Here is a 116,217-nt window from a genome sequence, read left to right as displayed (position 1 = left end):
TCCAGTGGCGCCGATCTATATTTCATGTTAGGAGAAAAAAATGCTGGTGTTAGACCCACCTACTAAAAAAATGTTTAGTTAGTTACGTTCGAATGGTACCTACTATATTTATTTCTAACTATATACATACATAGGTACTGCATAACAAACTATTTTTGATTATCACCCACCCACCCATAAATATTTCTGGGGAATTTTCCCCAGTTCATACCCGTGTTCGGCGCTACTGTTAGTACATATACCAAATTTGAATATTGACAAAACTGTATATTTTAACGAAAAATAACGATTATATAGGTATAATTATCTATTTTGTTTTAAGTTATTACAAAAATATTATTTAAAGACACCAATTCGTGTATTATTATTTAACACTAACAGAAAAGTATTCAAAATATTATGTAGATTAGTTTTAAGCTGTTTATGCCATAAATTTATTAACACCTGCAGTGGTCGTCAGGGGTCTTTGAGATGGCGAACTCAGCATAAAAAAAAGGTAGTAAAGCAATAAAAAAGTTTGAAGAAAATTGTAGTACCTATAATTTAATATTTTTGTCTATTTGGAAAATAATTATGATGGGTTTCGATATTAATATTGATTATTGATAATATTACAATATTTTTACATTAATAATGAGAAGACGGGTGTCATTCAATAATAATACGGGCGAAAAATATCGATAACAACAACTAATTACTAATTTATGCGATGCCAATGGCAGAAACTTTGAAAGAGTCTAGTTTCAATGTCCTGAACAACATCTATACAATCTACCCCGCCCTCCGCCTTGCGTATAAAATTTGTATAAGTACACAATTGAGTCTCTCGAACGGCAGACTCCCGAATAAATTTAAATGTCTGGCTAATAATAATATTACAACATAATAATACAGTATATAATCTATGGATATGGATCTATCATATTAATCTATCATCTATGGTAATCATCAATCTTCGCTATTCGTCGGAGACGATTGACGGTTGTAATAATTTTAACGGAGAAAAAAATTGACGTACAAATCGTTAAACCGTACTTTAATATATATAATATTTTACACGCATATGCCGTTCTGTTCAACTTATTTTTATGAAATATCTCAATATCTTCAATTCAAAACGTGGTAAAGACGGACGAGGAAAGGTGTTCCTGCGTCGGCGATGTGGTTACTGAACATGTGGACATCAAATATGACACAACTAAGTTTCACAAAAAAAATCGATGTTTACGTGAGTTTGATTTTCTATACTTTTAGAGCTTTAATTTACTTTTTTAGACATAAAATAAATACATATACTTATTGCACCGGACAATCTGCTACACGCCGGGTGACGTATACGTATGCATATTTTATTCCCGAACGCGCGATGCATAAAATACGTGAAACCAAAAATACATAATCATCATATTAGTATATTACCAGACCCATTTTATATAATAATTTATATTTATATTAATTGTATAAATAGCATTTTTCATTTTTAACTGGCCAAGTACTTGACTAATATAAGTTTTTTTATCCCTAACAAAAATAAAAAGTTTTCTGAAAAGACGCATTAATATTTTTTTATAATTGTCTGAATTTTGAATTTTTATGACATTATTAGATATTCATTTCATATTTCTGTGAAAACTATTTCTGCTCAACCTAATTTTGTTTTTTTTTGTAGTAATTTAAAAACGAATAACTGTAGTTATTTGAAAATTTCAACAAATGTTAATGTTTGCATTTCTTATACATATAATAATTTTCAAAATATTTTGACTATACACTTATAGGATAAACTAACAATAGCATAATACCATAAATAGATGCATCTATTATATATATATATATGTATTAATATCGCAAATTATCTGAACATATTAATATTAGAAACTATATAAATAGTATTCCTAAACGGGACGGTACCGAAACGGGAATGATATAGTCACATGTGTATATAACGAGTCGAATGTGAATAACTACTTGTATTTAGAAATTAATTGTATTGATTTTGTAAGTCCTTCTTTATTATACGTAGATCATAATCTATTAACTATTTAGTATGTAATATTAATTGAATGATTCAACTTTTAAATATTTTTAAAATTATTAATCATTTAGTACAGCTAACCCGTAAACTGCTGTATAGCTACTATAGTAGGTGACTACAATACTACATGTAGCCTTAAGTATGTTACTATAACGAATTTGTACAATTTGAATTCAATTTTCAATGTATAATGCATTAATACATTGTGTACAATGTAAAATTATGCTGGTCGAAGATGGTCTTATTTGTTGGTGAGAAATTTTAACAAACAACTATTGAAATAATAACATTATAATTTAAAAAAAAATTCAGGATATACAATTATTATGGTTTTACGTATGAAAGACAGCTGAAATATAAAAATGAATCCTATAATATCACAAAGAGTTCTATAAAAAAAACATATGATCTATTATATTATTATAATATTTGTCATCCATGGCAAACATCAATCGTCGTCATTTGTAGGAGACGATTAACCATTCTAATATTTTATTGAACAGTCGTCAACCAACATCCTTCAGTACATGACAAGTGCTCTCATTTTCATAAAAAATTTCAATAATTTCATTCTGAAGGGCAAAGAATACGAATGAAGAAATAAGAGCTAGCTGTTTCTTCGGTGGCTGATGTGCACGTTTGAACTTTAATATGACACAGCTTGATTTCGCCGAAAAGCGTCGAAGGATACTTACGTAGGTTAATTTTCCTATAATTTTAGGGTAGTAATAAATTTAATTTTTATACTTTAAATAAATATTTATTGACTTGTATAAGCTGCCACCCCGATTACTTATACCTATATTTTATTTCCGATAGCCGGTAACCGACGGGTTATTGTATACGACCCGTTTTAAATTCTTAAACGATAAAATCTTTTTTTTAATATTTTATTATTTTAAAGTGCTAGATAATATTTTTTTTCATAGTAAATTATTTAAGAATATAAAATTTTTATTTTTGTCTGGTCCGCAAACTGTTTTTAATTTGTGAATATGGCATGAGAGTTCTAAAAGGTTAAAGTTAAAAAATAGCCAAGAATAAAATAAATTCGTAAATTATACCTTGGATCCTGGACGTAGCACAATGAATGTATATTGATTTTAAAATTTTCTATCTGTTATGAATTCTTGTAGCAAATATGATATATTTAGTACTTTGGGTGGTTAATAGTAAAATAAAATAAAATATTTTAGATCTTGTCATAATATCGGAAAAACTGGAATCATTACGCTATATACTTGTATAATTTCGACAAAATTAATTAATTTAATAAGTTTTAATTCAAAAATTCTAATCAAAGAATGTTGAAAATTTTACCAAGTATCTACATTATGATTTCCTATACATTGTATAATTATAAAAACATATTAACAATTTTAAATTATTTATTTATTTTTTTTTTAAGCCGATATAAATTATTGATAGCAAATATGATTTAAAATTTAATACAGTGTTAATTATCAGTCACTAAATTACTGCAATAAAAAATGTATAGTCACGATATTATATTTTTATAAACGTTTAAAATCAAAGTTTTGTTTAAATCTATACAATTTTCAAATTATTTTTTCATCAGATATTTATATATATATAATATTGTCTTTTTATATACAAATTTGATATAGTAATTCTCATTAGTTCTTTTAAATATAACAAATATAAAAGGTTTATTAGAAAGTCACATTATTTTTTACGACTGAAGTTCAATATTTTATGACTTATTGAGTATTAATTTTTCATCCCCAAAAAAAACTATTTCTTGTAAAACGATTTTTATATTGTGTTAGAGACTATAATACTATACATAGTTTAAAAACAAATAATCTTATACACCGATAACTTAAAGTCTTAACTAATTTTTTATGAGAGTATTTCTTATTTATGTTATTATTTTAAAAATATTTTCAAACTATATATATATTTATAAACAATGTTCTTTATTTTTTTATTATTACAAGTTTTTAAAATTTTTTAAATGTTCAAATTATTTTTTTCATTAGTATTCATATAAATATTTTCTTTTTATATCTACTTTTTTTAAATGTTTTATAGGAATTCTCATTAGTTTTTTTAATGCAAAAACAAAAATAAAATGCTCACTGGAAACTTATATTATGACTGTTTAAAGTTCAATATTATATAATTTATAAATAAATTAATAAAATATGCGTCTACATCGATTACATCATCCGGGTAGCTGATTTTTCATAAAAATGAATATATTTTATTTTAAGTTTAAAAAGTAAATTGATTAACTAAAGCATTGACTAGTGACTAGGTACTATTTGTTACAAGAAACCACAATAAACGAAATGTATGAATTTTTTCTATTATGATAGGTGTCTTCAGACACAATATCTACAGACAGAGGTAATTGCATCTAATGTAATAGATAAGTAAGAATTAGTTAAAACACTGCGCGTGATTAGAATCAAACTAATGCAGAAATAATAACTTAGAAACATAACGATATAGATCATAATTCTTTTTTTTAAATACTTAAAAATATAATTATTTTTATTTAGTTCACTATTTTCATAGATTAAATTAAATAATTTGTTATCATCTTCATTAGAATAAAATATTAATACTTTGCAATATCTATAAAGATTTGGTCTAGTTTACATGTTTCAATTTTACGTATATCAAAGAGCTAAAATATAATAATAAATCCTATAAAATCACAAAGAGTTCTATAAAAAAAAAAAATTATAATATTTATCATCCGACATCCATGGCAAACGACAATCGTTGTCATTTGTAGAAGACGATTAACAATTCTAATAATTTTATTGAACAGTCGTCAAACCACAGCCTTCAGTACATGACAAGTGCTCTCATTTTCATAAAAAATTTCAATGATTTCATTCTGAAGCGTAAAGAAGACAAATGAAGGAATAAACTAGATATTTCTTAGGTGGCTGTGCACTTTGAACTTTAATATGACACAGCTTGATTTCGCCGAAAAGCGTCGAAGGATACTTACGTAGGTTAATTTTCCTATAATTTTAGGGTAGTAATAAATTTAATTTTTATACTTTAAATAAATATTTATTGACTTGTATAAGCTGCCACCCCGATTACTTATACCTATATTTTATTTCCGATATCCGGCAACCGGCAAGTTATTGTAACGACCCGTTTTAAATTCTTAAACGATGAAATCTTTTTTTTAATATTTTATTATTTTAAAGTTCTAGATAATATTTTTTTCATAGTAAACTATTTAAGAATATAAAATTTTTATTTTTGTCTGGTCCGCAAACTGTTTTTAATTTGTGAATATGGCATGAGAGTTCTAAAATGTTAAAGTTAAAAAATAGCCAAGAATAAAATAAATTCGTCAATTATACCTTGGAGGCTGGACGTAGCAATGAATTTATATTGATTTTAAAATTATTTGGTTTTTTTTCTATCTGTTATGATTTCTTGTAGCAAATATGATATATTTAGTACTTTGGGAGGTTAATAGTAAAATAAAATAAAAAAGTTCTGATGTTGCCATAATATTGAAAAACTGGAATTATTACACTACCTTTATACTTGTATAATTTCGACAAAATTAATTAATTTACTAAGTTTTAATTCAAAAATGCTAATCATAGAATGTTGAAAATTTTACCAACTGTCTACATTAAGATTTTCTATGCATTGTATAATTATAAAAACATTTTAACAATTTTAAATAATTAAATTTTTTTTTTTAAGCCGATAAAAATTATTTATAGCAAATATGATTTAAAATTTAATACAGTGTTCCTAAATTTTTTAAATGTTCAAATTATTTTTTTCATTAGTATTCAGATAAATATTTTCTTTTTATATCTACAATTTTAAAATGTTCCATAGGAGTTCTCATGAGTTTTTTTAATGCTAAAACAAAAATAAAATGCTCACTGGAAACTTATATTATGACTGTTTAAAGTTCATTATTATACAATTGATATATAAATTAATAAAATATGCGTCTACAGTGATTACATCATCCGAGTAGCGGATTTTTCATAAAAATGAATATATTTTATTTTAAGTTTAAAAAGTAAATTGATTCCCCAAAGCATTGACTAGTGACTAGGTACTATTTGTTACAAGAAACCACAATAAACGAAATGTATGAATTTTTTTCTATTATGATAGGTGTCTTCAGACACAATGTCTACAGACAGAGATAATTGCATCTAATGTAATAGGTATGTAAGATTAAGTTAAAACACTGCGCGCGATTAGAAGCAAAATAATGCAGAAATAATAACTTAGAAACATAACGATATTAATCATAATTCTTTTTTTTTATAATATATATATAATAATATAATTATTTTTATTTAGTTCACTATTTTCATAGATTAAATTAAATAATTTTTAATCAACTTCATTAGAATAAAATATTAATACTTTGCAATATCTATAAAGATTTGGTCTAGTTTATATGTTTCAATTTTACGTATGTCAAACAGCTAAAATAGAAAAATAGATCGTATAATATCACAAAGAGTTCTATATAAATGTATCATATTATAATATTCGTCATCCGTGGCATACGACAATCGACGACATTCGTCGGAGACGATTAACAATTCTATAATAGTCTTAATGAACAGTCGTTAAACAACAGTCTTCAGTACATGACACGTATTCTCATTTTCATTTCGCGCAGTTTATTTTCATAAAATATCTTTATACTCTCATTTAGAATCACGATGAAGATCCATATGAAGAAAATTTGCAGTTTCTTCGGCAGCGGTGCACCACTCCGTATGGACTGAAGATGACACAACTCGGTTTCCCGGGAACAGTCGATGATTACGTAAGTTTTTTTCTTATTCTTTATTAGGATTAAATTTACATTTTAAACTTAAAATAAAATATATTCATTTATATGAACAATTGGCTACCCGGACGATGTAATCGACGAAAGCACATATTTTATTCTACTATTCACGCCGGGTGACGTATATACGTATGCATATTTTATTCCCCAACGCGCAATGCATAAAATACGCGAGACCGAAAATATATAATCGTCATATTACCAGATCTATTTTATAGAATAATAATTTATATTTATATTAATTGTATAAATAGCATTTTTCATTTTTAACCGGCCGAGTACCCGACTAATATAATTTTTTTTTATCCCTAACAAAAATAAAATGTTTTCCGAAAAGACACATTAATATTTCATAATTGTCTGTATTTTGAATTTTTGATGGCATTATTAGATATTTATTTCATATTTCTGTGATAACTATTTCTGCTCGACCGATTTTGGTTTTTTTGTAGTAATTTAAAAACGAATAACTGTAGTTATTTGAACATTTTACCAGATGTTAATGTTTGCATTTCTTATACATATTATAATTTTCAAAATATTTTGACTGTATAAAATAACAATAGCATAATACCATAAATAGATGCATTTATTATGTATATATTAATATCGCAAATTATCTGAGCATATTATTTATTATTAGAAATCTTTTTTTTAATATTTTATTATTTCAAAGTTCTAGACAATATTTTTTTCTATAGTAAATAATTTAAGAATATAAACTTTTCATTTTTATCTGGTCTGCAAACTGTTTTTAATTTGTGAATATGGCCTGAGAGTTCAAAAAGGTTACCGATCATGCATTAATGATGAAATTGCCAAGAATAAAATAAAGTCGTTATAAGTACCCCTTAGAATTTAGATCCTGGATATGTAGCGAAAAATGTTTAATGATTTTACAATTATGTAGTTTATTTTCTGTCTGCCATGAATTCTTGTAGCAAATATGATCTTTTTGGTACTTTGGTTGGTAAATATTAAAATAAAATAAAAAAAATTCACCATAATATCGGAAAAACAAAAAAGCTGGAAATATTACCATATTTATATGGTTTTATTTTTTGGTGAAAAATTTTATCAAAAAGCTATTGAAATAATAAAATTATAATTAAAAAAAAAAATCAGGATATACAATTATTATGGTTTTACGTATGAAATTAATTAAATACCAAAAGTTTCATATGCAAGACAGCTGAGATATAAAAATAAATACTATAATATCACATAGAGTTTTATAAAAAAAAAAACATATGATCTATCACATTATTACAATATTTACCATCCGTGGCAATCGACAATCGTCGTCATTCGTTTAAGACTGTTAATAATTCTAATAGTTTTATTGAACAGTCTTTAAACAACAGCCTTTAGTGTATGACAAGTGCTCTCATTTTTATAGAGTATTTTAATAATTTTATTCTGAAGCGCAAAGAAGACGAATGAAGAAATAAGATCTAGCTGTTTCTTCGGCGGTGATGGTGCACGCGTAAATGTGGTACAGCTCGATTTCGCCGAACAGCGTCGAAGAATACTTACGTAAGTTTCCCATAATTATGGAATATTAAATTTATCTTTTATACTTAAAATAAATATTTATTGACGTGTACAAGCTGCTATTCTTGGATGACAAACTTATATTTTATTTCCAATCGTTCAATGCAATGGCCGGCAACCTGCAGTGAGCTATTGTCTACGGCCCGCTTTAAATTCTAAAACAACAAATTTTTTTTTCAATTTAAAGTTCTAAACAATATTTTTTTGCATAGTAAATAATTTAAGTATATTAAATTTTTATTCTTTTCTTGCCCGCAAACAGTTTTTAATTTTTGAATGTGGCCCGAGAGTCCAAAAAGGTTGACCACTGGTCCAATGTATAAGATAGCCAAGAATAAAATTAAGTCGTCAATTATACCTTGGATCCTGGACATAGCAATGAATGTATATTTATTTGACAATTGTGTAGTTTCTTTTCTATCATAAATTATTGTAGCAAATATGATCTATTTAGTACTTTGCAGGGTGGTTAATAGTAAAATAAAATAAAAAATTTCGTATCTTGTCATAATATCGAAAACACAATAAAACAAATGTATTATAACGCTATATAGGTACTTGCATAATATCGACAAAATTAATTTATTAATTTAATTTTAATTAAGAAATGCTAATTATAGAATTTTGAAAAATTTACTAATTATCTACATTATGATTTCTCTATAGGTAAATTGTATAATTTTAAAAGCATTTTCATTATTTATAACAATTCAATTTTTTTTTTTTTATTAAGCCGAAAAAAATTATAGATATGCAAATATGATTTAAAATTTAATACAGGCTTCATCATCAATCGTTCACTAATTTACTGTAATAAAAAATGTATAGTCACGGTATATTTTATAAACGTTTAAAATTAAAATTTTGATTGTATTCGGCTAAATCTATAAAATGTTAAAATTAATTTTTTCGTTAGATATTCATGTAAACATTTTCTTTTTATATCTACAATTTAAAACTATTATATTGGAATTCTCATTAGTTTTTTTTAACCTTAAACAAAAATAATATGTTTACTGGAAAGTCACATTATTTTTTATGACTATTTGAAGTTCAGTATTATACCTATAGGCTATAACTTATTAAATGTTTATTATACACCCACCCTAAAAATAAATATTTTTTCTCAAATAATTTTTATATTTTGTTATAGTTCAAAAACGAATTATCTTAGATAATTAAAACTTTAATTAAATTCTTATGAGAGTATTTCTTACAGATAGTATTTTTTCAAAATATTTTGAAATTATGTATATTTACGATATTATATATTTTGTTATTATTTAAAATATTATTTGTAGGGACATAAAAGTTTTTTGTACCTGTTATACTATACGTACACAATGACATTTTTGACATACGTAGATTAATCTTAAGATATTATTTATTCAAATTATTTTACGAAAGGGTTGTACCTATTAACTCAAAAGTATATAACAAGAATATAATACGGTATAAATTATATTTATTATTTATACAATATTATAATAATAATTATGATAAATGCAATGTTTTCGGAAAAAATGTAGCTTGTAAAACTTTACACCAAAAATAAATATTATTATAATTGGTCTAATTTGGGTAGTAAATAGTAAAATAAAACAAAAAATTTCAGATCTTGCCATAATATCGGAAAAACAAAAAAACTGAAATAATTATGCTATATCATTGTATAATGTCAACCCGGAGGACGATTGGCAGTATCATTAAGAAGCACATCTGAATAACAAAAATAAATGTCGCAAGGCTGTGTTTGTTTAATAATATAATTTTTTGAACAGTAGTACAGTATATTATGAATATTTACTTAAATTATATTTAATTTTTATGGTTTTTTTTTTCAAATAATATACTGTACTACGGTTGTAGGTGTTCTTTTTATTTTAATAATACGTTGATAAATTACCAATTTTTTCAATTTTTTTTTCTTATTACAAAGCTAGTTCGTCTTTGTGTATGTTTAAATTTATATTTTTTTATAGTTATTGTGCTGTTTAACTTTCTTATAAAAGAGAGTGAGGAATTAAAAAGGTGGCCACCGAACAGAAAGTTAAACTACAATATACTATAATCTTTTTAGTTCATGTTTACATTTTTAACTGATAAATTATGAATATAAAATTTCAAATTAATTTAAATTCGAAAATAAAAGAACACCAACATAGATTTCTTAAACATTTAAATTTTTTTATAAATTTAAATAACATTTAATCAGCACATTAGTTGAAGTTTTATAGGAACCGAACATTTGGCTGGATCATGATGGACTACCCACCGACGGAGAATTTGTCATTGAGCTGAAGGAAAATGTGTCGGCTTCGTTTCAACCCGGAGGAAGATTGGCAGCATCAATAAGAAGCTCATCTTAATGTCAACTGTCCAAAGTATTTGTTTGTATTATATTATAATTTTTAGAATCGTAGTAGGTACAGTATACTATATATAAATATATAATATTTATTAGTGAAGAAGAATTTGTCACAAAGCTGATGGAAAATGTGTCAGCACTCGGCTGTATTTCAACACGGAGGACGTCTAGCAGCAGCAAAAAGAAATTCAACTAATAATCAACTGTCCAAAGGATTTGTTCGTATTATATTATAACTTTTAGAATCGTAGTAGGTACAGTATACTATATATATAATTATATAATATTTATTAGTGAAGAAGAATTTGTCACAAAGCTGATGGGAAATGTGTCGGCACTCGGCTTCGTTTCAACCCGGAGGAAGATTGGCAGCATCAAAAAGAAGCTCATCTTAATTTAGTTGTCCCCCCTTTACGCATTAGCGCTCATCTCTCATCCACTCATCCAACACATTGACTACGCCGGCCGGCAACACACATATATTATACACATTACCCGTTTTATTTTATATAGTATTATTAATATCCACATAGTTTAAGTTATTGTATATTTTTTTTTTATTATTTGAATGCATTCATATGATCAGTGGCGTATTTAGGAATTTTATGATAAGGGCAACACATATTTTGCAGCATCTCTCCCCATTAAAAAAAAAATAAAAACTTCTACGCCGCGCAATGGTGAAACTGTTAATACCATAGAATACCATGTTATATAAATACTGTATAGTATTTTATACCTCTATGGCAATGGCACACATTTGTTGTGAAAATTATTAATTATTGACGTCACTGCGCCAGTACTCATAAAGTACGAAATTCTCCGTTCTGGACAACTGGACCCAAAACCCCTACCTAAATACGCCCCTGCATATAATTCGTTCTCGCTTACAATGTGGATTAGGCCTACTGGGGACACCACAATAAAAAAACGCGCCTCGTGTAATACCTCATAAAGTTATTAAACAATACGGACAATGTTATTGTACGTCGTTTAATAATAAAGGTGGTGTGGAAAATTACCTAACACTGTTATTTTTATCTTATAGTTACCTTGCATACATTTTTTTTTTATTAAATACCAATTAAATAATTATTTATATCAAGAAACGAGAAATATTATAAACTTATAAATAAGTCCAATATAAATTTAACATTAAAGGAATAAGTGGCCATACAATGCTTGTAAATAAGTATAGTCACCCTGTTAGGTTAATGTTTAGGTTTTAATGTACTTACCTATTATAATAAATAGGTATTTGAGCAAGTTCTTTTAAAATTTATAAATAAGTTCTACATTAACATAATCGATAATTCAAATATCGTGTATATTAGAATATAATGAAACGTTACTACTTATTTAAAACATCGAATCTAATATCATAATTAATGGAATTAGAGTTTTTACTAACGCCATGTAACTTACTTATACTTCATACTATTTCATAATATTTTTAAAATTTAAATTGTTATTTAAGTATTTTTTTTAGACAAGTTTTTTAAATTACCGCCGATGTCTGGGTACCTAAATGACGTGGGCGATTATAGTTAATATGCAATCTAAATTTTCTTTGAGGTTCTAAACGTCCAATGGGATGCAGTTGACGTACGTGGATCTACTTGTCGCGGGATCTAGGTGATACGTAACCCATATTTTATCAACTATCTGGTCCTTATCTTTTTTGAACACAACGTGCTTATCACTGGATTTTGCTTCTGAATATTTGATATTATGATTTATGAATTGTGAATTGCATTACTGTCTTGTGTCTACTAGGTATTAGCGTTTGTAGTTTGCACATTAAAATTTTACACCGGTACGAATTGAATAAACCCGAACTTCTTGATATCTTTTATTAGTTTACCTAATATTTTTTTTCAATAATAATTCAAGATATTATTTTTTTTAGTTTTGTCATAATTAATAATAATATATTTCTTTACAATTCTACTTTTAAGAGAATACATTAACCTTTTCTAGTTAATTTATTGAATTATTTTTTTATCTGCTATGGCAAGTGTATGCCGAATATTTTGTCAGAACATTAATAATGTATCATTATCAAAGATAATTACAACAAAATTACGAGTGTCTACAAAAGAATTTATTCGACTTTATAGTCATAGTGATCAACAAGACAACAAGGTTACTCTTAAACATGGTGCTTTTGCTGAGTTTTATGAAAAAACCAAAGAAAACAAACAAGTTGTTAAAGAAGATCAAGACTTTGAAGTGCTATTGAGAGATTCAAATTTTATAAATGTAAATTTCAACTTTTAATAATTTTAATTATTTCTCATGAGAATTTATTTTATAGCTTGGTGATCCTGAAGGTAAACAAGTGATCGGAACAATATTTCATATTGTTGATAATGATTTATATATTGATTTTGGATGGAAATTCCATTGTGTTTGTACAAGACCTATTAAAAATGCAGAGTAAGTATTGTTAATATTATTGAGTGTAATGATGGCATGAACATTTATTGTCATGAGAGATAATGATTAATGATTCACATTGACCACCAGTTACCACCTAAATTTTTCCAATCCCTTTGGATTCCAAAATTAATTTTGATTTTCAATACTAAAAAAACCTTTTTCTTTGGTTGTAGAATTTTAAACACTGGAATACTAAATATTTTTACACAATAATGATATATAATTATTTGCTTAAACTTATAATCAATAATAATAGAAATTTGTATTTTGTTATTAGTGTTTTATTTATATTTTATTCTTGTGTAAAATATCAATTTGAATTTATCTGCACACAACTTGTACAAAACTTCATAAAATAGTTGTGACACAATTCATGTACCCCACTTTTATCATTGGGACACAACTCATTAACTGTGATTTATTTGTAAAGCAATTGTCATATATGATCTTTGATGGTTGAATCGTTGAATGCCAAAAAGTACAACTATCTAATTAGTCTTGGGGAAAATATTTTATTACACCATCAGCCACCTTGATTTTATAACATGAATTTTAAAATTAAACATTTTGTGTTCTATGAAAAATCTAGAAAAAACTAATAATTTTAATTATTGTATGTTTAGTTCTTTTGTACGAGGATCGCAAGTAAAATTAAGAATCAAATCCTTAGAATTAGCTACCCGGTTTTTGGGTTCTGATAAAGATTTGACTCTACTTGAAGCAGATGCAGCTCTTTTAGGTCTTCACAAACCATTAAAATATTAGAAAAAACTATTCATGCTTTTATCCATTGTAAAATTTTATTAGCTTAACAAATTTATTGTATGTTTATTTTAAAACACTTGTAAATTATAAGTTTAATTTATGTAAATTAATTTTATAATTATATTATTAATTAATATTAAGGTTTGGACTTTGGAAGTTCTAGCCTTTATGAGTTAGAATTGATAAAATAATAAATATGCATACATAAAATGTTAATTTATCTTATGTAGTTATGTTATATAAAGTATTTAACAAAAAAATAAAACTAAATTGACTTAGCTAGGTTCTGCTATTTCTAAATATTTATTTTTTAATGACAATCAATTCATACAATGTAATAGCTATGTTTGAATGATGATATATGATGAAAATAGCCAAATAACTTTCTGTATTTCTAATCTTTTTCACTAATATCCAGTTTGAATCCAATTGCCTGACTATTTCATAATATTCAGATAATTTTTGAATTAATATACAAGTTTTTAGAAACCTATAATTTAAATAAAATTGACTTATAATTATATTTTCAAACCGAATTGAAAGTATGAAATGATTATATTAAAAAAAATATATTACCTTTTATTAGTATAAAATATTAGTATAATTTTTATTAGGCTCAAGTGCTTTAACACAATGGACATCTATGTTTAACACGCTTAATGTTGCAACACATGTTTATACACTAATCAATTCTATGATGCAATAAAAAACAGACAGTCATATTCTATATGTTATTAAAATAGTAAAAGAAATATTTTTTTTAACGATATAGAAATAGTGTGAAATACATAATTTTAGGAATTAGTAACAAGCTAATTTGAAATACTCATGTACGCCAAACGATAACACGATGCATGGTGATTGAAAATGCTGTCTAATGACCATAATTTGCTTTCAATACAATTTAAACCTTATTTCAAATGTATTGTTTAATGTTTTACAAAAACACAAGACGTGTTTTATATCAGTGATAGTCCTATTGTAGGTGACAAATCAATTGAATCTGATATTCTGACATCCATGATAAGAAAAATAATCTACAAATTAAGGTAGAATCACAATAATACAATTTATGAAATTTGGCGAAAACTATTGATGAATATTAAAAAATAAAATGAAAAAAATATTTTTTAAAGTTATATATATAAATGTTCTGTCGTTCTGTGTCTAAAGCACGGACTATACCTAACCGTGATTATATCTAATGTGATCTTTTTTCTATGAATGTGATATTGTGATCTAATCTATAATCAACTGCCCGAGCCCCAGAAATTATTACTCCCATTATGTTATCAATATATTTTATCAACACAAAATAATACATTCATTACATTTATTGAATATTGATAAAAAATATTAAAATATTAAATGTGAGAAATAATTTATATTAATATAAATGTTATTTATTGGATATTATACTTTGATATTTATGAAGCACTCATTATGACTGAAGCCGCTGAAGAAAATATAGTTTTAGAAGGATTCTTATGTCCTATATGCAAAGTTGACTTTGGTTTAGACCTTAAGTTATTTTTACATTTTCAAGAAGCTCATAGCGAAGACCAAGATCTAGTTAAATCTTTTAAAGGTATGATCTTTCCTAAATACAACTGTATAATAACGTGCATTTTTATTATTAGGTAATTTATTTTTTTACAGATTTATTTGGTAAAGCTAAAGAAAAGATTTTAAAGAATGACATCGGGAAAAAAGAAGAACGCCATTATGTGTGGGAACCACAAGAAATAGGTTGGTTTTATTTATTCATTATCCCATTTTTGTTATAATTATTCATACTATATTTCATAAACAGGAGAAGTCAAATCTCACATTCAGTATTTTAAACACTGTCGTAATAAGTGGGTTGAACACTTTGTAATGGAAACAAATAAAACAGTCGTACGACTTGAAAAGTTACTTTGCAATTTACCTCAAGATCCTAATAAACGAAAAAGTATATTATCCAATTGTAATTTTTAAATTCAAAATTAAATAATAAATATTATTTATCTGTTATCATTTTATAATGTAGCTCATGAACAAACTATAGTACATTGGTTAGATGGTACAGATGTAACACGATGTCCAGATTGTACTAAGTCATTTAATATTACAAGACGACAACATCATTGCAGATTATGTGGTTCTATTGTGTGTCATGAATGTAGCTGTTTTTTACCATTGTCAAAAGCATGTTGGTATTTTTTAAAAATGATTAATTAATAATAGATAACTAATGAAACAAATTTATTCAGTCCATATATCTATCAGTTTTAAAATATCTTTTGTTTTAATAGATGAAACAATAAATGAAACTGGTAAAAACCAATTTACGTCTATAACACCAAGTTTACCAAGTTTTCGTTTATGTGTTCATTGCGGACAGGTGTTGGAAAACCGTGAGCAAATCAAATACCGTGACCAAAAACCTCTCATGTGTGATTATTATGACAAAATCATAGAATGTCGTAATAAAATAGAAAATGATCTGTTAATTAAATTCCACCAAACATATAATCTATTAAAGTAAAATATTTACTATTCACTTTATATATTAAATGAAAATCATAATCTTTATTTTTGTTATTGTAACAGAGAAGGAGAATCCTCGTATTTAACAGAAGCCAACAAAATTAGAAATGATATAGTTAAACTTGTCGAGACAATAGATGCCCTAAGGTAACTTTTTAAAACGCAATTGAATTCAAAACTTATATTTAATTTTCTTAATTATCTTCATCTGAACAGTAATCGTATAATGAAACTGGAAAATTCTACAAATTCATCAAAGGTTACTACAAAAAATATTAGATTGGCTATGATACAATGTGTTCAATCAACTATACTTGCAATACCTGCTCTTCCTTCAATGAAGGAAATTGAAGAAATTGCTCGGTTAAAACGGTAAAAAATTTTTATCAATTAAAGCAAATTTATAATTCAATTATATCTATTTTTTTGTTGATGATTTACTATTACTTAATATTTTACATAACTACTATTACATGTATTAACAATAATTATGTTTAGATGAAATTTATAAATAATTAATATTAAAAATTATAATGTTTAGTGAAGCAGCAGAGGCACGTATACGTAATGGTCAAGACTTAAACACAGATAAGCCTAAAATAAGCCCATCAGTTTCTAAACGACACAATAAACAAAAAAATGTAATTTAAAAACATGGTCAAAACATTTATTTTTTTTCATGAGATTTAAATTTTTAAATTATATATATTGTATGTGTATAGGAAATTAAATTAAGACTTGAAGATGGTTGGAGTCCTGTAACAAATGCTAATATTAATTCTGACAATCCTGTAGTGGAACAGATGAACATCATAAAGAACTACATTAAGCAAGCTAAAGAGGCTTATCGATTTGATGAAGTTGCAAGTCTTGAAAGGAATTTACAAGAATTGAATGAAGAATACTTCAAAATGCAAAATAGTAGTGGAAATATGCCAGGTTATTCTACAAAAAATTAAAAATATATTCTAGTCCAATAAAAATGGCAAATTTAATAATTATCACAAAAAAATAACATTAAAAAATATGATTATCGCTATTCGACTCTTACATTATATGTCTTAATATATCACAAACAATGAATAAATATTATTTTCTCCATGTTTCTTTTACTTATTATAAAAGTATATGATAATGAGTACTATAACATATATATCCATAAATTAAATTAATTCAATTTATATTAGACAAAAATAAAATAAAAAATAAGTCACTAAGGCAATCTTATTTGTAAAATATTAAATATATATGGTTTAAAATTTATAATTTCAAGGAATGGTAAATTTCCTCTAATTAAAATCTGGAACTGGATCACGCCAATATATAAACTGATTGTAATCCAACTCTTGCATGGGTAAAACAGGGAACATTTCATCCACCATTGTACTCATATAAGTATATCTGAAAAATAAAAAATTATGTGTTATACTAAATATATCTATAAGACTACAAAGTTTAAAAATAAATTAATAATATAATTAGATCTGTTATTAATTTTGAAAACTGTGTGATTTGTTCTCTAAAAATATAACATTGTTTGACTTAAAAAAAAAATGTTAGGTATGTTGTTAACGTTTAAATTTAGCTACAATTTGAAGTTTAAAACATAATTGTTTTGTTTGTTTAACAGATACACAATCATATATTCAATAAAACCTTTTGAGAAATCTTTTAAATTTATTTTGGATTTCCAAATCTGTTTGGTTTACTTTTTAACATATGTTATCTTCTAATCAATTAACAAATAGTTAAAAAAAAATAATAATATTCACCAAATAAAGATTTTTGAAGATATTACAATTAGAAAATTAAAACAATAAAATATACTAAAACAATTTATTTCATTAATTCATTTAGTATGTTCCGTCAAGAAACCATCAACAAATATTTGATCTAGTTAACTTTAAAATAATGTATTTGTTTGTATATTTGATATTTAATTCACTATGTTTAGTTGATTTAGTTATTGTAATAAGACAACTGGACATAAAAATAATTAATATTCTCTCTATCAGTACTAATGGTGTTGATATATTAATACTTAAATAATGAGTTAATTATTATGATAATGCATTCTTAAAAGTCCCAAAATATCCTTATGATGATACAAATAGCTTTTAAAAATGACAGAACTATTTAATTAAATTGATTACTATATTGTTGGGACTATATTATTAAGACACTCATTTGGCAGTATAAATAATTTTAGTAAAATGACAACTGATAGCATAAAAGTTAGCAACTCATGCATACCCCAAATAAAATGACAGACCCTTACCAAATGTTTCACACTCAAAAGAAGTGGTACTAATGGTATCCCTACTGCTACTGATGACGTTACAATCGTCTTCAATACGTCTTGTAACGTCATCGCCGCACGCCAAAACCGGAAAAAGATCATTAACAATACAACTCTGCCCAATATAACTGAACAAGAAATGTAGACACATAAATAGAAAATAGGAAACAAGTATTTAAACTTTAAAGCTAAAAATAAAATGTAACATTGAACTTACGAAGATTGAAACGTCTGAGTTAATTCGTGTTTCAATTCTCCTCTATGATTTATAGTGAATATTCTTGATATTGGTATACCAATAGCTTGATATGACCAAACATCCTAAATACAGATGAAAATTAATATTTGTTTTTATAAAAAAAAATTAGATAAGACAAACATTTATTTTATTTCCATAACCAGCATAAAATGGTTTATTTTCAGATGGAAATAAAGCTTGAATGTCTTTGAGACAAGAGATTTTGAATTCTTCTGGTTTTTTTTCTATGACTTCACGGTGAAATGCATTTAGTAAGCTAGTTGGATTTAATAGCACAGGTCCTTCTGGTAAAGATAAATCTTCCTGTTTGATACTTTTTAAATAATCCCTAGTAACTCTGGATTGGCCAATAGCTCTGGCTGACAAATATAATAATTTATAGCCATTATCTTTTATTTTAGTAAATAATTTTGCAACACCACTTTGAGCCCAATCTTTACCAACAATTGGAAGTATATGGCCCAACACATCAGATCTATTGTAATTAAATAATTATGTTATTTCTTAATAAATTAAAAATCAAAATCCATTTACACTTACTTAGTAATGGTTCCATCAATGTCAGATATAACAATTTTATCATCATACCGCCATTTAAATAAGAAACATTTGCAATGACTAGTACCTTGATAAGCCGTTGTTACACTAAATACAATTTCATTAGAACCTTCTCTTAAATTTAATTTTGCCTGAAACATAAAAACTATTAATTAGAAAGTAATATTAGTATTTAATGTTTTTCTTTGGTTTTTAATTTGAATAATATAAGTAAATAAATTTATTTCAAAAACAAGAATAGTAATAAATATTTCTTATAGAAATCTTATCAATATCTTTATAGTAGTGGACTAGTGTAGTTAGTTGTAAGTTGCTTACAATGAAAATACTCTACTTTTAAATAATTCACGAACAGACTTCCCTCCCACCAGTGTGATTCATAAACTAAAATATCATTAAAATAGATTTCTAGTAAGCTAATTACAACTTTATTGTAATATTTGTATTCAATTGAAATAAGATGATAAAATTAAGTTTTTATAAATACTCACGATTTGTTCAGAAGTTAATCTCAAAGTTTTTCTACATATATCACTTTTATCTTTTGACTTCAATGACAGTTTAGTTGTTTCCAACTCAAGCTCAGAATCAGTTGAACTATAGCACCGTTGTCTTTGACTACATACAAACATTTATAAGAATTAAAATTAAAAACCTAATATTAAAAAATATTACTTACATATAGTTATTGTTAGATGGTACCAATTCATTGTCTATTTTTCCATCAATTTCAGTTTTTAGGCATTCATTTATATCATTACTATTGATAAGTTGCTCTGACAAATTATTGGAATCACTTTTTAAAATATTTCCCTCTGTAAAATGCGTATAATAAACTATAAATCTTTTTGAAAAGCAGAATACATAATGTTTATTTTTAAATTTTTATTCATTAAAATCAGTTTTAGATTCCAATTATCTAAATTCAGTATAACTTATTAGAACCGATATTAACTACTCATATAATGAATTTACAGTTTGGATAATGCAGTTTTTTTTTTAAATTTTAGTTACACTTTTGGTATTGTAATGAACAGGTTTTTTTTTAAAACAATTTTTATCTAAGTTTTTTGATTTTGATTCACATACATAGTGGTAGCAATACAATGTAATTCTCTTTCATTCCAGGGGTAATTTGTGTCCAGCTACATTTTAACACCACCACTGTATTGTAGGGAATTTAAGTTGCAGTTACAGTATAAAAATGTTGAAAATGAAACCAGACTGGTTATAAACCGATTTCCAAAAACCTGTTTTAAGCCCTTATAAGTATGTATATATACAACTATATATATGTATAATTATATTTTATAATGAAACGTAAAAGATATTATTAATCTGTTCAACAGATATATTCTAAATTTAATTTCATATGTTGTATAAAAATAAGAATAAGTATTTATTTACCTATTGGAGTATTGGATTTAGTATCTTTACTGGCACGACTCCAATTGAACCAAGATGTATAACCTCGATTAAGACCTTTAGTATTTTCTGCTTGCACTTTAGCTTCAGAATATTCATTCTATAAACGGTAATTTGTTATTATTATTTATAATTTACATTAAAATAATGATTGTACAATTATAAAGCTATTATTTAGGCACCTGAGGTAACAATTTTTGATATGCAGCTATTGAGATCAAATGAGGCAAAGCAGTCTGACAATTATAAAACTTTTTATTTATGCGCACCACTAAATTAGGATTCTTCACAAGATTATTGAAATCAGAAGTGAATTCTTCATAAGTAATCTGATGTTTGGAAAATTTCTCTTCAATAACATCATTACCATTCAGTGAATCTAACTCTCCACATAAAGAAACTGATACTTCACATGGTAAACTGTAAAATTATGTTCGGTTATAATACTTTCTTTTTAATATAAATAATTGACTTACTTTTGGTGGAATTTTTCATCAAAATCACTATCAATCGATTTTGGTCCTTCTCTATCCATACTTGTAGGTGAATGAGATATTGAAGCACCTCTTCCAGATTCTATATCATCATCATCTACTTCTTCACTGACTTTAACGTCTTCTTGTCTTGGTGGAGTTTGATTATATAAATACAATTCCAATACCTTAGGATCTAATTGATCTGCACACAAATCAGCTAAATATATTCCTCCATTCTCTGAAGAGTTATGACGAATATGTTTAGTTTTTTTCATAAAACCCAACATATTTGCTAACATAGACCTCTGATTAGCAGCTTCTTGTTTTTTGGAAGCTTCTTGCAAATTTAATTTTGTATCGTTAGAATCCAAACTATTGCGGCGTGCAGGTGGTGTAGGTAATTCTCCCCAACGCCAAAATTGATGATCACTTGTGCCATTATTCAAATCTGTTTTATTAATTGCAGATATACCAATAAGACTTTCAACAGCTGAATTTCTGGCTCTTTGTTGAAGTTCATATTCAGTATCTGACTGAACAGCAGCACAATTATATTTTACCTCACCACAACTAAAAATAATATTTTTATAATTAGGTGAAAATAACTTAGAATATTTCTAAAATAACATCTTACTTTGAACTTGGAGAAGCATCTGTATCACTAAAGAAATGTAAATCATTATCCAAATATAGTTCTTGGGAACGGTCTTCATTATCTATTAAATAAGTAGGAGCTGGAAGATCACAAGATCCAAATGTATTCCCAAGTTTCTTGGTTTCATCTTTAACTTTTCTTTTGATCACAGATTTTTTGCGCCGACGTTTCCGCATTTGTGGTCGAGGTGGAGAGTCTTCAATTGGTCTAAACTTTAATGATTGAAAATCTTGTGTTGCACTATCAACAGTTTCCGCACAAAATGTTTTAGGAACAACTTGTTCTAAGTTAATAGCATACTCAATAGTTTTTCGTCTGCAAAGTAAAATATATAAATTAGTGTTTTTAATATTTAAAAATATATTAATATTTTTATTTATTGATAATTCTTACTCTTCGTCATCGGGTATTGGTGAGCATGCTAAATGGGGTGGTATTGTTTCAATATCATCTTCTTCTGATATTTCTTCAACAAAAAATGCTTCACCAGATTCTCCAAGTTTCATATGAAGCTGAACAGGTTCTCCATTAATTTCAATTTCAACCTAAAAGTAGTAAAAAAATTAATATTGAAGTAAAAATTTTATTTAAAAAAAGTGAGCAGATATGCAACTACCTTATTGGTAGTGTCTAGTAAATCGTCCAATGATAAATTATTGTATATACAAAAAAATTCTGAGCAAATACAGTTTGTCAGTCTATAGTACTAAGTATATTTTATTTACTATTTAATATTTTATATATATATATTATATAGATATAGATATAAAAATATATAAATTATATTTGAAAAATGTTATTATGTAATTCAATTTTTTAGTTACAATATGAACTAATTGAGAATTATTGTATAACATTTTTAATCTGAAGTTTTAAAAATTGATTATTCTATACATTTTTAACTACTTGATTAAGTATTTGCAAATTATCGTAATTTTGACCAAATTTGAACTTCAAATGCTTATAAAAAAAAGTAGTACCTATACAACTTTAAATTTTTAAATAGTTTTAATAATAACTTAAGAAAAACCTTGTATTACATTTTTTAACTTTTTTATCCAGTAAAAAAACTTTTATAAGCATTAAAAAAAAAGAAAAATAGAAAATTTTAAGTGTCTATAAATAGCTTGAAAATTCTAAATATTTAGAAAATGATATTATGTTAAGGAAATTTTAATAAAACTTAAAGAATCTAGTTTATATGGAATCTAATACCAGAAACAACTTCTAAGGTTGAAAATAAAGTATTTGTACTACTTCAAAAGGTGATAACAGAAAAAAAAAATAATCTTTTGATAGAAAAATCATTACATTTATTGCTCCACTCAGAATCTAAAATTAATTTGCAACTCTATGAGCTCAAGAAAACAGCACATAATTAAAAATGAATATGTTTTGTTATAAGTATAATGTATTAGTCAGAATTATAAAACCAATGGTATAAACCTTTGATTTAATAACTTATAAAGAAATATAAAGAACCTGGTACCCCAAGATCACTTAATGACCTTTTCAACTCGTTAAATAACATAATATTATGTTCAAATTTCTGGCGTCATACATTTATTTATATACCTTCAAATAATAGTTTAACTATATTTTTTTATTATATAGCTATTACTATTAAGATTAAACTAGAATTGTTATTTTGTCATGAAGTGTATTGTTCTAGTACCTACTTAAAACTAGTACTTAGAAAGTAATTATCTTCAATATTATTTTAAATTAAATAGCATATATAAATATTGATTGTAAGAGGATACTTTCTTGATACTTAAAACAATATACTGCATATAAATATATAAATTATTAATAAAATTATACATTAAGTAATTTTGTGTTTTGAGTAACTTTGGCATCTAAAGTTATGCAATGCTTAAACATCAAAAAGGCTTTTTATATTTGAATATTACAATAATAATTATGAAAATAAAGCTGTGACACTTAGAGAAGATGTCCTTAACTTCAACTAAATTAAATTTTATATTTTATACATTATACTACTTTGAAGTCATATGCTGTTTTGTTTTAATGTACAGAGAATAAACTATAATTTGTAATAGATATAAAATTCTTATAGTCTATAAAGCTATATAAATAATTGAGTTATTCAATTATTGAATTTGAATATATTTTACATATTATTACATTTATCAATATTAATGTAAGTTAAAAATTTATTTTAAATTAATTATTATTTATTTTAAATTATTTAAAATCAATACAATTTTGTACCAGTTATATATTACTACACTACACATTTTTAATAACTATTGGCACCAATATTTATGATTTAATTAAAATAATTAAGAGTTGAATAAATAGATATTATTGTGGTAACAACTTGAATTACATATTAGCTACTAATATAATTGAAACTTTAGGTAACAGATAGTATAATATTATCAGTAATAAACAAAACTAATCAGAGGGTCAATGATTTTTTTAAAGGTCAGTTATTGAAAAGCTATAAATACACAAATAAATCATAATCTATCCATATAACTATTAGTTATTAGTATGGTTATTTTTTTTAAATAAAGAAAATTTATAACTAACCTTTTAATAAGGTTAAAAAACATAAAAAAAAAAATATATAAATTGTTATTGAAAAAAGCCTAACATAAGTTATAACAGAAATATTTTTGTTGAATAATTGTTAAATAGCTTGAGATAACAGAGGCAATACATGTTATACTAAACAACAGTTATCAACATGTTGGGCAGTTTATAAAACTTATTTAATATTAAAAATACAAACATCTAACATGGTAAATGCATTACTATGCTACTTATGGTACAGTTGCGTAAAGAAAACATAAAAAACATTTTTAATAAATAATAAATATTTGTAATAATTAATAAGGTACAAATGATTTATTTTTGCTTTCAGTTTATAATAGATTGCAGAACAGAGGAATTACTGATAAATTACTGTGTTACAGTTCCAAGTAATTATCAAGTTATATAATATGATTACCAGCCAATTGTTAGGCTCGGGAAATTAAAAAATTATAGAAATTAAAAAAAAAAGTATGCAATAAAATACTAAATAAATTTAAGCATGGAGTGAATCACAAGAGTGAGTCTCACAATGCTCAATACAATCATATTTAGAAAATAAGAATTAAACACGGTTAATAATGAATTACAAATAGGTAATGATTAGTGAGTAAGCGAGTAAAATAGATCATATAAATGTTTGACTTATGTAACTGTGATACTTGTTAAATTTATTTAAAATAACCTCTTTATTTCTAAAATCAATTAGTTTTGAAAATGTTACTCTCAAAAATACATAACACAAAAAATATAAACAAAAATTGTAATTGATACTCTAGGTATAAAATATAAATTAATGAGATAAAAATTAAAAACACAAAAAATAGATTCCACACCGTAACCAAACTATTTTTAAATTTTTAATATCTCGGTAACAATTTATTTTTTTTATTTCCATATTAATTTTCATTAAACATTTTTCATAGTTCTAATTTAATAATTAGACTTTAAATAAAAAAAAATAAAAAATATATAGATTAAACCAGTATCTAAGGAGTATTAAATTGAAAACTAACTTAAAATTCTAAAAACTATTCACTCAATCAATTAGTAACAATACAATGATTAAAAAACCTTTAAGAGAAAATACAAATGTAATCTGAAATTAAATTTGGTCAAGAAAAATAAGAAACATTATTTCATAAATATAATTTAATCTACACCGAAGTATATAGAAAAAATCTAATTTAATTTTTTCATAGTTAATATTTTATATTTTTATCAAATTCTATAATTTTAAACTTCATCTTTCTTTTATACTACTCCCCTATTGTTGGAAACTATTTCATTTAATATTTAAACTGATTAAAGAAGTTTTACTTACTATTTTCTCTCTGCTTCGTAGCACACCAATTTTGCCAAAGCGTACATGAAAAGGCGAACACGTAAATGTACCATCCGGCTGTTCCACAACGACAATATCAATGGCTCCAGTTAAGGTGGCCGGATTGATCTCATTATATACATGCCGAAAATTACTGATAAATTTCCCTAAATAATTCATCCTTTTTCCGAGCAAGCTATGTAAACGGCAATCACTAAATCATAACAAAAACATAAAATTATATTAAACATAGAATAATTTATCCAGAATTAAATTCATAGTTTCTATATACTGAGCACACACTTAAAAATTTATTGATCGATATTATAATCCACGTATCCGTAGGTCGCGACGAGTTTATTGGTGTATTGGTGCATAGACTATCTAGTAACTAGTACTAAATACTTAAATACTTATTAAACATTAAAAATATTCCTATATAGGCATGAGAGTTAAAAATAACAAAGCAACGATCGTCGATCGAACGATGCCTTTATTACGATTAGTGCTCACGCGTTACGCTGATTACAGTAAGTTGTTTAGTTGTTATTGTGTTATGATTTGAGGCGCTGAATGCCGATGATTTCGATTTCACCGAACAGCTGATTCTGCACTTGACGCGCATAAAGGAGGAGCGAACGCAACGCGCGTTGTGTAGTGTCAATAGTCAATACTGATTACTCATTGAACATTGTGTGTATACGAAATCAAACGTCGAACGCAACTTACAAATGTTCTATGTTGGTCATTGGGCAAGCAGAGGTAATACAGACTGCAGGCTAAGCGGTCAAAATGAGTTACGATAATATTAGTATATCAACATTTTTCAAGGACAAAATGTATTTAATATTGATTTTCTTAAATTAATATTTCAATGTCTGAATTTAAAAAACTATTGATCCGAAACATGCTAGTCCTGAGTCCACACTTACATGTTTTGTTAATATGTTTAAAAATTATCATGTTGATACCATAGATAGTTAGGTAACCTTTATATAAGACTTGTGGACTGCACAATCTATAACCTACGTTAAACATACTTATACAACTTACCTATACTGACTATACTTATTACCACGCATAATGCTCATTAGTCTATAGTTCTTAACTTACATATTATAGTAAACATTTAATATTGAAATATATAATACCGGTATGGTTGTATAGTGTATAATATACTGTATACAAAGAACTGAGTAGGCCATTAATCGAATTAAATTGTATTTACTATTTAAATGATATTGTATTCGAATAATTACCGGTTATTTTATTAGATTAAACATTTTATTATAATTTTTAACTATAAACACGTAAATATTAAAAACACTAGGTAATCAGTTTTAAATTTTAAATCACCTGATTATAAATTGTATTATATTCTGAATAAATGCAAAAATATTATAAGCAAAACGTATTATATAAAACTATAGAGGAAAATATATTATAAATTATAATATTATTATAATAATTTCATAATAGGTAATTACGACAGTCGATAATAATAATAGTAAATGTAAAATATTAAATAATAACAAAAATGAAAATAAATAATTATAACAAATATCAATATAGGTAAATATTATATACCTATTACAGAATTTTTTAATTGGATTTAAAAATAACCTTTTCTTCAGACATAACTTCTAATAAATATCTGTTAAATGTCAGTAAATAATTGGTCTCGTAGTTGCAGATTAAAAATAAATTAATAAATTACAAAGTATATGAGAATTAAATGGATTGATTACAAATCAACACAATACGCTCGATTAATTATTAAAAAAATGTATTTAATTGAATTTATAATAAATACTATTAATACTTAATAAAAAACTTGAAGACAGGATAACTGAGTTATACTAGATGAAATTATACCACTGAGAATAGTGAGAATGGACTATCTACTACAATAATAACGTATCTATTTAATATTCGGTAATCGATTAAAAACGATACGGTAATAAACGACATGGGTAAAAAACAACAAGGTGAAAAACGTTAATTTTGGTTAAAAGTTATTAAAATAATTGTCGTCATAAATAAAATTTCTTTTAAATAAATATAGAAATTCGAAAGCACGTTTATTGAAATAAGCTTTACGTTTAAATTAATTTTTGCACTTTAGATTTTGATTTAGTGATGTTAATACCAATATTAAATAGGTAATAATATGTAAGTTATATTTGTATATATAATGATACCTGTAAGCTGCTATCAGTGGCATAACCAAGGAAGTGTTTGGGTATCTGGACACCTCCTCGGATCGTAATTTTTGTCCATAGTATACTAACAAATTTGGAAATTTATTGGGGAACTACTGTACGTTACTCGCGGATACCCCCTTGAAAAAATCCTGGTTGCGCTATTGGCTATACAATAAAACAAACGATATTTTTATCATTAAAAATTTAATTGTATTTTATACCTAGGCACTTGTGAAGTTTTGATGAGCAAAGTTGCGACGATAATATAATAATAATAATAATAATAATAATAATAATAATAGAGAATATAGATCTCTCCTTTTGTACATACGTACACTATACTACTCGAGTATAGTGTATATTATAGTACAATAATATTATCAAATATATTATAATATCTACGCACTAAGAGAATCAAACAGTATGAAGTAATAACATAGTAACATATGATTATAAAATATAGTAGTCTTGAAATATAGGTAGGTATACAGCAACGGATAATAAAACAACAAAATATACAATGTATAAGTATTTGATATTATGTCTTAATATTATATAATATATAATATTATAACTTAAATTAAATATTTAAAATTTGTTTTGGAAAAATATAGATATTATATTATGCAACCAATATCCAAATCATAGCCACGTAGGTATAGGCAATCAGGAAAAAATATCATATTAAACATCTGTATAGTGTATTTAAAGTTAAAAATTGTTTTATAAAAATAAATGTTTAGATAAAAGTAAAAATCTGTTATATAAATTACAAAGCTATGAATTTAATGTTGTTGTATATTGATCAGTTTAATTTAGATATTAAATAAAAATATATTAATGAGATGTAAATCTGAATTCTGTAGTTAAAATATTATAGTCAAAAGCGGCTAGAAAACAGTCAAAATAATTCTAAATATTATTGCAGAATCTAAATGTTTACGCATATGATTTTTATTGCTTATTTTGTTTATTCATTTATTAGCATTTATTTTTTTATAAAAAATATTTATTCAATGTTTACCAAACATGAAATAATTTAAAATTTACTAGACGAGTATATAATATTAACATATAAATATAAATAATTTATCATGGCTTACGGGACGGGCTATTAGTGGTTAACCTTATACATTAATACATTTTTTAAATAATAAAATGAAAAAAATTCTAATTTGAATTAAATTATCGATACAGAATTAAATAATATAAGAAAATCCATTGATAACATTGCTCAAAAGTATTAAAAAAATATTACAAAAGCATTACAACACACTATTAAAAAAATACGGATATCACGCGCGAATCAAATAAGCATACATGCAGCATGATAGCAACATGATGGCATTTAACGAAAACGCCATATTCCTATAAATGGGATAGAAAAATAGTGAATTGTAAATGAGGTGGATATATGAACTATAATAGATGAGAACAGATTACTTAGGTCATAAGTGTTCTAACGATAGTGGTGTGAATATGGTGGTCATAGGAAAAGTTGGAGTAAAATAAAATCAGTGATCTTTGACGCAGGATAGAAAAAAGGTAAATAAGAATGGATAGACGATTAATTATTATTTATCATAAATCATAATATATAAATTATAACGAGCATCATTTGAATGAAAGCTACGTTATAAGTTACATTTATGGTTATAATGTTAATGGTTTAAACATATTTTTCTTTAGTTGTACATATTGTAGACCAAAATATAAATCTATATTTGATATGACACAGAAGTAGCAAATTATATTGGATTTTGTTTTTGTTTTTTAACAACATTCTTTTTCTATAGGTCATTTTTCTTAAATTTTATATTTCAAAGAACATTTTTCAAATTATGTTTTATTATTATTAAGTTTAATTTACGTACAAGTGCTCATTTACGCAACTGGAGCATACATGTTAAACATAAGTATGCTTATATAATTTTAAATAGACCTACACCTGTAGGCTGTACCAATAGATTATAGGTAGGTATAGGTACTATTATTGATGTCACAACACGTGAACGCACAAATATGAAACATTATTAATAATCTAATACAATTGTAAATCTGTTAATATTTTTAACTCATTTTAAAATTACATTTATGATTGTTTTGAAAGCTAAGCGCATAATCATTTTGATAATTTTTTGACCATGTTTGCATACATTTTTAAGATCTTGAAGTAATTAACATCATACATTAACTTATAACTATTTGATTAATTAATTTAAGTAATGAAAAAATCAACTGATAAATTTTCGTTGCATACAAACATACAAAAAGTATTCAATCGTGGCATCGTGCATTTTAATAATTACATTATTAAAGTGATTATGTAACAATTTATAGGTAATAATATTGTCCAAATTAAACTTCAATAATATTGTTTGGAAAAAAGTTATTGGCGAGTGCCGAGTGATGACTGATATATTGATATGTAAACATGGTGGATACTATCTGTAGAATTATGTAGACGATTTGCTGGCGAACAATTTCCTACTTTCACATCTTCCGTGAATATAATTAATATACTTGAACATGTTACCTACGCGTGTAATACTATACATATCAACATATCTAACCTAGACCTATAAAAAGTAGGTATGTTAAGTAAATTCAAAACATCGTTTCACCGTATACATAATATTTTCGACCAGAATAAAAATTGCTTAGGTACTCTTAGATTATATATAGATACATAGCAATCCAATTAAATTGTGTAGCTATGCATAATATATACAGGGCGATTATTTTATCCAACCACAATAATTATTTCAAAAACTACAAATGTTTATGACATTTTTTTTAAATAATTTCCACTCAAAATAAAAAAAAATTTCTTAAAAAGTTATATTTTTTAATATTTTTATTGTTATAATTTTAACTTCCCAACTTTTTTTTGAATGACAACATAAAAAAAATTCTATTTTAAATCAGAATATTTTTCGGAGTATTTCGATACATAAAAATCTAAATTTGGACAAGAAATTCATGAGTTATAAATATTTTAAGTTTATTTGAGCGGAATGGAGAGGTACACAAATATCCCGAAAAAACTACTTGTCCAAATTTCGATTTGTATGTATCAAAAATCAAAATAAGGTATATGTATTTTTTTTAAAAACGTCAATAGATTTTGAAATAATGAGTGTTTGTTAAAAGAATTGCTCAGTATAAATTATAAGCGTTATATCCTGTAAATTATATTACTAACAATCCATAATACGTTTTTAAATTAGTACATATTGGTATAACAGGTTTACAATTTAAGTTGTGAAAATATGTTGAATATAACTGATATTGGTAACACTTTTACAACGCCGACAGTTTGTACCTAGTACTCAAATTTAATATACAGTTTATAGGTACATTACATTTCTTCATTATAATTCACAATTTAAAAATATAGATATAATACACGAAAAATGATTGTTTTAAACTTAATTGAGCCAAAAATAGTAGATCCATAACTAAATAATATACTCAAGTTATTCAACATATATTATGACCAACATAGGTACATTCATATCTAATTTAATTTGTAAAGTAAATTATAAAAATAAAAATCTAATAAGCAGATATAAAATACACTTATATGAGTTATATGTTATAATTGAGTATAAATTATTATTTATTAGGTATTTATTAAGGTTACCACTATTTTTCTCGAATGAACTTTTTCCCGAACACCTTTTACCCAAATCGATATTAAATACGATAAATTATAATGCGTATAAAAAATATAAATTAATTAATCAAATTAATCAAATTAATAACATAATAAATGCTGTAGTGTTATCATTAAATATTTTAAAATGGATAAATTATATTTATAATGCATAATAGCTAACCACTATAGCCCCTAGTTATAACAAAATTAAAATTTTTATTTTGGGAACAATAACCGGCGGGGAAAAATTGTTTTGGATTTTCGAACAAAAACCCAATCGGGAAAAAGTTCTTTCGGAAATTTCGATTCGAGAAAAACGGCGAATACCTTTTATTAGATTTTTATTATTTATCAAGACTATAAAAAAATATAACTAAACGACTTTTCGATTTTCAATTGGTTACACATAGATAATAAATAAACAATAAACATTATTAAGTGTGTAATAAGTTATGTGTGTATTAATATTTTTTAATTATATTTATTACTCAATTTTTATTTTAAATATTCACATAAATGTAAATTAGGTAAGTATTCATCCATAGATAATATATAAACAAGATAATATGCAGGATATTGTAAGTTGTAACAATTGATAATATGACCTATTACTACTCAATGGTGGTCTGAGGTTCTTCTGGCATACGACTTTCTATATAGACAAATAATTTATTATATGTCTATGCGTTACCTTATACGTTGTAAGTATAATATATGTGTTTACCATTGAAGAAGATAAGTGAAACCAATAACTAATAAGTAATAAGATTAAAATACGATATTATAAACAAATAACAATTGTTTTTAAATTAAAATCAAAGATTTAACAAATATGAAATTTACAATATACCCTACCCTACCTTAACCTACCTATAAAAAAAAGATACAAATATATTTTACTTAATCAAATATTATAATTTTTATCAAGTATACTTACCGCTTTAATGCAGTCTCCTAGAGGACTTTAACTACAGCATTCTAAAAAATAAAATTTGAAATATTTAACACAATTTTTAATTATAAATAAATTTAATGAATATTCTTAAAATTTAAAATAAGTATCAACAGAACTCACATGGACATTTTAGCTGTGTATACAATATTACCTATAGCAACAACTATAAATAATAATAATATTCATCGCATAATATATTGAAATATATCTTTTCTTTATACTTAAGAGGATGCCAGCGTAGTATTTGTTATCTCTCTCTAACCCACGCGAAACATGGCAAATTTTATGTTCACAAAAATGACTATAACCATATTCATATCTCAAATTAGAGTGAAATGACCTATTATAGAATTTAAAGTTAAGAACATTATCTAGGGTATCTCATAAGCGTTTTATTATATTTTTATTTTAAAGCGAGTTATGAGTATTTTAAAATTGTAAATTGTTTATGGATCTTAAAAAACTCATAACTCACTATAAAATAAAAATATAATAAAACACTTATGAGAAGCCCTAGATAATGTTCTTAACTTTAAATTTTATAATAGGTCCTTTCACTCTAATTTTAAAAATTATTATGATTTTACTGATTATAGTCATTTTTATGAACATAAAATTTGCTATGTTGCGCGTGCAGGGTTAGAGAGAGATAACAAATACTAAGCTGGCATCCTCTTAAGTCTATTTATTTTATTAATTCTGTCGAGTGCTGAATAATTTTATTATTTAGTATATACTATATAAGTATACAAAATATTTAATATTTCCTATAATAGGAACTGTAATTGTTCACGCCATTAGTAGACTTTTGAAAAACAATGAAAAATTAAAATTAAACAATGCATTTCAAGCACTGTTATAGACTAGTAATAGATCATAATATAATATAGAATTGATTGAATTGATAGTTTTGAATTAGAAATCGCGTGTACACAATGTATATAAAATATAAATAGGTATTAGCCATTAGGTATACATATTAACATATAAATATTATTCAATATACATATACCTATGTAAATAGTTAGTGGTAAAAAAAATATAAATCATTGTAACACATCGTATAGATATCAAGCACATATTATTATGCATAAAGACAATAAAGTTGGGGTGTGTCCCTTGACCGATTGGAAGGTATTAAGGTATTGTCTGCACACAATGTAAACATGGAATATGCTTATTTTTGTTTATAAAAACGTTTTATTAGACCATTATAAATTTATAACAGATAGTTATACTCGTATCTACAGGGATGAGAAGAGCACCTAGAGTCTAGACCAATACAAAGTAGTAAAATAAAAAAATAACATGTATTCAATTAAAATTATGTTATAATGAGTCGTAGTGGTACCTTATATACATTATACATTGTACCTCTCGGTGTGCACAAATTCGTCTCACTCTTATTTTAAAATAAGATAACATAAATTACACCCCCAATAAAATTATTAAACATATTTATTTTTGTGGTTTTCGGTGGTTTCTAAACTGATTTAAAATATTATTACTTTTTATGAAACTATTTAGTATTAAAACATTAAGTTAACAATATTAAATTTAATATCTTATAAACAATTTATATATAATTTTTAGTGGTTATTTACCTATGTTTGATAAAAATATTTCAAACTATACTGACTTTATACTGACTTTCCTATCGATAAGTAAATTTAGTACATTAATACAGAACTACAGAGGTGAAACATTTATGAAAGATACAATTATGTTTATACTGTTTATAGTATGATTATTATATATATATATCAACGAAGATTCAATAGTTCCTCCGAGTTTATAGGCAGAAAAATGTTCAAGCTTACAAAGAACCACCAAATACCAATGCTTGCGAATCTTTTCATTCGAAATTGTACAGATTATCCCAACCCAAACATATGATACAGTGTATTTCTTTTTGAAAGTACCATGAAATATTTCAGTCCAATGACCTCAGATTGATATGAACTTTTCGGGAAGAGATAGAGAATACGTAAATACATATTTTTTGAGTGTGAATTTCAATGTGCGTATGCACTATGCACAATACAGCTTGTATTTTTTTTTTTAATAGAAACACGTGTTTTTAATACCAAATAAGAATAAATCGAATTATTTTAAGTCATTTTGATCTCTTAACTATGGTTCTAAAACCAAAATTGACTGAATGACAACAAACAAATGTTTTAATTTAAATCATTAAATTTTCGATGTTTGCCTATGATTTCACAAATTTCCGTGCGACTCCGCATAATATAAATATTATAATTAATAATTATAAAATTGTAAATTTATGTGAAATTTAAAGAAAAAACATTTTAGCAACTACCCCAATGGAAGAAATGCGTCATCTGCAGCCGTGCACGGAGAATGATGGGCTAAATTTTGAAAAAATTGTAAAACAGATATTGGTATTAATTCAATTTTTAAATAAATAATTTTTTTTTATTATCATTATTTTAGAACTTTTAGTAGCAACTATTATAGTTCAACAATTACAGATTGATACAAGATAATAATATAATATATATAGCTCAACAATAAATAAATAATAGAAATTATAAATGATGTGTCAATTTTTTTTACACTATTCACATTACATTACATAGTAAAAAAAACAAAACTTGGAGTAAATGTATAAATTAAGTCAAATAAATTCTTAAAAATAATTTATTTAATGTCTAAAAACATATTATGAGCAAAAAAAAAAAATACGAAGAATCGCACGGAAATTTATAAAATCATAGAATAATTGTCGAAAAATTCAATGTCATCATAGTTGAGACTGTTGAGAGGTCAAAATTATTTTGAAAAAATTCGGTTTATCCGTATTGGTATTGAAAACACCTGCTGTTATTTAAAAAAAATTAAAGTTGTATTGCGCAAGAGTACATTAAAGGATACAAAATTTGAAAATCATCAAAAAATGTGTATTTATAGGTATTCTCTATCTCTTCCAGAAAACTCTATATCAGTCTGAGGTCACTATAATTGAAATATGTCGTGTTACCTTTAAAAGGAAACACACTGTATACATTTTTAAGTTTTAAAAAATATGCAAACACATACTATAATATTAAAAAGTAATCTAAAAAGTCCACGCACCTAGGAAACCAATAAGAAAAAGAATATTATCTATAGAAAGTAAAATATAAGTCAATTAAAATAATTAAATACTAATGAAATAATAATTAAGGATTATGTAAATATATTAGCTAACAAATATAAATACCAAAAAAATTAAATGAAATATGATATTATATTTTACACGTATTAGATATTTTATTTACTAAGGAAAACATTTTTTTTTATAAATATTAAATTAAATATGATATGCATATGTATGTGTATAAGTGACTTATTATATGATATTATGTACCTATTATTATTATTTATTATTATACGTTTAATTTTAAAAATATGTTATATTGTAAACTATTAGTAAAATTTAAATTATTAAATTTTATTTGATATATTACTTTAGGAATCACTTAAAATTAACTGTAAGTAAAAAAAGTTTAGTTAAAAACAGAAAACAACGCATTACACTATTGATAGGCTAAGTATGATTATTTTACAATCCTAATAAAAATGCTTTAATAATAAGATAGGTTTTGATAGTTAAAATATTTTAATATTGAGAATTAGTTACCTAACCAGTAACCACCTTGTGAAGCGTACCGGAAGAACACGATAGTATATATCTATTATATCATATAATATAGTTTTTATTTTCAATTCTAGTCTCGTTCAATGTCATTTTAAAGAACAAAAAAAAACCTACAAGTACATGGTATTGCAAATTAGAATATAAGAATATAATGCATTGTGTTGATTAAAAGTTCAATCTTTAATGTTATACAAAATGTACATACCTAAGTAATAAATACTATTGAACTAGATTTACCTGGCTATATCTTTAATATATAATAGATTTTTAATACCTTCATAGTTAAAATATTCCAGAATTGTATAAATTCGTGATATCTGCGGGACCATTTACATTAGTTAGATTGAGTGATTTATTGCAGTAGGACATTTAGGTATATAATGTACCATTTACCATATTTTTAATATAACTTATAATTTTTTAAATATAATTAATAATAGGCAATGTGGATTAGAATAAGTAGAACGTAAAACTATGCGAAGTTGGATATTAAGAGAATCGAAATAATATATGACTTATAAAAAATAATATTTTCCTATACAAAGCAAATAACCTTAAACAGACATAGTAATATAGTAATATAACTAGTATAATAGTTTGTTCAATATATTGTTTAATGTTCATAGGGAAGGGGATCCATATCCCTTTAGTCTTGACCACTGTCGGTAAATCCGTTAATGACGATATTATAGTCTTATTAAATAAAATTAGTCTGTATAAAACATTAAAACACCTTTTATTTTCTATATTTATATCACAAATTATAATACTGATAACTGGCATATAGACATATAGTGGGTGCATGCTTTGATATTATAAGTATTACGCACAAATAAACTTATAAAGTTATAACCATTAGTAATTAATTTATAGGTAGTTTAAAATGCTCTATTATGTCTATTTTACTATTGTACTAAACTAGCAAGTAACGTTGATTACTCATTTATTAACAAATAATAATATTACATGTACAGAGTGATACTTCATAAAGCATAAATATAAAAATAATAATATATAATAATATATTTGTTTTTGGGCTGGATACATTTTTTCTAACCGTTACAGTTGCTATAACAACTAAACTATAGCTACAATTACAACGATTAATCGTTAATAGGTGATATTTATAACGATTTCGCGTAGCTTATTTTACGCTACAGTTGTAATGACAATTGGCAACTAAGTAAATAAATAATATTTTATAAAAACTGATATTGCAATACGTGAAAAAATCGTACCTATTTATAGACATATTAGAATATTTGTTAAGTACATTACAATTGAGACCATAAAAAACAGCAAAAACAAATACTCGGATATAGTCGTACATATATATGATTAAAATATCTAATGTTATTCGTATAGCAGATAAAATATTAACATTTTTCCCTTTAATAACGAATTTATTCCAACGCCTTATTGTACAGTGTGATATTATAATTAGGTAATATCTTAAAACCAATCAACATATTTTGGAAATGTCATTGAAAATAGTAAAATTCATGAATTCAAAATATATATTATAAACGTTAGGTTCCCAAGAATAATGTTTTAGAATTTTATTATAACAAAATAGTGGTCATTATAAATAATCATTATCGTCAGTGGCGTACGCAGAAGAAAGTTTTTTTTTTTGGGAGGGGGGGATTGTTTTAAAAATCAGTTATTGTAAAGTAGAACTTTTTTAATAAATATACAATATTTTTTATGAAAATTAGGTATATTTGCAATACTTATTTAAATACAAACATTGATATAACAAAATTAACATTAAAATTGAATAAGTAAATAACCATACAAAAACCCAAATATTTCGGGCAATGTTTGAACATTCAAAACACCCTCCTGTAGTCCTGTGTAGTGTTTACGTGCCTGATTATCATCGTTAATATACATGATTTCGTAATAACTAAAGATATCCGTAGAAAATAATTGTGTTTGAATATTTAAAAGATTTTTTAATGCTAGCAAAAAATTTTAAAACTATAAAAATTGAAGATTTTATAACTTTTTTAAGAATTTGAACTTGAATTGAATATAAAATAAAAGTGTGAAAATATATTTTTAATTTTATTAATAAATATACAACAACTTATGTGTGATCTTGTATTAATTATTCATGAATTCTGACCCACCGAATAATTTTAAGTGATTTTAAGTTACAACAAAAAACAAAAATCATTTGATGAGAATAGTTTTTTTTATATTGATGAAAATTTAATGTCGTAAAAATTGGAATTTCAAACAGTCATAAAACATTGACTTTCTAGAAGAATTTTTTCTATTTAAGTTAAATAACTTATAAAGGACTTAATATAAAATTTCCAAATCTTAAGTATAAACTAAACCTTTTTTTACCAATTTCGAACTAGAAAATAATTTGTAATTTTTGATTTTTGTAATTTCTATAAATCAATTTGTTATTAGCATTTATCAAAAAAATTTTAAAAAGTTTAAAATTAAAAATTTAGCTCAAATAATAAATAGCTCAAAAAAATATATTAAAAATTATGTCATACACATAAATGATAATAAAGTTTATATTATATAAGCACTACTACACTTTCACAATTTTACACTTGATAAAAATTTAAGATTTCTAGTTATTCGTTCTTAAAATATAACAAAATAAAGAAATCAAAGTTTAAAAACTAGTTTACCTTATAAATTTCCAATTTTCCTTAATTTTTTATTTCCTTTTCCCAATTATTTTGAAAAAAAACTGTTAATTTTTAACTTTTCTAAAGTACAAACTAGATCCATTTTTCTATTTAAAATCATCTTTTTTTAGAAATTGAAGCGTGTTTTGACTACTTTCGTAGTCACACAAAAAAGAATATACATCATTGTAAAATCAATATATTAATCACTCTGCTATAAATTACATTTATTCTTAATTTCTTAGTATTAAAAAATTATAAATATTTATAAAAATTAAAAAAAATATTGATCTTGTTTTAATATACACTTCAGTAGGTAGTTCAGAAGTACTTTAAGTGATTCTTTGACCTTTAAACACAATAACAACTGCAGTAAATAACTAAAAGGCCGTTTGTTGACTCTGACTCATCATTTAAATATGATTTAAAAAATAGACCAAATATACAATTTAATAATGTATCTAATTAATTTTTCAAGTATTAAATAAACATTTTAAATTTCGACATAAACAGAAAAACAGCTATAGTATACCTATAAATAACATTAATTTATTTTATTTTGCCTTTACGTATTTATTGATATGTGCGTAAATGACGTAGTACAGGTAAGCGAGACAACAGTTCAGTATTGACCTTGAATAGTGTCAATGTATATAATATAATATATATGTATAATAAAAGCAAAAAACAAGCTGTAGGCTTATTACTATATGATATTCGGTAAGCTGTTCATAACAATCGCATAACAAAAATATGTTTTCGCAACATCAAGGTTATTTCCAAAAACGATTTTAGTTTTAGTAAACAGATAAACAGATTATAATATATAATAGAAATATTATTATACAAAATATTTTCCAAACTAATTATTATGACGTATATTAAAAATAGAAGGGACAATGGGACAAACTACAAATTTGTTTACAAATCTGTAACATAAATATTTACCAGTTAAAATTGTTTTTGTTTATTAACTAAATAACATGTTTTTATTTTATTTTTTTATTAAATGGCAATTATTCAAAAAAATAATCATTACCCACAATGATTTTAGTTATAACTAGCAGATAAACAGATTATAAAAAAATATATGTATATTGTATAAGAGTAATATAATAAGTAAGTTAAATGAGCGAATGAGTGATAAACTAACACAGAAAGACATCGCTTCCAGATTTTTTTGCGTTCCAAGGGGGTAAATTTCAAATAATGTGCTGGTTTTCTATAAATAAAAAATATTTTAAACATTTAAGTAATTATAGAACATAAACTGGAAAATGAATATTAGAAATTGTATTTTTAAAAATTACCCATACAATATTACAATCTATGTGTATGATAATTCTTTTAACAGTGAAAAAACTCATTCTATAAAAATTAATATTTTTAAAATAATCAGGAAAAAAAAATTAAGCAAAAACAACAATTTTTACACAAAATTAGTATTAATATAAGGAATAACTTAAAAATAAATACTTAACTGATTTTTATTAGCCATTCATAGACAATGTTCAATTGTTATAGATAAGGATTAAAATTTTAATACAAGGGTTCTTATAAGTAGTTTACCAAAAATTAAAAATTAAAAATCAAAAATATATAAACAACATATTTTAAAGATATTTTAAGTTCAAATTTAGACGAAATTAGACACTTTACAAAGAATAACTATTGAAGTTGTTTTGTTATGATTTAAAAATATTATTTAAAGGTACTTGAAAATTTTAGCGTATATTATACTCAGTGGCGCCAAACACTATGTCCAAGTATTGCGACCGCAAGACATGTTTTGGGTGGATGGTGTTTCCCATAGCCCATAGGCTTATTTTTAATGTCGGACTTAAAGTTAATATCTAGTGTCCAAATAAAGTATTTGTTGAATTCAAGCTATCATAAATACATTACACTTATATAAATGGCTTAATTCTCCAAAATCTAAAGCAATATAATACAATCCAGGTCAACAATTTTAGATGGTTCTATGTCCATCTAGCTATAATTAGTAGTTATATAAAGATGTTATATAATATGGGTCTATAAAACAAATTTAGATGGTGGATGTCTAAATAAAAATGTTTAATTTCACAACATGATTTGAAATGAACTTCGGCGCCACTGATTGTATTATATTTTAAATTCAAAATTACATTTTAAAATATAATGTATTGTCATCAAAAAATAATTCAACCTACTATATTAGTATTAGTAAAATAAATTACTTTATTAGCATTTAGCAAAATAAACATATCAAAAAATATATAAGTTGACAGATCGTCTGCTCAAAATTATATATATAATGATTTATTATTGAACACAAACTTGATACATACATTACAGTGAATTACTCCTCAATGATGAGGTACACTCAAAACCTTCTATAGAATAGTTATAACTTTCCCCCTTCTTATCATTGTATGCTTTCATGAGTTTAACTTCTATAAACGACAACATACATTGTATATTAATTAAAATGTATGTCTAATTAATATACATTAATAATTTACTGGTAATTGTTATACATCAAGAAAAGTAAGAAACATAAAAAAAAAATTAAAATGTAGTAGTAATTTCAAACTATGTTTTGTATTTTTTTTTTTTTTTTAGATTAATACAGTCAATAAAATGCATAATATTATTTTCAAAATTTTGAAGAACTTTCCAAAAATTGTTTTTTGTGTTTACATTTGAAAGAATTAATTACCAGGCATAATATAATAATATGTTTTATTTAATAATCTAGACGTCTAGTAATTGTTCATTACATTTTGAGTTTTAAATAATATAAATAACTCTAAACATATAAAAATGTGCATTTATATTTATCATAAATTAATATTAGGTACCTATTTTGATGATAAAACAAATCCATACTTCTTCAAGATATTATTTTTTAAGTACCTAGGTAATCACTTTTAGTGAGCTCTAAAAACAACAAAATAAACTAATTATTGTATAATAAGTAATATATTATGTAAGACATAGCATGTAGGTATTATTTTATTAATAATATAAGCTCTATACATTTAATGTAATAAAATGGAAACAATAAAGAATAACAATCAAGTACCAATCAGACTATAAATATTATTAATTACTTATTACTTATTAGCAATAATATTTATACATATTTATTTAATAAATATCATGCTATATTGTCTCTATTATTTATAAAGTTCATTACAGTATAGTGGTTTATCAGTTATCAGTATCACTGAAGTCTGTAAGCATTTCTTTACTAAAAGGTTTAAGATAATCATGTTAACTTAAATATTTTGGTCTTCAGATGTATAGGCACACTTTCAATACAATCATACGTGGATTTTAGTATGGCTTGATAATTGACAAATTATTAATGTCAAATAAGTAATCATAAATTATAAAATAAATTATTAACATGTAGATATATAAATTATAATGTTTTTAAATAATAATAAATTAATAACTGTCCTAAACTCCAAGTATATTTTTCTATTTATAATTATTAATTATATATTATCTAGAATTATAGATTTTATTTAGTCAAAATACAATAGTATAAAAAAAAACTATAATAATATTCTGAAATGCAAAATATATATATATATATATATATATATATATATATATAAGTCAAACTATAAAATTAATAATCAAATATTTCAAATTGTCAATCATTATGAAAATATACATTTTTTTTTTATGGTAGTATAATTGTTAGCAATACTATTGCATTGCTATTAGCTACTTCTTAGCAAAATAGTAAAATAGTACCATAGATTAAATATACTACTAATATTAATATATTTACTTTATTGTCTATACTAGATAGGTATTTAAAAATAGAACAAGTAAGTGCAAGTACCTACAAATGTACTGTCTATTTATTATTAGTGTTAAATAAAATATACATAGGTAATAAAATTTACTACGTAATTTACTACTTATAATTTATAAGTTATAATTAAACATTTTAATACCTATATATTAAATATTAAATTAATATTATTTTTAAAAATGTTATAACAGTTTACTATAAATATTGGTAATTAATATATCAAATTGATAATTTAGTGTAACTAATTGATATATTAGCATAAATATTAAATACATAATACATTTTAATCTACATTATTAGTTAATAGTTAATATTTGAACTTACCTATAAAAACTTCTAACTATAATTGTTATAAATATTATATAATAATAATGATGATGATTTATGACAAACGGTGTAATGTATACCAAGCTTCTACTACATTTTATTTGTATATTTTACAAATTAATAGTACCTAAATTATACCTTTATTTTCATTTACTGTCAATGGGTAGGTACATAATAATAACGTGATAAATCAAAAAACCATTAAAAAATTATTTCTTTATAAATAATTAAAAATTATTGTAGTCTGTAGAGTTATTCAAGTGATCAAATGTTTTTAATTTAAGCTAATTAGCTATTGTATAATTATTATAAATTATGATAATTTTATTATAATTAAAACTAAATATTTCATAAAACGCATTTATATACAAGTTGTTTGTAGGTGCCTACCTGATACCTATTTAAACATTCATAAAAACGATTAAATAATGAAGACGATTTAAGTTTAACAACATATTATAATAAGCATGGCATACATCATACATGAAGTATATAATATAATGTATAAATGTACATTGTATATTGTACGTTATGTATATATTCAATGTACACTTATAATTTACAATTAATATTAAGCACACACTATATCTAGTTAAAATTAAATATTACCAACAAAATCTTACCAGTTAAATCACGGTATAAATCGCCAACATTAATAACCACTTGTCTATTACGCGAGTAAAAATACAAGAATAAAAGATGCGACATCTACCACTGCTAAAAACTGACTGAGACTGACCGACTAATATATTTATATTATATTATATTAGTCCGTTCGGTTTGGTTGCTCAGTCATGGCTAATAACAGTAATACCTATAGAGTATAGGTAGTTGTTTGTTTATCATTTACCTTCATTTTTTTTTATATACCTACTCTCGCTTAATTAATGGTGGTACCATACTACCATTACCATACACTGTATGCCATTATATCATTGGATTATAATATTACTACATGTAAATCGTTATGTATGTCATCAATTAATAAATTGTAAGAAAAAGTAGTAAACTACTTGTACTTAAAAATCTTTATCCAAAATATAATATAAATAATAATACTTCCAAAAATCGTAATAGTACCTATCGATTATTTTCCTATGGTAAAGTATATTAGGTACCTAAGCGGCATAGTAATATTTCAAATGGTTTTGTAATAATTTATTTGAGTGATAAATATACCTATTATTCAATTCGTTATTTACATATTTTTAAATTATCGACATTTAAGTTCAAAGATCATTTTTCAAAGAAATGATAAACTATACACATTCAAGTTTAAATGCGGTTGCCGGTTCTAAATAGGCACTAAAATATGCGTTATCTACAAGTTACAACAATCAAATTTATAAATAGTTATCATTTAATCTTGGTCAGGTAATTATAATTTATTATTCGGTGTAGTTTTAAAGCAATGACGACGTGACCTTTTTTTTCTATAAAGCAACTATTAAAAATAAGTATTCACTCAGGTTAGATTATTGTTATTTTACCCGTGTTAATGTTGTGGAGGCTAACTCTCCATACAACCTAAATGTATAAAGTACATAATATTACATATGTATATTATTTATAAATTATAAATGATTCTGAAATCTCTAAGATACCTACTACCACTTTTACATGAATTGGTATTTGGTCACCATAATCATGCCACATCACTAGTCACTAGCTAAAATGTACCTTATCTTAAACTTAGGGTTTAAATTAATTTTAAATTAAATCCAGCACCGACAATCCCCAATACATCCATATTCAGTAATTGGTTTTTGCAAAAAAAAAATAGACTTATTAAGTAATCAACATCAACATTTAACGTCACTAAACTTATCAATATAATATGTGTATAATTCTTAAACTAATTTTTTCATCATTCATCATTCTAGACAAAAATCAAAAGATAAAAAAATATTTTACTCGTACTTATATAACTTGATGTCTCTATAATAGGTAGGTATGTCAAAATAATTTTAATAATAGAAACTTTAATTATATTGCGGAACCTACCTACATAAAATAAAATATGTATGATTTTTAAAATAGACTAAAATGTTTTTAAACAGATATGGTGTTGGGCGATGTAGGAGCTGAAAAAATTCTTTAAGATAACTTTGGCACAAAAATGAAAACGTTGCATAGTTTTGGCAGGAACCAATGAATATATTTCTTTTTTCATAAGCAAAAACAAATACAATTTGAAACACGATTCCAACTCTGAACTCATGTCATATCTGTGTTCATAAATTCTGGTACATTTTCAATAATATATTTTTTTTTGAATTTTGATAGTTTTACTGACTATATAATTACTAATTAGTACAATTATTAATTACAATGTATTTTTTTCATTTCTAAATTTTCATTTTACCGCCTTTTATGATATGTAAAATAACGAAACTATAAAATCGAAAATTTCAAATTTTTATAAATAGCACAAAGAGAAGTAAAATATTTTAAAAAATAATATCATGTCTAAAACATGCTAAATGCTTATATAAATGTTTAATGAATAATTCAACTCTATAGTCTATACAGTTATTAATTAGGTACCTACAACGGCTACAACTGCTACAACAAATCATAAAAAGAAAACTGAATTGGTAATAATTACTTTTGACCAAAAACTTTTGAAAAAATGTCTATATCTTAATGCATATCGTACAACTCTATACTGACTACTAGTTAATTAAACCTCACACTAAAAGACAAGTTAATCCACTCCAAAACGAGGTTAAGATGTTTATGTATTAAAATTTATGAAAATATAAGCATTTATGCACTAAAAAACAACTAAATATACGTGAAAAATTTGAAAAATATGCATTAAAAAATAAAGAAATGTGGACAAAAAAAATACAATAAATACATATGTAGAGACAAATTTAATTATTAATAGAATATAAACAAATTAGGTCGGTACTATTTTTATGTGCACGTTGTATTAACTATTGTCTATGTCTATTACATTTTCGAATTTTCTTATTTACCATATAAAATTAAATTAAATATAAAATACACATATTTAAAAAAAAATTACATTGAATAATTATTGTTTGTTTAAAATGTTCCGTTGTTTCGTCTATTTGGTGCTAATACGAATATATTTAAGTAGGTACCTTATTTACTCCGTATAACAATATTAAATTAAAAATTAAATAAGTGATAATTTGAAAAATGAAAGCTATTGGACAACATAGAAAAATATACGAAAATTGCAAAATCATAAACATTCTAACCCTAGACGGCTAGACTAATCAGTAATCACTAATTGCCGCCCATGACCCGTGTCATTAGTTCTTACTCCTTCAAAGCACTGCAGTTATATAATTTGTTAATTTTTTGTCTATTGCAGATAATATCAAGTAACAAGTTTGATCAATTGATATCTTATTAGTTATTATTATTTGTATATGTTTGTCGTTTGTGATACATTTTTTATCATTTTAAATATGGTAAAGATTGTTTTATATAATTATATGTTTAAATATAATATAGGTACATACAATCTTTATGTTATGCCTTATGCAATATTTTTTTTAGAACCATATATGTTTACAAAAGATTTAATTAATATTTATTTTATAATAAAAAAAGAACACTTGTTAAAGTGAAGTAGAAGTTACATATATTTTAATAACAATACAATGGTCACTGGGTGGTGAGCCTTCACATTATATTTTTAGGCTTTTTAAAAAAAAATCACCATCATTATTTATTTTTTGTATAGGTAATCTAGAAAAAATATAATTTACATAGACCTTAGGGCCCCATACATTGACTGTGTCCGAGCCCCAAGAATCCTAGTTGCAACACTGTCTAAGCCGCATTAAAACATGTAATCATTGTAATCCAACTAATATAAACTGAATAAACATTTTCTTTATAATTATGTTTACTTTAGAATTAAGCTCGACTTTTCCAAATTATTATTTTAGATTTTGAGCGGAATGATTATACAATGATGCTTGTTTTTATCAGTCTATCATTACCTTTTGGGCGTTATAAATGTATTGATTTGGCGAATTTCAATTTTGGGAGTGGTGTCTATTAGTAAATTTTGGATCAAATTCGTACTAAGGGAGTAAGGGGATAAAAATAATAAATTCTCAGTATTTTTCAATAAGAAAAAATAAAAATTGTTGGCAATTTTTGAAATATTTTGTGTTTTTTTTTTTAGCTATTTATAGATATAAGAAAATTTTGATTTTTTTTTCTTTTCAATTATTATTGATAAAAATATATTTATAATACTTCAAAACTCATATTTTACTTAAAAATTAAAATATCGAAAAAATCCAATTCTTATGCGCAGATAATGTTTTTTACTTTGATAATTAATAAGTATAAATTCACTCTAATGTATAAAAGCTATAAGCCTATAATATAACACAACTAAACGCAAATTTACTATGTTGTAAGACGGAGACAACATATGTGAGGGTATAGTGTTCTCTTAAATTTGTATAGCTATTTAAAAATACATAGATACAATTTTTTTTATTCATATTTGTAGCTTAGAGTTTTTAGTTAGATACAATTACTTACATTCACCTATAATAATAAGTAGTTATTATTAATAACTTATACTATTTTCTATTATTTATATTAATTCTTTGATTTAGTGCAAGGGTTTATATTTAATAATTTAAGAATAGAAAATTAGAAAAACAATGTATCCATTTATAAATTGAAGATAAAAAATTATCATTTTAGTCAATTTTAGAATGAGTTTTAATGAAAAATGAAAATACCCACATAGGTATAAATAAATATATGTATAATAATGTATTTAGTACTACATAACAATATTTTGGTGAATTAAATATCGTCCAAGGTTGAACTAGCCCCGAAATATGTACCAGGAAAATCAAATTTTCCAGCTCCACTTTTTTGGACTAGCCTCATATTGGAGAAGGAAGGAAAGTACACCGCGTATATTTACGTATGCTGTGTACCTATGTCTATTAGTTTATAATTTATATGGTCAACAATTTTAATTATCCTAAACTAATGGTTAACAGTTTTGATTTTTATGTAGTTTACTGGAAGTAGCACTCCTGGCATCGTAAACGATCAAGAATAATATTGAGATATACTAATCTAATCTACATGTATTATGTATAATACCACATTTGTCATTGCATGCAAACTAAGTGATTTACCCAACACTACCCACAAATAGTTCATTCAACTGGAACAAACGCGTTTTTACCATGTTCCTCGCGAATTAAAATTATTTTTTAAAGACGTTTTTCACCGCTGATTTATTTTTGCGGAAGTCATTATTAAAGAAATGATGTAAAAAAAATTTTAAAAACTGACTTTTGAATTTTTTTTTAATAATTTATTATTATTTATTACCTACCAGCTATACACATAATTAAAAAATATTCAATACAAATAATATATAATATATATTAAGAGGGAATATATGTCATTTGGTCGCGGTAATTTAGTCGTGCGTTAATTCGTCGCGGTCTTTTGGTCGCACGTCATTTTGACGCATATTACATTTGGTCGCACACTCGGACTAAGATATATCTTAGTCCGTGCTAATGGTTAATACAATTTAACGAAGTATGATAGCATACGATCTGTACTCTTGATGAGTGTGTACTATATTATAATAATAATAGTTTTTATATTTGTTGAAGAAAAGTAACACAAAATTAATTCATTAAATGGACATTTTTTTCGTTAGAAATGTTTTCAAATGAAAATTTCATGTTTCCATAAAATATTTCGTTACCTATAATATATAGTTTATAGAAATGTGTTATCTATATAAAGGTATGACAGTATTTAAAAAATAAAGGTTACCTATTCAATTCGTATTTTAATTTTAAATAATTAGTTTTTAAAAATTAAAAATTATCGTTATCCCAGGTAAAATTCACTCCTTTATAATTTTAAGTAAAGTAATATTGATAAAAAATATTTCAAATATAAAATAGGGTACAATAGGTCTATGGAAAAGTACATTTTCCAAAAAAAAGTAAACAGTGCATTTAACGCTCGCTCGACGATGTTACTTTTGAAAATAACTTTATGCCACCAAAAAGTATGATACAGCCGATACAGGGAATTGAACCCCAAACCCTCATATTATACAAATGCACCAATAGCCAAGAGTATAAGTGGTGTAAACATGATTTCTGAAAGGGGGGGGGGATAAAAAAAGAAAGAAGCTAAATGGGAAGGGAAAATTGAAAAATCCCCTGCTCCCAAAACTTGGTAACAAAATATAGGAACAAATATAGGAATTGATTTAAAATGCTAATGCACATTAAACACAATATGGAAGATTATCCACTCCAATATTGGCAATACTCCATAAAGTCAAAAGTTCTGTGTATAAAATGCTACATCATTTTGTATAAATAAAATAATAAAATTAACAAATCAAGTTTTCTCTTTTTTTTTGCTAGTTAGTCTAAAATTCTGCTGTACCGCTTGTACCTAATTAAATATTTTTATAAGCTGGTATAAGTTTCAGGCCATTTAGCCTTTTCTGTAACAAATATATTTTCAACAATCCCGTAAGTGTCTTTTTTAGATTTCAGATAAATGAATGATAGTTACCTACGTAGGTACTATGTACTATATGTATACGCGGTGAACTAAACCCGTAGCGATAAATGATAATGATCTCACTAGTCATTTCTCATAACAACGATAATATATCTGATAACTGACTCATAGTGGAAGCATAGCCCTTTTAGTCGAGCCTACATATTATAATATATCAATTATTGTCTCTATAAATAATAAGATAAGCTATAATAAAGTATAATCATAGTCGTAAGCCAATGGGGAGGATCTGACTCCCCTTGTATACGCCACTGAAGAGTATTTCTATCATAACTTCTTTAATTATAGTTTCCTCAAAATAAAAAAATTGTTTCAGAAAAACACGTCTCTAAAAAAAATTTTTTTGAAATTTATTGGGAGGTATGGATCATGGACGATATGGTAACTGTTAATCGGAAACAAATGCAGTTAAGTTCTCACACGATTTTTTCTATTTTTTTTTCTCAAAATGTTTGTTTTAAAGCACTGAATACAAAAGTCCCATACAAAAATTCTCGCATATCATTATTTTGGAAGTTATATCTTTCTAAAGTTTATGATTTTACGCATTTACGCTGCATGCGTGAAACGTTATATAACTACTGTATAACTTACTTTGCTTTCCTACGTTTTCATATTGGATTGTCGCCTCTTGGCTCTTATTAATTATGTTATTTTATCTTGTTATAATATTCTTATCTAAACTAAGTAGTTTTGATGAAAATTTTAGATTATTATATTTAACGACTTTCAAAAGGCAATAAAACTGATAAATAATAATGTTTTATTTTAGTGAATAAATCCTTCATATATAGTTAATCATGGTATTTACTAATATTTAATCATATTATCAATTTGCGTGTTTAGAATAGGTAGATATCAAAAATTTTGGTAGATTGACTAGAACGTTTATGATTCAGTTACCAAATTTTTAGTAAATCGCTAGCTCGCCTAGCTCTCGGTACCTCGACGAGAACGCGCTTAATACTTAGTATAGTAGTTAATAACATAAAGCTTTATCATGGATAAGAAAGCAAAATAATGTTACTGAAATACTGATAAATGATAATACGGCCAATACGGCAATACGGATAAATGCCAAATAGCCAATATTCAATAAGTCTTCATAGTTTATAAGACCGTGTATACTGTGCATAATTAATAAGTAATAACCCTAGCTGTAATAAAATAAATCAAACACCTAATATTATCTTAATATTAAATTGTTTCAAATTTCGATCCTAAACCAAATTCTTGAGTCAAGACATTGAAATTACAAAAATAAAGTTAAAATTTGTTATATCTTTAGGTATATAAATGAGTAGTAATTTTATTTTTTGCAAGTGATTGTTTTCTGACCAATTGAATGACCATTTGAATTAGTTTTATAAAACTTATAAAATGAATATAGAAGAAAGACGTGAAGCGAGGCGCAAAAGAATATTAGAGAATTCAGAACATAGACTTAAAAAAATTACTTCATTAAGTTCTAATCAAAACATATTAAACGAACAATCTGAATTTATAAAAGACAAACCTGGTAATAAATAATTGTTTATTTAATATTGATATTAATTTTTATGTAATTTATAAGTAATTAGATTTTAAAAATTTTCTTTCTATAATTTTTACTTTAGGATTTTATTAATGTTTTGAAATTTCTAGTTTTTTGAAATACCTATCTTTTACTTATATTATATTATAATATAAGTATATTAGTATTTTTTTTAATATTAAGAATATTATACATAACAAGGTATCTGTATTTTTTTATTTTTTAACTAGAAGGATACATCATATGTTGAAAAACCAAAAGTTACTATTGTCCTCTCTATAATTTATATACTTTAATCAATTCTAAAAATATTATAAATGTTGTTTTTGCTTTCAGAAAATTGTTCACAGAATTCTGATTTGCCTGATTTTTCTGTTCAGAAATGTTTTAAAGAAAATGTGATACCAACAGTTATTGAAAACCAACAAGTGTTTAACTATGAACCAGATCATTTCAATCCAAAATTACATTCCAAAAATATTAAATATGAAATTAAATTTTCATTTATTACAATCTTACACATTATATTATCTCAAATTGTTTTAGTATTATTCTACTATGACTTAGGATTTTTATTTGGCAATGTAAGTAATGCATAATTGAATATTTAAATAGATTTTCTTATTTTATTGTAAAAATTAGTATTAGAATTTAATATTTGAATCTAGGTAATCTAGCTAATAACCAATTTTAAATTAGCTCCTTTGATAATGGATCTTTTGAGTAAATATTATGATAGCTTTTAAATTATAGTAATAGTTTAAACTATTAGATAGATATATTAATATGATTACGGCTAGACTCAGGCTCTGTTTACATATTTAATTCAATTTATAAACCCGAATCTGTATATTTCTATTATATTATTAATACTTTTGCATTTGATTTTTTCTAGTCAATAGTAGTGCCATTTTTGCTTAGTTCAATACCTGAATTATATTCATCAGAAGAACAACATGATAGTATACACATGATTGTGTTGTCAATGATGGGGTTTTCTCATAATTTGGCAAGAAATATATCTAGATTTTTCAAATTGGCAAGCACAACAGGGAAAAGATTTTGTATATATATGTTTTGTTTTATATGTTCATATGCAATACTCACTTATCTATATTTTGATGTTAAACTTAATAATTCTATACGATAACAAATTTATTTATTTGTGAAATGTATGATTTTAATTTTTTTTTTACTATGGTATTAATAAATTTAATGTACCACATTATGTTGAATTTAATATTTTAGGCCATTAGAATATGTTTTGGGAGTTTTTAATTTAAATATTTATTGTAAAAAATGCTCACTAATTGTAATATATTGGTATATTTATATTTTTTCAATATAAATATTGTTATTTAAATTAATAAATAAAATAAATTCCATGTATAAAATTTATCTTAAGTTAGGTCATTTATATATAATATATATATATACTCACAAATATGAATATGCATAGTTCTATTCTGCATTATCAAACTGTAATTTCAATGATTAAATTATAATATCTCAATAAATTTTATTAATTTTAAGACATTTCCAAATAGTGAAAATGTGGTTTTTATGAATCTAAATTATATTTATATTTTTCAATATAACTATAATATTTCTCATTTTTTTTTCTCTGGTCAGTTTGGTGGTGAGGTGTAGATGAACTAGTGGCAAGTATATTGAACAGGCACCTAAACAACTTATATTTAATTTTAAAAATATTGATAGCCATAATATTAAAAAACTGTCCATTAACAATAATATTCATACTACTCAAGAGATTTGAATGTAACATTTTTATTCAACTATTTTGACCAGTGCACATACCAAGTCACCAAGTAATTAATTTTTCTTAAATGTTAAGTATTTTTAGAATGACAATCAACTCACAGATTCTATAATAGAAAGATCAAAAATAATATGACCAAGGTTAAATGAACAAGCAATAATAATACATGAAAACAAGGTGCTGGTTTGTTATAGCCCCGCCACTTAGGTTTTTTATCTCCCTGCCATCCATAATAATTAGGGCAGAGGACTTGTAGCTCTAAAAAAACACTAAATATGTAAGCACTTATGCGCTTAAAAACCCTATAATATGCACTTAAAATATGCACTAAAATTATTTTTTTACAGTTTAATTTAAAAATATTAATAAAATAAATAGGCTTTAAGATAAGTCAAAACAATTTTAATACACTTTATTTCAATTACAATATACTATTGTCAAATTTTAATTAAACTGTAACTTTTATTCTTATTGCTTTACTTTTTTAAATTTTATATATCTTCTTCTGACACTAAAAAAAAAAAAATTAATTTTCATATTTTAGTAAAAACCATTTTAGCCAATAAATATTTAATTAATACTAATACTACTTTTACCTTGAAAATTACATTAAGTTACAATTAAGTTAAATATGTCTCAAAAAGTATAAAATAGCGTATAAAAGTATAAAATATACCCTAAAAATTAAAAAATATCAAAATATGCATTTATATGCAAAATTAAATTTCAAAAGTAGCTCTATGGAAGCATGAAACGTATTTATTTCGTACTCTGCTATTTTTGCGACTGTGCAAAACAAATATGCAAATGCTACAAGTCCTCTGCCCTAATAATAATAATAAACACATCGTATAAATACAAAATAATAAGTTATTTATTGATATTTATGAATCTAATAATTTTCTAATAATCTAATAATAAATTAGAAAATTTATAAAAATGTTGATGTTTTCTGTGGTTCCCAAAATTCTGCTATATTTTTTAAAATCATTTCAAAAGGGTCATTATTATTTAGTTATGATCACCACATAAATTTTGCCATGAATGAGTCTAAAAAATTCTACGATGAACAAATATTTACTTTGATGTACTATGTGGTATATTGGTTTGAATGTTTGATCATATTTTGTGATACACACCTATGACAGTTTTTTTCTTCAAATTATTAGATTAATAATAAAAATAGTAGGTACATTTTTTCCGTAAAGTTATAATAACAATATAACGTTGAATTATTGGATGTGTTTAATATTATTATGGATAGTGGGGAGATAACAAACCTGAGTGGCGGGGCTATAACAAACCAGTACTGAAAACAAATAGTGATTATGAATAAAAATAGTAAAAAAACATGTGCAAGAGTTCAAGTAGGTTAATTTAATTAATTTGTATTTTTTCAAAAAAAAGAAAAAAGAATACCCTTCATATAATATTATACTATTTCAATATAGTAAGCATAATTTAATTTTATAATCAATGTGTTTTTAGAAAAATATTCTATTTTAACATAACAAATTTGTTTATGAAATTATAATTAATGTAAATAATATAATGTACAAATACTGTAACTTAAAAGTATAATAATGATTTATTAATTTATATCTTTGTCTGATTACACTATTTTAATTTTTTTAAATTTTCCATTGAAATAACCTTATTAACTTTTAAAAATAATTAAAAATACATTTATAAAATATCTTAGAATTAAAGTACAACTTTAGTAATAAATAATATTCAAACATAAATTAGTTAAATTATTGATTACTTAAATGATGGCGGATTTCTAGGTTCAATGCTTTCTTTTTCTTTATCTTTTAATTCAAAAAGTTTATGTATACCTTTTCGTAAAATCACAAAATTATAATCTATAATTCCTAGAAAATAAAATGAAATTTAAAAATAAACAAATTTTTTTTATATTTAATAGGAAAAAATGTTTGACGTTTTGTAACTCACTTTGTTTTTCAAAATTATCTTCTCTTAGTATGCAAACAAGTGCCAAAAAACTGCATACCTCTCTTAAATATAAAATGGTACCATTATTTAATTTAATTAGACTTGAACTTTGATCATCGAAAGCTGGATCATTCATCAATCCTGGGTTTTCGCCCAAACTATAAATATTCTTAACATAAACAAAACACCTTTTTGTAATAACTAATAATCCTTAAACAATTTACCCATAAATATTTGATAAGTCTATGACAACATCAATCATGTCACAGCAGAGTTCATAACTTTGAATATCAACTGGTGATGAATCAGTTGCAACATATATTTTAGTTTTTACATCATATAAAAAGGCTTTTTCAATTCCGGATGTCTGAATAATGATGTTCAGAAAATTTTCAAGAGTTGCATAATGTGGAATCATCTTTTGCACAACTCTACTAAATGCTTCAAATATGCTATGATCATATATTGATGTCAAATGGAAACTAATATATATTTTTTGTTCATCTCCTAAACAAAATATACCAGTGTTTGGTATGAATTTATAAAACATTACATTAAAATTAGAATGTTTTAAAAAATATTGCTGTTAATTTTTACAATAAAATTATGGTTAATATTTTAAAATCTACCAGAATCTACAAGGTCATCATTAGCTCTTTGGTGAATTTCTCGTTGAGTTTCCATTTTAGTATCTTCTGTAAGTCCATCCACTTTATGAATAAAAACTTCAAACTTTATATTCTTATTTATTTTGTAGGCTTTTGTTACAACTGAATGTAAACGATTAAGTGCACTTGCTATAGCATCCTTAAAAAGAATAAATATATAAAAAGATAGTGATTTGCGTTAATTAATTTTATAAAATATACATAATTATATATTTACTTGAGCATCAATCACAAATACAAGTGATTGGCATCCTTGAAGTATAGATTGTACATCATATTCAGAATCAGTAAAGTCAAAGTGACCAGGAAAGTCACAAATTTGGAAATTCACAAATGCTGAATTATTAACAACATCTTTTAGCATTGAATTATTACTTCCAATAAATAAAGTCTCATTAGGTGACATTTTTTGAAATACTACTTTTTGTATAGAAGTTTTTCCACTCCTTTAAAGTTAGATAAATATTAATCAAAGAATTTACAACAAAATATACAATAATTTACCCTCTTAAGCCCATAAGTACAAGTCGTGGTAAATCATCTCTATCTGATTCTACATCTTCATCTGATATAAATTCATTAAATTCATAATGTTTAGGTAATGAGCCAATATCAAAAGTAGTGCTAAATGATTCTTCCTCAACTCTATTAAATGACTAAGTAAAAAATTTGATTAGGAAACAGAATTAATTAATTATAATGTAATATAAAAATGTAATTTATTTTATTTTATAAAAATGTGCTATATTTAGAATAATGTTGCACTAGCTATAGATTAATTTACTATTCCTATAGTTATGAAACAAACAACAGTATTTAATGTATTTTAATAATACTAATATTAACTACACATAGTGGATACCATTGATCTATAAGTATAAAAATGTACAGCCTCTTAAGTATTCATTTGTTAATTATAAAATATAACTAAAGCTATTTTTATTTATAGGATGCAATGATACCACTGAATCTGTATATACATATTGTAAATTTTATTAATTTATATATTAAATATGAGGTTAATAAGTTTATGAATTTTATCAATGTAGATTTTGGAAGTGCAATTTCATACTTGAAAAATCAAAAAGTAATTATTTGAGTAGTTTTTTAGTTATTTTAGAGTACCAATTAAATATATTTAAGCTACCTGCTGATTTAAAAAAAAATATCTAATACTACCAAATATTTAAAAAAAATTATTTATATACATACCATAATAAATTAATAGAAATTTTTAAAATATAATACTGAATGATAAATAATAACTTAGAAATACTATAAAGTAATAAAATATTAAAAATATTTCATATCATTGAACTTTTGTTTTTAATTTTTGATGATTAAAATTATAAAGGTTGAAAAAATGTAAGTGTTATTTTTCTGAAACAAGATTTTAAAGTCAAAAGTTACACTTGCACATTACAATTTACAATAATTATTATTTGATTTATTGATTAGGATTTGACATACGATATTATCAATAATCAGGTTCATTGTCCATTTGTCCAGATAAATATGAAATGGGTATGTTCGAAACTTGTGTTATCACAAAATTGTTGATTACTATAATTCATCAACATAGTATGAGAATTTTAATACAGACGAGTACTTTAGGCTTTAGCCCTAGAATAATATTTAGATTTGATGGAATACTAATATTGAATAAATGAAATAATTTAATTTAAATAAAATAAAATAATATAAGAATATAAGAATAATGATAATATTATCATACATAAAAAACACAAGATGAAAAATTTGTCTCAATCATAGATAATAAACTAGTTTATCTATTTTTTATTTATACTATTATACTTTAAAAACGTATATTACATGATATAATAAACTTTATTTATTATATCAAGGTACCTATATTATTAATCTTAGTCTATATTGTCGTGGTCATATTATTTACAAATTTAATACATTTTAAAAAGATTGAGATTAAGTTCTGGATAAGATTAAAGACATCTTTATATATAGTTCTTAACATGTTTAAGGTGTGAAATCAAGATTCACCAAACAACAACTGCTGTTGTATAGTATTTAACTTAAATAATTTATTGTTTTTGTTAATGTTTTAATACGATAACAATATTAGAAAATGCAATGAGTAAAGAAAAGTTTTCAGGTATGATTTACCTTAATTAAAATATCATAAGTAATACTATTATTAATATGGCATGCTTATTACAGGTTCTTTTATTGATTAAAAAATTTCATAGCTTATGCTTTCATTTATATATATATATATTGAATTACAAGTATTAAATTTAAAAATATCTTTTGTATTGTAGATAGTGTATCTGTACTTTTAGAACTTCTAGAAGTATCAATTCATTGTATACTATATGCAAGAAAAATATATCCTGAAGGTATTTTTGAACTAAAGAAGAAATACAGTGTGCCTGTGCATGTAAGATATTTAATTTAATTTATTTATACTATTTAAATTTTTTTTTCATAATATGATTTAATATTTTGAAATAAAAATTATTACCTATTTAATTAAATTAAAAATCAAAGATTACATTTTCTAGGTTTCTATTTATCCTGAGTTAAATTCCTATATAAATAGTACACTCAATGCTGTAAAAAGTCTATTGAAATTAAAAAAATTGTGCAAATTGGATGTATGTTTTTATAACAAGGTTGGAGTTATAGTTGAACGATTTGTATTTAACATTCGTAATGTTGAACTTGAATTGGATTTATCAGATTTTTCGTAAGTATTTATTATTATGTTATATTAATTATAATTATGTTAAATTTATGTATTTATTTTTATTTTTTTTGAAAATAAGGAATATAAGAGATCCATATTTAGTAAAGTTAGAACAAATGTTGAGAGCTTTCTGTTTAAAATTAACAGTTTGTGATTCTCTCTTGAAACCTTTACCTACAAGTTGTACATTTCAGATTCACATTCATACAACTGAAACAAACTCTATTGAAATTCAAAAGGATACAGAAGTATGTACATATTAATTGAATTGGTTTTTAATGTTTGTACATTACATAAAAGAAATAGATAAAAGTTTTTTTAAGAATTTTTTGAATAAAAAGTGATTGTACTTACTGCTTCTTAAATTAAATAAAATCTTTTTATTAATGTAAAAACTAAAAATGATGATATGTAGAGATTATACAGATCAAATCTTAGAAATCAAGATATATTTATAAGATACTGCTACTTGCTTGAAACTTATATAAATAAATTTAAGTTCTTGTTTAAAAAAAAAATATCATATTTTCATAAGAAAACTTTAGTTAGTTGTGGTCCAATGAACATACTATGGCTTTAGTTGTTGGTGCAATATTTAAAAATAAATAATTTTACTCAACAAAAAACTTTTGATAATTGAAATACTTATCAGTTGTATTAATTTTAATAAAGTTTTCATTAGCTAGCAGTGGATAGAGCAGTCACCAACTACACATTTGTTTGGCCACAACTCTAGTATTGTACCATTAGTAAATTAGATTTATATATAACAGCAAATCACTATATTAATAATAACGATTTCTATCAATGTCAATATATATATATGGGTTCCAGATCGGCAACACTATTAATACAACATAAAATAAATTAATATTACAGTTTTGGATGATTTTTTTTTTTGAAAATTGTATTAAGATTATAAAATAAAAATATCATATTTTTAAACAATGTGAGCTTAATCCCTAAGTTCACCAACATATGATGGAAAACTTTTTTGAAATTTCACTTTTTAATCAATGAAAAATACCTTTAAATCAATTGACTTAATAAATAAAATTTTAATTTTAATTTTTAGGAATTTCCATTAATACCTAGTGAAAATAAGGATACAATTATAACATCACCTGCAATAGTACCATTGCGTAGTATTGACTGTGAACATTTAAATTTAGAAATCTATGCTGAAGAAGGAAATAAAGATGAAGACCCAGATTTATTTACACCAAGTCCGTTAATTTAAATTCGCTCAATATCAATGTTGAATTTGATATTAACAATATGTTGTTCTTATATCAACCTTCACTGACAAACATTATTATAATTATAAGGTTATTATAGAGACCATACGGGTCTAACTATATTAAATTTCACAATTTATTTAGTAATATATTTTATGTATTATATGTATATTGGTTAATTGTTAACAAATGAAGATCCTGATCTCTCCCCTCTCCACAACTTGGTCAATCAAGATATTTGTTGGCACATTGGAGACAAACATAAAGTAACTTGTAATTAAAGGTATAAATTAAAGTACATAATATTATTATTATTTAATAAAATATAATAGAAACAACATCTGAAATGCACCCATACAGATAGGAAAACATGATATCCTCTTAAAACAACAATCAATTTTACAATGATTTAATTTAAACCTTTAATGTCTGGCCACCCCTTCCTTTAAATATGTTTAGGAACACCCCTGGCGATAAATGAAAAAAAAACTCAGTAGATATACTATATAAAAGGTATTTGGAACAACTTTGCTTAAAAAATAATCAAAAACTTTAATAGCTGTTAGCAATGTGAGATATAGAAAGATCTGTTCTATTATATAGCTACACAAGAAAAAGGATAAAGATTTTATTTTTGTTAATTTAATCAGTTGCCATAATATTATATTGAAGTCAAATGATAATGATAACACAGGGGTAAAAAAACTAAGCAAATAGCTAAATTTACACTCGATGTAACCAAACCATAATTTTATATTGTAAAATGTATAAAAATATGAAGAATCACAACAATTTTTTCCTTTTTATGTCAACCACATATTTTTATTTTCTGGGTATTTAAAATATAAATTAATATTAAAAAAAATGATATATATCCATTTCACCCCTCTATTAAGTTGGGCATTGGTATATTTGAAAATGACTTAAAATAAATATAAATTTACAACAATATTTATATTTAATTACAATATTATTTCTTTGATAATGATTTATTCAAATTTTGATTATTGTAATTTTGAAATGTACTTAAGAACTTTATTACCAATATCGATCAGCTTAATAATGTATAGTAAAAAAATTTGGTTCACATTAAAAAAATAATAAGTTTTAATTGCCACAAGACATTCTTTAAACGGTATGACAAATTAAGTATTTACAAAACCTGAAAAGTCTCATAGTACACCTACTCAATCTTATCTTATCCAATTTTATGCATCATTGAAGAAAATATTTGTTGTGATTAATTTAATATACATTGTGTGTCATATCTCTGACAACAATTTTACATTCAAATTACATTTGAATGTGTCAGATCACTCAGATCATTGTGATACACTCTGTATATATGAAGGGCTAAACCCTCACCATAGCTTCATCTATATATTATGTATATGACCAGTAATGACCTAAAACCTAAACATTTGGATTCAAGACATGTGTAGTATACATTAAATAATAAATATATAATTGATATAAATATCAGTAAAAATGAAGTGATGGTCAGTGTGACAGTGTTATACACATACCTAATATTATATATAGTATATTTCATGAACCATCATCACAAGTAAATATTATTAATTTGTGAAGTAATTATTGACTGAGAAGAAAATATACAGTACATTTGTATAACTTACATTATTGATTGACATATACCAGTTTCAACTATTAAAAATAAGTAAGTTAACAACCTTTTAGTGGGTTTTTGAAAAATGGTTGGAATTTTGATAACAGAAAAACTCTTCACAGTAGATTTAAATGTTTTAAGAATCCTTGTTACAAATTCAAGCCTGGGCAAGTTAGTATTTTTTTTTAACTAATTAAAATTAAATTACATTTAATACAAAAAATAAATTAGAATACAAGTTAATTCCTGAAATTCCCCAAATGAATAACTTAGTTAATAGATAGTTGGTGAAAATTATAAATTTAAAAATCTATTTGTTCAAATGAAAAGTATTACATAAAATGTATAATCAGGTATTAACTATATTTATATATTATTATATAATTTATACACATGGTTTAAACAATGGTTTTCCCCCTAAAGAAACGTGAATATTTTAAAAAAAAGCTACAAAACATGAAAATGTTATTTTTGATAATATATATTTGATCTGGCTTCATTAAGTAGTTATGTTATATTTAATAATTCAGAAAATGCTATTGGGTTATAAACATTGATATAAATTTTATACTAATATACTATATAGTATATACTCGTACAATGTACATTAGTTTTATTTCTAGAATGCTAGATAATAATAATTTAAAATATATTTCTCCTACAAATTAATTCATTAAATAACCAACATAAGTATAGGTTATATGTATAAGTATGTAATCTATATTAATCATACTTCAATTTTGTAGTAGTGAGAGGCCATGATTGCATGAACATCAAAAGGTTGAGAAACTATGGTTTAACATTTAAACTGTGCATTACAAAAAATGTAAAGGATTGATTGGAAGTAATATTATAAGAAATATACAAATCTATTATTGAAAAACACTTAATACTAATTATTAGTTTTTATCCAATCAACAGTCGACAATTCTTTCTTATATAATAAATAAAATACTTATCTGCGTTAGTATTTGGGTATTATAAAAATGATCCAGCTTATATTTGTCAAAAATTAATTAATAGTTAGTAAAATAGTAACTAACAAACACTTTTTATTCAAATTTCAAGTTTACTTCTTTGATAATCATAATAGTCTGTTGATTGAATATAATATAAAAACTAACACCTCAGAATGTACTATACTAGAATAAATAATATTGAATAGTAATTATATTACTATTGTACTATCTATTTAAATGAAGATTAATACAATTATTCACCTTAAATTAGAATATTTTTCTTCTGTTCTTATATTTATTTCATTTTAGTTTAACAACTAATGAATATATATTGATTAAACCAAGGAATATATACATGTATATTAAGGTTATAAAAATAAATAACTGACAAAATATTTTATTAATTATAATTTATAATTATATTATATCCAAATAACAATTTTTTTCAAATAGAGAGCGACTTTTTTTCACAAAATCAATTTCATAATAATTCTAACATAGCAGAAAAATTATTATGATGCTAATTTATTTATTTATACATAAAGAAAAACATAATAATTTTTATAAGCCAAATCAAAATGGTTGGATTTTTAAAATATAACAACATAAAAATCCTAATGATATATTCAACCTAACAATAAATAATACAATACATGGGTTTAGAAAATCTATACAACATAATGGTTTTCACTTATATCTAACAAAGACACCAATTCAATCTATTGCCCAGTGTATTAATTTAAATTATAGTATCAATTTGTAGTTATTTTAACAATTAGATCAAAGACATTTAATGTATTTAAAAATTGTATATGTAAATGTAATTCATAGAAAATTATTAATAACATCCAGTGCAATATAAATTGGTGTATAATATTTCATCAATTAAAGTTAAGTTTATGATGAAATATTATTTAACTATAAGCTTTCAAGTGAGTATTTTATTATATTTATTAATTTTTATTAAAATAATTACTGCAACCAATAAAAAGTTTTAAAACACCGCTGTACATTATATCTACAGTTAAAAATCAAATAATGTAGGCAAGAAATTGGAATTTTGTAGATAATGTGTGTAAAACCACCACAATTAATGATTTTAAAAATCCAAGTATTTGTGTATATTTTAAATTTTTATTCATATGTATAAACAATACATTTACATACGTCTTTACAGTCTCAACAATATATATTTTACATTTTTATGGACAAAATATAATAATCTATATTAGAACATTCTTTGTTATGTACAGCAATAATAAGATATATGTATATATTTATATTATAAAAAAATTAAATTAAAAATAATAATAATAATAATAAAAAACAACATAATTCAACTATCTTAACAAACAAATAAAACATTATAATTTACACAAATTTTGTGGCATTATAGATAGAAATGAAATAATTAAGAATTGCTTTTTATTTACCAGATAATAGTTTAGAGTAGAAGACGTGAAAATGATTTGGCCCCAGACGTAAATGTAGTTACAGTTATGTTTTAAATAAAGAAAAAATAATACTCAAAATCTCAAATAATCCTTTTAATAACATTCAATTAGATGCTAATTTTAATTTTTAATTTTTTACGAAAGACAGAATTTTGAAGAATAATAATTACACAAGATTTCCATTCATACTGAGAGTTTTTAGCTAAAGAATAACAATAATGACTATAATAAGTTTGATACTTATTTAAAATTTTAAAGAAAATATCGGGAATTGGTAGCAATAACACAATAATTTGTAATCATTAATGAATTCTATTTAGAGTTAATGTTTTTTGTGGAATAATAAAAAAAAACACTGTTTATCCGTACATATATATAGTCCATTTAATCGAATGAAATATAAAATAATTAGACATGTATAAATTTATGATTGCAATACTGGGAAATTAATTTTTACATTGAATATAAAAAATTTTTAAATCTTAATTGTATAAAAAAAATAAATTTAAAACTTTCATAGCTAATAATTTTAATTTATCAAAATTAATATTTTGTTTTTAAATGGAATTTACTAAATTTTTAACATTATGTTTATTATGTTAAATAATATTTAATATTAAATTGTAAGTGTAATTGTGTAATCATAAGATATTTGTAAATTAAAATGTGCACCTATGGCTAAACAATATATAAATGTTAAAATATTAGTTGAGGTTAGTAAGCATAAACTATATACTTATATTGGAGAGGAAGGTTTAAATGTTTTAAATTATATAACTGCAAAATGTATGAAATCTGTTTATTTATGGTATTTACATTGTTACGAATTAACGATAATATATTTTTTATTTATTTGCCACTATTTGATAAAAAATAATAACAGAGATGAATAAATGTGAGAAATTACTCTACAAAAACATTAATTCCCAAATAGAATATATTATATGTTTATGCTATATAATTACAAATTATATAACCTAATAATTTAAATCTTTTAAATGTGCTTTAGGGAGCAATTTAGAAACAATAATTTCTTTTAAAAACATAAATACTAAAATTGAAGGTTAAGGTAACTAATCAGTTATAACAAAAATTAGAAAATATTTACAAAAAGAATTAGATTAACTAGAACTTATTCAACTTAGAAAATAATGTATAGTTATGGTTTCTGGGTTTGTGTGCACATTTAAAAGTACTTGTGATTACTTAAAAAAGCTTTTGCTTATAAAAACACATTTTTGTTTAGTTACAAAAATATAGAATTAATAAGAAAAAATAAAAATTATATTTTAGAAGATTTATTATTAATTATACTCAACTTTCTTTAAATAATAATAGTAAAAGAAAAAAATGTCTTAAAAAGTGTAGGAATGGTAATGCCGTCTTAAACCTTAAATATATCATACATTGATATCACTGATAAAAAAAACTAACAAGCATGTAGGCCACACACAAGTCAACTTGATACATGCTTTCTAGTTAATTTGTTTAGTTTTAAATTATTGGTTATTTCCAAGTATATATTCAACAAAATTAATAATTTAATTTTTATAAAATGTTGGAATATATTTCTTATTTACTAAAATTATTTATTTATTTAATTTTAATTTTATTAAAAAAACTGTTTTTACAATCAGTGGATCATCTCTGTAAATTTGTCAAAATAAAAATAAAATAGGTAGTATCTAAAAATATAAGAAAAGCTTTTAATTTAAATAAGTTTAAAAGAATTATGTATGTATAACATTTTTTTTAAGAAATATCTATTCAGTTAATTTTATGTTTAAAAACAGTTTATCTTCACAATAGAAATCAAATTGATGAAATCATTATTAAAAGGTCAATATTTGAATGGCACATAATGTGTAATATATTTATGTGAACGACCCCAATTATTATATTTATGGTAAACCCAAATATAAATAAGTATTAGCTATTGATTTAACAATGAAGAAATAATACTGTTTGTATATGGTTGAGATAACTCACATAATCACTTAAAAGGGCTTGATTTCTAAAACCAGACAAAGTACAAATCTACAAACAAATATATTTTTTCTTTGACAAAATAGGTTAGATAGCATCCAAAAGCCATACATTGTAATTGACTTATTTTTTTAGAAATATATATAAAAACATGTAATCAACTTTATAATTATAATACATCTAATGGTTTTGAAATAAAATCTATAACATTAAATAAAATTACAGTGGACAAATCAACAAAAAAGGATATCAATATACGATAATATTACGTTTTGTTTAAATTTCTTCTTAGAGAAAAATAATATGAAAAATGTTATCTTTTTAATTTGTACTATTACTTAATATATCGGGCAGAATAATTAATAATAATATAAAAAATAATAATAATAATAATAATAATATTAAAGTAAATTTATAACTATCACATTGAACAACAATCTTTCAATTGTTTAAACATAACATGTAAAAAAGTAATAAAAAAAAATAATAAATAAATAAAAACAGTAAAAAAAGAAATGGAAGGTACCTTAATTTTAAATCTAGCCGCCTCCATCTTCAGATTCTTGAGATGAATCAGGTTTATTAAGCTGTGCTCGTAATTCAGTCAATGAGTGACCTTTGTATAGCCGTTTGATACCTCTAGGTAAGCCTCGGCAGGATGCTAAGTTCAAGGCGCTAAGACGGTGACAGTTATTTAATATAGCTTTTACTGGATCAAGACTAACAGAAGAACCAGTAAGATCCATTTTTCTAGAAATAAATAAATGTCCATGTATAAATTTATATTTTACAATCCAAAAACAAGTGGTAATAGGTACCTAAGCATAGATTTTTCTCCTTGTTCTGAAATTGCAAAAACAGCTGCGTCCAGAATTAAAGTGTTGATTGACCAAGAGAGATCAATTTCTACAAGACTATGACTCCACTTTTTACATATCAGATCAAGACCAGAATCCGATACTCGAGTAACATAAGATCCTAAGTATAAACAAATAAAAATTTACATAATAGAAAGAACCACAGCTAAATAATCAAATGAATAAAAATCTACCTGATAAATATAGATGAGTCAAATCCCATGCAGGTATCCTTACTAGACTTGAATCTGTTACTTTAGAACATCCTCTAACATCAAGCACATACAATTTATGTGATGTTTTTAATATCCTCTCAAGAGCTTGATCATCAATAAATGGTTGTCCAGAGACATTTAGATCATTAGAAATTGTGGCAACACTTAATTCTTCCAGAAGTGGAAAACCCGGAGATAAGGCTTGTTCATTTAATGGAACATTACTTAGACATAGTTGGCTAGTGGACATTCGTAATACACGCAATTTAGGACATCCTTCTTGTAAACGTTCAATATGAAGATGTCCTGTATTACCAACCATCCGGACTTTAGTCAAATCCAACGATTGAAGATTTGGGCAGTGGGTCTAAAATAAGAAACCACGTATTAGATGTATGAACTTTCAATATTAATATGACTGCACTAGATAAAAGAAAATTCAATAAAAGTTGGTAAACAAAAAATTTTATTAGTGAGTTTAATTGTTTATAATTTTAGAGGGCTTTGTACTTTTGAATTAGAACCATAGCTATTCAAAACAAATTAATTAATTTTATTGTAAAAAGCAATGATTTTCAAACTATGAAGTCGCCTTGGGAGATGCAAGCACTTAATAGGGAAGGTGCGAGATAAATATTGATATTGTATAACTATACACTAATAAAAAAATGTTTCATTTATTCAAAGGAAGCAAGATTAATTTTTTTATTTTTGGGGATGCATGAATCAAAAAAATTTGGGAATCAATGATATTACAAATTCAAAACGATAATGACTATGAGAATTGCATAGAATAATATTCAAATAACATAATTTATTAGTCTTTGACAAGATCTTAAATACTACTATATTATTAATTTCTAATAATTTTTCAAACCTAATCTTTAAGACCAATAAACCGGTAAGTTTAAATAAATAAATAACTGTGAAAAGCTATAAATTAAATACATTTAAAATACTTACAGCTAAAGAATTGACTAATTGAGTAATCCCTGAAAGACGATTATCGGCCAAATTTAAGTGTGTCAATCTTTGGCCCATATGTTTTGTCAGGAACATCAGTGAGTTTAAACAAACTCCACTTTTACCACTGCTATGTTGAGCCTAAATAAATGCATTAAAAAAGATTCAAAAATATATTAAACTGATGTCTAACAACACTACTTAGAACATTAAAAATAAAACAATTAATAGTTTGTATTAATTCAAATCATAGTTTAATTAATCTATGGTTCCCAATGTAATTATAGAAACATTAACTATAACTAAAAATTAATTATATTTTACACATACACACAAATACAGGGTTCATGAATGGACCTCCCACATTTCAACAGTGAATTTAAAAACAATAATATAATATGGAAAAAAATGTTGATAAAAAAAGGTTTTTAAAAAATGCCTCAACAAAACTATATTGCTCACTGGACCACCGCATGGTAATGACTAAACACCTTATTAATTTTCTAATCTAACAAGATAAACTACTCTAAATTAATTGATATGTTTACATATTAATAATTGTTTGAAATGTGGAAGTTCATTACGCCGCCCCTGTATTACAGTTAGGTATGTAATTTAATCTTTTGATCATAAAAAGTATCTGTATAACGTAGTTATATATATATATAAATCTTTAAAAATAATATATAAAATGGATAATTTTTTTTATTGAGGCAGATAAGGTAATTTAAACATGAAAACTTAATTTAGTATACTCTTACTGTATTTGCAATGAGTGAAATATTAAACTGATACACATGCATATTTTTAATTTAGATTTAATTATACATGTTCTGTTATAAATTGTATATATTATATATATTGTAATATCAATGATAATGAATAATTATAACAAAAAAAAAACACATCATCATTATTATTATTTTTTTTTAATTAAACACACACTCACTATAAAACTAACAAGTTTATGTATAAAACCTGTAGGTATCTTCCTAAAATTTTCAATTTTAAAGAAAAAAATGTTTGCTTTAAATAATATATTATTTGCCTTTTATTACAAATAAAAAAATTAATTAATAATAATATTATAAAATATTTAAAAACCATTAATTATATTCTTAATACTATACTCTGTCGCAAAAGAGAATAATCATTTTTTGAGCATACTGACTGGCCGTTCCCGTCAATAGCGAAGCCAAATTTCCTTCCCCCCCACCTTTCTAGACAATGTTTTTTCAAAGACAACATACAAACGTTTACGACTAACGTAAAACACAATGTACACACATACAGTTACAGCATATTGCGACCATAATGTTAGATGAGGAACAACAAACTTCCCAACAGTAGGGGTTGTTAGTGGAAAATGCACGGAAATGGACATACATCGGTTGACCGATTGATTATTCTATTTTGAGACAGAGTATATGTATTGTATTATAATTAATATGATATATGAAGGTAAGATTATTATTCAAGTTATTTCATTATATTTTAATTAAGAAGCATAATATGAGTATTGTAAGACCATAATTTGTTTGTAAATTTTAAAATTCTTTTGCATCAAAATTAAAACATCAATAAAATCATTTGAGATGACCTAACAATAATCTCTAAAAAACCTTTAAATTTTTAATAGGCCACTTCACTCATAATTTTAAAATAAACGTAGAAAAATGGATTAATGTAAAAGTAATATTTGTAATAATATGCATTTGTAAGACAGAAACAATACATGCAAGACGCAAGTGTATCTTCTAAAAAGAAAAATTATAAATTTCATTATTATTTTTAAAGATTCATTAAGTAGAAAATATTTATATATTCATTTAAAATAATTTTTATAAATAAATATCAAATATAATTATTGGATAAAACACATACATTTATATATGTATACATGTATACATATTTTTTAATTAAATATGATTAAATTTCTTACATTTATTCCTGATAAATCTATTCGTTCCAGTTTGTGACAATTGGTGATGATAAACCGAACATTATCCAAACTAAGACCTTCCCAACCTGTTAAACTCAATCCTCGTAGATCTAAGCAAGAGGTGCTAATTTTATCTAGTATAACAGGAATGCCAGTAAATTGCCAACCACCTAAAACATTTTCAAATATATGTTATAACTGATCAGAAAATTAATTAAATTTAATGTATTTACCTAAATTGAGTTCCTGTACTCTGGCAAGTCTGTTTTCACAGAGCCATCTAAAGTTGATATCATTTCTTATAGGATTTTTTGAAACCCATCGCCCTGCTAGATCAATATTAGTCCAAAGTAGTGGATCAGACGCAACTATACGCCAAAACCTACAAACCTGAGACACTCTGAAAAATATAAATTTATTGTAAGTTTAGATTAATTTGGCTAAAGTTTTAATAAATTATTTTTTTTTTACCTGACAAGAAACGGAATGCATCCTTCATCTTTAGTTGCTAAACGAAAAATTTCAAATAGTATAGGTTCAGGTAATTGATAACCCCATACACTTTGTTCAGCTGGTTCATCACATTGCATTGTTTTACTTTCATCTACTTTCTTCCTACTTTTTCGTTTCTTTTTTTGAGGCATAGCAGTTAATGATATTTTTAATTTAATACCACCATTTTCAGCAATTTCACTATGATACATTGAGCCTGCAGGTGGTTTTTTGGGCTTAACTGGTTTGTCTTTGGGAGCTGAACGTCGTTTGCGAGGTTTCCCAGATTTAGTTAATGTAACACCTTTGATAGTTGTAGATTTCGGTACAAGTGTTGGTGGAATAATTAAAGTCTTAGGAACCTCTCCATTAGTAATAATTGGAGTAGGTTGAGGTTGTATGATTAAAGATTCTAAATCAACTCTAGGTGAACATAAATCACTTGATACACTTTCAATTGATCGTGGATTTGTTTCTACAGATCGCTCACTACCAGTTCTTTGTGTGGTAGCAGGACTAATAACACTGTCACTTAAACTAGAATTTTCTCCATTGCACATAGGTGATGCACTAAGAGCTCCAGCACCTGGACTGTCAGACACACTAACAGGTGTAGGAAAACTAGCAATAGTTGGAGATATACCAGGAGAATACTGATCAGTTCTAATTTGTCTATTATTAAAATCAGGCAAAGTTGGTGGTCCTGTATTAACTGAAGGTATAAAAGTATCCACGTGATTTGACATTGTGTTAGGATCAAAGCCAGGAAGTGGTAAGACCGAAGAACTTGTGTCCATTGAATTAAAGTTTGAACTTAATGGTTGAGGGTTGTAATTAAAAGCCATAGGTGAAGGATTTGGTGTTAGTACAGTATAACCACCATAAGAATCATTCATAAAATTTGAGTTATCCTTGTTAAAACCCTGACTCAGTAACTGATTTGAATCTAATCGGTTCCGATAAACATCTTGAATCATGTTATTATTAGGATGCAACATGTTATTGTATGGTAGTGGATCAAAATTTTGAACATGTAGTGGTGGATGATGAGTTGTTTTATCTTGATCCAATAAAAATTGTTTAAGACATTCATGATCTTGGTCTATTTCCAAATGGGAAAATAGAGATGGATCGCTGATAAAACAATTATTACTATTATCCATTTCACTTGCCTTCAGCAATGGTATGTTAAAATTATCCATTTACATATAAAACTATGGGAAATAAATCCACAAAACCTCGTTGATCCATTAAGCAAAGAATCATTCAGGAAAATGATGTAATAGGCCTGCTATATTTGAGGCTAAATTCCTGAAAAATAAAATATAATAAGCATATTAATATCAAAACCCTAAAAATAAATAATCAATATATGAATTAATATTATACAAAACTAATAAAATGTTAGGTACACTTAAGAATTTGGTATTAGTTTAAATCGAGGTTTAAGTATATTAAAAATAAGTTAAATAACATAATGAAAATATCCTTATAGCAGACACCTTAGAAACTTTAAAAATCGCCTGCTAATAAGAAATATTAACTTTTTTAATAACAGGTACCAACAATTTGACAAAATATTTTAATATATACATTTATTATCTACTATATAATATTTATTTAAAAGTAATTCTAAACCCCAGAATCTACTTCAAATAAAATCATTTGTATAATTGTCCAAACCTAATATAGGTAAATAGAGAGTTAATGCACCTATATCCATAATGGAAACTGACTTAAATAGTACACAGTGATATTAAACATAATTGTCAAAATCAATATGATGATCTAAATGTTTAAGGTCTGCACATATCACTGTTAGCAGTAAAATGAAGCCGAACACAATTTACTATTACAATGACAGAGTGCAGATCTTTGGGTATTTCTATTTGTGTCCATAAAAAGAAACAATAAACAGTAATAAAATACATCTTTTTAGTACAGCTGCCAGTCTTTTACTAATATGATAAGAAAATCTTACAGAATGTGAAAACTGAAGAAAAACATTAGGAGAGGTGTATCTTAAAGAAGTTTAATTTAAAACATGTAGGTGAAAAAATAAACTTAGTAGTAACGGCAAGCACACAAAATGATAAATGCAGTTAAAAAGCAAGTTATTATAATAATATTATAAATATGTAGCATAACTTGATGTTCTCAGTTAAATTTAAATGCCCCCCCCCCATACACACACACATTTTTGACAATACTTTTATGTTATTTATACTAATATTATATTAAATATTGATTGCGGAGGGGATGCATGGGAAAGGAGAGGGAAGAAACCCAATTCCTTAGAGATATCATCAATCGCGCGATTATATCGATGAGACGGCGGTGCGAGTAGACAGGATATCCGAAGAAAATACGGTTCGGAAGACGGAAATAGATGTGAGAATAGAAACATAAACCTCAGTAGTCATGAATCAACGGATACCCTAGCCAAGGGGTCGTTAACTCGTAATAATACGCCGTAAGTATACGACTACGACGGTCGACGGCAACCGTGGCGGGCCACCTATACCACGTTATCACTCACTTTCCTGTCCGTGGCTGTTATCACGGGCCAGTAATACAGTATAACAATTATATACACTCACACACACACACAAACACACACACACACAAATACGCATACAGCGTATTTAGGACATGATAATATCTCACGACTGAACTATAATATTGGATTTCCCGACGGCTCGCGCAACGGGCCTAACTATGACATAAACTGGGTCATCGAATTAACGTCTGAGCTCGGTTCGTTATGACTTGTAGCCCGTTGACGTTGACGACGTACGCGACGATAGCTGGCGCCCTGTCGTCATACGTGTGCCCCTTTTAAAGTATCTGGAAAAAGAACACCAACGGCACCTCAAAAAACATCGTTGTACTACTCACCGATAATCGGCACACGCAGTGTGCGCTCCTTGTCACAAGTTTTTGGTACGATCATGTACAGGTGAAGGAGGTGGCGGCGACTGCGACGGCCGTGTACTGCGGCGGCGGTCGCTCTCGTAACGCCGTATATCGATCTAACGTGACGCGTTAACGACGGTCCTGTTTAGGCGCGTGTGAAACGCAAATGGTCGAAGACCGGCTGCAATGGACGTCATCGGCAGAACGGGGGATACACGGTAACGACGGACACCACGGGAGCAACAATTATCGCGAAACGCGTACCAGAACACAGATCTATACTGCTACGGTGTGCGGACGAACATCCACTGACCTTCGGTCGACGGCAGTAAGAAACAAACTAATGGGCTATTGTCAAAACGAAACGCTCATATGATTGGCTTAAAAATAAACTTTCCATTGCAGTGTCGCCAACACGTTTTCCGGCTGCTGGCCACACCGTCAAACGAACCACCGCCGTAGACGCTTTTTAACTCTTCAATCCTCAGACATCATTTTATTATTCAACATTCAGCATTTGTTAGTCAGTATTCAGTAATCATCACCACTCACCATTCACTACTAACAGCTCCAACACTAACAAGACTAACCAGTAACCACTATAAAAAACCGTGACACTCGTCGACCATGTCAATATATCAAAATATATAGCCATTTTCACACACATTGATGTTTTCAAAATTCTAAAAAAAATTATTATTCTAATTTCGCGTATCCACGAAAGATCTCGTTATTAATATTGTTCATTAATTCATTATCATTTATCAACAATATATTAAAGTACCTATGCCTAACTAATTAAAATAGCTCGCAGTTAAAATGTTTACAATGTTGTACATATTATACTCCTCTGAATAGACAAATTATTATTATTAATATATACAAAGATATTGAACTTTAATTCTTACAATAAAACCTTAGAGATTATAAATCACGGTTTAATATTTTGAATAAATAATTGATCACAGTGGGTACGACGGAGCCTATGTCTTAGAGGGGCTACCCGAATTACATGATGTGTAATATTTTATTAAAACATTCATAAGATTTTTTTCTACGAATATATATAGTATAGATAAATAGATTTCGTTTTGAAACCTTAAATCATTGATTATGAATATTCAATTCAATTTTTCAAACTGAATAGAATGTTTTACTATTTAAGTCCTAATATATATGACATATGTATATGTAAAAATGCGTAGTTTAAATTCAAATTATAGACGTAGGAAAATATTAAACAAAGAAGAATTTATAAGTACAGCAATGACGCAATTTCAAAAATAAAAAATTTAGTAAAATAATATTTATAAAAAGTTAGTTACATGGTATTGCTGATAATAAAATAAATAATTATATAATCAAATAGTAAATATAATATTATAAATTAAAATGCCATAACGTAGAGGTAGACGATATTATAACTCTATGTATTATTATATTATACTAAGTATAATGTATATAATTTTACTAAAATAATGAACTATAATAAAATTGTTTAATACCTAATTTTAAAATGAAAACATTTATAATTTTAATATGAAATTAAAATATATAATATTTTTAACCATATCAGCATATCAGTAAACAATTAAATTTCTACTGTCAGCCCTAACTCCTAAGTCTGCAAAAGTGGGAAAGAAAAAATAAAATGTAAATAATTAGAATTACACAATGATGTTTAAATACAATTTTATACAATACTTGTATAAATAATATGATAAGTAAAATTATACAGTGCATTTATGTACATGGGAAATGGTATGCAATTCAGATGCAGCTTTATTTTACTGGATCCAGGGTCTTTATTACTTTATTTTATGTAAGCACGTAGCTATAATTCTATAGATAACTGATAAGTTAGTACCTAGGTACCTACGAGGTACCAGTAAAATAATTAATAAATTATAAATACTTACTAATAAATAATATATTTTTTTAGTAATTACGTGGGTATTAATGTTATAAACTTAAGTCATACCTAACTCATAAATTAAAGTTAACAATATTTTTTAGCATATAATATGATTTTCTAGTTTCTACGACATAGATCATAGACCAATCAATCTTAATATCATCATTTTTAATAATATTTAATACTCGTTTATGTTAATAATATCAGTAGGTAATCAATCACAAATCATAATTCACAATCCTTATAGCATAATAATATACCTATTTATATTAAGGATTATTTATATCATTTATTGGTTATGAGTTAAAACATTTAACCATTTTAAGTATGCATATTTCTTAGTGATTGTGATAATGTGATGATGCCAACAATTAACTAGGTATGTAGGTACCTATATTTATTTATTAGGGTATGTTGTTTTTTTACTTTTTTACATCATAGTATATTCATACCAATCATACCATAATAATTATTACGCGATCTTCAATTCTTGTCAATTGCCAATGGCCAATGTTATACACGAACAAAAGCTGCCGGGCTAATAAGCCACATCTATAAATGCACGTTAATTATTTTTTGATCGGATTTTAATTGAACACAAATATTTTATATTAATGATTTGGACATGTATATATATATAGCCATATAGGCGCTGAACGTTTGGGCACATTAACCCAAAAGCCAACACGTTTGGGCACATAGAATAGGTGTTTTATAATTTTTTTGGGTACACATAATAAACGCATGATCTACAATATTCATTTATAACTCGATAGTTTATCTCCAAATCAATTAATATCAATTATATTATTTTGATTATTATATGGTTATTATCGTAGCATACGCGACTATACGAATATATACGTAATGGTAATACGTACACGTACTGTTATCGACTATTATCTTTATTACACCTGCATCAATATATATATATAAATATACATCTGTATAAATTTCTTTATTCACCTAGTGTGACAGTGTAACTTTGATTCGTTTTTCTGAACAGTACGAGTACTAGACTAGTACTACTAATGAGTACCTACTACGAATCATCAATCATGAATCATATTAAAAGACAAAAGTTTTTGTAACTCGTCGTGGTAAAAAGTTCGTTATTATCGACAGTTTTAAATTAAGTGTATTTAGAATGAATAAAAACAGCAACATTTTTTCTTGTACTAAACATAACTATAAAGAACACATAGCAAAAATATCTCATAATTTAAAATTCGCAATTTCGACCACAATCATGATGCTACTTAAAAAGAAACCAGCAGCGCCTGATTGGCAAGACATCGGCTTACCTAGTTTTACAATTTCTAACGTTTGATTACAGCTACTGCAGCCACTGTACAGTTTAAATAATTCAAATAAATTAATAAATTTTCTACCAATTTTTGTACTTTTGTAGTAATTTATCACAAAAATAAAAATAAAAATACAACCCAAACACTCAAAACCGGCCCATATTTTGAGCGGCCTACTGAGTGTTACTCGGTCGGTAGCTCGCCAGACTAATTCGGTCCTGGCAACCATCATTACAAATTTACAAATTTATAAAACAAAACATAATGTCAGTATTAAAAAAGAAAGCAACTGCAGATTTAAATACGAAACCAAATAAACTTAAAAGACAAATACTCCATAATAAAACAATTATGTTTTCATTTCCATGAAAAACCTTTACACACATTTAAGTACTAAAGATCTATTCAGACTTTAGGAAACCGGCTCATTTGATTAGAAGTTTCTGAAAACTGTTTTATATTAGGTTGTCGTTTTTAATAAATCTTGGTTTTGTAGATTAAAAAGTGACAAAGAATTATACGCAGTACATAGAAAAATCGATGTATACAAATGGCTTCAAAGTTTTTTTGATTATAGTTGTTTATCGCCTAATGAGGTAAGCGATGGTTTTGTAATTCTAAATGCTTTAATGACAAATGCGCTTCACGCAGTTGTAACATTTAGGGATTATATTTTAGAGACTTTCTTCGATGAAAATAGTTTTTTTCCGCCGTATTTGGGGGCAGAAAGTTAGTCATCTGATCTTTGGACTACAAATGGGCCTGAAGTATTTCATCGATACTTTAATAATCCGTTTTATACAATCCATACAAATTGTTTTATTATAATCAGGGCTCAGGACTTATAGCACTTAAAGTCTTTAAAATAAGCGCTTAAAAAAGGACTTAAAAACATCATTATAAGCACTCAAATAAACATTTAAAAAACTTAAATTTGAACAAAAATATTTAATATAAAAAAAAAACTTTCTTTTTACATGATAAAGTAGGTACTAGACATAATTTGTAACTATGCTAAAAATAATATAATTAAAGGCTACAAAAAATATTGAAACAACATGATTAGGAAACTTTTCTAAGTAAAAAATCAAAAAAAAAAATCTTTATAAATCAAACTTCACTTTTGAAACATTTTGCATTATTCTTTATAGATTTTCCGAAAAACCATAAAAAGTAAAAAAACAAAAATAATCAGAAAAACTGGAAATAAGCGTATTTTTAAATAATCGTTGAAAAAAGCACTTCACATTTCATAATTGAACGTGTTTTAACATGACATACTCTTCCATAGCACTCTGCTACATTTTAAGCTAATCCATAAAAACAAGCAAATGCTTATAGTCCTGAGCACTGATTATAATCAATAATATCTTGATGAAAATTCAAGAAGAAACTGTTTTAAAGACATTTGTAATATTCTTATCTTGTAGTAGAAAAGAAGATTCAGATATAAATAGAAAAAAAATACAATTTAATAATAAATAAAATAAGATTTTAATAGATTTAGATTTTTTTAACCAAATGATATAATACAATATTTAATGATAAAAAATCTCTGTATTGCTTCGTTAATATGTCTCCTGGGTAACACCATTGATTATAAATAGTCTATTTATAATCAATGGTAACACTAATATCAGCTCTAAGAGGTAAAATAGCAAAAAATGTGTAGCTAAACGTTAGTGGATCGGTACCATAACCGGGCCAAACATGGTATAGTAAACCAAATGAGACCAAGGGAGTGGAGTAGAGGATAATTGAATTATATGTATAAAAGAAACAATTCATTTTTATATTCATAATTATTATAACTATAACAATTTTAATATTGTACGTATTAGTATATATGATGATCAATTAAAATAATTTGAAAAAATTTGTTACCCTCCTACTTTAATTCGTTTTTATGAATGCCGATCTTTTATCATAGATAAGTTTCTTATTTTTCTACAAGTATATTATGTATAAGTATACCCATATTACGTGCAATATTCTATTAATAATTTACGATATTATTAAGATAGTGGGTGGAGTTTAATAGAAGTTGACGGATAATCAGGGTTTCGTGGTATTATTTAAAAAAATAAGATGTACGATGTACCCAAACGTATTCACTTTTGGTATCTCGAAAAATGTATCTATAAACGTGTTCCCAATCGTTCTCCCAAATCCTAGGTAAAAATATCGTTTTGTGCCACAACGTGTAACGGACATAGATGCTTTTAAATTAAAAAGTATATATTAAAAATACAACAGCCGAGTCTAAATAATTCAAATCTTATAAGAGGGTTAAAAATAATTTCTTACAGTAGTCAGTGTTTAAGAGACAAGAAAAATATTGCATTAATCGTAAATCAACTATATAATCTATAATTCTATAAAAATGAATTAAATTTTATACTTTCTTATTTTCTTAATGATAGTTAATAATTTTAATTTTTAGTAATAAAATAAAATACATAGTTATAATGGTACAAAAAAATAAATTATTATACATAAGAATTAGTAGTGTTTTTCCTAAGTAGCTAGGTACTTTATTAAAATATACACAATTTTAAATAATAAACACCTCTGATTTTTATACAATTGTAATTTATTGCAATAAAGGTATCACATAGCGATTAGTAACATATTTATAATGTATTAATAAAATCTAAAACCTTCAAGCAAATATGCATTATTTAATACAGCTATTAAATTAAAATTGCCTGAATTTTCATCTTATAATAAATAACTCTATAAAACTTCAATTAAAATTGGGTGATATTATAATTCGATTAATCCGACTTTGATAGATGTAAAGTAGATAAAAATGTTTTCAGTTTATACTTTATATTACATAATATTATTATTATTTTCAGGGATGGATTCAGGGGGGGGGGATTAGGCGACAAGCTCACCTACATACATATTATTTTTCCAATTTTTTTTTATAATTCTTCAGATCCTGATATTACTATATTGTCTATAATTAATATATTATTAACATAAGGAAGTTGAAATAAATATTGACCTAATAATTTACGTTTTGTAAAAAACGACAATGTAAAAAGACGTTTAGACTTTGTTATTCAATATATAAATATTATATATTATTAAATAACAAATAAAAAAAATCTAATTTCACATTGTCGCTTTTTATATTAAAAAAAAATAATCAATAATTTATTTATTACATTGCAGCAAGGCATATTTTAAGAATTTTTTACTAGGTGGCACTATCACTATAAGCCATAAGGGAATAATTATAATAATTTTATGCCCCGGAAACTTGGGGCATGGGATACAAAGCACATTCATTAAACACAAGGTGGCACTCATGCCACCTACTATATATATTATAAAAACATGCTTTGTTACATTGATTACCTATACTATTATGGCATGTTTAAATTAAGAATAAAGTATATTATTTTGTAATTGTATTTGTGTTGTAAAAAAATTGTTGCCCCCCTCCACAGATCTTTGCTTTGGATCCGTACCTGATTATTTTAAAAACATCAATAAGTCAATATTGAGATTCAATCGCCTTTTCTTGCTTACTATTCTTTGTCAACGTCGATACACCATGCAGCCGATACAATCGACCTGCAATTCATCTGTTATAGGTACTGTTTTACGACATCCGAATAACGTTCAGGTATGTTATTAATATTATTTTAAGAATTTACATGTGAATATGGCTTTTGACGTAAATTATATTATTATTAGAGGTTACATAGAGGTGTAAGTTATAGTAGTTACTGAAAAATATATAAAATCTAATAAACACAAATCTGCCGATTACGCTACTTGTACTAGTAGTAGTAGGTTAATAAACAATAATTACATCTTTAAAAAATACAACCTTTCATCAAAAGGTTTAAAAGTACCTGAAGTTAAAGATATAATATGAGCTTTTCATACTATCGATAAGAATCATAATTTTTGTACTATGGATAGAAAATCAACACTAAATAAAATAATTTTTTGAACAGTTTCAACTAAAATTTCACTGTGGTGTGAAAACCAAAAGTTTAGCTATTATAAGAATTTAACAAATGTTTGCTTTTTTTCTATTTTTATTATGATTAAAATTTTATATAATTATACATATATTGAATAATTGTTTTTTGATAATAAGCGGATAGACAATAATTTGTGTTTTTTAAATTCTGAGTAGAGTGATGAATGTATTGATTTTATAAAAGTTGTCAATAAAAGCTATGATTTTCAAAAATGGGGGTGATTTTGGATACCAAATTGGATCTAGTTTGTACATTTGAGAGGTCAAGCTTAAAAATTCCTAGCACTTATTTATATAATCGATAAAAACAAACAAATTATCAAGGAAACCGTTCATTTTTACGCAAAACCAATTTTCGACAAAATTAATTTTGTTTTTTGATTTAACTCGAAAAGGAATAACCGTACATAGGTACTTGAAACTTTTACCAAATATTAATCGTTTTTTATTTACGATAAAATTATCAAAATATTTTACTATTTTTGAGCTATACATAGACTTAAGAAGTTGTTTTAATATAAATGTTTATTAAGAGAAATAGATAAAGTAGAAATGCTTGAAAATTTAATACAAACCTATATAGGTATAGGTATAGTAGCTATAAGTTGTTAATTTGTTAATTAAAAAATATCAAAGTTCTATAGTCATAATATTTTTTTTATAATTGTTTAAATTTGGAAATTTTGTAAGACTCGTAAAAATTAGTAAATTATTTTATAGTTAGAAATTCATAAAAAATATTATTTTTATACTTAAGATTTTAAATTTTAGTACAAGGTTTTTATTAGTCTTCAACTTATAAATGAAAAAAAAAACTTCTAACGAAAAGCCAAATCAATTTTTTATTAGTATTTAAAGTTAAAAAGTTTACGACATTCGATATTCACCCATTACATAATTATTTTTACCCCACTATTTTTTGATATACTATTTTTGTCAAAATTTTTTTTGAAAATTTCACCAATGTATACATTAAAATATAATCATTTTCATTATACGATCACATTTTCAATATTTTTAAACTCTTTTTGAGTTATTTATAGGCATGAATTTTTTTTATTTTTTTTTTCAATAAAAAATTATTAATTGATGGGTTAAAATTCTTGAACATTTAATGCAAGATCCCACAAAATGTATTCTTATATGTATATTAAAAATACATAGGAACAATTTTATTTATGCATTTAAAGTTAGAATTTTGTTAAAATCTCAAAAACAGCAAACTATTTTGTAATTATAAATGCATTAAAACTTTTCTTTTTGTACTAAGTTTTGAAAATTGTATACCAAATTCTTCATAAGTAATTCATACTTAACGTGACCATACGTTCCGCTTTCGATTTTTCAGCTTTTATGTGCCCCTGTTCCCAAAGAACTCAAAAATGTCCCGCTTAGAAAAAAGTCACAACTGAAAACATTATGTAGGTAGGTAAACCGTAAGTCCGGACCTAATGGACCTATGTTTATACTGTATACTGATATAGATATACATTTTATACTGTAAACAGTTAACAGAGTAAACAATGTAAACCCTCATAGGCAATAGTGTATAGTTAAGAGATAAAAATGATACGAAAATAAATACCTAATTGAAGTCATTATTTCGGATTTATGGATCAAAAATATAAAAAAAACTAGCTAAATAATTTAATCATTTATAATATTTGTTTGTGTTTTTGTTTTATCATTTTTATATAGAAAATTAATGTTTTTTTTCTAATAAAAATGTACTATATTTTATTATATTTCTAGTGGTCATTTTACTCAAAAAATATTTTAGTTTTCCTATTAAAATTTAAGTGTTCCGCTTTGAGTAAAAAAAATAATGATCACATTTAAAACATCACACTGAAACAGTGAAACTATAATATCAAAAAATGTATAAAGACAATTATTTTTTGTACATATTTTGTTTCAATTTGAAAGAAATTACTTATTTAAACGATAAATATGTTAATTATTTTGTAATAATTTAAAAGCATTATTCATGAGAATTTAAACTTTTATGTATTTTATATTACTATTAATTTTACTATATGCAATGACTTTTTTGATTTATTTTAAAATATTTATTTATAGGTACTATAAAATCTATTTTTACTTTATTATTGTATTTATAGAAAGATGTTTTTAAAAGTTAATATAAAATGTTTAATTATATATTAATAAAATAATTAAATACTAATATTACAATAAATGCAATAGTTTCGGAAAAAATTAAATCAATCTACTAAAGTCTAAATGTAATATAAATGATTTTAATAGCTATATCACCTATATCAAAAGAAATAAAATAGGCTGACACTCTGATCGTCTTCACTCAAAATTGATTTTTGTATGAAGATATATCATTGAATTCAAAAAATCAAATTCAATTTAAATTAAACATATCCATAACAGTACCCCACACAACATCTATTGCAAAGCAGAGCTGTAATCATTTACCTATCTTTTTTTTAGATTACATTTTATTTTTAGAATTTTGTTGTTAACCATATAACTATGTATTTGTTGTTTACTTTACATATTGTAATGGATTAATTTTTTTTTTTTTTTTATCCTATTTTGATTATGATTTTTTTTTTTTATCAATAATTTAAATTTGAAAACTTGTCCGACTACTACAACCATTACATAATTTTGAGCTGGTCACTTTCAGAATAAAATATTTTTAAATTATTACAGGTTTAAAAATGTTTTGTTAATATTTTTACACAGTTATGCTTTAAGCTAAACAACTATTTGTTTAATTTTTATACTGGGGATTTTTTTTCTAGTTAAAGAATTTTTTTAATGGAATTGTTTTTCTAACAACCATAAAATTTGCACGGTTTTATTCAACATAATTTTCTTTATCATTTGGTATCATTGGTTTTTAAATATCTCCTAGTAGATCGCGTTTAATTTAATTTACAAAATTATAAAATGCAAGTTATTACTCTGGGTTCCCGGGTTTTTATAAGAATACCCAATTTGGCATACGGTCATGATTGGTTAAGTATAATGAATACAAATATAATTTTATTTAACCATAATAAGATTATTATCAACTGCTTAAGGCATATTATATTACATGCTCCAACTTTACACATTATAATTATTATAGATAAAGATGAAAACAAAAGTTAATTCTTTATTATTATTTTTTTTTTAGTGTAATTTATTTAAACAATATTGTACGAGGGCCCCTTAAACATTTCAATGAGAAAATATTAGCTCTTTCAAAGTAATTAATATGCATACGAAAAGTAATCATAATCATAATCACTAGGACTCGGATTTATATGTATTTATGAAACCAAAATATTATGTTAGCAAAATATGTACATAAATATGTGCTAAAAAACTCAAAATATGTATTTTTCTAATATGATTTATTTATTAATATTTAATTATATAATATATCCATATGAGTTTCTAATGAAATAAATTATATTTTAAATAGTAAAATTATTAAAATAAAGGTGTTACAAATTATAAAATATAAATAAAAAAAGGTAAAAAAAAATAAAAATTTTAATTATCTTGATTACAATTTATGATAACAGCCATTTTGAAATTTTGAAATTCAAAAGATCTTCGATTTGGTCGTCAAATTATCTTATACCGACTAAATGATCTTTCGGCTTCCACTGATGTTAATATGTTATTGGACAGTATTGCATTTTGACTATGTCTGAAGGAGTAAGTTATATCTACCGTAGATTAAGTTCAATAATTGGTATTATTTTGTTATACTATTTTGTACTTTTGGAAACATGGGAAATTGTCTGTATTGAAAAATACAGTCGCATATAATTAATAATTATTAAAAAATCGTAAATGAACAAATTATCGAAATATGTAGGAAAAAATGAAATTATTGAGAAATATGTAAAAATATGTAAAATAAAATATAGTTAATTTCATTGGAAATCCATTGAAACGAATTTATCACTCACCTAAATTAATTTATCAAGTCACAGTGAAAATATTTATATACATATAAATCTGAGTCCTAATAATCACTATGGCTTAATTAAATGAAATTATATAATTTAAATTTACATTTGCTTAAATAAGGAAAAATTATATATTTTTTAAAAATAATTTATTAAACAAAATAAATTAATGATACAGATTACATTTTTTCTTAATATTACTGTGGATTTTTGATAGTTTTCTATTTACTAATTAGATATAAATAACAAAAAAATCAATATTCATAATATTTAACAGTTTAAAGTAAAAATATATCAATAATATAACTAAGATTTAATAATATTAAATTGTGGATTTTATAATATTAATATTATACAGATTATGAATGACAAAATAATATTATTTGTAAATATTTAATTTTTAAATATAAAAAATGTTTATATAATAATTTTTATTTTATATATATTAATTATAATTTGTTAGATTAATGTAAATATTACATCCTCACTTGAAATTTTCCAGCTTTTGTAATATATTTTACACCTTTAAATGGTTTATATTTTTCACCATACATATCGAGACGGTTAACCTTTAGTCCAGATAATGCTAATTGATTGATAGTAAATTTCACCTATGAGTTTAACATTTGTAAATTAAAATAGATTATAATAAATGAAGTATAATTTATACATACATTAATAACAGGGTTTGAATCTGTAACAACTGTGCTTACAGGCAGACTAATCTAAAATTAAAATTAAAATTAATATAATATTCAATAATTTTAGTAACAATCCTTACAGTTCCTTTTATATTTGGAAGTTTAGCAGTTTCTATTCGCCCAACCTCCCAAGTCAAAACTTTAGAAACAGGATCAAATGAATGTTTACCCTGGTTAGGAATAAGTGTACAGTTTAACACACTTTTAGGCAGAGGTACCTCTATGATAACATTTTCGATCTAGAAATTTTTATTATTATTTTATTTTTTATTATGTAAGAAAATGTGTATATTTTTATTATAATATATTTATACTGACTGTTCTTCCAAGTGTTTGTTTTGGCCCAACAGTTATATCAAGGCGACCACTACCCGTAGTTGTTTCCTTTAACGCAAGCATATGTCGTATATAAATTGGAATAGCAACTATTCCTTGTGAACCAATATGATATGACATTAATCGGAAATTACCATCCGGAGGTATAAATGATAAAATTCTTTCAGACTATTATAAAAAAAAATATAAATAAATATATATCAAACATTCTATTTTACTGACATGAATACAAGTATTATAAATTATAATGTATAATTGCTTTGATTTACCTCCCATCTTTTGAATCGGACACAAGGATGGAAGCTCACATCATCAAAAAGTCGAGGGTTCATGAATGATAATGAAAGATCAGGCATTCCAGTAAGTTTTATGCTGCAATCAATCTTTAAAAAAAAAAACCAAAGAGCTTGCATATTAAATGTTTAAATTATACATTACATGTATTTTTATTATAAATAAAATAATTTCTTGTATAAGTACGTTTAAGATTCTTTAAACAACTTCATATTTTTAATACAAATGTCATTCAATTTAAAGTTTTAATAAAAAAATATATAATAAATTCAATACATTGTATCAATAAAATTGATTTAAAAATATAGTTTATTCCATCAATTTATGAAGTGATACAGTTTTATATCAATTACTCTAATTAAATTATTGAATTTTTATTATGAAAGTAGATAATACAATTTGTTGTATATCTATTTTAAACTTTTCTTTTTTTTATAAATAAACATATTATATAAGTAACTATCCTAGATATTTATTGCAAAAAAAAAATGTTTTACCAATTATTTTCATATGTATTTAAAAATTTGAAAATGAAAATATCTTACATATCCTTGAATTTCAGCAAATACAGTGGAACCACCTTTATCAATAATGGCATCTACTTCTTCTATTACATCAAAGTAAGCTTCATTATTAGTATATTTTACACCTGATCTTCTCCATGGAACGTTAGATAATTGACCACTGGGTAATGTTGCACTTACACTGAATGACATTAATAAATAAAGGCACTTAAATTTTAAAATATTAACATAACATTAATATAAAAAAACATAGTTGGAGATGGAATCATTACTTAGATTTTCCAGTGACAGAATTGGCAATTGTTCGAAGAATGTTAGGAGGTTTAATAAGCTCTTTTAGAATATTTGACTCAGTAGCTAATGGAAAGCCATTGTCTAACATTTCATCTAAAAGCTAAGGATAATAAATAAATAATTGATTAATTAATAGTGTTATAATATGATATAAACAAACTTACTTCATAAACAACAACATAATTGTCTTTAACAACATTTTCAGAACATTCTGAAAAGTAATCCTCAAACGTATCAACTACTCTATGTAAGAATTCTATGACAAATAATGGTGGAACTGTAATTCAAGTAATGCAACTAATTAATTGATATAAAAATAAAATATTATTATTGTATAACTGAGAAACTAACCTTCTGTCATACAAACAGCTACAAAATACAGACCACATCGATAGATACTAATCAAATAATGATGTGGTGTAGCTATAACTGGGGGAATGTCTTCTGGATTGATAGCTTTTCGATGCTGATCAAAAAAGTAATCACAAACTGATCGCGAAATAATACTTTTCCAGTGTTTTTCTATAAAAACATCGCTAGAAAATAAACCATTACAATAGTAGCAAGTATGTATACATTTTTGTTTTACAATACAAACCATTAGGTACGCAAAGTACTTACCAAGCAGAATTTATAATAAATAAACTATGAATCATGATTGAAAGAATAAATAAAATTATCACAAGTTAACAAATTTGTATGAAAAAAAAATATGACTATGAGTTAAATACAATTTGTGTATTAAATTAAGTATTTTAAAAGTCTTAAACAATATTTGATTATCAATACAGGATCATTACATAGACTATAGACTATGGAATATGGATTTAACTACAGAGAGCACAAAATAGAATAAAGATTATACGTTTGCTCAGAGAACCTGTTATTTTGTGTTATCTGATAATCATGGACTAGGATTAAAAAAATATGATAAAAATCACGGTCTTCTAAAGACCACGATAAAAGTTATAAATGTTATTATCAATTTATCACATCACTTTATTACTTGAGATATGGCCGTGCCATCATAGATAGGTATGTTCTATAATATCACGAGATCCTAAAGGAAATTTTTTATAAATCCCAGTATCCCACATTACAATATTGAATAATATTCAACATCAGCATTGCCAATATTGGTGATGTGATATAACATGACATCACCATTTTGATTTAATTGATCAATAGTTTTTCTTAAAAAGTTAAAACAAACTATTACCAATTGCCATCACTTTTAAGTCTAAAAGTCTGTTCCCTATTCTTTAATATTTTCAGAAAATAAAATATTCAAAAATTGTACTCCCATAGGCGTAAATTGAGGGGAATTTAGGGGGGGTTAGCCCCCCTACATTTTTAAAAACTTTTCAAGAAATTCAAGGTTATTTATTAGAGTAAATTATAAAATATAAAACGTAATTCCTAATTAGGATATCCGATAGGTATGTATTATGTGAAAATTTAAGCTTCATGTATGAATTTTGTATAGTAAATTTGTAATAAAATTAAAATGATTGAGCTATACCCTATATATTAATATTTTATAACAACAACGATAAAAAGTTATGTATATTACGCCGTTTAATAAATAATTTTGAAGTTTTTATATACATTTTATATAATAAATATTAAATGTTACAATAAAATTGTAAAATTTAAATGTAGGGTGTATGTGTGGCGAAAGGCGAAACCCTCCGCGGGCTGAAATGTTTATAATTTTAGCCCCCTCTTCTAACAAGGCAAATTTACGCCTATGTGTACTTCAACTTCATGTCTTCTAATTAAACAGATAATATAATATAATGGAACAATTATTACAGTTTAGTTACTACGCGATTCTTATTCTGAAGACTAGGTAAATGTAAATCAACATTTTAAAACTTATACTGATAATATAAATTTATATAAACCATTAGTTTAGAAATGATGAAATTAAAATACATTTAATTTTTATCGTTTTTATTAAGCCGATACTTACTTAAAATATCAAGTAGACAAATATAAATTAAATCGGAATTATCGTAATTCTCAATATTCTGTGATTATGTGTATATCCAGTATTCTCAAGTTCAAATGATTTTACTTAGGTTTCAAAATAAAAAACCTGCTAAAAATTAAATGTCAAGTATAGTGGCTTTCTTCGCCTATCGGCACCGGTTGCCAGACTAGATCCTACGGACCTCGAGTTGGAAGGGGGCTCGGCCTCCAAATCCCCCGGGGATAAAATAGCCAACCTGTGGAGAGGGGTGGGCGACCCCTTCGGGGTATTAGGCGGGGGAGAATTAGTAACCTAAGTTACTAGAGCTAGTAACCTAATAAGTAATCCTAATCTATACCATAGATCATAGTGAAATAATCACCCCATACGACCACTAGCCCTAGTCACAGTTGTTATAAGTCTAGGCAGTCGATCGTGTTATGATTTCAAATTATCATTCATAATTCATTGAAATATGTAAAGAAAATTGAAAAAATCATTATAGACGCTGCACGCGTATATACATCACAAACTTTGGAAGGATATAACTCAAAAATAATGATTTAGGCAAATTCGTTTTTGCACCATCATCATTGAAATACCTATACTTACGTTTCAATGAAAAACATTTTAAAAATCGCGTGATAGCTAAACTGCTAAATTGCATTTATGCTCTTATATTTTTCAATTGAATGCTGATAAATTTCTTCTAACCCGAATCATTTAAACATAAAATTGATTCTACAATATTTTCCTAAATTTTTTTTTACAAGTAAATAAATAGCAATAGGCAATATACAAAGAAGGTATAATTAAAATCAATAAATCAAACAGCATGTTATTTTGATCGAAAAAAATTAATCTATATTTAGTGCTTAAATTCGCCTCTTTTAAGGCAGTTAGTTAGATAAAAAAAAATAGTGTACTTATTAAAAAAATTGCTCTTAATGCAAATACAATGTTAATTTATAATTATGTAAATCAGATATTGATATTATTATGCAAGCATATTTAAATTAAATTAAATTGTATTCATTACCTATATTAAGATTAAAGCAGGCATACGAGTAAATTATTATTAATTATTCAATTGAAAAATATGTTAATATTTAACAATAATTGCATGTCTATGATACATAGCGTAAAATTAATATGAATTAATTTACTAACTAGCTTACTTATTTTGATACAAACATATTTCATTTATTTAATTTTATTATTTAAATCAATGTCATATTGTCATGTACATGAGTATATGATTTATAGGAAATGTAGTTTTCTGAAAAAATATATTTATACAAATACATCAGGTAAGTACCAAGTAGTAAGTGGTATTAATCAATTTATCATACATCCCCTTACTACAAAGTTAAATAATTAGTAAAAAAATGTTGGCTAATATATTATTTAAGTACTTAAATCAATAATCTATAGATATAAAAATGTATATATTTTTTTACTTATTACATATGAAGACTCCGATGTTTTATTGTTTACGGGTTAGTATGGGAAGGTAGTTTGGAATAGAAGGATCTGTAATGTTTGGTGGCTAATTGGTCAACTGACTGGATTTTTAGGTCAGAGTGTAGTGAAGAGTTGGATACAAACCAAGGAGCAGACGTTATCATACGGAGGGTAATGGACTGGAATGCTTGTATCGTGCGAATTTGGGACGGCTTAGCACAGCCCCAAATTTGCTTTGCATATGCCCATATTGGACGCAAGAGAGATTTATACATAATAAGCTTGGTGTGCACTGGTAGTTTTGACTTTAAAATCGGACGAAGTAGGTGAAGGCGGCTGTTGAGGGTTTTTCTTTTTTGTTTAAGGTGTGGGCCCCAGGTTAATATTTTATCAATGGTAATTCCGAGATATTTGACATTTGGAGATGATGGAGTTTGAGTACCTTTAAAGTGAACAGATGGGGGTTCAGTTCTTTTAAAAGTAAATGGTACATAAACCGATTTGTCTGGATTTATTTTTATTCGCCACTTGGTTGCCCTGCAGTTGTCGATGGAATCTAAGTGTGTTTGTAAACAGTTGGGGTCAAGAGCGGTTTTCGAGATATGAGCGAATAATTAGATAAAATAATGCAGGTAGAAAAAGTTTTAGTTTGTATAATAGGCCATCATGTCACACACGATCAAAAGCTTGCGCTATACATCCAGGAAAACACCAGGACAAAATTGCTTCGTTTCGAAGGAAGATGATATTTTTTCTGTCAACCTGTGAATTTGGTGGACAGTGAAATGTTTTGCTCTAAAGCCAAATTGAGTTTGGGATAATTTTATGAGTTTGCATAATAGGTCTGATTCTTTTGAGTATTATTTTTTCGAACAGTTTAACTAGAGTTGGCAGTAAGCTTATCGGCCTGTAGGAGGTGACTAGTCTTTGGTTTATTTGGTTTTGGTATAAGTATTACAGTTGACAATTTCCATATTAGCGGGAAATATGATAGTCTTAGCATAGCGTTGAAGATAAAAGTAATTAGTAGAATGGGTTTGCGAGAAAGATTTTTCAGAACTTTATTGGTAATTAGGTCGTGGCCAGATGATTTCCCATCTTTTAATTTTTTAATTAAAAATAATATTTCGTTTGGTGTGGTATTTTTAGCAGGTAATGACATAAGAAGAGGGCTGTTGATAGATTGTTCGATGGTTTCAGAGTGGTCAGAGTTTGGTATTATATGGGCGTGAGGTGTGAAAATTTTTGATAAGTGTTTACCGAACAGATTGGCTTTTTCGATATCGGAGCTGGCCAAGGAGCTGGCTGAGTCTGTTATAGGAGGGAGTTGTAAATAGTATTACATATTTTTAATCAACATGATAGTTAATAGATCAATAAGCCGTCCCCATTTCACATTTATTTTAATCATTATAGCATTATAGAAAAATGTAAGTAATAAGTATACAATTTACTGCACACTAAAGTCAACACTATATATGCTCCATACCATTATATATAAATACAAAAGAAACTGTTTATTGAATATTTACAATCTGTTTATATGAGGTGTGAATAACATGAAGAGAACTATAGAGACACCTTTAAATTTTAAGGCTTTAACATTGAGTATATTGGGTTTATGTTATTTTACATTTTTGTAGGTGTTAACATATACATGAGGTTATTTATATTTTGTCTTACATGCTAAGTAGGTTTCTGCACCAGTTTTTTTGAGTTATGTGTCCGGGTTGTCCGGAAGTGTTTTCGACGTTAATTGTGGTTTCAGGCAGTTGGTGTTTCCTTGAAGTTTTGTGTGGTAGCGTTTCGCCGTGGATGAGTTTGTTTGTAACACACCAAGGGGATTTTGCTATGATACGATACGTAGAAAAATGGACTAGAACGCTTGAATTGTTTAATGTTTGAGTTTTTGAATATGCCTCATAGTATGATGTCATAGGTTTAGATTGAGTGAAGGAGACTTGTATAATATATACCTATAAAAAGTTTGTTTTGGATGTTGAATGTTGATGTTAGATCTAAGTAGTGGTTTTAGTAAGTGGAGTCTATTAATGTATAGGTATTTAGCTTCTTACGTTTATCTTTGAGGTGAGGACCCTAAGATAGTTTTCTGTCTAATATAGTAATATGAAATCGAGGTATTTTATTTGAAAGCAATGAGGTATGATGGAGTCGTTCAACGTAATCGGCAGGTAGTCATGTGGCCAAAGTAAGGTTATGTGTGATGATCATTGACTTTGATTACCCTTACCCATTTGTTGAACCAAGATATGAGAATATTCAGATGATTTTGTATTTTTTGACTGGTAATGACTAATGATATGGTTAGAATTTGAAGTGAGAATGACTGGTATAGACGTATAATAGTAGTATACTAGTATGAGTGATATGTCGGCGGTGTAGAAAAAGGATAAGAATGGGACGATGTCACTGCCTTTGAGAATGCCGGCTAGTGCAATTTGTGCAAACCCCATATAATTTAAGAATAATTATACTATTATTTTACGGATACATTTTATTCAATGCTGAAAGTTAACAGATTTCCCTTCCCCATAACCACTCAATATACGGTGTTTAGATCAACAAGACAATGAACAGAGGTAATTGTTAAGTTTGGAGAATATTATTACATCATTTTAACGCGTTCAGTCGTAATTTTTTTAAATTCATATTTATTAATAATAATAATTAATTACTATTAATTAGGGTATCATATTCAACTCATATATTAATATGATGTATAATAATAATTTATACAAATATACATTTAAATGATACCTATTTCATATTTTGCTATTTTTATAAATTTGTGGACTAGTTTAATATAATTAAATTTGGTATGCGAAAAACAACTGAAATAGAAAACTGGACCACATGAGATCACAAAATGTTCTATAAAATAAAATATGATATATCATACGAGTATCATACGAGTATATTATATCTATCATCTATGCTCTAGTAGTCTAGTCCAATGTTTCCCACCCTTTTTGTAAAAGGTATAAGTTTGTTGATACAATATATGATACGTAACCCTACTAAAAAAAATTGCTTTTAGGTTATTTTATATATTATTATCAATATAGTTACCTAATTAATTAATGTATAAACACCACCAGTTGCGACTCATCAAAAATATTTCACGACCCAATGTTGACAAACACCAATTTCCACCATTTTACGATTTTACCATTTATGTTATACCTACGTCCTACTAAATAAAATTCGACCATAACTGCAATTTTTACTATTGTCCTCTTAAAATTATTATGTATAAATATTTTATTATGAATTTTGCTATACAAAATACAATTTTCAAAATACCTAAGTAGATTAATTTTAAGGTATTACCTATCTATTAAAAATATGAACATATTCACTATTCTACACTAATTACAAAAAAGTGACATATTTATGGCGGGAGGGTTTCCCCCAGAGGATTTGATGATTTAGCAAATAAGAACAGAAAGCTTGATTTCATTTTATAATTTTACCATAATAGTAAATTTAGTACATATAAATATATAATGTAAATATTATGTAATAAACTTTTCAGTTTTCACCCCTTCCAAAAAATAAGTTGTGAATACGCCACTGTACAAAAAGGTATTATAAACTCAAATTTTAATAACAGCATTAGATGGTTTAAATATTTAATATATATTATTTTAATAATTAAATACTAATAATATAATAAATGCAAAGATTTTTGAAAAAAAAATTATTTAAACTACCGTAATACTAAAAGTAAAATAAATTACTACTTTAGCTTTATCCAAAAACATATCATTAAATATACCTACTTAGTGATGATATAGACTAATTATAAAATGGAAGTATAATGATATAGCTATACTAGCTATAGGTAATACTGTAAGAGCCAAGCGATAAGTACCTATACAATAATGAATAAATACCTAGTGGCTAGTTTCCTACAATAGCTAGGTATGTAGCACGATTATCTACAGTTTACACACAATATTAACCGTGGTATGTAGTAATGTAATACCTATGTATGACTCTATTTCGTAGTAGTTAGTCATTATAGTAACTATGGTTTCCAGTTTTATATACAAATCAAAAATACAAGACGTACCTAATATAACTCCATATTATTTTAATTAATATTTATAATACATATTTAAGACTTGTTTATACCATTTTATTGTAATGTAAAATGGCTATACCTTTGTTTTCATTACAGTTAAGACATAGTATAATACCACATTTGGTTACAATAGGAAAATATGACGGATCACATCATTGTTTGACAGCAGCAACATCTGAAAATAAGGCAAGTTTTCTAAATGTTTATATATACATTATACACCCACAGTGAAATGAAAATTTTTGCCAAAAACCACACAATTTTGATTTTGACCCTAAAAAGGTCGATAGACAAAAACAGCACAGCTTATCGGTCATTTTATAACAGATTACCGCACATTATTAGAGTACGTTAAAACCGCACACTATTTCTAGTGAAAATAGTGAAAAAATAAGATTATAAGATAAGTACTGTACAATAAACAAGTTTTTAGTTTCCAATTTATTTTTAGGAGCATTTGTTTCAATTTTGGGAAAAATTTTTACGTGACGGATCATCGTATAAAGTTTTTAAATAACGTCGGCAGTCGGTTTCAGCCAATCAAACTTTGAAAGTTTTTAATTTTTTTTAAATTAATATTTTAAATTTTTGATGAAAAAAATTTGATGAAATATTCAAATATGAGAATAATAAAAATAAATAATTAATTATGCATATACACATGCGTTTTTTGTTTATCGACCTTTTTGGGGTCGAAATCATAACTGTGCGGTTTTTGGATACGAAAATTTTTTTAATTGTGCGGTTTTAACCTATCAAAAGTGTGCGATTTAGTCCTGTATTTTATCAAAAGTGTGCGGTTTTTAGAGTTAACGGGTAAAAAATGTCTGCAAGGCGCCATTGATCCTAATGAGTATCTACCTAATTACAATTCTATTATATTTTTATGTCACATCTAGTAGTTTGAGGTGGACTTTATATTTTTATACATTTAAACTTATTGATTAACATATAATATGTTTAATTTTTATAAACATAATTCAAACACTCAATAGTTAGTGATTAAGTAAAATTTTACACATTCAATTCTTAAGTTAACTATGTTAATATAATATAATAAATATTTTTAAATAATAAAAAGTAACAATAGCAAACAAATACATTATTATGTTATAGATTTTAATACATAGCCCACACAGGCCAGAAAAGGACATATCTTATTTGAACATCAATCAAAAAATTACAGCCTTACTGGCAGGAAAAGCAATTCCTAACGATGAAAAGGATATACTTATAGTAGGAACAGTTGGCAGTGTATTGGCCTATAATGTAGATCTTAACAGTGATTTATTTTTTAAAGAGGTGAGTAAAAGTCATAGTATCAAAATGACAAAATACTTCATTTATATAAGTCACCAGATACCATATATATAGGGGGGGACGAACTTCATAAATTATAAATATTCATAGGCGCAACTAGTTCTTCAAGTTAGGGGGGGGGGGGGGGGGTGGCAATAGATTCCTAAATATGTTATCAATTTTTTTAAATATGATTTTTATTTATTGTTTTTATTGGTGTTTACAACTGACTTGACTGATTATTCGTTTATATGAACCATTACATTTTTAAATTCTGAACGGAGTAATGAATGTATTGATTTTACAATGATGTTTTATTTTATTATTATTTTTTTGTCTGTGATCACGTTTTAGAGTAGTAATAATGCTTTGATTTTTTACTTCAGCCCCTCTTTGAAAATGAAAATTCATTTAGTTGGTACTTTGGGGGGTCTAAAGTAAAAAATGTCCAGTAGTTTTCAAAAGCGTCAGTAAAAACACTAAAAAAGTGATAGAAAAACGTGAATTTTTACGCATAAACTAATATTTGACAAAAACGATTTTTTTATTTTGCTGTAACTCAAAAACGAATCATTGTAAATACTTGAAATTTTCACCAAATGTTTAAATTAGCGTTATATATTTACGATTAAATTTTCAAAATATTTAGAATTTTTTTAAACTATTTATAAACTATTAAAATTTTTGTTTTCTACATTTTTTTTATTGAAATGCCGATAAAAAAATTTGTCTATCCAAAAAATCTTTAAAATTTAATAGAAGGTTTATTATAAATTGAACTTATTGTAGGTAGTAAGAAAAAATCAAAAATGGTAAGTTACAATTTTTGTTCATAAGCATTTAAAGTTCAAATGTTTACAAAAAATATCAAAATCGCGAAAATTTGCAAAGAATTTTGAAGTTGAAAATTCATAAAATTTTTGTGATTTATACCTAAGGTCAAAAAACCCAATACATGGTTATCCATAAGTTTTCCTTCAAGTAAGTGTAAAAAAAAATTCCAGCGTCAATATAGAAAACATTTTATGAGCGTATGAAATTTAATTTTTTACGAAATCTAGTAAAATAATGATATATTACAATTTAAACATAGGTAATAATATAATATATCCTATACTAATTATCATTGACTGACAAATCGTCTCCGTTCAGAATCGTTTTTAGTATACAATGATACATGTCATGGCATTCAAATTTAACACATCCATTATAGTGACCAGTGGCCTACTCTCCATCTCTACTATACAACAAAGCGATACCCACTTCACGTTTTTCTATCACTTTTTAGTGTTTTTCCTGACGCTTTTGAAAACTACTGGACATTTTTTACTTTAGACTCCCTCAAAGTACCAACTAAATGAATTTTTCTTTTCAAAGAGGGGCTGAAGTTAAAAATCAAAGCATTATTACTACTCCAAAACGTGATGAGACACAAAAATAATAATAAAAAAAAACATCGTTGTAAAATCAATACATTCATCACTCCGTTCAGAATCTAAAAAAATTAAAGAATGTGAACACGTTCCTTTTTAAAAGGAACTTTCTCTACACTGATATTTTGTGTACCTTATAGCAGTTTAAGCTTATAGGTTGTACCGAAATGAATCAGTAAATGTTCGAATTTTGGACATTAACTAACCACAGTGATGTAAAATCTAGGTTTTACTGGTAATTTGTTTTGTACTTTTAGCATTACATATACATCATACACATACACACAAAAAAATACATTGTAGAATTAATACATTCATTGTTCCACATACATGAAATCTGTAAGCAATGAGTTGATAACTTTCTTGTTTGTATTATTTCTTATTTTCTAAATGGTATAATAAAAAAAAAAGTTAGATTAAATAATAAATAATATTTATTACTTCATAAAATAAACGTTAGTTATAAAAAAATACAATTTGGCAAATATTATTAGGTATTTATTCAATAAACAATAATATGCACATATGTAATACCATAACTAACATTTAATATTTTAGTAGCTAACAATTAAATTATTAAGCAATACAAATTAATACCTATTATAGAATTGTAAAAACATGGGTAGCAAAAATGGCTGTATACATTTATGAAAAATTAATCAAATTAATGATATCTATCAATTAAAAACTTGATAGTTGTTATAATAGAATAATTAAGAACTTGATACACGTTCTAAATAAGTATTCCACAACAGTTCTTTGTATACTTTGGCTGCTTCAGCAGGATTGTCGTCTTGATAAATACCTCTTCCTACAACTGCAATATCAGCTCCTTTAGTTAAAATTATATCGCTAGGACTTTGATATTGTTGGCCAAGATTATCATTGGAATTTTTAATATTTACACCGGGTGTAAGTTGAAGTAGACTAGGTGATGAAATAACATCATATGATTGGCACACAAGACCAGCCACAATATCTTTATATTCTTCAGCTATCTTCACAGTCTCTACAAATGTTTATTGGTTAATAATTTAAAAATCAAAATTCATTGGTAAATTAAATTATCTATATTAACCCAGTCAGCCAGAATGGTCCACTCACATTTCTACTTTTAAGCAGTTGAAACAAATTACCTAGCTGGTAAATGTGTTTTTTATCCAATATGTATAATATATTTTTAACTACATATTACTATGATTTTTTTGAGTTCATTAAGCCAGTGCCTGGTTTACCCTTATTAACTTACCTTTGATGTATTGCTCTGATATTAAATTTCCATTGCAACTCAATTCGGCAACAATAAACACACCTCGGCTATCTAATAAGTCTGCATTTTCATTTATCACTTCACGAATGCCTTTTAACATCATCCCGCCAGAAACACTATGCACTGTTACTAGATCTGCCCAATGTACTAATTTTTTATATTGCAATTTAACAGTATTACCAATATCTGCCATTTTTCTGTAAAATATCATAAAAATTATTCAATAGTAATATTTTACTTATATACGTTACTGTATTATGTACTTAAAACTATCATTATAATCACCTATCTTCCATAATAAGGAAGTTGTACTTTTTGGCTAAGAGTTGTAAAGTATTGATAGTAGCATCTGTGACGCCACTAATTGCATCAATATGAGTTTTCAAAATACAAATGTGCGGTGCTATTTTTTCAGCAATGTCTAAGAGTTTGTCAGCAGTATCAACATCAACAGCTACACATAAGTTACTTTTCTTTTCTAAGCTTAACTTAAAGATTTTCTGAGCTATTTTAGAAGTTTCTAATAATTTAGCTCTTTCTTTAAATTCTAGTTTTATTCTCAATGGTTTTTCTAAAAAAAATAATTATAATAAAAAGTGTTAAATAATTACTATAAACTTAGAAAAGTTAAAAATACCAGAGAATAATAGGTTAGAAGATTTTTAAAAAGTTTAATTAAACAATGTTTCTACATTTTTTGGAATTTATCTTGATAAATTAATGAAACAATTCATTGCTTAGTGTTAAAATTATCATAAAATAAAAAACAAATATTGCACATTAGTTTAATATGTTATCTATTTAACAATAAATATTATATATTATTTAGTACTTTTTTAATTGTCTACCATATAAAATTTATGTAGTCAAGTTTAAGAGGACTCTACACTCACATGTATTATATCCGTCTAACAAACATACAATATAACAAATTTGAGTTCAGTAAAACCAACTATGTATTATTAGCTTTTATAGGCTTTAATATTAAAGCGATTACACAATTCACTTTAATATTAAAGGTAACAACCAAAAATCAATTTTATTGAACATAAAGTTGGTATGATGTATGTAAGATGCAAGACAAAACATGTGGATATAGAATCCTCTAAGCCAACAGAACTTTATAAAATACATTTTTTTTTCAATTACTATTGTTCAATATAATATAATATATACATAAGGTCTTATTTTTTCTTCATATACTAAGTTTTAATAGTAGTATGACAATACTATCCAAACCTATAATTATAAATTATTTGTTATTCATACTTTATAAATAAAAGACATAAAAAATTCAGGTCCACCAAATCTCAATAAAATGAAAATGAAAATGAAATATTTGTAGATAACATATTAACCACTGTCCAACTCCAAGTATTAATTCAATTATTACCACTTTCTTTTACATGTTGAATTTGATTATTTATAACATAATCTAAAACACTTTGATATACTTCATCACTTATTTTTCCTCCTTCTTTAAGTACTGTTACAATCTAAACATAAGTTAAAAATTATAATTTATTAGATATTGATATTTTTTTTTAAAAACATAAATCTACTTATATGCACTTATTACACAATTTTAAAGGTAAATTTTGTTTTATTTAATTCAAGCTATCCTCAAACATTCATATATTTTAATAAACATTTTAGAGTGATATTTTTTTATCCTTAATCAAAATATATCATAGCATGAATTAGTAATACTAATATATATAAAAATAGCTGAACCAGTCTTTCCTTATGTGTTAAATAATTAATTCGTCTATACATTTTTTTTTTTTTTTTTTTACTAAAATTAAACTTTTTAAAGCCTAGCCACGTAATATATAATATTTTTATAATTTTATTTTATTTATGATATTTATAACTGAAATGACAAATAAAATGAAATTAAAAATAGTAAGAGTGATTTACTCGTAGACTCATTTGGTACACCTTGTAAAAAAAAAAACATTAAATTATAACACGCTAAAAACCATAACCTTTAAATATAAACCCCCTCTTCCTCTCCTCACACAAAAAATAATGAAAAATCTGGTGACGTGGAACACTCAGAAGAGTATTTGGAATACTCCTGTGAAAAAAGTTAAATAGTGTCATTGAAAAATTGGAACATAAAAGTGCCTGTTCTTCTTTTATATATAAAAGAATATAAAATTTACTTCTGTAATGTTGAACAAACTTTTGATCTTTAGTCCTCTTTTACTTAAACATTGCATTCCTCCTTGTTGCCTATCTACTAAAACAATAACATTTGATACATTTAAATTGCTCTTCTCCAAATCCTAAAAAAAAATACAAAACTATTTTAGTTTATTAAGTGTCAAGTATTAAATAACGGTGAACTATATCATAAATAGAATTTAAGATTAAAATCGTACATTAATTTGTAATTTATAATAAATAAGATACTTTTATATTTTTTATATATTGTAGCGAAACTTTCAAATACTGATAAATAATAGTAGCAAATTGTTTATAATAAGAATAACATAGTTAATAATAAGATGTAAAAAACTAAAAGCCAGTATTAAGTGTTGCAGGAAATAACTAAGTAAAATAAATTGTTATCAATATTTTAAAACATGTTAGAAAGTATGTAAGATAGTAATATCTTTTAATTACAATTGCATATAATTTGGTAACAAGCTAACAGCTAACTTACATAATTAATAAAATACAATTTAAAATTATGATAAGTATTTAACTTTTACCCATAAATAAATCAGATACTAGATTAACCTACACATAAAATATAAAGAAATATTGATCATCAATATCAAATTAAAAGATTTTAGATTAAGGACTGCTAACTATAAGGTTTCCTGCAGGTGGGATGATCAATTTTATATGGGTTGGTAGTAGGGCAATAACAAACAAATACTATAAATAAAATATAATGTTAGTTAAGACATTTAAATTAGAGACTATAATACTCACAATTACAGTTTCTAATATACTAGCACCACTTGTAATTACATCTTCAATGACAATTACATTGTCACCACAAGAATATTCACCATCAATTAATTTTTTTGTACCATAAGTTTTCTGTTCTTTTCTGCGAATTAACATTGGTAAATTGGTATCTATAGATACTACAGTAGCTATAGGTAAAGCTGTATAAGGCACACCACATAAACGCACTTGATTTTTAGAGTCTGCATTACTTTCGAGAACAGTAGTTGATACTAGTGAACAAACTTGTTTCTAGAAAAATGTTGTAGAAAATTACTAAGGAGATACTAGTTTACCTGATGGTATTATCATTGATACAAACATGTAAAATACAAAATTTGCATTCAACAGAATAGCAGAATCAATTTTATGTTGTATTCTCTCCAGTGAGAAAACATCTTGTGACCTAACAAAAATTAGTTTCTCTGTGCATCCTCGAGCGATACCCTACTATAATGAAATTGGTTATGATAGCAGGGTAGCACATGAGGATTTGCAGAATCAGCATGTTCTCTCGATGGACAAAGTATAATTTTAATTTCGGTGTGATTTGACCAATTATCAAATCTAAAGGTATGATTATGTTTAGATATTTTTTATTTGGGTTTTGCTAAATTTTAATTTTTAAGTTTGTTATTAGCATTAATAAATTGGAATATTTTAAGTCTTCATAAATCATTTAAAATTAGAAATATAATAAGTACCAAGATACAAAGACAGATAATGTTTGTACCTTTAAGTTTGTTAATTAGTCAATTGGTTATTCATTTTAATATTATAGCTAAGCCACGGTATTGGTTACTTCTAAATGCAAATTTGCTTGATTGTTTGTAAGACAGATTTGCAATATCCGTGTATAGCGTTGTCTTAAACAAAAATTGGTTAAACTTACTAGTATTTTTGGGTACGACACAATGACTCTTAAATCCAAATAATATTTCGACAATTCACCTGATTTTAATTGAAATGTGCCAAATTTTAATGCGTTTATATCATAGAGATTAATAATTATAGAACGACGATCGATATCCATGTTTCAACTTAAAAATTTAAAAATCAATTTTTAATTGAAAATATATTCAACTTGAAAAACAAACACGTGTTGCACAGACTACGGAGTAGTGGGTAGTGTACAGTGTACAGTGCAATACTCAGCAATAGGCCTAAACACAAAAGCGCCAAGGCAGCACACACATCAATACATAATGATTGCAGAAAAAAACCGGTCCAACGATTTAAAAACAAATAGCAATAGGTATTAGGTAGTCACACTACACAATACCTTACAAGACCTTGGCATTTAAGACTTTAGATAACACTATCAAAAGATAAAGCATAAGTGGTCGTAATATACGTTGATGCACTACGAAATTTTCAATTATTTAATAATGATTTTTAATATTAGGATATTTAAATTAACATAATTTTTTTTTTAAATGACTAAAATAATTTCTTAGAGATTTGTTGGTATAATTTTACTATTTTAAACGTATTTTAAAATGAAAATAGTTATCTATCAAGACATATATTTTGTTTTAAAGTAATAAAGTGCAAACACATCATTAAATCTTTGATGAAAGCCGAAAACAGTAAACTGAGCCTCGAGTACCTTGCTGCTGAGTGCTGAAGTAAAAATGGGACGCATTGGACGCAACAAAATTTAGAATATTCCGATTAATCCGAAACGTCCAAAAAACCTGTAGCTAACAGCTAAATCCACAAATGCACTGCAAAGTGTATACAAATTTATCTCATAGATGGCGTTGTTTCACTATATTTTCATTATTTTCATTTTTGCAAAGAACTAACTTTTTCCAATAAAAAATAGTAAATAAATTTACAAGCCAAATGGCAAATAACTAATAAGCAATAACTTATATAATTAATAATCTAACTATCTAAGATAAATGAAATATTTCTTTGGATATTTAATACTTTAAGCTTCGTCATTCATTATCATTTGCAGAGACGAATTTACATTTTACGCAATTGCAGCTGCTAGACAAGTTTTATTTTGCAACCCCATTAAATCTATCAATGAGAAAACATATTTTTAAGTATTTATTTCAATAGTAATCGGTTATGTTCATTAACTGTTCTAATCAAGAAAATAGTATACCAATTAAATATTTAAATATAATTATTGTTTAGTTATAAATTAGGTTCCTTAAACAAACTAAAGTATTTAATCAAATTTAAATCATATAACTTAAAAAAAAAACAATAACAAGGTTAAATTTCGAACTGTTTGGTGATTCTCCTTCGGCTTTGGGTGTTTTCTGGCAAGTCGTGTAGCAGGGGACCGCACAGGATTTCTTCCACGTCACCCGCGCGCGTTACAATTTTTATACTTACATGATTTGAATTTGTTTAATAAATATTAGTAAAAAAAAAATGTAATTATACCTTTGTACACATTTTCTCGGCATAGGTGCTGTAAAAATTGGAGAGGGGGTGAAGATAAAGCAACAAAAAATAAATACCCCTATTTTTGCTTCTATGCCTTCTAGAAAAAAGCTTGAAATATTTTGCCCCCACAGCAAAAAAACCGTTCCAGCACCCTTGAAAGACGTATATTATATAAAGGTAATATATTATTTAACATAATATGTTTTAATGTAAAATTTATTAAAGTCTTTCTTGGCCAATGGTATTTCTTGTAAATATTTTAAGGCGACGAAGAGATGAAAACAAACGTTCACTCGAAACAGAACTCATTGGAATAGAAAGAAAAATTATACCTATAAATAATGTAAATATTGTCAAATCAGCCAATCAAGTCTTTTTCCAAATATAAAGTTAAATAGCCAAATAATAGGCTCCAACATTTTCAGCAATATTAGTTGAACACCATATTTTCTTAAATAGTATTAATTTCAAGGCCGTATCTGTGGGGGGTCCAAGGGGTCCGGACCTCCCCTAGATATTTTTAAAAGTAGTCACATTTTACTGGTAAATATAGTTAATTAAATAAAAAATTTCAGTATCTATATTTAAAAAAAATGTTGGGCCCCCTAATTTTTTTTTCAGTTACGGCCTTGTAGGTGTTACAAACTTCTAAAATATTTCATCCCTGTGGTATTTAGTACTTAAATAATTTTGAAAAACGTTAAGTATTTTTAAATTGTTTTCTGGAAATTTTGTTTTTATATCATAATTTATAATTATACCTAACTCAGGAAAATAAATATTAATTTTGAAATATGATGCAACGTTTCTCAAAATTAAAGTTTCACCACCGCCTAATCTTGAAGGTATTGATTTTATTTTTGGAATTATGGGTGGTGAAATAGATTCTTTATTGGAAGCTAGCTGATCTGTTTCCGTTCAATTTTGATCGAAACTATCATTACTGAGAAGAGATTGTAGCTCCACAAGAGTAGTTGCTATATTGATATTGAAATACCTAGTAGAGAATAGTTTCAAGTTAGCATATTTTTTTAAAAGTAGTGACAATAGGAGTTGATTAATTCAAAAACTAACTTTATTAACTTTAAACAAAATATAAACTCAAAGTTGTATTATATATTATATTTTTCAGTTTTTTGGGGGGAGGAGGCAAGTTGCACCACTTATCCCCCCAAGTTAACGCCTATGAACTTAATTATAGTAATTATGAATTATAATTTTATTAGGTATACCATTATATTGACCACTTTAATGTAACTATGTAATGGATTTCTAGATACCTGATGGTGTTACAGCAATTGCTATTGGCAAGCTTAATTTTATGAAAGATCCAGCAATTGTTATCGGTGGCAATTGTTCGATTCAAGCATTTGATTTCAAAGGTAATGAAATATTATGGACAGTAACTGGTGACAATGTCAGATCTATTATTGTTATGGATATAGACTTGGATGGATCTAACGAGGTTATTATAACACTAATAACACATTTTCAATTTTTTATAGCATCATATTGATTAAATACTTAAATATTAAAAAAAAAACACACGTAACAATACTATATAGTATACACTACTATAATATTTAATATGCTTATATTTATTAAACCATAATTATATATCTTTATAATAACCAATAAGCATATAGGATTGTATAAACATTTGTTACAAATGTTGAGATGCATCTTATAAATATTTCTTTTTTACTGAAAGACACCTAATATTATTGGTTTATTTAAAAGTTAATCTGCATATTTTGAAACCAAATATTTTTTTATTTTATCATAGTCATATTTACAATATCAATTTTCTTGATTAGATTAAGTTAGGACAATAGCACATTATAGACAAGGCAACAATAGCTTTTTTAATATGTATTATTCGTAAATAAAAAAAGTAAAATTAAATAAAGTTATAATATAACTTATGTATATAAGTATATAAAAATAAAAAATGTATAATAAGCGTAAGTGAGTTTGTATACTGATACAAACATGGGATTATAATTTTGAACCTAATGTCATCATGAAAAAAAGTTGGATTGATATAATAAATTTTTTTATGTAAGAAGAAGAAGTTGTTTTAAAGATAATACGGCACAAGGATATTTTAATATAGATATAGGTAGGCAGCATATAGCGGAAAAGACCGGAAATGGTACCGGCTTCTAGTTTTAATTTAAACGATTAGACTGATTAGAGTGATTTTTGAGTGATGAATGATAGCGACTGACTATTTAATCTGTAATATATATGTGAATATTGTACATTAGTATAAAAATCTAAATGTTTTGAATTGAAAAGTTTGAACTTTTAATGATATAGATTGTTTTTTTGTGGATTATTTCAAACTTGGCTACCATACTATAAAAGTATAAAACTAAAAATGTTTAAGTAGAAGTTTATAAATATTTATTGATTGTTGTGAATAATGAGTCTTGTAAATTTGTAAACTTTGATAATAGATTGTGAACGTAAAGTAAACTTTTATATTGTTATGTGATTATGTGATTATTAGAGTTCGGATTTCGATGAATTGATTGTATCTTTTTTTTTTTTTAATTATTAATTACTGATTATTTTTTTTTTTGTGTACACGTGAACACTTGCTAATGAATAATTTGTCAAAGGTAATGCTTGAATCTTTGATTGAAGTAAGATTTGGCCGGAATTTGTAAACTATTTTGCGCGGGATAGAGCCCACACACTACTCAGGCTGTAGTGATAGTTAAGACTTTAAATTGATATAAAATATACATCTATAGTCTGTCCAGCGAGAGTACGCAACGATTCTGCGCGGGGGGTCACCATGCCATATCAAAACTGGTTCGCTTATGAGTTATGGCTGGGTACCATTGGGAAATTCACGGAAAAACTGATTTTGGTCAGTCTGCGGCGGGTTTTCTCGCTGGACAAAGTATAGTTGAGAGCATTTATTAAAAAATAAATAAATTTGTTATGTTTCAGTTACTTGTAGGTTCTGACGATTATGAAATTAGAGAATTTAAAGATGATATAATTGTAAATGAAATATCTGAAACTTCGTCCATTTGTTCATTAATTAGTTTTTCGATTGGAAGATTTGCATATGCATTAGATAATGGAACTGTTGGTGTTTACGATAAATTTCGGCGTGTGTGGAGAGTAAAGGTAAAAATAATTAATGTCTAGGTACCTAACAAATTGTGTATATTTTTTCATAGACAACACTATAACAATCAATATTATATATTATATATTGCAAATAATTTATTTTAGTAAATAAACTAATATGCTATGAAGACTTATAGTTTTGTCTAAAAATGAATAAAATTAATTGTAGATTTGGAATGATTAAAAAAAAAAAAATCGTAATAATTGTAAAAAAAATAATTTTTAGTCAAAAAGTTCAGTGAATTTCCTCGAAAAATATGATTTAGACGGAGATGGAAAAGAAGAATTAATAACAGGATGGTCAAATGGAAAAATAGATGCACGCAACTCCATAACTGGAGAAGTAATTTTCAGAGACGTGTTATCTAATAGCATTGCTGGTGTAGTTGTTGGAGATTACATAAGAGCTGGAAAATGCCAATTGATAGTAGTTTCAATTACTGGTGAAGGTATATGTTTAAAGTCTTAATAATTTAATGTATTATAATTTTATATTTATTTTCCTAGTCTAAATATTTCATTAACATTGGTTTTCTAGTCCGAGGATACGATAATACTAGTTTAAAGTTAGAATCTGGAGTTCAAACAAATGTTATTCATGATCTTATGCAAAAGAGACAGATACTCATGTCAGAATTAAATAATTACATTAAGGCATCTAATGAAGGTCAGGGAATTCCAGTAAGATTAAGTTTTTGTCACGTTATTATTCTGTAAATATATAGCATTTTATATGAAATATGTATAATATATATTATCATAATATTTTATGTATTTAGTAATTTAAATTAATTTATATTAATATTATTGTGACATTGTTGTTAAGGGAGACACGCGGCTCATCACTGAAATATCGGTTTCAGAAAAAACCATTGTATGTTAATCTTGATTTTTAATCTTATAGCTTCATACTTAATATAATTATTTCATTGTTCATCAGATATTTGTTTGTATAGGAACCGTGTGTATTACTTACCTTGTCAACTAACAATTCAATGATTTTAAAAGCAGTCACAGTGTTTGCTGAAGGTATTTTTGAAGATGAAACCCATGTCATACATCCTGATAGAGAATGTACTTCAACTGAATTGAAAATCGCATTATTACCTCCGAAAGATATACTTCTGGACATTCATATTCGAGTAAGTTTGTCTTATAAATTATATATAGTTACAAAAGTAAAAAAAAATTAACTTTTAACTAGAATGCTCCAAAAATTCAAGTCATAAAATTTCAAAAAAATCTTTGTTTAATACTGATATTATATATTAATATATTATTATTACCTGTTAGATCGCATTATTTATAGTATACACAGTAAAACATAGCTTCTTTAACACAGTATGAATTAGATACTATTATGAATTCAATATTAACATTTTCATGTTGATTTTTTTTTACAATTGTATTCCCTAAATTAAAACTTTTTGCATACAACATTTTATTAATTATTTTTCTTTTATAAATATTTTATGCGTCTGTACGCACGTGACTCATCATCCTAAATTAATAATATCTATTTGAATATATTTTACACTATATACTCGTAGATGTTTCATTGTTGTTGAAATATAATTCTTGATCAATCGTTAATCCATTTGTTTTTTTGTAATATTAGTTGAGAATTCCTTTTTAGAATTATTAATATTGAAATTTGAAATATCATTTAGAGAAATTGTTGAAAAAATACTGAAAAAATGTTTCAATAAATAATTTAAGTTGTTGAAATATTATTATTGAGAAATTGTTAAAGAATAATTATAATTGTAGTCGTGCAAATTCTTGCTAAATGCGTGCTATATATCCACATTTTTAGAATTGCAAAAATAGCAATTTTTATTATGAGCACAATCGGCGCAACGACTATGGTAAATAAAACCCATTTTTTAACTATTAAAAATCTATAAGTTATGTTAAAACTTACTAACCATAACTTAATAATTATAATGTTAAATAAATAATTTTTATTTAACTTTAACATTTGTATATTTTCCATGAAAAGTATAACGTTCCAAATTAAGAAAACTCGGTTCCAAATAAGTTCCAAAATATTGGAGAAGATTTATGGAGGTTAGGATAAAGTGGGAGGTTTAATTTAACGCACGTTGTACCTATGAATTAGTTTTAGAATAATGAGTTTTTTATTTGATTATTTTTTTTTTTTTTTTATTTGCGTGTGTTTAATACATTTTTAAGATCAACATGAGTAAATTAAAAAAAATAAAAATAATATTGTTTTAATTAATTTAAATTATTCAATTTATTTTTATTATTATATTTTAATTGTTTTTAGGCTTTTGTTGGATCAAGCGTGGATAATGATCAATTTCATGTTTTTGAACTTACCCGACAATTACCAAAATTTTCAATGTATCTATTAGTTCCTTATCCAGAAATTGAAGATGTTCCCAAAAGTTTTGTCAAATTTCGTTTAGTTGAAAGGGTTCAAAGAGTAAGAAATATATATACATAATTTTATTTGTATTGCTAATGATTTTAATTTATTTTTATAAGCTGGATTTATGGCTAAGTCAAAATTTTATTGTACCCCAAAAAACTCCGGTTAAAACCAATGGTCAAGACTTTTGGAAAGTAGCAATAAGTTCGTTAAGAGATTCTTCTCTTACATGTGTGGCATTTGAAAAAGAAGTGATATTTATATATTCAGTGAATATAAGCCTTACAGCCGATATTGTACAGACTCTAGCATCATATCTTAACCTTGATCAAATCGATGTAAGTTAGTATTAATATTTAATGTTACGATAGATATGTATATCTATTGTTTATCAATTATTTCCAAGTATAGTCTGTAGCAGAATTTCCCCGAGTTCTTGATGATTTATGGGATAGTATACAAAGTGTTAAGACTCTCCAGCAGAATGCAGTTAAATTAAATGCTTCAATAGCCGATAGTTCAACTTTGTTGAAAAATCTCATTGTTCAAGCAGAAGACTTTCGGCTTTTAGATGACACGTAAGAAAGATGGTTTTTTATTCAACTTATTTCTTAAATTGAGTTTTTTTATTAAGGTCTAATATGGAAAAATGTCTAAACGATATATTTCATATCGATAAACAAATGATTCAAAATCATCAAGTTACATGTGAAAATCATGAACAATTGTTAGTTACACTGAAGAAAATAAATAATATTATACAACATGCTTCTCGACTTAGAGGTTAGTGATAATTGATTGAAAAAAAATACATAGATGATTATATTAATTGTTAGTATAAACACTATAAACAATGCATATTAAGCATACTATTAATAAAGTTAGGTTAACATATTATTATATACTATAATAGGTACATCCGTTCTTACAGGCTTGTGTTATTTAAATATTTTCTGATTCTCAGTTTCTTGAATTTCGTTATAATTGCACTTATACAACTTTGAAAATTAAATTAAGAGACGAGAATTCATGCAATCAATATAAAAATATCGAATCAATTTTATAATATTAACGCTGTTCTTATCATCTATGTTTATTTATATAATATAATATTAGTTATATGCCTATTTATTTAGTAATTACTTTTTACTACAATGTTTATAATATTGTCAAACATAATAATAAGTCAAATTAAAAGTTATAAATACAATTTTATTTTGTTTTGATATTTTAGTAAACAATAACAGAACAGATACGATAACTTCTTATCGACAAGCTGTGGCTTCAGAAAATATGACAATTTTAAAAAAATTAATAGAATCTGGAAATAAATAAGTGTTAATTTAATTTAAAACAAAAAGTCTCGGGAACATTTAATATTATATATATAATATCATCAAATATTTTTTCAATTACCTATTGTATTTTTTTTTCTGTATGATAATCTGTATTGATTTAACTATATTAAAATTTAAAACTATCTACATATTATGTTAAAGTAAATATCTAAATTAAATAATACATTTTTAATTATTTTGTGTCCGTTATTACAATTCTGTGTGTTGAGAAGGAAATTTTTTCTGTATGGCGAGGTATAAAGTTCGGAAAGAATATAATGCCATTGCTACAATTAAAACGAAACTAGTAACAAATACAGCTGACATAACAGTATCACTGATAAGATTTTTTTTTTTCCCGATCTTTTGAAACGCAGAACTACATCCATCTCCAGACTTCTCTTTCAGGCGAATCAAATCTCGCATCATTTTAATTTGTTCGATTTTCTCCTCAGCGCCTGAAAACAAAAATAATATTGATCATATCTGTGCTATAAATATAAATATATTAATAAGTAAACTAAGAAAATATTTAATATCTAAAAAATTTGATTCACATGAGAATGATGATAGTGATGTTGTTTTAGTGCTATTGTTTTGGACGTTATAATTGCCTTAGAACTTAGAAGAGTATAATTTAAAAATAATGTAGGTATCTATATGTATCTTAATAGTTTCAAGTGTTTCAACGCTTACCATTACAACTGTATACTGCGTAATTAGTGATAGATGATAGTCGATAGGGTAGAAACTAGAAAGAAATCAACATATCAAGACCATATGGCTAGGAGTGCTAGGACTTATTTTTTTGAGGTGAGGATGGGTAGTAGAAAAGTTTAGAAAATAAAGAAAAAATCACCACAAGTATAATATCGTATTACATTTAAAAGCAATTAGACATAAACCCTTAACCATACACATTGACAATTGACATTACAGTCATTACACGCGCGATGTATTTTAATATGCACCAAATTGCTAATTGGTTTATACAGAAATCAATGTGCCAATTACTAATTTGGTATAGGTACGTATAATGATACATACTGGTATTGTGTAATAGCTAGTAGATTATATATATATGTCACCGTTTCAAATACTTAAAATATTCGTAAGAAATATGAATAGAATACCGTTTTAAACTATTTAATTATTCAGAAAAAAAAATTATTAAATAATTTTGGAATACGTTAAAATATACTCGGAATAACTAAGTTGTTAAATTTAACATTAAAATCTTTTCGTATTCCCCCGTTTGATATTTATTATTGATACACCGTATCAGATATAGACAACCTTTATAAAGATAGACAATACTTACCATTATTTGGTCCATTAAGATTAAATAAACAAAAATATAATTTTGGAATCACACATATATAAGGTGTATTTTTGCCGTTATAAGTATATGTTAATAACAAACTAATCTATTTTAAGTAAAACTCTATAGTAAACATTTGTTTTTTTTTTTTTTTTTAATTTGTTTTATTATACAATCTGTAAATATATTATTTTTTACAATGAGTATAAATGTTGATAAGATAGGAATATAATAAAAATAAAATAAAATAAAAGGGACTGATGACTTGAGCGAAGAGTCCATCCAGCGATGGAACTTCTTGAGTAAACATTTGTAAAAATATATTGAATCTAGTATATACCTATACCTATTATAGTTCGATCATTTTTAAAAAATTCTAAATGTTTATAGATCTATGTCTAGCCGGCTAGCCCCCATACCTTCCAAACACATAATCATGATTCATGAACCTATTATCCTTAGCACTTTAGCAGGCATAGATTCAAAAAATATTTACAGAGGGGGGAGACAACGGATAAAAACAGACACAGCCGAAAAGCTATCGACAAGATTTTAGAATGTTTTTGAAAAACATGCAAAATTTAGATTTAATAACTGCGTTTAAAAAAAAAAAGGTAAGCATACTATTAATGGATCGTTATATTAATTTTTTTTTTGAAACACTCAAAATTATTAACATTACAACCCTATTGTATTTACTTAGATATATTAAAATAAAATTGAAATACTTAAAATTTAAAAGTAATATTGTATTTTATTAATTAAAATTTTTTTCTTAACTTACTCATTCCATCGATGTCCAACGATGTCGTTTTTGACATTTTGTTTTATAAAAAAAATATTATTAAAACTTTAGTAGATAGTATGCAAGTACTCAACGAAAGTTAAATATATTGTACGTACGTATAATATTATTATTGATTTTTATTACATATCCAGGGTTACCATAGTTACACTAGGGATGCTGGAAATTTATATAAAGACACACTGTATCCCTAAACTTGTTGATAATAGCGAAACGACAAACAATATAAACACATGTTTTCCCATCGCTATAACTTTATTTTATTGCAACAAACTAACTAAAATCGTCGTTTTTCGTTTAAACATCCAATTTTAATAAAATTATAATTTCAAATATACGTACTACATACATAAACAAATTGTTCTATAAAATAAAATATTGAAAGAATAATTTTTAAATAGAATTTAATTTCCAAGCATTATCTATAAGAATGTTACTTGAATTAACTATAAAAGAATTTTGAAATTTTTGTAAATTTGACGAATATTTTATAATTTTAGATTCTGAGTGGAGTGATGAATGAAAAAAGTATTGATTTTAAGATGTTCGATATTCATCTACTCGTATAAAATCATTATTACTAAATTTTTGATATTTGACTATATTTCAAAAAAAAATTAACAATAATATATATTTGATTTGTTCACTAACATTTTCATATGATAAAATTTTCAATTTTTTTAAACTCTTTTGAAGGTACAAATTTATTGGTTTTTTATTTTATTTTTTTCTATTAATGTCGATAAAAATTATTCGCTGAGTCAAAATTGTTGAAAATTTAATACAAGATTCCACAAAAGTTATTCTTATATTTATAAAAAAATATAAAAAATATATAGGCACAATTTATTTTTATATGCATTTGAAGTTAGAATTTTGACAAATTTTGTCAAAATCATATAGGTAATATGCAAACTATTATCAAAGCTTTTATTTTTATATTAAGTTTTGAAAATTGGATTCAAGATTCTTCATAAGTAATTTATGCCATTAAAAAACCCATAAAATCTAAAAAATGTATGAAGATAATTTTTATAGACATTTTAGGTTCCAGTTTGGATGAAATTACTTATTTAAACGATAAATAACAATATTAATTAATTTGTTAAAATTTTAAACTGGTAACTTATAACTTACTATTATTATATAATACGTTATTAAATTACTTTACATTTTACTATACCTATCCAATGATTTATTTGATTAATTTTAAGATAATTAGATATTATCTATTTATACTATCAATATATATATTTTTTTTTATGGTAATTAGAGATTGATGTTATTAAATTTTAACTAACCACAATATTAAAAGTAAAATGAATGACTAGTTATTAAATTTAAAAAAAAACATGAGATTTAACGTATTTAGTACCTAGTTACAAGTTGGTAATAATATATGTATAGTCTATATTATAGATTGACCACTGTTTCCGTTCAAAATAATTTTTCGTATACGATGTGCTACATCATCGGATACAAATTTAACGTTCATGAACTTGACACACTCGACACCAACCAAATGATATGTACCCAATTGATGGTTCTGTACGAGTTGATTCCCCAGTACCTGTTTCGATGACGGATGGGGGGGGGGGGCAATTGCCCCCCACCCGTACATAAAAAAAAGTATCATATATTCTATTTGTAATTTTTTTTTGCCCGTCCAAATGTATGCTTTTATATTATTCTATAGTATTACTATTATTTAATAGTACTGCAGTTTTTACTATAACATTAGTCACCAATTCATTTATTTTTAAATTAACTATCCCGTAGTACAATGGTTTTACCGCTCCTCGCGTAAATGACACGTTTGCAAATAAAGAAACTTTTATTAGACAGTTGCAAAGGGAAATGATTTTGTGGAAGGAATATTGGAATAAAGAAAAAAATGATATTCCTGATACAGCTTCACGGGCTCACGGCTATAGATAGTATCTATAGCCGTCTACAGCTCTAAACTCTTTAGAACACTGTGATAAAGACCTGATTCTAACAATACATTCACTGTAAAAACTGTTAACTAGTTTTACAGTTAGTATAGCTTCAGCAGAGAGGAGTTTTTCCGCCCTTATAAGAGTAAAAACTTGGCTACGATGTAACATATTACAAGAAAGACTCACTGGATTGGCGATCATTCATCGTCACCGAGATCAACAACTAACAATTTGACATATACCAAATGATCAATATTTTTTCAAAAAATAAAAGGAAAACGGATTTTATAATTTAAAATATTATCTTCATAATATTATTATGTATAATTATACTAATTGGTTAAATAATATAAAAAATATGGTAATTTTTTTAGTATTTTTGAATTTTAGATAAATACCTATTATTTTAACATTTTATAAAAGTTAATTAATTTTTTTTAAATAAATATAGCATATTAATGTACAGTAAAATGGTGTCTATTACTCTATTACAGTTATTGTTCCTTATCTAGAAAATCAACGAAGTTTTTTTTTGAAATAGATGATGACCTTTTTTAAGTTGATAACTATAGGGCCTGGATTGAAATGCTTTTAAAACCATACAAATATGCTCTAAAAAATGCATTTTACCACAAAAATGACCTTAAAATGCCGTATATTTTTTGATTCAATTTGTAATTTAAAAATAAGCTATAATCATTATTTATTATTTTATTAAAAAAAAAAAATTGAAAATTTTAAATGATGACTTGATGCTGACACGCTTACGTTTTGGCCGATTTTGGGAAATATTATTCATTCTAAACATACCAAAATATAGATTAAAATTTATGTAAAATTCTAAGAGCCTATTGAACTTACTAAATTTTGAGCATTGCATTGAACAATAATATATTGTTTAATATTAATATGTTCAAACTCTAAAGATCTTTTATTTATCGTATATTGAACAAATATGCATTAAAAACCAATAAAATGACCCAATAATGCTAAAAATGCAAAATACAATTTGTATCTTTGAAACCCTCATTACATGAAACGAATTATAAGCATTGTGCAAGATCAACCAAAAAAATATGCACTTTGCATTGAATTCCGGGCCTTATTGATAACTAATAAATTGCCCGCCCCCCTCGTTTAGTACCACTGTATCCGCCCTTGACCTGTTTACCTACACCGATACCGTTGAGTTGATTCCCGGGTCATTATAATACATTTTATTCAATATTTAGACAAATATTTAGCCTATTAGTGTAATCCAAGAGACACCACAAGGAGGTTGGCAGCAGACAAGTTTCTCAAAAATGTTGTTCTTTTTAAGTTTACATTTACTTAACTTTTTTTATACAGAGTGATTCTTTTATCATGAAACAGTCATTATTTCAAAAAGTATTCATGTTTTTGAAAACATTTTTTTACATAGATTCAAGTTGTTAAAAAAACAATGTTTTTATTAAAAAATTATATTATTAAATATTTTTTTATCCTTATATTTTTTTGAGTTTTTTACTTTTTTGAATGAAAACATAGTTTTAATTTCATATTCCTAAGCAGAATGATTTTCAGAGTATTTTAATACATCAAAATCGATTTTAGGGCGAGTAGTTAATGAGTTATACGTATTTAAAGTTTAGACAAGCGGAGTAGTGGACAAACATTTTGTGGGATAACCCCGTACTACTCCACTCCGCGCATCAAAACTTTAAATACTTATAAAGTTATAATTCATAAACTAGTTAAATTACTAACCCTA

The 116,217-nt window shown here is 25.3% G+C and overlaps 11 protein-coding genes across 20 annotated transcripts; 5 read left to right on the top strand and 6 right to left on the bottom strand.

Annotated features, from left to right (window-relative positions):
• The first annotated feature begins 12,526 nt into the window (after positions 1-12,526).
• Positions 12,527-14,214, top strand: LOC132917817 (small ribosomal subunit protein bS1m). The gene is made up of 3 exons (XM_060978753.1): positions 12,527-13,053; positions 13,109-13,230; positions 13,857-14,214. Exons 1-3 carry the CDS (start codon positions 12,802-12,804, stop codon positions 13,996-13,998), a joined length of 516 nt encoding a protein of 171 aa, XP_060834736.1. The 5' UTR covers positions 12,527-12,801; the 3' UTR covers positions 13,999-14,214.
• A 1,092-nt stretch (positions 14,215-15,306) lies between these two features.
• On the top strand, positions 15,307-17,631 carry LOC132917811 (rabenosyn-5). The gene is made up of 9 exons (XM_060978740.1): positions 15,307-15,586; positions 15,658-15,747; positions 15,812-15,952; positions 16,031-16,192; positions 16,296-16,524; positions 16,594-16,677; positions 16,747-16,902; positions 17,072-17,171; positions 17,253-17,631. The coding sequence occupies exons 1-9, from the start codon at positions 15,442-15,444 to the stop codon at positions 17,487-17,489; spliced, it is 1,344 nt and encodes a 447-aa protein (XP_060834723.1). The 5' UTR covers positions 15,307-15,441; the 3' UTR covers positions 17,490-17,631.
• Positions 17,497-44,157, bottom strand: LOC132917789 (phosphatidate phosphatase LPIN2). 5 transcript variants are annotated; one of them, XM_060978691.1, is made up of 15 exons: positions 43,997-44,157; positions 32,891-32,931; positions 26,089-26,302; positions 22,596-22,747; positions 22,182-22,517; positions 21,548-22,117; positions 21,254-21,491; positions 21,054-21,171; positions 20,326-20,461; positions 20,138-20,264; positions 19,629-19,777; positions 19,209-19,563; positions 19,047-19,150; positions 18,809-18,957; positions 17,497-17,931 (listed from the first exon to the last, which is right to left on the bottom strand). In XM_060978691.1, exons 3-15 carry the CDS (start codon positions 26,266-26,268, stop codon positions 17,918-17,920), a joined length of 2,628 nt encoding a protein of 875 aa, XP_060834674.1. In that variant the 5' UTR covers positions 26,269-26,302; positions 32,891-32,931; positions 43,997-44,157; the 3' UTR covers positions 17,497-17,917. The 5 variants fall into 5 exon arrangements, with proteins under 5 accessions (XP_060834674.1, XP_060834711.1, XP_060834704.1 ...); XM_060978728.1 differs by having other exon boundaries at positions 21,341-21,491; XM_060978721.1 differs by lacking the exon at positions 18,809-18,957.
• A 6,716-nt stretch (positions 44,158-50,873) lies between these two features.
• On the top strand, positions 50,874-53,027 carry LOC132932346 (uncharacterized). The gene is made up of 3 exons (XM_060998669.1): positions 50,874-51,480; positions 51,832-52,079; positions 52,391-53,027. Exons 1-3 carry the CDS (start codon positions 51,342-51,344, stop codon positions 52,643-52,645), a joined length of 642 nt encoding a protein of 213 aa, XP_060854652.1. The 5' UTR covers positions 50,874-51,341; the 3' UTR covers positions 52,646-53,027.
• A 1,675-nt stretch (positions 53,028-54,702) lies between these two features.
• Positions 54,703-57,517, bottom strand: LOC132932344 (ras-related GTP-binding protein C). 2 transcript variants are annotated; one of them, XM_060998666.1, is made up of 7 exons: positions 57,370-57,517; positions 56,404-56,555; positions 56,117-56,345; positions 55,861-56,038; positions 55,456-55,738; positions 55,232-55,389; positions 54,703-55,149 (listed from the first exon to the last, which is right to left on the bottom strand). In XM_060998666.1, the coding sequence occupies exons 1-7, from the start codon at positions 57,391-57,393 to the stop codon at positions 55,037-55,039; spliced, it is 1,137 nt and encodes a 378-aa protein (XP_060854649.1). In that variant the 5' UTR covers positions 57,394-57,517; the 3' UTR covers positions 54,703-55,036. The 2 variants fall into 2 exon arrangements, with proteins under 2 accessions (XP_060854649.1, XP_060854650.1); XM_060998667.1 differs by lacking the exon at positions 57,370-57,517 and adding an exon at positions 57,112-57,367.
• A 180-nt stretch (positions 57,518-57,697) lies between these two features.
• On the top strand, positions 57,698-60,031 carry LOC132932345 (mitotic spindle assembly checkpoint protein MAD2B). The gene is made up of 5 exons (XM_060998668.1): positions 57,698-58,030; positions 58,197-58,315; positions 58,440-58,624; positions 58,704-58,872; positions 59,700-60,031. The coding sequence occupies exons 1-5, from the start codon at positions 58,009-58,011 to the stop codon at positions 59,862-59,864; spliced, it is 660 nt and encodes a 219-aa protein (XP_060854651.1). The 5' UTR covers positions 57,698-58,008; the 3' UTR covers positions 59,865-60,031.
• Positions 60,032-64,635: 4,604 nt separating this feature from the next.
• On the bottom strand, positions 64,636-73,609 carry LOC132925494 (F-box/LRR-repeat protein 6). Its single transcript, XM_060989889.1, has 8 exons — positions 73,256-73,609; positions 70,337-71,668; positions 70,099-70,265; positions 69,866-70,035; positions 67,924-68,064; positions 66,940-67,327; positions 66,707-66,866; positions 64,636-66,638 (listed from the first exon to the last, which is right to left on the bottom strand). The coding sequence occupies exons 2-8, from the start codon at positions 71,557-71,559 to the stop codon at positions 66,428-66,430; spliced, it is 2,460 nt and encodes an 819-aa protein (XP_060845872.1). The 5' UTR covers positions 71,560-71,668; positions 73,256-73,609; the 3' UTR covers positions 64,636-66,427.
• Positions 73,610-80,051: 6,442 nt separating this feature from the next.
• LOC132917601 (Bardet-Biedl syndrome 2 protein homolog) lies at positions 80,052-110,432 on the top strand. Of its 3 annotated transcripts, XM_060978413.1 has the most exons (14): positions 80,052-80,135; positions 94,235-94,324; positions 95,255-95,440; positions 104,790-104,978; positions 106,478-106,660; positions 106,890-107,112; positions 107,202-107,344; positions 107,490-107,537; positions 107,620-107,805; positions 108,957-109,115; positions 109,178-109,399; positions 109,473-109,639; positions 109,696-109,844; positions 110,296-110,432. In XM_060978413.1, exons 1-14 carry the CDS (start codon positions 80,064-80,066, stop codon positions 110,394-110,396), a joined length of 2,118 nt encoding a protein of 705 aa, XP_060834396.1. In that variant the 5' UTR covers positions 80,052-80,063; the 3' UTR covers positions 110,397-110,432. The 3 variants fall into 3 exon arrangements, with proteins under 3 accessions (XP_060834396.1, XP_060834397.1, XP_060834398.1); XM_060978414.1 differs by lacking the exons at positions 80,052-80,135; positions 94,235-94,324 and adding an exon at positions 103,536-103,690 and having other exon boundaries at positions 95,316-95,440; XM_060978415.1 differs by lacking the exons at positions 80,052-80,135; positions 94,235-94,324; positions 95,255-95,440 and adding an exon at positions 104,446-104,713.
• On the bottom strand, positions 83,553-87,481 carry LOC132917672 (AP-3 complex subunit mu-1). 2 transcript variants are annotated; one of them, XM_060978520.1, is made up of 10 exons: positions 87,213-87,481; positions 86,943-87,127; positions 86,756-86,868; positions 86,570-86,691; positions 86,319-86,478; positions 85,749-85,862; positions 85,462-85,647; positions 85,224-85,382; positions 85,117-85,167; positions 83,553-85,053 (listed from the first exon to the last, which is right to left on the bottom strand). In XM_060978520.1, the coding sequence occupies exons 1-10, from the start codon at positions 87,245-87,247 to the stop codon at positions 84,919-84,921; spliced, it is 1,260 nt and encodes a 419-aa protein (XP_060834503.1). In that variant the 5' UTR covers positions 87,248-87,481; the 3' UTR covers positions 83,553-84,918. The 2 variants fall into 2 exon arrangements, with proteins under 2 accessions (XP_060834503.1, XP_060834504.1); XM_060978521.1 differs by having other exon boundaries at positions 86,943-87,113.
• On the bottom strand, positions 97,287-102,397 carry LOC132916902 (uridine 5'-monophosphate synthase). 2 transcript variants are annotated; one of them, XM_060977337.1, is made up of 8 exons: positions 101,997-102,138; positions 101,294-101,356; positions 101,087-101,207; positions 100,309-100,431; positions 99,534-99,636; positions 98,426-98,711; positions 98,120-98,337; positions 97,287-97,879 (listed from the first exon to the last, which is right to left on the bottom strand). In XM_060977337.1, the coding sequence occupies exons 2-8, from the start codon at positions 101,311-101,313 to the stop codon at positions 97,584-97,586; spliced, it is 1,167 nt and encodes a 388-aa protein (XP_060833320.1). In that variant the 5' UTR covers positions 101,314-101,356; positions 101,997-102,138; the 3' UTR covers positions 97,287-97,583. The 2 variants fall into 2 exon arrangements, with proteins under 2 accessions (XP_060833320.1, XP_060833319.1); XM_060977336.1 differs by having other exon boundaries at positions 101,087-101,356; positions 101,997-102,397.
• LOC132917602 (uncharacterized) lies at positions 110,253-112,633 on the bottom strand. The gene is made up of 2 exons (XM_060978416.1): positions 112,504-112,633; positions 110,253-110,856 (listed from the first exon to the last, which is right to left on the bottom strand). Exons 1-2 carry the CDS (start codon positions 112,538-112,540, stop codon positions 110,609-110,611), a joined length of 285 nt encoding a protein of 94 aa, XP_060834399.1. The 5' UTR covers positions 112,541-112,633; the 3' UTR covers positions 110,253-110,608.
• Between the last annotated feature and the right edge of the window lie 3,584 nt (positions 112,634-116,217).

The sequence above is a fragment of the Rhopalosiphum padi genome, chromosome 1 (assembly GCF_020882245.1).
Source record: "Rhopalosiphum padi isolate XX-2018 chromosome 1, ASM2088224v1, whole genome shotgun sequence".
Taxonomy (NCBI): Eukaryota; Metazoa; Arthropoda; class Insecta; order Hemiptera; family Aphididae; genus Rhopalosiphum; species Rhopalosiphum padi.
The sequence above is the reverse complement of the archived record's forward strand: the minus strand, read 5'-3'. Positions and strand labels throughout refer to the sequence as shown.

What these genes read in the sequence shown, in the direction of transcription:
- LOC132917817 (XM_060978753.1), top strand. Translation starts at nt 12,802, where the DNA reads ATGGCAAGTGTATGCCGAATATTTTGTCAGAACATTAATAATGTATCA. An exon ending in GAGATTCAAATTTTATAAAT is followed by an intron (nt 13,054 to 13,108) that starts GTAAATTTCAAC and finishes TTTATTTTATAG; the next exon opens with CTTGGTGATCCTGAAGGTAA. An exon ending in AGACCTATTAAAAATGCAGA is followed by an intron (nt 13,231 to 13,856) that starts GTAAGTATTGTT and finishes TTGTATGTTTAG; the next exon opens with TTCTTTTGTACGAGGATCGC.
- LOC132917811 (XM_060978740.1), top strand. Translation starts at nt 15,442, where the DNA reads ATGACTGAAGCCGCTGAAGAAAATATAGTTTTAGAAGGATTCTTATGT. An exon ending in TTTACCATTGTCAAAAGCAT is followed by an intron (nt 16,193 to 16,295) that starts GTTGGTATTTTT and finishes TTGTTTTAATAG; the next exon opens with ATGAAACAATAAATGAAACT. An exon ending in GAAATTGCTCGGTTAAAACG is followed by an intron (nt 16,903 to 17,071) that starts GTAAAAAATTTT and finishes TATAATGTTTAG; the next exon opens with TGAAGCAGCAGAGGCACGTA.
- LOC132917789 (XM_060978691.1), bottom strand. Translation starts at nt 26,268, where the DNA reads ATGAATTATTTAGGGAAATTTATCAGTAATTTTCGGCATGTATATAAT. An exon ending in CCAATACCCGATGACGAAGA is followed by an intron (nt 22,518 to 22,595) that starts GTAAGAATTATC and finishes TTTACTTTGCAG; the next exon opens with ACGAAAAACTATTGAGTATG. An exon ending in GATTAACTTCTGAACAAATC is followed by an intron (nt 19,778 to 20,137) that starts GTGAGTATTTAT and finishes TTTATGTTTCAG; the next exon opens with GCAAAATTAAATTTAAGAGA.
- LOC132932346 (XM_060998669.1), top strand. Translation starts at nt 51,342, where the DNA reads ATGAATATAGAAGAAAGACGTGAAGCGAGGCGCAAAAGAATATTAGAG. An exon ending in ATTTATAAAAGACAAACCTG is followed by an intron (nt 51,481 to 51,831) that starts GTAATAAATAAT and finishes TTTTGCTTTCAG; the next exon opens with AAAATTGTTCACAGAATTCT. An exon ending in TAGGATTTTTATTTGGCAAT is followed by an intron (nt 52,080 to 52,390) that starts GTAAGTAATGCA and finishes GATTTTTTCTAG; the next exon opens with TCAATAGTAGTGCCATTTTT.
- LOC132932344 (XM_060998666.1), bottom strand. Translation starts at nt 57,393, where the DNA reads ATGAACCTGATTATTGATAATATC. An exon ending in ACCTGATTATTGATAATATC is followed by an intron (nt 56,556 to 57,369) that starts GTATGTCAAATC and finishes TTTTTTACTTAG; the next exon opens with TCATTTAATAGAGTTGAGGA. An exon ending in AGATAATTTTGAAAAACAAA is followed by an intron (nt 55,150 to 55,231) that starts GTGAGTTACAAA and finishes TTTATTTTCTAG; the next exon opens with GAATTATAGATTATAATTTT.
- LOC132932345 (XM_060998668.1), top strand. Translation starts at nt 58,009, where the DNA reads ATGAGTAAAGAAAAGTTTTCAG. An exon ending in GAGTAAAGAAAAGTTTTCAG is followed by an intron (nt 58,031 to 58,196) that starts GTATGATTTACC and finishes TTTGTATTGTAG; the next exon opens with ATAGTGTATCTGTACTTTTA. An exon ending in AATACAGTGTGCCTGTGCAT is followed by an intron (nt 58,316 to 58,439) that starts GTAAGATATTTA and finishes TACATTTTCTAG; the next exon opens with GTTTCTATTTATCCTGAGTT.
- LOC132925494 (XM_060989889.1), bottom strand. Translation starts at nt 71,559, where the DNA reads ATGGATAATTTTAACATACCATTGCTGAAGGCAAGTGAAATGGATAAT. An exon ending in AGTACAGGAACTCAATTTAG is followed by an intron (nt 70,036 to 70,098) that starts GTAAATACATTA and finishes AAAATGTTTTAG; the next exon opens with GTGGTTGGCAATTTACTGGC. An exon ending in AATTAGTCAATTCTTTAGCT is followed by an intron (nt 67,328 to 67,923) that starts GTAAGTATTTTA and finishes TTCTTATTTTAG; the next exon opens with ACCCACTGCCCAAATCTTCA.
- LOC132917601 (XM_060978413.1), top strand. Translation starts at nt 80,064, where the DNA reads ATGCAGCCGATACAATCGACCTGCAATTCATCTGTTATAGGTACTGTT. An exon ending in AGTTTCAATTACTGGTGAAG is followed by an intron (nt 107,113 to 107,201) that starts GTATATGTTTAA and finishes TTGGTTTTCTAG; the next exon opens with TCCGAGGATACGATAATACT. An exon ending in TAGTTGAAAGGGTTCAAAGA is followed by an intron (nt 109,116 to 109,177) that starts GTAAGAAATATA and finishes TATTTTTATAAG; the next exon opens with CTGGATTTATGGCTAAGTCA.
- LOC132917672 (XM_060978520.1), bottom strand. Translation starts at nt 87,247, where the DNA reads ATGATTCATAGTTTATTTATTATAAATTCTGCTTG. An exon ending in AGCTGTTTGTATGACAGAAG is followed by an intron (nt 86,869 to 86,942) that starts GTTAGTTTCTCA and finishes CTTGAATTACAG; the next exon opens with TTCCACCATTATTTGTCATA. An exon ending in ATTATGTTGTTGTTTATGAA is followed by an intron (nt 86,692 to 86,755) that starts GTAAGTTTGTTT and finishes TATTATCCTTAG; the next exon opens with CTTTTAGATGAAATGTTAGA.
- LOC132916902 (XM_060977336.1), bottom strand. Translation starts at nt 102,137, where the DNA reads ATGGATATCGATCGTCGTTCTATAATTATTAATCTCTATGATATAAAC. An exon ending in TGTCGTACCCAAAAATACTA is followed by an intron (nt 101,357 to 101,996) that starts GTAAGTTTAACC and finishes ACATTTTTCTAG; the next exon opens with AAACAAGTTTGTTCACTAGT. An exon ending in TTCCTTATTATGGAAGATAG is followed by an intron (nt 98,338 to 98,425) that starts GTGATTATAATG and finishes GATATTTTACAG; the next exon opens with AAAAATGGCAGATATTGGTA.
- LOC132917602 (XM_060978416.1), bottom strand. Translation starts at nt 112,540, where the DNA reads ATGTCAAAAACGACATCGTTGGACATCGATGGAATGA. An exon ending in GTTGGACATCGATGGAATGA is followed by an intron (nt 110,857 to 112,503) that starts GTAAGTTAAGAA and finishes TTTTGTTTTCAG; the next exon opens with GCGCTGAGGAGAAAATCGAA.